General features: G+C 39.8%; 3 protein-coding genes across 12 annotated transcripts; 2 read left to right on the top strand and 1 right to left on the bottom strand.

The window, feature by feature from the left end:
* Positions 1 to 1887: 1887 nt before the first annotated feature.
* On the top strand, positions 1888 to 27124 carry hmbox1b (homeobox containing 1 b). Of its 4 annotated transcripts, XR_010167510.1 has the most exons (11): positions 1888 to 2215; positions 4362 to 5027; positions 12355 to 12440; positions 16990 to 17100; positions 18431 to 18584; positions 18814 to 18896; positions 19639 to 19734; positions 19866 to 19918; positions 20572 to 20666; positions 21369 to 21452; positions 22372 to 22485. XR_010167510.1 is itself a non-coding variant. In XM_063902162.1 (10 exons), the coding sequence occupies exons 2-10, from the start codon at positions 4369 to 4371 to the stop codon at positions 22513 to 22515; spliced, it is 1512 nt and encodes a 503-aa protein (XP_063758232.1). In that variant the 5' UTR covers positions 1892 to 2215; positions 4365 to 4368; the 3' UTR covers positions 22516 to 27124. The 4 variants fall into 4 exon arrangements, 3 of the variants coding, with proteins under 3 accessions (XP_063758232.1, XP_063758231.1, XP_063758234.1); XM_063902162.1 differs by lacking the exon at positions 19866 to 19918 and having other exon boundaries at positions 1892 to 2215; positions 4365 to 5027; positions 22372 to 27124; XM_063902161.1 differs by lacking the exon at positions 19866 to 19918 and having other exon boundaries at positions 1894 to 2215; positions 22372 to 27124.
* Positions 27125 to 27169: 45 nt separating this feature from the next.
* On the bottom strand, positions 27170 to 68861 carry LOC134876909 (kinesin-like protein KIF13B). Of its 7 annotated transcripts, none has more exons than XM_063902152.1 (42): positions 68694 to 68857; positions 68477 to 68556; positions 68115 to 68194; positions 66988 to 67081; positions 60371 to 60383; positions 60222 to 60282; positions 59646 to 59738; positions 58276 to 58456; positions 57080 to 57167; positions 56834 to 56968; positions 55540 to 55652; positions 54522 to 54633; positions 53141 to 53353; positions 52945 to 53055; positions 51790 to 51924; positions 51487 to 51617; positions 50067 to 50153; positions 49754 to 49944; positions 47539 to 47752; positions 47288 to 47450; positions 46937 to 47083; positions 46569 to 46718; positions 45299 to 45412; positions 44724 to 44897; positions 43815 to 43972; positions 43043 to 43175; positions 42571 to 42717; positions 42429 to 42458; positions 42222 to 42321; positions 41363 to 41489; positions 40111 to 40166; positions 39904 to 40022; positions 39627 to 39803; positions 39427 to 39519; positions 38478 to 38630; positions 38116 to 38193; positions 37824 to 37880; positions 36815 to 36908; positions 36478 to 36596; positions 32026 to 32091; positions 28876 to 30559; positions 27170 to 28295 (listed from the first exon to the last, which is right to left on the bottom strand). In XM_063902152.1, the coding sequence occupies exons 3-42, from the start codon at positions 68179 to 68181 to the stop codon at positions 28045 to 28047; spliced, it is 6429 nt and encodes a 2142-aa protein (XP_063758222.1). In that variant the 5' UTR covers positions 68182 to 68194; positions 68477 to 68556; positions 68694 to 68857; the 3' UTR covers positions 27170 to 28044. The 7 variants fall into 7 exon arrangements, with proteins under 7 accessions (XP_063758222.1, XP_063758224.1, XP_063758226.1 ...); XM_063902154.1 differs by having other exon boundaries at positions 36478 to 36560; XM_063902156.1 differs by lacking the exon at positions 32026 to 32091.
* A 189-nt stretch (positions 68862 to 69050) lies between these two features.
* elp3 (elongator acetyltransferase complex subunit 3) lies at positions 69051 to 102145 on the top strand. The gene is made up of 15 exons (XM_063902160.1): positions 69051 to 69260; positions 69611 to 69710; positions 69878 to 70016; positions 70537 to 70607; positions 70812 to 70875; positions 71708 to 71776; positions 73230 to 73384; positions 79536 to 79697; positions 79851 to 79977; positions 93906 to 94099; positions 95528 to 95618; positions 96421 to 96486; positions 96625 to 96852; positions 97979 to 98060; positions 101343 to 102145. The coding sequence occupies exons 1-15, from the start codon at positions 69239 to 69241 to the stop codon at positions 101432 to 101434; spliced, it is 1662 nt and encodes a 553-aa protein (XP_063758230.1). The 5' UTR covers positions 69051 to 69238; the 3' UTR covers positions 101435 to 102145.
* The last annotated feature ends 342 nt before the right edge of the window (positions 102146 to 102487 follow it).

The following is a 102487-nucleotide window of genomic DNA, read 5'->3' as shown; positions in this document are numbered from 1 at the left end:
TGTGGCTCTCCCTGCTAAGTGAAAGCTATAATGTGTCTCATATAGATGACTGTAAATATCGCATCATAAGCACCCTGTATGGTTCCATTATGCATTATTCATGACTGTTCAGTCACAGACAACTGCTCTAACAACATTAATATTCATCACCTTCTATTGTGCAATACAAATGTTTCAAAATGCCTCTGACTACTTAACACCTCCACTGTGTTAGATTAGGACTAACTGTCTCATTCAAAAGCACTTTGACTGGGTAGAGCAGGAATGAACTGTGGAATGTTGCAAGGTGATTTAAAAAAAGATCCTCTACAAGTGCACGTAAGGAAGGGAAGAACACTTTGCACGGTTCGGATTTTCACAGCATGACATCTGGATCAAACAGCATGAGGGGATTTATCCATACGGTTTTACCTGACACTAAAACTCCTTCCTCTTTAAAAAAAAAGTTAAACTCATAATAATGTGCTGTCACCAAACCTGGTTTTCTGGAGTAAATGAGGAGTATGTCTATAACTGCAACACCTCTGCTGAGGCAAAGCAGGTGCAGGCTGAAAGGAAGCAGAAACATCCCAGCAACAAATCTGAATGGTTAACTTAAACGGGCTGTGTTTTCAGTGGGAGAGTCTAATTGATGCACATGCTAAGTTAGCCACCTGGATCCATTTCCCCTCAGAATTAAGCCTCTTTTAATTATCCTCATTGCTGGACTTCTTCCTCGGAAACCAGCTGAGTAAACACATTGGCTCCCTGCATATCTCAAACACTAAGTACTATATGCAAATAGGTCTAGGCCTATATGTTATATAACTGTATTTCTTAGTGAAAAAAAGTAGGTGTGCTATTGGAGATGTTGCTATATATGATTGCCCAAAAGTAAAACATGATTCATATCAACAGCTGGATTACCTCTCTGAAATGAGGATGGGGTCCTCTGACAGTTATCTACTTTTTACAGTTAGAGTAATCCATTCAGATTTTTTTTCAGTTTCCTACATTAGAAACCAGTAGATTCAGAATCAGAAATCCTGTATAAGTCCCACAACAGGGACATACAATAATGACAGGGAAGGGGACAGAGTATTACAAAAAGTACAACATTTAAAATTAGTTTACTAACATATTAAATAAAAAGGCAAGCACATTAGTAATACAAATAAATATTTGAATAATACTGGCACTTCTTCTTGTATATGCATATAAAGTGGTAAATTAGCAGCCCTTATTATTCAAGATATCAAGGCTTTAATGTCATATGCACAGTAGCTACAGTTTAGTTATGACAATGAATACATTAATTCCCATGCTTCTCCATTGCAACATATAGGACATAAAACAAAATCAAATTATACAATAAAAAATGTAAATAAATACAAATAGTGCGAGAAGAAACAGAGTAGAATAGAGTAATGCAGATTATGTTGCAAGACCAATGTGCAAGTAATACAGATGAAGTAAACTATATAAAATAAATAAATACAATAAGCTAAATCATGCAGAGAATGTTGTAAGTGACCAAGTAAATGCAGGAGTCTATATACATGTAAATATATTAACGTTATCTTTTATCAGTAGTGAATAGTTATTGTTATTTTACAACAGAGTAAAATAAATAGTCACATTTGTGCAAAAATGTAGCAGTAAGTGATAACCTTTCAGATGTCATACAGTATATATTGCACATAAGTGTGATTGCACAATAGTTACAGTTTGTCTATCTTGTTCTAACACCGTTTTGAATGATTTTGAAAGTTCTAAACCAATGTGCAAATGTAACGCAGTAATCTGTTACTTCTGTCTGTTGCTGGCTGGGCCGGGTGGTACAAGTGTCCTCTGGAGAGGAGCCGCCGCTGTGGTCACATTAAAAACTGCATCCCCTTCTGTGACAACTGTAGATCAGCGAGCCTCAGCTCCACTCGCTCTTATTTCAGGGATTTGTAGTTTTTAGTGTAACGAACTCCTACGCCCGGCAGAGGCCTTTGTGAGAGTAAAACTACAGTTCCCTCAGAGCTACTCAGAGGTGTTAGTTGTCAATATGGCTGTTGTCAGACAGACAAAGCAGAGAGGCAAATAATTCGCCTCTGATTAGAAATCCTTGGAAAGGGGTCGGACAGGGCACTGTATTCATACCGCCTTACTGTTCGGCTGCAGTGAAAGACACAGCGGGTCTTTGCTCGAGTTACAAAGTTAAATGGTTAAGTGGACGATTTGAACCGAGGTAAGTCATGCACTTATCTATTTCCAACACTAAAAGTGATGTTATTAATATCAAACGCTCGCTAGCCAGCACGGCGGCTAACGTCAGCTAGTATCAGCATTGGCACGCCTAGCATGTTATGCTATCATTCTACAACCCCAGTGCTACCGAAAATAGCATAAGTTGCTAGCCGTCCTCTGTGATGCATATGGACTGTTACCTGGTATATATGCAGCAGCAGCTCTAGTGGAGATTATTTATGAGCTCGAGTGTTTCAAGCCGGCTCATTTAGCATAGGACACCGTCAGTCTGCCAAAGAAACATTTGCTAACGTTAGCTTGTGGGCAAAGGGCGTGAAGGCTGGCATCACCAGCGGCTTCCCTGCAGCGCTGAGGCGAGCGGCAGATCTGAGCTCTCGCTGCAGGGCCACAGTCAGCAAAACAAAAACACATGGACCAAAAAGATACCAGCAACTTTGGTCAGTGTTTGCACAATCTAGAAAACTACACTGCCAAAGAAACGCGTTTGATTTACACCACAGACTGTACTGGGAATATCTAATGCATCATGCATGCAATCTGTATTTAGGTAAGAAAGCTGCTTTTTTTTGTGCATGATGTAAAACTAAAAATGATTTATCTACTGTCATTTTTATTCTTGAACACTTTTGTGGGTTTTGAACCGTTCTTTAACTGACTGTTTTCAAGTGATCAAATTCCTTAGGGATGTGTGCAAAAGAAAGTTTATCATCTGTCAAAGACTGGCCAGCCTCTATTGTTCTTGACTTGTGATTCTATAGTAAAATTAAGATCAGTCAGCCTTTGTTCCCTTCTTATGGGTTGCACACCTCAAGTTTGTGTTACCTGTGACCTACAGTAAAACAGTGTAGAGCATTGATTTATATCAGGATGATTCTGTGTTCCCTTGTAGGGTGTGTTTCAAGCAGTTAAACCAGCTTTAAATTGAATAGTTAACTTTGTAAATGCTTCACCAGGATGGCTAATGATTCCAAATGCTCATATTTGCTTGCACCACACAATGTGTCTCTGTAAAAGAACACAGAATATCTGAAAGTACTGAAGAAGTAGTTAATGCATCATTTTCATATGAACAATTCAAGTTAAAGAAACCATCCCATAGTATGTTATAGTGTGCAGCTCACCCCCTGGGATGTGACAGGGTTTTGCAATGTAACTGATATTGATAATGAATTACAAGATTCCATATGGATTCCTAATGTTAACTCAAGAATTAGTTAATGTTCTGCAGTCTTAACTACCCTCTTCTACAAGTCATGTATTCCAGGGCCCTCTCAATGTGTCTTAAATGTTTGCAATTGTTCTTTTCCTTCAAATCTCGGCTTTATAGACCGCCTCAGGGTTTCATCTCATCACGGCTATATTAGTTTCCTTCACGGCGACTTAAAAACACTGCATACACTCTTTAAGCATTGAGTTTTGTCTCTGTCTTTTGCACAGCTTAGACTAACAAAGATGTAGGAAATGCCAGTGACCCCTTTTAAAGCATTTATCATATCAGCATAGGTCGCGCTGGCACAGAAGATGGAAAAATCTGCCGCAGTCTGAATCCAGTTGCATTGATTTTGAGCACAGCAAATTGCTTATGAAAAACATACAGCGTGGGTGGTGTGCAGCACCAGGGATATATTATAGCTCTTAAAGAATGGCAGTCAGAATGTTAAGATAGCATCAGCTGTCAAGGTGACTCTGGCACTCTGCGTGCGTTGCCGGCTGGTTCCCAAAAATAGCAGATTTTTATGCCCTGCCCCTCCCTCCCTCCCTTTTTCTTTCACACTATCTCTTGCTCTTGTCTTCCTTTTCTTATTTGCTGTGTCTTTATTTTCTTGCAGTTTTTCCTCCTTTTCCACCCCTCTCTTTCTACTTCACCCCTCTCTTTCTCTGCCTCACTTCTTCTTCTATATCATTCAAATGTTTCTCCTCAGCTGAACTGTGTTTCTTTTCCTACTTAATCCTCCCATTGCATCCTTTCATCTGTCTAATTTCTGCCTGACTTTGCTCCCTGCGTCTCCATCTCTCTTTGAACATCTTGAACACTCTTTCTTTAACTTCCCCCAGCGCTTCCTGTTTCCTTTCATCTCCTCCTCTCTCCACCGCCTCACAACCTGTCTGTCTTGTGTCTCCTCCAGCAGCAGGATGTCTGAGTTCAGCGAGGAGCCGCGCTTCACCATCGAGCAGATAGATCTGCTGCAGCGGCTGCGTCGCTCCGGCATGAACAAGCAGGAGATCCTGCATGCGCTCGAAACTCTGGACCGGCTGGACCGGGAGCATGGCGACAAGTTTGGCCGCCGCACATCTTCCTCCTCCTCCTCCTCGTCCTGCTACGGAGTAGGTGGGGCCAACAGCTGCACCAACAACTCTGCCTCCAACACTACTACATCACTCAACAATAACAACACTGCCTCTGCAACCACCACCTCTTCCGTGACGTGCAACGGCAACACCACCACCGGCGAGGGCGATCACTCCGCGCCCGCCGCGTCTTCCACCACCTCCAAAATCTCCACCGCCACGCAGACGCAGTTCGGCAGCGCAGGGGGGCTCTCGCCGTCTCCAAGTAACAGTTACAACACCTCCCCGCCTCCGGGACCACCGCCGCCTTCTGCCATCTTGCCCTCTCCGGTCTCACTGGTGGCTCTGACGCAGAACGGCCGGGATAGCCTAGCCGCCACACCCAACGGGAAGCTGTCTCCTCCCAGATACCCAGTGAACAGCGCGGCCGCAGCACGAGCGTTCGGGTTCGAAGCTACAGAAGAAGACCTGGACATCGACGACAAGGTGGAGGAGCTGATGAGGTGAGTAGAAACGGAGGTGAAGTGGGCTCTAAAACTTTGTTTGAGGAAACAATCTACTCAGTGTCCAACTTAAGGTTGGAGAACTAGACAGAACTGTATGTAAAGACACATTTCCATCATATCAACAAGCTTTACAAAGTCATCTCGTGGGTACAAAACACAAGAGGTGCTTAAAAAACGATATTGAAAGCTATTATTCATTGTGTTTTATTCACGCATTTTCAATTTAATGTGTCCACTTGTTTGGATTGGAGATTCCTCTTCATGGCAGTAATACCATTAACTATGAGGCAAGAAAGCACACTTTATGTCAGGGTTAATAAGACAGCACCGATGTTCAGAAAAACTGAGGTTTTATGGTTCATTCTTGTCCTTGAAAACAGCAGTTGATTAAGTTCTGGAGTTTTTCATCATGTCACACGATCTTTAAAATGTGCCTATTTGTCTTACTTAATTTTTTTCCCGAGTTTTAAAAGAGCATATTTTCTGAATCCAAAGGGAAATCATCCAAGGATAGAGTAGGATGTATGTATATTCAAATGTCTTTCTTTTTTTCTGGCATAATATCTCATGTCGAAATGTATTCTTGACATTGGAAATGGACCAGTATACTGGTGATGAAAAAGAATCATTGATTTTATAGGGTTATTTGAGCAGTGTTAATGTTAAAGTTGCGGGTCCGGGGAGGGCACAGCTGCTGGTGCGATTTGAGACAACACTTCGCTAGTGAAAAACCAACACACCAACTCCATCACAGTGCACAATATGGCAGTGCACTAAGGAGAGTATCAGAATTGAGACAGCGCTAGATTGATACTTAAATCATACTTTACACGCGCGGTGTGAACCACACCACCCTGACATGAAGCATGCAAAATATTACGCCAAATGTTCTCAATGAATGGAACTATTGTTTAGTTGTTTAGGATGTATGTACATCCTGTATTAAATAACAAAGACGGTCATAAAGACGTTCCTGTTGAGATGATCCCTAAATATCTTATGGAATGAGAAAGACGCTGTTCTGTGCTGAACTTTTTGAAAAGCCTTCAGGGTTCAAGATGACATTTCGTGAGAAGGAGAGAGGAGCAGCTTTTATAATAGCGAACCTCTGGATACATTTCATGAAATCACATACAGTGACATGAAATGACATTAAGATTGAAAGCTCCTGCTCAGTTAGATAGAGCCTCTTTTGTAAACGTTCCAAATTGAAGAAAAAAACCTTTACTAAAGTTACAGTACAAAACAATGTTTGTGATGAGCGTATTGTGTTCCCATCTAATTGAAAAGGCTTGTTGTTGTTTTACAGTAAAACATTAAGTCATTTCCTTTGGGTGTTTTGAAGGGTTTCCCCCAGAAGGGTTCTCATTTCATTTTACAGAGTGGTGCAGTGATGTCGTATTTTTGTAGGCCAACCCGGAAGTTAGCATGGCAAGGGCTCCCTCGTCACAAAGCGTTGGAATTTTCCCACTGGATTTGGAATAAAGCAGAAAAAATGTTGCCAACAAACGGTTATGATCGTGGCACAGTTTGTTCAACAGGATCATCTCAACATATAAACACCACCGTTATGCGTGAATACACTGAGCAGAAGTACAATGCTAATTTTGGGCTTTAAACAGCTATGTTCTGCGTGATGACTTTGATCGTCTCATTTACAACTTTTTAGCAAATGCAATTTAAGACACATAAAATATGTGGATCACCAGTGGGATGTTTACTGATGCATTTTATGTTGTAGGTCAAAATGTAAAAAAACGCCTAAGCTTGCGTTAACCACAGGTTTTGTTTTAAGCATTTAACCAAAAACACATAAAGAAAACTGCTGACTTCAAAAACAAGGGAACCTAAAGTGGTAAAATGTTAACTCATTACCGAGTTTTCGGACTCACTCAAGCTTGTGCTAACCACAGGTCTTATTTCAGGCATCTAAACAAAAAGAACAAGGGAACTGAAAGTGCTAAAAGGCTAACTCATTCCCTGGATTGGACACTCATTTCTTCATGACTTAATTAAGGCACACAGAGATGAGCAGTAGCAGAAAAGAAATAAACCTCATAACTATAACCTGTTTCTCTACACCCTTTCCTGTGGCAGTTTCAGTGTTCATCCTCCATCACTTTCCACATGAGAGCCACCTACTCTCTTCTTCTGAGCACTTCACACAAGAGCCCTCTCCTCCTGCCGCCTCCCCGCTGCCCTGCATGAACAGTCCCAATAAGAACAGGCATTAAGAGCTCCGGCTCTACCCTCAGCACTGCCCAAGCTGTCCCGTTGCTCATCCCCTCTGCCGCTGCATTAGATTACATGTCCTGTTTAGACAACAAGAAGTTAAGTAGCTTCCTTTCGGCGTGTAGGACTCGCTCCGCAGGGCTGCCGGGGCGTGACAGGCGCTTTCGGCTTGTCAACAATCCCACGGTGCCCTTCGGATTTTTTTCTCTCTCTCATCTAAGTGCACATTTCCGTCTCCGCAGGGGTTCGGTCTTTGAGTCGGCATCCGACAACACATCTCCCTGCTCCCTCCCTCCCTGCTGCACTTCCCACTCCTCCTCAGTCTTGTACAGCAGCTCGTGCTACATCGATTCACTTGTGTCGATACAAGCAGCGTTTTTTAAGCTCTAATTTTAGCCGCTCCGCAAGAGGCTGCCGCGGAGGATATTGACGCTGGATGTCAAGAGTCCTGGCGCATTTCAGAAATATGCTTGCGGAGCACTCGGGACTTTGATGCCCTTCTCCTCTGTGGGTTCAAAGGATGCTGTGATTCTACAGTTCAAGCCCCAGTGATATTTAAGTTGGGTGGGGGTGGGAGTTTGGTGAAAGTATGCTCTTTACGTGTGGATAAATATGCACCGACCAGTGTACACATTTGACAGGTGTTCAAAATCTGTACCAAGATTAAGCCAAGACAGTCATGAGCTGCTGGGTGTGTATGTATGTCGATGTTATTGTGTACGCACAGAGGAGGGGATTGGGCTGGAAGCCAGAAAGCAGGGTGGGTACACTGTGTGACTGCACATGTTCCCTCACCACCCTCTGTTCCTGCAAGTCTCTGCATGTTTTATTTTTCCCCCCGCTGAGGACTGAGGCATTGTAAAATGTATTTCACTCCATTTTGCCTCAATTCATTAAAATTCACGCCTTTGTGTTCCTCTGAAATGCAGCGTTGATTATGTGGGAGCCATAATAGAATAGAACAATATGCAGATAATCAAAATGCACCTTTGATTAAAATGGTTTTGTCCTGTTTAATATGGCATAATGCTGGCTCAGTACAAAATCATTTGACTGTCTGAAATGCAAACCGATTTATTAAATGCACTTTAATACTGTCAAAATGCATACAGGAGCAATTTGGGCTTAAGTATCCTGCTCAAGGACATGTTGACTACAGGGACTGGGGATCAAACTACCAATCCTACGATATGTAGCGGCCATATAACCCCCTGAAAGCGCGAAAATCTATTTAAATACTCAGCCTTTCCATCTAGTTTAAACTTTACCTTACTGAATGTATCTGTAGCCCTACCAACCACTTAGCTCAGGACAGGTTAAGTAAACCAGGACAGTACTACGAGCATGGGAGGAGCTGTGGTGGGATCTACTATAAGCTCTCCTATCTAGGGTTCTCACTTTGGTCACTAAAAGCCCTCAGGTAGCACGGCGATAGACCGTAGCTATACTGCAAAACATAGAAAATCTCCCATGCAACTCCAAATATCAGCTCTAGAGCCCCCACTCTGATTACCATCAGAAATATTCCATTAACAGAAATACCCGAACTGTACCTGAAATGATTGTCAATCTGTATACACTTTACTTTAATAACATGTCAACTTAATAACAACACATATTCCACGACTCGGTATAAAACAAAATAAATAAAAGTACCCGGGATTTTAGTCAGTTATGGTACCCTTGTTGGTGCGCAAGATCGGAGCTCATATTCCCTCCTCACGGCTGATCCATAGACGTATCTCCTCGATGAAACTAACTACTAAACTACTAAAACAATAAACCCGGACTCTGGACAACGCAGCTAAACTTGAGGCTAGCTTAGCCGTTGCTACAGTTAGCATAAAACCTCGCAGTTTTGCATAGTCTTGTGAATTTGTCACCAAATGCGTTCCACGCTCTTCTACCAGGCACTCGAACACACAACAGTACTTCTAGCTTATTTTAACATTAGTAACTCAAAATAAATAAAGACGTTTTTTCCTCCGGTATAGGGGATTATCACGCTTCCGGGTTTCAACTCATATGTCAACTTTGTGCATGTCCACTTCCGGCGCAGTTCAACAATGGCTGAAACGAAGGCTAGATATCACTGCTCTGTTCCACTTTGCAAATCGAACAAACAACGCCAACCCTACTTAAGTTTTCATGGATTCCCGACTGAATTGAGTTTAAGGAAGAAGTGGATTCAGGCGGGTCGCCTGAATGAAGGGCCAAACTTTAAAATAAAACAAGGTAGCACGTTTGATTTTAGTCGGCACTTTAGTGAATCAGACTGCACTAACGTTACAGGTAGTGCTAGCAGGCTAGCGTTAGCTAACGTGGCTAAGTCTACCAACTGGGACTGCCAAGTCAATCACTGAAATAATTAACTAATTTCATCACTAACCACAGCGAAGTTCACCAAAGAGGATGCTCTAAAAAGACCAGCAATCGCCCGACTTCGAATCCTCGTGGAAAGAGCAATACGCAGAGTCAAGGAATACCGCATCTGGGAACACTCTCCCTCTAACCTTGTCTGGGACAGTCAACCAGCTGTGGACCGTCTGCTGTGTGATGACCAACTTCTAGGGACCAATTGATTTAAAAGGCTACATCCCTGTTGAATAGTGTTTCCCCCGATCACATGCATTTAACTGTATACTGAAAACATTGTATACAATTGAATGAGAGTCATTCATCTATAATCAATTCTAAAGGTCAGTCCGTCCTGAAAGTATTCAAAAAATAATGTAAATATGTTATAACGTAGTAAATAATGTACTCAGAAAAAGGGAATTAATAAAATCTTTTATTCATTCAGTTCATTTCACATTCTGCTGAAGATACACTTTATATATGTACCAAAGAAGTACAGTTCCACCTTCTTTTTCATCTCTTCTATCATTTAATCATCCCTCCAGACTCTTTCGACTTTGAAGTCTCATTCAGTGTCTGTTATAAAATCGCACAAACTCAACCAGTTACTGCCAATTGACCTTGAACCTGCCAGTGTTATTTATGATGCTGCTTCAGATTTGCCTGACCAGTCACCATTTGTACATGTCCTGCCTCAGAAATGCTAGAGATGTCTGGGCATTTAACTTCAGCAAGCCCAAAACACAGAATGGCGCTAGGGTCATATACCCTTGCATCGGGATGGATAACAAATCCACAGCCTGAGACATTTACATTGAAATGTTTTGAATACTGTTCCAGCACCTGTGGCTCGCGTTCAAGGCCCCTTTTCATGACGGGAGTTTGGCTTACTCCCTTAAGTATCCGCCCTGCCTCATAGAACCTACTAGCTGTCACTCTAGGCTTGCGTAAAGCTTGCCATAATGGGCACTCAGACTGCTCACGTGTCTGCTCCTCTCTCAGCTGCTATCTCGTGTGTCACAGTTAAGCTGTCCAAATGGAGAAACTGTTGGGAGTTTGGGTCAAAGTTTGGAAAAGTAGTGGGAAATGTTGACCCCTCTAAAGGCAGTTTAGGGAATGTTGGTGCATCTGGTTGTTGGACATAATTTCCGCGTTTGACCACAGGAGGACACTGGTAGGACAGGGGTGAACCTCGCGGCACAGGCCCGAACCTGGAGTCGAGCATGGAGAGTTCAGACAAGCCATGCAGCACTGAGGATATTGGTGGTTGCGGCCTGAGGTTTTTCAGTCCTTTCCCAAGATACAAGACTTGCGGTTCAGGGAGGGATCCTGAAACGTAAAATTAAAAACAGTAAGTGTTAAATTATCCACACATCTCTTGCAGCTTGTTTTGGTTTTCAATTTTGATGTCAAGAGTCTTTCTGGAGAATTGCTCACTGCAGTGTTATATTTGCTACATAATCTATGTGTATAAAAGTGGCAAGATACAATTATGTATTATACGGCAGCCAACAGTATGATATTAGTTACAGTAGCATTACCTGTGTATGCTTGATAGAGTGTTAATTTGCATACACTCCTGGCGGATGGCTTTGTTTCCTAACAACCAAGTCCTGAACCGGCTCTGCATGGATCCCCTGGGAATGATATTAACAGGTGTCACGCTGGGCAGCTCACGTCGCGGCTGTAAAATAGACTGGAAGTCTATTCAATGCGGTGCAGCTCCGCGCGGCTGCAATGTTACCTTTGTCCTTGGTCGATGCCATGTTTGCAGAGAGCTTGTGCAGGCCACAGGTGGTGGTACAGCTCTCACCTGCAGAACAAAAGATAGAAGAGCAAACCAAGATTGAGGATGTGCTTGTTAACAATCAAAGGTAGACCTCTAGAACCAGTGTCACTCCAATCAACCTGCCCATGTAAACATCATCCCAGACAGCAGCCCTCACCTGCAACATGCTGTAATGGGCACTCTGGAACAACAAGGCCGCTAGATGGTTGCACAGAACCTTGCCTGCTGTACAGCTGCATGAAGTTTCTTGAAGTTCGGCTGCATCAGCTTGGAAAACCATCTACATTAAAGACACAACACTAATAATTTTAGTTGGTAAAGTTCAACTAAAATGATAATCTTGTTGCAAATGATATATAAATTTACCAGGGATGCAGTATAATTAAACTTACGGTCTTCCATCGAGTGATGAGAGATTCACTGGAAGTGGCAGTGGACAAAGATCACTGAATGCGGAGTCCTACGTATCAGCGTGATAATCCCCTATTAACTTCTCCGTACTTTGCCTCTCTCTCCTTTTCGCGCTTCTCCGACTAAGTCCCCCCTCTTCTAAACCCGGTAGGTTAGAACACTGAACTCTGATTTGTCCGCTGTATCACTATCAACAAATACAAATGTGAAGTTCAAGGACTTCTAAAACGTAGGAAATATGACAACTTAACGAATAACTGAGACTGAATGTACTCTTCTTGTAACTTAGTGGTGACGAAAAAAAACGACATGTCAATACACATATGTATAACCCTTTTCATTTCTTTATGAATGACAATGTAAACAGAAATTAGTAGGGCACTACATATCTGAATAAAATGTGGGGTGTTTTTAAATGCTGTGTGATGTTTCCCTCTGTCAAATACCTGCTATGTTCTTTACATTATGCTGCTGACAGTGTATTAAGTGCTGTAGCTGTGTTCTGACTTGTGCTATGGTGTGGTGTGTGTGCAGGAGGGACAGCAGCATGGTGAAAGAGGAGATTAAAGCGTTCCTGGGGAACAGGAGGATCTCTCAGGCAGTGGTGGCACAAGTTACCGGTTAGTAGCAATAATGACACGCTAAACTGTGATTTTGTTGCAAACATATGGACATTTTGTCCACTGCTCACATTTAGTTTGTTGTTGAATGTGCGTCCCTCCAGTTTAAATTTCGACTTTCCATGTTAAGCTGTATGAATAAATCAGAGGGAGAGGAAACAGTAATAACATGTCATCATATGTGCACATAAGGTTTGAGTTTAAATCTTTCCCTTCCTCTTTTCATTGTGTTACTACCAACTTATCTGTGAAAGCTCATTTTCTCCAGTTTCTAACTATAAATGTAAAGGATTAATCATGTGGAAGCTTCTGTGTTTGCCTAAAAACTTGAGATTTGCATAGTTTTTGTCTTTGTCATTTTTGCCCCGATCTGAAGGTCTTTGAAGCTATTTTTACAGTTAAATATCTTCTGACATATAACTCTAGAGACATGACATGTGGTTGGCACACAGACAAAATGGCAAACATGAGATCCAAAGGATTATAAGGCAAAAGATGCAATATTTTAATTACTGGCCTTTGAAAAATGCAATATTTGGTTGTTTTGCGGTCAATGGTAGTCCCTCAAGGAACATACATACGCCCAGGGCCGTAGCACCAAATTCTGGGCCCATACACAAAAAGTCCGGGCCCCCACCCCCTCAACTCACACACTCCCCCCCCCGCCCGTCTGCCAAGGGCCTTACCCCCCACCACAATGGCTATATCTAACCATTATGATTTAACCATAATTCACAAGTCTACTTAAGCTACTGTATAAGAAAACACAACCACACAAGACTGTACCCATTATATTTATTAGAGAACAAGAATGTGGCAAATCTTAAAATATAATAATAATCATAAAAGGTAACCAAACAAAACATGACTCAATACTCATTTTCATGTAAAGAAACAAAAAAGGCTCAAACAGATTTCAGAATCTTTGCACAAATATTCTGGTTTACTCTGCAGAAAATGCCCACTGACGGGTCTTCTTGCTGGCAAAATCACTGATGAGTTCCTTAAAGTCCAATGCTCTTGCCAATGTGCTTTCAATGGAGAGAAGAGCAAGACTCTTCAGTCTATCTTGGCACATGGTGGACCTCAAGTAGTTTTTAACCAGTTTCATCTTGCTGAAAGCACATTCTCCGCCAGCAACGCTTACAGGTAAGGTGCAGAGAATCCTCAATGCAATGCAGATTTCTCCAAAAATGCTCTGTAGCTGCAGGTTATATATGGCATTGAGGAGCTGAAGAGGTGACAGGTTGTGAGGAAATGTGGCTTCATGTATTATTTTTAGGTGCAAAACTTCATTCTCAAAACCAGCTGTAAGATCGTTGGGATATGTTCTTGTCAGAGTCCGGCATGATACTTTTGTTTGTTCTTCTGACATGTCAGCAAACTTCAGAATAGGTGCAAAAGTTTCACATATGTTGGCTGTGGTCTGAAATCTTGAACTCAAAGCACTGATGATGCTATCCATTGCAACAAAAAAGGTCTGGTTTCTGAATGTGTTTGCTGCATTGTCTTCATGTGTATTTTCATCTTCCCCCTCTTCATCAGGCATACGTTTCCTTTTCCGTTTCCGCTTCCCTTCACTTTGAAACTGAGTGGGGATGTCCATGCTTTGGGCTACTTGCGAGGCCTCGGCAAGAAGCAAGTCCCATTCACCCCGCAAAGCCTGCATTTCATCCTGTAGTGCTCTAATGTTTGACGCTTGAATATCCAGGGATATATTACCTGTTTGAAGAATCAGATTGCGATGTTCGATTGACTGTAGCACTTTAACCCACACAGTAAGCAAAATCACTGCATCAAAGGTGTGGAAATAGGTTTTTAAACTTTTTGCCTCCGATTTGGCATCACTTGTCAGATTGCATGTGCTTATAACACATTCCAGTGCAACCAGAATAGAGGGCAAACGAGTTGCCACAGCTTTGACAGCATCAATCTTGGCACTCCATCCAGTGTCCGAGGGACGATGAAGTGAGCATCCAGTTTCTTTCTTGAGGATTGCCCATCGCTCTGGACTGGCACTGAAGAAATTGTAGAGACGATTTACAAAGCCAAAAAATGCTGCTACCTCAGTGCTCGACTGAGCTGCATGTACACCCACCAAATTGAGTGTATGAGCGGCACACGGGGAGTACAAGGCAAATGGATTGGCTTTCAAAATATTGGCTTGCACACCTTTCACTTTTCCTGACATGTTGGCTCCATTGTCATACCCTTGCCCTCTACAATCTTCTAATGGTATGCCTCTGGCTTGCAGAACATCAAGAATCATCTCAGAAATTTCACTGCCTGTCTTTTTAAAGAAGACTTTAAATTGGCAGAATCTTTCTTTTATCTTCCAAATGTCTCCATCTTTGTATGTGTATCTCTACAGTAAAACATTCTGTTCAGTGTGTGACACGTCTGGGGTTGAGTCACATATTATGGAATAGTAGATGGCAGCTTCCCTTTCTTCCAAGATACTATTTAGCACTCGTTCGCCACAGAGATCGATGAATTCATTTTGTGTTTGAGGACTTAGATAGTGTGTTAATCTTCCCTTTTTGTGTTGCCTTATCATTTCCAAGTTGCTGTGTAAAACGTTATCATAACGGGCCAGCAACTCCAACGTACCAAGAAAATTCCCATTATGGACATCACCTAAATTGATGCCAAATGAAGGGTCACATCTAAAAGCCTCTCCAGAAGCAGCCTATTCTTTTCTATTTCCCCTTGCATCTGTTTTTGAAGATGCCCATCAACTCCACTGGCTGTCAAAAGTGAGTGCTGAAGGTTCTTCCATTTTAAATAGCACTGTTCATGGGACATGCCTGTCTCGTGCTCTGGAAGTTTTTTGTACATGTAATTCCATTTAATGTGCTCTAATGTATATCCATCCTTGCTGTTTGGGGCACTTGTGGATGGCTTTGACAGCTCATGGGAAAACAGTAGGCATGGAATGCAATAAAGAGCCTTGGCACTCTCACTGTGAATAAGCCAATCTCTTCTGATTTTCTCACGGCCATTTGGAGACTTTACATATTGAAGATATATTGGAAAGGGTCTACCCTCCATATCTGTCGGTGTCAATGTGTTGATTTTTTCTTTATTTGCCAGTGCACATACAATTATTTCCCTCTGGTGTTTATCTAACATCTCTGGCCATAATCCTGGATCTTCTGGGCAGAACTGTTCGGCTTCACCCTGACTAAGTGTTACCTCTTCTGTCCTCTATCCGTCCTCCTCTCTATCCTGAATGCAACCTTCATGTTCGCTGTCTTCTCTTTCACTATCACTTCCACCATCTTCTCTCACTTCTTCTCTATCTACATCAGGCTCTTCTGTGGGAGCATGAAGTACAATCAACATTAGTCTCTTATCAATTATTGCCAAATACACTAACACCCTGTTGCTGCAGTCATTCAAGTCAAAATAGTTTCATTTTTGCTTTCATGTTGAACTAGCTCACCTTGTCTCAAGTCTGCATCAGTGGATGATGGTGGGCTTGTTGCAGCTGCAGGACCACTTTCTGTGGCAGTTTCTGGAATGTGTTTCACAAATTATGTTTTAGCAGGCAGCTAGGATGGATGTTGGCCATTGTGTAAGCTAATATCATGACGTCTGGGAACTAGCTTATGCTATATATTAGTATTCATCATGTAGCCAGCACAATAACGGCTTAGTATTCATTTAATATTTGCTTGCTTCAAATCAGTAGCCTTCTGTTGCAATATAATGTTCACTTTATTTATCCTTTATGCCAACTTAACCAAGGCCTTATTGAAAGTGTAGCTCTTGGATAGCCTCTGCTTATTTTAGCAACGATAACGGAGGACGTATGGCACCTAATAATGCCGTTTCATCTTGTGTGTTTAAACGTTTGTGCTCACCTTTCTTTGCAAAGAAGTTCGTCAGAACTTCACATCCTTCAATTTGCCTCCTCTCCCTGTCTTTTCTCTCCTTTCTCTTTTGAGAACCAGACTTACATTTTTTACGCTCTGACATCTTGCATATCACCGACACCGAGTCACCGTAAGCGTCAAGGTGCAATTGCCAAACTCCGACCGTGTGGACTGAACCATCTTGCGCTTTTCTCAAGGGGTGTTCACAATAGTGTAGTGACAGCAGATTTGACTTTTTTGGAATAATATACCATACAATTTATAAAAACGAATACGTTAAGCTTGCATTTAGATTGATATTTATCATGAAATTTAGTTGAACAACAACAAAAAATACTTTGAAAAAAAAAATCTAAACTTCCCATGGGCCCCCCCTCTGCCTTGGGCCCCCCCACAGCTGTGGTGGTTTACCCATCAAATATAGTTTGACTCCTTTCCAAATCAAATCCTAATATCCACTTAAAAAAATCTCAAGCAAGCAGTAGAAAGAGTTTAAGTGTCCAGACAAGCGATGGAGTAAGAATAAAGTCCAATCTAAGGAGAGACAAAAACACTTCCCTCCCTCTAGTATTCCCCTCTGTCTCTTGAATTCTTTAAGGGTTGTCTACAAATTGTGCCTAAGGCTCGATGCAAAGCACTCTGTTGTAATTCGATGTCTGGCTGCTTTCCAGGCATCAGCCAGAGCAGGATCTCCCATTGGCTGCTGCAGCACGGCTCCGACCTGAGCGAGCAGAAGAAGAGGGCCTTCTACCGCTGGTACACGCTGGAGAAAACAACTCCAGGTACATCAGAGCCTCTAAACCTCGGCTCCCTCCTGACTCTGAGTGCTTGGCTTACTGAAGGAATGTGCTTTAAACTGAGACGGAGGAAAAGGCATGCAGGAAGTGTTAGGACAGAAATGAATGAAAAGGACTTTTGGTTTATAAAGATTCCTACATAAACACAGTAACAGGAATTAAGTTCAGAAAATGAATAAATATAGAACTATGATAAAAACAATATAAGTTGGCAAAAGTCTGTCAAGTGATTAAAAAAAAATATATATAATTCAAATGCCCCCTTTTATACACTGCTTGTGCTGTTAGAAAGTACAGTTTTGAGTTAGAGAAAACATAATTTGGGGGCTTTTGTAAGTGAATATTAATATGTGATTCATTCAGATTATTAATAACAAAGCATGTCATTTATTGGAATATTTTCTCCTACTTTTTAACCCATAGTTGTGCTTTTTTTTAAACCATCTGTCAAACAAATCAGAGTGTGCAGGGAACAAATGTAACATTAGGTTTGTCTTGCAGTAGTTCCATGTTAGATTTGGTTTATTTGAGAAGGACATGCAGTCAAAAGATGAGTGTGTGGTCTTACACAATCTCACTGTGAATGGTTAACAGCAAGAACACCAGGCCTCCTGCTGGCTCCAGTCCTGCGTGTACATATGTATGCGCTGTCTCAGCCTATAGCCAGACAGCAGACATCCCACGCCTCGTCCTCTGCGGCACGCTCCTGGTGGAGCCCTGCCAACAGCCACAGTGGAAACTGCTTTATGCTATTTATGTCCAGACGGAGCCCGGCCCAGCCCAACACAGGCTGCACACACACACACACACACAAAGATATACAAACACGCACACACACATACGAACACGCACTCCATCACTGCTGCAGAGATAGTGATGTCCCGCTCATCCTGGTCTGATAACCCGCACTGTTGCTGGGCGACCCAGTTAGGACTGGTTCACAATGCATGTGTCAGATGAGGTAATGATACTGAAGGATACGGCTAACAAGAATGTGGCTTACTTAATGAGTTTCACTGCAAATTAAAGCTTTTGTGATTTCTTTTCTGCTGTGGTCATGATTCGGGACGAGGCAAGCGCGGTCTTTGTCAGCACTATCTGCTCGAGTTTATAATCAGAATGTAATGTATTGTAAGATTTGCAAAAGAGCTTTCTCGTATGCATTTTCCTAAAGGGATGTGCTCAGTTCATCTGTAAAAACAGCCAATACACACATTATTACGGAGTTTTCCCAGACTTCCAGTGGCTAAAACACACCAGCAGACTTCAGGCTCCTGAGGCTGATTGTATCGAGACTCGAAACTCCCCCCCACAGGTGCCACTCTGAACATGCGGCCTGCTCCGTTACCTCTGGAGGATATGGAGTGGAGGCAAACCCCACCACCTATCAACACTGCCCCCGGAACGTTCCGCCTGCGCCGAGGGAGTCGCTTCACCTGGAGAAAAGAATGCCTGGCCGTGATGGAGAGGTGAGTGCAGGAAAAAGCAGAAGAAAAATTATAAACGGGAGTTTGTTTCATAACTTCTCCCTTATTTCCACACGGAGTTCAGGCAATATTGCAACCTGTGCAAAGAAAGGTCTAGACAATCAGCGTGTGACTCGTCATACTCTCTACAGCATACATAAGTCCCGTTCGTTGACATTGTCCTTGTGTCGGGAAACTAATTGAATCAGTGCGTCTCTCCGTCTATTTATAGCTACTTCAACGACAACCAGTACCCGGATGAGGCCAAGCGGGAGGAGATAGCAAACGCCTGCAATGCTGTTATTCAGAAGCCAGGTAAAGCACTGAAAACAGGAATCGGTGTGCATGAGTGTGAGAGTGATTCAGTGAAAACACGTTGTCTGCATTTGATATTCACTCACTTACATAATGATAATAGCTTTGACATGGCGGCATCTGCAGATGCTGAGTCTTGGCTGCTTTTTAATTTAAATTATGGCTTTATTTTATGTTTTTATTCTTGTTAACTATTCAGAGAAGTCTTGCAAAAAATCATATTCTCCTGAGTATAATGGGAATATTATTTATTATATTTGCTTGTGACAAATATTCTTATATCTTTGTTCTGAATATTTCCATAGAAATAGTCCCTAACAACCTATCTATCTGTCAGCCAGCCATGCATATTTTTACATTTCATTTGGTATAAACAGAAGTGTTACAGGGCTGAGAGAATATCATCATAGAACAATAATTCTGAGACCGATTAGGAAAAATGCTCATTATTCCCTTGTTGCATTTTACCAAACCAAATTTCGTGCTCTCTTAAGACCAGATCATTTTGGATATTATTTTTCTTGGACTCGATGTGTGTTTTAAAGCCAAAACGTCTGCGTATATCGTGTGATATCACAGATTTAAAACCCTTATTGGTTATCAAACAAAATCATTTATATAAGCAGAAATAAAAGTGGTATTCACACCTTGACCAGATAGATAATAGACTCCAAAAAAATAATGTTCCAACATCAATGTGAGACGGATCTGAGTGATCCGAGTGTCTGGTTGTGTGTTCCAGGGAAGAAGCTGTCCGATCTGGAGAGGGTCACCTCCCTGAAAGTTTACAACTGGTTCGCCAACCGCCGCAAAGAGATCAAGAGACGGGCCAACATTGGTAATGTGGCTTGGGGGGTGGGATGTTAGATAAGAAATGTAAAAACCTTTTATAACATTTCGCATTTCTCATGCTCATAATTCATTCATTCAGTCACCTTTAATGAGCTCAATGTTTGTTAACCCATTTAGGCCTAAAACGCCTGGAAAAAATGCCTGTAAAACCTTTGGGCGATTTTAGAATAGTAAGTCACCTGATATCTGTATCTCACACAGCTGCTGTTTCATTTCTATTTTCCTGCTTTAACATTGATGCATTTTGGACTTGTAAAAATGATCCTGCTAGTCCAAGGTCAATTTATCCATTACTTACATAATATACCATAAAACTAATATTTTGACCACTTTATCATTACTTTTAGCCTAATATTATCACCATTTATCCATATGTTAATACATCCAAATCATTTTCCCTTTAATTTCAGCTTTCAATATCAAGTGTTTATCCATTCCATGTTAGCTTTTTATTGAAACTACTTTTCATGCATGTGGGAGAGAAACTCCGCCTAGAGGGAACTGGGATTTTAGTCTTTGCAGACCATTTACATGCACAAAAACCTGTACAAACACACTACAGGAAAGGGATAACCCAAAAAGCATCATAGGGCCATATTAAGTATATATTCCCAGTTAAATAGATTGAGTGAATGGCAGCGCTGTTGAATTACAAAAAAAATTACAAAATCTTTTACAGTTTCACTATTTAGATGCTGCACAATCCGTCCACGTACCCCTGGTTGGGAATTAAAATTAGAAGTATCTGAATCTATAACGTTTGTACTGAAGGATACTTTCAGTGATCAATCATAAGTCTAACAATTCATCCTCTTCCTCCAAGAAGCCACAATCCTGGAGAGTCATGGAATAGACGTCCAGAGTCCGGGGGGACACTCCAACAGCGACGACATCGACGGAAACGACTTATCAGAGCAGGTAGAGCGTGATAATGGATCCCAAAAGACGCATAAAACCAGATTTATGATCCAGACAGTACTGTTAACAACTGATTCAAGAGAGGGAGGTCACTTCTTGTTCTACAGCTTCATGGCGTCATGTATTGCTTGTTTTATTCCTATATTTTTTTTCTCTGTTTTTATGGATTAGCCACTTGCTAACCATTCACATCCATCCTTCCACACCCAAGGCTCATTCTAATGATCATTCATTCAGTCATTAGTTATACGTGATCATGCATTTTACATCTTTCTTCCGCTAACTTAGCTGATCAGTTTCCCTGTCTTTGGTTAAAGTTGTTTTATTAAGTAAAGGTTGTCTGGATCCTGTTCTCAAATTATCTCAAAAAGGAGAAACTACAAAAAAATCTAACTGTAGTTTTGTTTATGATCTAAGAATTATAGCTTAACATGTTTGGCCCAAGGCATATTAATTAACAACAGCTTACCTTCTGCTAATTTTTTCTGGTAACCATTTGAAACTAAACTGGAGTAACGCATTGTTGAGACTCCTGAAGTGAGAGCCAGTTACAGTTGGCCACTCCAGCTAATAAGTAACATTGTCTGTTTAGCACCTAGTGAAGTGTGAAAGTCAATCAGAATACTACCAAAGGTTTCATCTAATAAGCTTGAGTTTGTTAGAACTAAACCGAGCTAAATGTGTCCTTTTTATTTCCTCCAGGCATTTGACCTGCCCTATTTTGACAAGAGACCTCTCAGCCGACCTTTTGGCCTTTACCGCCTGGAGCCCACCTCGCCAACACAGGTACCTCCACACAGAAGCACGACAATATCTTTAAAACGCAGCAGAATAACCTGGGTTTTTACAACTGTGCTAACCTCTTTTTGAGCATTTTAGTAATGATGCTGGATATCCTGGTTACGGTGGTAGTAGGGAGCACCGCTTTCAAGTGTAGTCCAAAAAGAGGGTGGGGGAAACTCACAGTCCAATCACACAGGTTAAGAGTTGTCCCTCTCCCACAATACAACTCTTTAAAGATCTGTCTGAAAACAACTAATCACGTATCTATTGCATAAAAATAATACTCATTTTCTAATTCACATCCAATTGGGACACAGTACGGGTTACTACTGTAGGTGGTTAGCTTGTTAGCCGTACATGCTAACCATTGCATATTACATTAGAGCCAATAAAGGCACTTTCTTCACATTTTTTCATTTTGTAAAACCTGAATGAATATGTAGCTGGCCTAGAATGATAAAACGCCACGAATACACCAGGGTTTTTTCTACAAAAATATAGTATGGTTACGGCCCCGCCCACTTTCAGTCAAAAATAATGCATTAGAGCGAAGCGGAAAATAATAGTGTCTTCATGGCTGAGTCATATATTGCACCTCAAACAACAAATAAATCTAGAGTTCCGGTTTCTTTACTTCCTCTACAGAAAAAAGGAGAGTAAAAGAAACTAATTCAGAAATCTCAGTTTCAGTGTACGCCTGCTGCCTGCCACTCGTCCACCGGCAGACCCACCGGACATCCATCCCCTATTTTTCTCCGTAAAATCAAAGCTGTCTCTGTCGTCTGACGAGACATTTAATACAATTTTCATATTTCTGGAGTATTTACAGTTTTTAACGAACAGAAATATGTACAAAAGTATACTTACTGCTGTTTGATCCGTTCACCACTGACCTTGTCCTTAATGTCCCTCTCCGCGTCAGGAGGACGGCGCGGCGCACATCGAGCACCAGGACCCCATCTCGCTGGCTGTGGAGATGGCTGCTGTCAACCACACCATCCTGGCCCTGTCCAGAACCGGGGGGGTCCCAAACGACATCAAGACGGAGTCCCTGGAGGACGAATGAACTGCACAGGAAAGCGGAAGAGAAATGACTGTCAAAGAAAGGAGGAGAAAAAACAGGGAGATAAAAAAACAAACAAACATAGACCAAAATAATGTTACTTAGTAAATCTGGATCCGTCCCCCCCTCTCAGCTTCCCTCCTCCAACACAGTCAATGTAAACAGTAATCCCCCCCCCCCTACCTAATGTATTGACACAGCTGGAGGAAATGGGTCTCCTAAAGTGTTCCACGGAAAGAAGATAAAGGGGGGAACCCAGGCCTTCAACCCCTGAATCAGTGACCCTCATCTGGGATTGTATCTCCCTTCTCCCCCCTCACAGGATACCTCTCCTCTTACTCCCCCGTGCTTCCCTCTCCAGCCTGGTTGTCTGAGCCGATCCTCAGTCTATATCACCTCAGCGTCAACCTCAAGAAAAAAAAAACAACGTGTACTGTATATATATAATATATATATGGTTCTTATGGTTCTCAGTCACACTCTACCTACCTGCGTAACCCTCAGATTATCCTCTTCATTGTGCAGTTCATCGGAAGAGCGACTTCCAGCAGCTGTCTGGGGAAAGATGGAGGGAGAGAGGTTCCTCCTCCCCCTCTCTGGAAGGATAATCAGAAGCATACAGTTGCTGTCTTACACCCTCATTTCTTAGTGGAGTGGCTTTTTACATGAGCCGCTGTTGGATGAAAACCTCTAAAAAGAAGTAGCCTTAATTTCATACAGGAAACTACACCTTTACTTTTTGCAGTAAACACCTCGTTTTTTCCCTGAAACTACCACACACTTTTTAGTATGCATACAAACTGTAAAGGTTTATATCCAACAGCAGCAGTGGTTTCTTTCACCTGCGTTTATACTTTTTTTTTTTGCCTAGATGGCGACTGGATCTACAATCATTTAGCCTCCCAGTGACACTACTGTTCAGAACTCGAGGGTATGAAGGTTAATTTAGGTTCAATGTGATAATCAAGCAAATGTAAGCTATTTAATAAGGGGAACTGTGCTTTGTTTTCATCCATGCCAAAGGAAAAGATGCTTGGAGCTAAAAGCTTAAAGGCTAAACTACTGTAGGACTGATCTTTAAAAAATGGTGTTCATCCAAAGCGATTTCTGCTAGCTCCTTTGGCGCACGTAGGGCATTTCCTAGCTCGGTGAAGCCTCTGGAGCTAGCGCACCGTCGTACGTGGTTCTGACACTACAGCAGACCTGTGTGGGGAAAGATAGGTATTAGCAGCCACACATATAACGATAAATTACCCCTAAGCTATTTACTACTTGTTCTGTGAAGCTGCCTCTTTATTATAACAGAAAGAATGTGCTTTCAGAGATTTTTTTAAAACATCAAATTAGACTAAATCCACACTGGAAATGGTTTAGAATATCAAAAGAGGCGATTTAAGTTTTTATTTAATCTATATAGCCTCAAAGGCAAAAGCACCACGGAATCAAAGATATAGGAAGTGGTTGTATTGGAAATACATTTTCCACTTTTTTGCGCCGGGTTTAAGTTTTCCAAAACCATCAATCAACCAAGATAATCATCATGCCATAAGAAGAGACAAAGTGCTGTCTTTCTTAAGGCTAAAGTCTCTTAGTTCTCACTTCATGTTGAGTATTATCTCTTTTTAAAGTCCAAGATTGATAAATGGAAACGATTAAAATATAGTTTGAGCAGAATTCAATGTGAGGATTGATACTGCCCTCATGTCTGTACGCTGAACATGAAACTGAAGCCAGGAGACCGTTAGCTTAGCTTAGCCTAGCATGAAGACTGCTCGAATGTGCTATAGCTAGCAGTCTTCATGCTAGGATAAGCTATAGCTCACTGCTAGGTTAAAGCACATTAATTAACTCAGTTTATTTTGTGTTACTACAGCCATACAACAATATAAGTAAAAACAAAACAAGTCGTGGTGTTACAGATGGTTACACGCTGAAGTAACTTTTTATTCTTTTGCTGGAGCTATAACCGAGCCAAGCTACCCAGTTTATTTGCTAGGCTAAACATTTTTTATCGAAGGTTAGATTAGCATATAGACACCTTCTCTATTTAGCTTCATATTCAGCTTCATGTTTAGCGTACAGCCATGAGAGTGGTAATTTCTTTTCTGTTTTCGCCCAGCAAGTATTTAAAAAGGTCAATGTCAAACGTGTTGTTTAAAGGAACACATGCCTTAGTGATGGTTTTGGAGGACTGGGGAAATATTCTACTTAGCGGGATTAAACTCAGCAGTTAGCTAGTTATACGCACATGTAATATTATGTTTAAATAGGCAAATATGGACGTTAATGCTTTTAAATAATCTAGTATCTGGATCCTGCTTGTAGAATATCTCCCAGCCCTGGGCTCTAGTTTAGTATAGCTCTATTTAAATTATCGCTTCTCTATGTACGAAGCTGCGATTACAGTGACTTGGTACTAGGAACTGTGTTTCAAAAAGAAAGGGTTGAAAGATAAAACCAATATGTATTTATACTCATTTTTTATGGTAATGTACAAAAAAGAATGACATATGTTTTCAATTGAAACATGCTTATATTGTTAAGCTCATCCTGCATTTAAATTTCTCCTGAATCATTTTTTCCATAATCATTTAAATTTAGTTTTATTTGTGTCATCCCTCATTTGACTGAACAACAGTCTCCCTGTTTGTGTCTGAGCTAGTAAGCTAATTTGTGAAAGATGAAAAACGATGCACCTTATTTTTTAAAACAGAATCGCCATTAATGAAAGTTAAAATGTAACCTTCCCTTCCTTGGGCCTTCCTTTTTAAAATTGCAAATGTCCGAAACATTATTATGGGGCTGGTGGGAAACACATTCCTTTACAGCTGCTCCACACCTTATATTAAATCCAGCCACCGTTTGTGCTGTTTTCACTTTAAAATAACGCCACATCAAACTCCATAGTGAAATGTTTTAACATTGATCTTCCTCTGGCAAAGTGTATAACTGACAAAAATGAATTAAAGAAATAGATACATTTCAAATGAATATATAGCTTCAAGTTATATACATTACAATGCTGAGTTTCCTCTTGTACTATTGCTATACTGTTGAAGTTATACTTAATAGTGCAATTGCTGTTAAAACTTTACAGTACAGGTGGTTATTGCTCATTATCTCCAATATTGAAACTAGCGACAAAAGAGCTGTTCCTAGCAATTCATTGGTCGTGCTTCATTTAATGTTTGAGGGACGTTTCTAGATTGTCACCCTAGGTTATCGAAAGCGTTAAAAAACTGCCAAACTAACGCATAGAGAGCGTTATCATCTATACATGACCACATTGTCGAAGGCGATTGGGATTGCATAAACGTTATTAGGGGTCCCCGAAATACAGTTTGTACACAACGCACTAGAAATAAATATGTCTTGTAGATCTAAAAATACTTTAAAAAAATAATAAAATCAAAGAATAGGCACATATGCGCACAGATATTCTATCCCTTTTTTTTCGTGAAATAATACAATAAAATTGTGTTTGAATTGTGCTATTTGGTGAAATGTGTTCCATATTTGGAACTGTAACACAACTCAAATCAGATTTTGACTAGAAAAGTACACAGAACAGTTTACTGGGTGTCTATGCCTGACCACTGCTGGCATTCTTTGCTAGACTGAATACAAACCACAATTGTCTTAACTTTAAACTCTGGACAAGAACTGTCCCTAATTCCTAGGTCAATATTCAAAACTGAAGCAGTTGTTGATCGATTGCAACTAAGAGGATTCAATGACAGTCCATAAAATACAGTTTTCAAAAATGTTAACTAAAAGAGGTCATAAATGAGCACAACATATGAGGATACTGGCTGCAGTAGAATGCCAGATTAGCGACAGACAGACACCTGAATGGTAACGCCTGCAGATAGTAGGTGAGCTGGTATCTGGACTCTTAATGAACCTTTTTCTCTATGGAGTTTGGTGTGTCACTCTCCCCTTATAAATAATATTGAGTGTCTTGAATGAGTTGTGCGTGGAAGGAAAAGACTACAACTGCATTTAGAGATTATTCTCTCACTATAAGACACTTTTCAATGAGTTGCCTTAGTGTCTGAGAGATGCCACGGCCCAATTAGCAAGTACAAGTTTTAATCCAGCAGTATTTTATGTGAGCCTGACAGAAATGTTGATGGGGCGGAAGAAAGAACCCTCAGGTGCTTAAAAAGATTTTGTGCTCTTCCAAGAGAAAACTGGAAGCAGATGAATCTTTAATTACAAACTGAAATCTGAAACGGGCTTTCCCCCAACCCAATGTGGTGCGTTCTCCGGTGGTAGTGCTTTTACTTTGAAAGGGTTTCCTCGTGGTGTCAGGGTCAACACGTCTACATGTCCTCCTGTGTCCCCAGTGAAAACACCACCCACCTCATCCCAGTATAGCTCTGCTAAGAGGACTGAATGCTGTTGTACCAAGCTCAAATCTAGTTATGTTCAAAATTACTGTATTGCCCATTTCAGAATTTAGTGCCTTTTTTGGACAGTAGACTGTTCTGTAATTAAGATGTAGTATATATACATTTTTTTGTACAGTTTCTTTGTTCATTTTTTTAACTTGTGTTTATTTTAGTATGATATATATATAATGTACAAGAGAATAAAGCTATATCAATGAGACTTTCTATGTGTTGCTATCTTATGAGGTACAATCACACATTGGTTGAGAGCAGAATTAAGTTTATTCAACAATATGAAATTTTGCTTTCTTCATTTTTAAATAAATAAGCTTTCAGGCATGATATAAAATATTGTACTTACCAAAAAAAATTAATACTATGCGATCCCAACAACAAAATCCCTCAAGTATTCCCATACACACATTGTAATTAAAAGCATAATAGTTTTGAAAAAATCCCCAAAACTGGCACACCTCTCCCTCCAAAATTCGATCTTGACACACTCAAAGAAAGAAATGATTAAAGTTGTTGCACATTTTCAGTAGAGTTGGTTAAATAAAAAGAGTGCAAGTTTTCTTTGTTCTAAGACAGTGGAAATACACATTCAAGAGCTCCGGTTCGGCAGATTCCAACCGATCAACAGCATCAGATTTATCACTAAGGCACATTGGCATCATAGTAGTCGTAATATTTTAAGGCACACAAATACAAAACAGAAATACCAGTAGGTATAAAACCATGTGCAACACTTTGAAGTCCATCCAAGCATGCGGCTGCAAAGTGAAAGTAGTGTTACCTTTCAGGTCTTACAGCGTTCAATAATCCAGAGAACTCTGGATACATGGAGCATTCAACCATAATTGCAATGCCCGGCATGAGGCAAAACATGGAATAGAAAAATGTGCTGATCTTGAGCTAGGAACAAAAAATAAAATCCATGATTAAAAAAGAATATGATTGCATAGAAAGGTTGTTTTTTGAATCTCCATACCTACAAACATTCACATTTTCTGATAAAACATATTTTCTTTAGGATAGTCTTTCAATAAATGAGCCATTCAAATCCGATGAATTGCCTACACTTAGAGTAAACAACCTTCTGCTGCATGTGGGTATCTTTTGGCGGGTTTAGAACCTCTTAAGTGTTCCACGACTTGCGGTTCTCTCCCCTGCTGCGGCCGGCTGATGCCCCCCCACCTTCGCCTTTAGCCAGAGCGGTGAGGGCTGCCAGGTTTGGGCTGGATCCGGACAGGTTGGCACTACGGCGCTTATTCTGTTGGCGGCGGCGCTTGCCGGCAACCCGGCTCACCCTGTGCGGCCTCACCAGCACGCCGTAACCAGGGTTACAGTGGAAGTAGTGTTTGCCGCCCACTGAACCGTCGTTTTTTCCTGGAGGAAGACAGAAAGACTTGTTGGGGAGGTGATGGTGAACTCTTTTTTCTCTCACTGCATGTTATGGGACGGCTCTACTGACTCCTTTTTGGTTTTCCATTAGCAAAAGTTCTGGATAATACCGGGTACTTTATATGTTAATGCAGAAATGAGGTTCAAAGCAATCGGTGCAGAAACTGAAAGGTGACGATAAACTCTGCAGACCACTGATTGGTCGAGAGAATCGTCCATAATGCTGGTATGGAACATCCATAACACATTTTTAAATAGGCAACATACAATCAACAGTGGACGCACTTTCTTTATTCACTCACTGAGACTAGAAAATGGCAGCCCCGGCAAAACTACAACGAAAATGTACTTGATGATGTCACAGGAGTTTTATGTGATGTTGCCCAGCTAATGCTATCAGCTGATCCAATACCCAGAAAGAAGGGGCACCATACGCAATGGATAATTGCGGTATGAAATTCTGTTATCAAACGGGAGTCGAGTGACGCAGAGCCATACAAGAAGGAACCACAGAGTAAGTAGAGAGCATGTTAGGAGAAACACGATTGGTCGCTGTTCTACTCACCTGCCGGTACCTCCAGTTCCACTCCCACCCAAGTACCCACTGCGAAATCTGTGGGTCCAATGTAGCGCACGGTGCCGTTCTTATTGTTCCCCACTGTCACGAACTCCCCTTCTTTCAGCCAGTCAGGAAGAACTGCCGCCAAATCTCCTTCCTCCGAGTCGGAGATGATCTCTAGGGTTTCCATCGGCACGGAGAGGTTTAGTCCTGCTCCGAGGCTGCTGGCCCGGTCCATCTGCCCAAGCTTATCCTCCTCCTCGCCCACTATACGCTGAAAGGACTTGAGGTCTGAAGACTTCACCTTCTTGATCTTGAAGGGGTTGGCCACTGCAGCATCAGATTTGGAAGGCTGAGCACCGGACAGAGAATCTGTGGAGGAGGTTTTCTTTGATCCATAGGCAGGTTCTTCCTCTTGGACGTCATCTGTGGTTGAGGATGAAGTCGGGAAGGAGCTGTGTTTTAGGTTTGAGGCCTCAGAGGTGGCTTGTTCTTGGGAGGAGGCCGAAACCGAACCTTCTGATAGGGTAAGAGCTGGAACCGAGACTTCTGACACACCTGGGACCAGGTTTAGAGTTGGATCTTGGACAGTGTAAATGGTTGTTTGCTCTTGGACGCCTTGTTCAGATGGACCCTTTTGTGCAGGTTGTTGTGTTTCATGGTAGGGTGACAGTTCTTGTGATGATGCAAGAAGAACCAAATCTCCTGATAGGGCAGGAGCTGGAACTAAGACTTCTGACACAGCTGGGACAAGGTTTAGGGTTGGATCTTGGACACTGTCACAGGTTGCTTGCTCTTGGACGGCTGGTTCAGACTGTCCTTTTTGTGTAGATTGTTGTGTTTCATGGTGGGGGGACAGTTCTTGGGATGATGCAAGAGGAACCAAATCTCCTGATCGGGCAGGAGCTGGAATCAAGAATTCGGAAACAGCTGGGACCAGGTTTGGGGTTGGATCTTGAGAAGTGTTGCAGGTTGTTTGGTTTTGGACGATTGTTTCAGACTGACCTTCAGACGGTTGTGTTTCATGGTGGAGGGACAGTTCAGCTTCTGTCTCGTCTGTAGCAGCTAGCTGGAGTTCTTCTGTTGAAGGAGCTTCTGGTTTTGAGTCTTCTGTTTGTGGAACTTCTGTCTGTTTTGTTTCATCCTCTTCTAATAGCATTGAACTTTTAAGTGGCTCAGAATTGTCTAATTGTTCTGATGCAACATTGTCAATTGTTGAGTCTTGTAATGATTTGGATTCTGCCACTGATTCAGACTCATTTTTCTCCTGGACTGTTGGAGACTCATTTGGTTCTTGTCGACTCAGGTTTGAATCTGACGGAGTAACGTCTGGTTTGGATGGTGGCGAGCCAGTCCTTCCTTCAGCTGCCTCCTGGTCCAACACCACCAATGATTCCGGAGGCTCTAATTGGTCCTCATGGAAATACTCAGGGTAAGTGTTGTATTGTGTCTTTCCATTGTCCTCTTCCTCTTCATCTGCCTCCAACACGTCGGGGGGCAGGTCCCAGCTCAGTGTGTAGACGTCTGCTAGCGTTGCTTTAGACATGCTTGTGGAAATGTACCCACTCGATGATTTGCTCGTCGGGCTAGGGAGGGATTCTTCTGTCTCTCGGATGATTGGCGGTGGGAAGGGCATGGATCTGGGGCTCTCTGTTTGGAGGTCAGGAGGAATGATTGCCTCAATGGGAACCTAAGAGGGAACCATGAGTTTAATAAAATCAGCGGACTCATGCACCAATCCCACAGACGCCATGAATTGAAATCCTAAGGACATAATAATTACAGTAGAATAAAATAATAATGTAGCAGTGTAATAGGTATATGGTTGAGAAAAGTGCTTCTATGGAAGCCAATAGGGGACTTTTAAAATACAATTCAACCTTGAAAATAAAACTAATTCTTCTACATAATTGTGTTATTTGAGTAAACATAAAAAGTCAGTAATCCAAACTGTCATTTTAACAAGGGATCCTGTATAGTAGACCCTATTCAAGAGTTGTTCCAATCTTAAAAATGAATTGCAGACAAAGTACTGGTGTGGAAACAAATTGTCCAACAGGGTTTCCTTTTTCATTCTAATAGAGCAGGCGTGTCCAAACTATGGCCCGTTGTGCATTTTTAATTGTCTCGAGCAAACTCTAAAAGTATAATGGAATATGGCCCACACATGAAACGTGTGCGTGACTTATATTGTACTTCTTAATATATATATATATATATATATATATATATATTACACAGTAGTATCCATGTGTTAATAAGCCCAATTTTCAAATCAATTATGTAAATTAAAGTTGAAAACATGTTCTTACTAGGGATGCACCGATACATCGCTAAGACATGGACCTCAGCCGATGTGAGCCCTGTTTACCACCATCTGTAAATACGGCCACATGCTCCGATGTTTTGCATGGTGACTGGTTGTTCGTTGTTTTTAAATCTGACTGTCAAAATTTGAGGTCCGTGCATGGTTTTGAATAATTAGAACAGGGACTGTGCGTAACGTTAGAGTCTTCAGAGGGGTAGCGAGTGTTTTCAGCAAATGAATCCAACATTCGTAGTTTATATTTGTGACTTTGTTATTCTGCTGCTACTCCCGTTTACTTTCAGAAACATACTACGCTCACTCACTCGCTCAACACATGCACACGCCACTCACGTAACCCCGCCTCTCTCTCTTAAAGGGATAGGCATCTGCAAAATTGTTACTGTAAACATCGGAATCTGTTAAATGTCAAATCGGTGCACCCCTAGTTCTAACAAATCTTAGTTGATAAAAAAACCCACTAACTTTTATACAAAACACGTTTGAAATATACCCTTCATATTTCCCCTTATTATAAACAATCTGAGGCTTCTGTTTGAAGGGATGAGATGCCATTAATATAAAAGAAACCCTATAGTGCTGTAGGCTGTTTCCTTACAGCATATTCAAGTATCGAGCATAATTTACTAATATTTGATTGATTTTGCTAACTTATAAATGAGCTTCTGAGGCAATGAGCTGTTTTTATGTTTTCTGTAAGTTTGGACACCTCTGTAATAGGATCATAGAAAGCACATACAAGTATTTGAAAAGGAAAGTGGATTGCTACTGCCTCACCCTGCATTTAATGTACATAAAGATATAACTCCATCTGGGGTTGGAGAACCTACCGGCTGCTGATGTTTGCTCATGCCCTCTTCAACACTGGCTGACTGCACCATGATGCGAGGCACACTCTGCCACAGGAAGGGAATATAGCATGTTCAGTGAATGTCTTTTTACATATAGCAATGTTAGATCTGTAAATCAGTGCAGAAAGCTTGTCTAACAGACTTCAAGATGCAAACATGAGCAAGTCGGTGTCTTTTGAGTCCGCTTCCGCCTGGAGATTAGATATTATTACAAGCCAAACCTGTTCATTATTATACAGCGTGCATGAAGTGGTGATTAGCTGCTGCGAGGGAATTAGAACGCTCTGGCTTCAGAATGAAGACGGAGCCTGCGGGGAAAAGTTAATCTGTGATTGTCAGAAGATGACAGATCTGTAGGCTGAACGTGGTGCTTTCTCTGGACGCCTCACAGAACTAGGATAACTACCTAGGCCAGTTAACCATCTGTGACAATATATTAAGAGTGCACGTGTGTTCATATGACAAATGATCGGAATAGAACATTAGTATTGAATTTATTGTGATCGGCAGTTGATGTTGATATGAGGCTCAATGAAAATATTTGTTCATCAGATCACTCAGACAGACAATCATGATAAACTGGTGAAACAATCAGATAATAACAGCTTAATTATAATTGCTCCCACCACCGTTCATCCCTATTCAGTATTCTAGTAACATCTTTAACTTGATTCATGCTTTTCTTTTAAATATATTTTGTTTGATTTTTACATTTTTCTGCAGTTTTTTAAGATGTTTATAAATCTGGAGCTAATTTAGGATTGTAAATAAATCAAGACAATTGTTCCACTGTGTGCTGAACCATCGGAGGATATTAATCAGAAAGATGTTTGACTCATGCATCTCTAATATCAGATTCTGGGGAAATCAGTTAATTCTTCAAACTCTCGTGATCAAAATGTAGCGGTTTAATTTGGCTCCATGTACTTTAAGACAACGTACATGGACAACATGTCTACCATCAGAGAGCATGTCAAACACAGCTATCCTGTTCCTCTCTGGACCAGGACAGAACCCCTGCAAGGCAACGAAACAGGTCAACATCAAAGGCAGCCTCTTTCACTATCATTCTCTAATGGACGTTGTGTTTGTATTAAAAAGATTTAAAAGGATCATGAAATATAGATGCACATGAGACACATGGATCAGTCATATTTGTACTAAAGGGACAGTTGACCCAGGAGAGGAGTCTCCCAGAGGCTGGGATTTGTCTGGGATCTGTAAAGGCCGTCGGCTGGCAGTTAGCTTGCACTAGGCTAGTAGTGGAAATAGCTTGGAGGGGAAATTCTAGGTCGCTTCATCTACAGTATATAAAGCCTGTGATGGCAGTAGGGTTGATGTGGTGCATCTTTGCTAAAAGTGACGGTTGACCCGGACACTTTCTCTGTGGTGAACTTGAGAGGGAGACTCCCAGAGGCTGGGATGTGACTGGAACCTGTCAAAGCCGTCGGCTGGCTGTCGGCTAGCAGCTGGCTTGGAGTTGAAATTCTAGGCAGTTGCAGCTGAATAAAGCATGTGGTTGTTGTGCTGCAAATATAGAATACATTGTATGGATCTACTATTACATGGGTACTATTAAAACATTTATCTTTAAGCGGATTATTAACATTGCTACATTGACAATTAACAATTAACTTACCTTAATGCTGTTATTTTGATTTACAATGTTTATTTATTTATCTTGTAGCATTAGCCAATACTCACTTATTTTATGTAATTTATTCAATTATTTTTCTTTCTTCTGTCTCTGGTTGTGAAGGGATTATGTTTTTGATGTTGTTTTGTGTTATTAAACTTTAAAATTCAATAAAAGTCAGAAAAAAGGGATGGATAACCCCAACATAAAAAGTGAGTATGTTTCCTATTGCCTGTAGTGCGTTTTATCAATGGAGAGTGTGTTGTTGAAGGGTTAATGAAACTATATGGCAATCAGCTTGAAGTATTTAAAGGATTTGTATCTCAACCACATCTGCAAATTATCTTGGGAAACCAGGGCATTGTTGTTGAGTTTTTGAAATACATTTTTTATGGATCTTTGAACAACGCAAACCATCTAGATCCGTTACATCAACACGATTCAGAGTGATAATTAGCACTCCACGTGAGAGCAGAAATATGGAGTTTTTGGGATGAAGTGTCCCTTTACATTTTTGGGGCGTGTCCAAGTCATTTTCAAGTCTCTTTAAAGCAAGGCTCAAGTCTTATTAGCAATCTATCCACCTTGATGATTGTTTTTTCAGCCGCAGTTACAACCAACCACTCGTCTAATAAACAAACACCTCAACAGCCTGCTAATATTTGCAGAACTCCAGGCTTTTGTTTCCGTGTTGACCTTTCTAAACATCTGCGGCAGGCATGTCGGAGTGAAGCACTAATTAGAGCAATGGCCCCAAACGATGCACCAACAAGCCCCGGAGGGTTTCCATTCCAACCAAACACCCCCGGCACATGAGTTCCATGATTAGCTCCCCCTCCTCCGCTCACAATGCTAATCAGTCCAATCAGATGCTGTAGTGTTTGGCTGCGATGAAAAGCTGCAGACTCCCGGGTCTCCATGGCACATGATTGGAGATCAGTGAATGCAGAGGAGGTGAAGGAGGGGTTGGGGGGGGGTGAGGTTCACCTGCTCCTAATTAACCCTCCTCTACACACACTGTGCTGCTGTCTCAGAAGGGGCTGTTTGTGAAGCGTCTGCTCTGATCACAAACATTAAACAGCACATCAATCAACATAGTTTGTAGTGTATGTGATGATAGTTTTAGCTGTAACCCCCCCGGGGGCTGCAGTAATGTGTGTGTGTGTCAGGAATCAGAATGACTGATAGGATTATTCATAAATCAAAGCCTGGATTAGTTTCAGTTAATGGAACATTTAACCTGTGTTTTCTGCAAAAGTGTCAAAACACAACAATGATTAATATATATAATATGCCGTTATTGAAAATAAGGTTCTATTTTATGTTGATTATTCTAGTAATAATAATAAGGATATTACTTCAATGTAGCATTTTCAGATGTTTGCTTTCTGCTGGACTGTTCCATTAAAACTCAGTTAACCTCTAATGTAACTTATAGATCAAAACAGATACTAAATAAATCCGTTATAATTTAAAATATTTTTTACAATCTTATTTTAACCAAGCAATGGATATAAGGTTGATTTTATTTTGCAAAACAAAGCATACAATTAATTAGCCTTTAATGCAGCAACCTTTAGAGTCTGAAAAGTGAACCTAATGAGGAGGTGCCTGTATTCTTCCAAATGTCCATCAGGGGGAGACTGGTTGCAAAACAAGTCAGATTGTATAGAAGTCTATGAGAAAATGAAATGTAAATGTTTACTTCAAAAGTTAATTGTCTCATTTGGTAGTTTTAACCCTTTTAACTGGTCAGACCTTTTCTAACGTGTGATTGCTCTTGAGTCTGGATTGGGTCTTGTCCATGTATTTGTCTTGGAACTTTAAGCCTAAATTATAATGTGTTTTAGGTATATGAAAGCACATATTTCTTTCCAAAAAGTGTTATTCACTGCTCAGTTATACCAAGATCACACTGCCATGTCAAGATTGCTTCTAAAAACCAAGATCGCGGCGGCCACAGTGCCAGCACCGGAGCTTAAAACCAACAAACGGATGGGTTACGTCAAGGTCACTACGTCAACGTGTTATTTACAGTCTATGCCTTTCACAAGGACAGATACAGGAAGTCATTCCTGCCAACAGCAATAACTCTGTATAATAACTCATCTCTGGCTGGCCGAGAACTCACTGCTCCATAGTTTCTCTTTTGTTGACTGGACTTATATCTTCACTGTACATTTATATTTAACAATGTGCCCTTCCATAGTGCTTTATTTGTCAGATAGTCTACATATTTTTATATTCATGGTCAAATTTTACATTTCCACTCTTCTGTTTTCAGATGTTTATATTGTATAACTGTTTATTTTATACTTTTATTTTCTAGCACAACTTTGTTTTACATGCCGCTGCGACAACAAAAAATCCCAATTATGGATTAATAAAGTTTATCTCATCTTATCTTTATATTTTCAAACGTATTCAAAGTCAATCAACTGTTGTTGTTGTTTTACAAGAACTGATGCTAACGTGTTTTTAGCTTTAACTGCTCAATTGACTGCATATAAGAAACCATAAAATGATTTAGTAATATGTTTGTTTGGGTTGTTACATATATTCTCCAATTTCTGCAAACAACTCATCTTGAGCACTGATGCATTTAGACACTTTATCTGTTCATTATTTGTGTTTCCATCTGTATAAGCTCTGTTTCTATGGCAACAGAAGAAATAGGACTGGCTGCTGATGGGTAAAGAGGATATTTAGATTCAGGCTGCAGTGATGCATATAAACTTCAAATCCCAGATAAGACAGCGGGCAGAATACAAAGGCTTAAATCTGAAGGAGTGTACCTGCTGATGGACAGCTGTCTGCTCTTTACCGTCTTCTTTCCCACCAGGAAGCAGCGACTTCAGCAGCTTTGGTACAGCCTTCACTGGAGAGAGATAAGACTCAGCAAAGCCTGAATGCACTGATGAAGAGGAGAAGGTTGCAGGTGCAGAAGTGGAGAAAACAAGGGCGGAAAAAAGGCAGGAAAAGATTATGCTTTTTGAGGCAAAGAGGAGGGAAACTGAGAGCCCAAAAGAGATTAACAGTAAAAGGACAGATATGGTAGCTAAAGTAAGAAGAGCTGATGATATCAAACCACAGAAGGAATCCATTAGGAGATAAAGGGGCTATCAGTCGTACCTGTCTCTGGGTTCAGGTTCTGGGATATGGAGCTGGGCAGCGTGCGTCTGGATGGAGGCGGAACATAGGAAAGGTCCTGGTGGCTCTCCCAGCCCTGCAGGAACCCAGAGGAGGACACACGTGTGGGTTAGAAGAGCCTCTCAGTAACTGTGGCCGTCAGCAGCCTCTATTTGTGACCAGAAGGTAATGCAATAACACTACACAAAGCATTTATTTCAACCAACCAATTTAAACATTTTTCCAAAAATCTTGCTTATTCTTTCAACCATTTATTTTACCTTCCAATTTTTCCATTACTTTTAGCGAGCTGTTACAACAAATATTCCTTTATTATTAGCTAACTAATACAACCATTTATCCATTACATTTAGCTAATCATTAAAACATCTATTCCAAAAATCTTTCTAATTCTGTCAACCATTTACCTATAACTTCTAGCTTACAATTTTAATATTTTTTTACATTACTTTTAGCTTACTAACTAATATACTTAACCAATATAATTTGTACATTATTATTATTATTATTATTAATAATAATAATAATAATAATAATAATAATAATAATAGCTCATTCAACTTCTTATCTATTTCTTTTAGCTAATTATTTCAACCATTTTCCCCCTTCTTTTGGCTAACAATTTCAAATATTTATCCAATAATTTTTTTCATTACTTTTAGCTGAGATTTTTTTAACAGTTTGTGATTTATTTATTTTTTCGCAGACTATTTAAACCAACTATTCTTAAAATTTGACCTGCTATTTAAACTATTTATCAAAATCTTATGGAATAAACTGTTTAAAAAAATAGAATCTGTATAAATGCTGAACATATCCAATGCATCATTTAAGTGGAATGACTCAACTCTATTCAGTCTTTATCAGGGAGACTATTTTGTAAATAAGAAACGACGTAAGGTAAAGGATAAATGAAAAACAGAACTGGAAGACTTAGACATGAAACATAAAGGGAAGAGAGAACATTAGTAGATAGATTTCTGCCGCTCACCTTGAAGTCATTGAGCCTGTGAGTGGAGGAGTAGAGCTCCAGACTGCTGGCTGACAGCTGGTTAAAGGGTTAGAGCCGGGGTAGTAGTGAGGTTTGGTTAGATGGGTTAACACCAGGGGTACATGAAGAAACAAAACCAGAAGCCCAGAATACAACTCTATGTTGTGGTTAGCAGTACTAAAGAAGCTGTGAGTCATGTCAGTGATGTTAGAAGACATATGGCCACACTACAGAGAAACCTAAGTCAGATGTTATTTGGGTCGATAAAGAAGGAAAACCTGAAGTCTCTTACTCGGTTGATGTTTGGAGAGCTCAGGCAGCGTCTGGTAGCTTTTCCTCGGACTGCCAGCTGTTCCTTTACAGCCACCTCCTACACACACACACACACACACACACACACACACACACACACACACACACACACACACACACACACACACACACACACACACACACACACACACACACACACACACACACACACACACACACACACACACACACACACACACACACACACACACACACACACACTTGATCCATTTGTTTCCATTTCGGCAGGGCGGATAGAAAACAGCTTCAACTGATAGCATCTTCCAAAATAGTATAAAGATCTATATCAAAGGCAAATTAGCATGAGGTGTATTTCCGGACCTGTCTGAGTCTGTCCAGGGTCAGGATGTTCTCCACAGCCAGGACGCTGCGCAGGTATTTCTCTATGGCCGCCTCGCTGTCAGCCGACTGGTCGTCCTCAGTGCTGGCAGCCAGCCGGGCCAACATCTCCCTGTCCTCTGGACCGTGGATGTCCTGTTGGGGGAGAGGAAACACAGTGTAAGGCTCAGATCACATTTAGTGTGTTTTAAGGGATAGTTTGAGTGGTTTTGTAGGAGGTATTTATCATTAGTCAGTGTAGTGTATATAGTAGGTGAAGGTCATAACGCCCCAAGTTTGGAGGAAAGGAAAGCACTTTAAATGATGCTATATTCCAAATATTTTCCCAACTGACACACAGTTACACAAACAAACTAATCGATGCAGCGGTGAACGAGCAACTCCTGCATTAGGATTCATGTTAGCTACTTGTTAGCGTCCAGTGTTAGCTTCTGTTTAGGTTTCAGTGTTAGCTTCCGGGTTACTGCTCCTTGTCTACTTTGAAAACTGGGAGCGTTCCAACAGCTGGATTTACTGGACCTCATATAGTCCCACTTAAAAAGATCTAAACTATCCCTTTAAAGCCAGACTCTGATTAACCATGCCAGGGTTTCATTTATTTACACTATCCTGCTTATTTAGCATCCCTTAAAAAGTGTTCATGTACAGCACAGAGGATTTATAACAAGACACAGAAATAATCTGGGGTTGGTTAGCTATCAAGCAAACACCACAGAATGTAGCCAACCAGCATTAAGTATTTAATAATGCTGTATAAAAACAGAAGATAAAGACCTACATTCATGACTGTAACACGACATCCAACCTGTGTGATCATTGGCGTGTCCTATGCAGAATACACTTTTTTGTTTTTAAACTATGGATGCACAATATGCACACCCTGCTCGAGGTTAATTCCTGGACAAAGAAAGTGCGTTGATCTAGTACTTACCCCTGGGATATTTGAAACAATTTCAAAAGTGACTCCACAGCCAGGGATGGTGCTGCGCTGAGACATCCTCTTCAGCAGACTCTGAGCGAAACCCTGCGACACAAACACAAATCCCTAAATGATTTGTTTTAGTGATTATTTGAGAAGGAAATGTCATTGTGTCAGACTGATTCTACCCATCATGCCTCGGGGCTACCCACCTGTCTCCCGGTGACGTTGACGCAGATGCGTTTCCTGAGCACCAGCTGCATGTGGGCGGGGTGGCTGAGCTGCACCACCGTGCTGACCGTCAGGTACACCCTCTGATCGGCCGGCGCCACGCGGCTCAGCTGGGGACACTCGTGTACCGTTGAGTCCCAGGAGGCCTCCACCTTCACCTGGAGCACATCACAGAGCGGGGACAGTGAAGGGTACTCTCTAGGTGGCACATTTGGGATATGCAGAGACAGGGTAAGAGATGGAAACCCTTCACCTTACCTCTGGATCAAAGTGTTTAACAATATGAAGGTCAAAGAAGTCGTCCTCCTCCTCCCCACTGAGGAGGGCATCCAGCCCCCCAGCCAAGGGAGCAGACAGACTAGACTGGAAATCATCAGCTGCAGGGGAAACAAGACGAAGACAATTATTAAGACTTCAGAGGATTGAGCCAAAGCATGAGCGGAAAAGACAGAGAGGAAGACATACCGCTGAGATCCAGGAACAGGACAGGAATGTGTGTTTCCATTCCAGCAACAGGAACCCTGTGGAGGAACAGCACAGTCAGCAGAATGACCCAACAACTAAGATACACACGGGCTCCCAACGATACAACTTATAACTTGCTGAGTGTTAATTGCTTGCTTTCTGAAGGGAATTCAACAAAATCAAAGTGCAGGTTAAACTCAAATGTGACTTTTCTTCTAATATAAGCTGTCATTTTAGCAAGTGTCTAGACAAATTCACCCTTATTTAGGTAAAATAAGCAATAATAGAAAGTAAAAATACATCAGCGGAAAAATTAAGAGACCACTTCATCATTATCATTTAGTTTTATTATTTATAGGTATGTCTTTTTTTAAATTATAGTATTTATGTGACAAACAACAAATACGTGTGAGCTTTAACAACATTTCAATTTATTGAATTTTCATGCAATATTCACTGTGCACAAAGATGGCACAGTCGGTCAGAGCATATAATCCTTCGGGCTTTTTTGATGAACAAATCCAACGCCTATGCGTATGGTAACGCCTCTGGTACTGGTCCATTGACTGATATCAGCAGACATGCAGCCAGGTGCTCCCATTGTCCACTAGTTAATCGATCGTCGATGGCGTCGTGCTCGCGGACGGATAAATAAAAAAATTAAATAATAAATGGGTCACGAAATATACTTTGGCAGCCGTTAATATACCTGGGCGGCCCGCCCAAGTAAAGTCTATGTGTGGGAAACCCTGGGTCTCTTTTTTTTCCGGAGCTGTATTTGAGAAGCAAAGTGTGCCTGATTACATACGGTTAATTGTGAAAATTTGCTTAAAAATCCAAATTAAAGTGCATAATTACGCAGACTGGCCACTATTGTAGTGTTATATTATTAAATATATATAATATGATTGCAATTAATTATTATTGCCGGACATTTTCATTATTTTGTAGAATGTTTGGCACTAATCCGCACCAATTTATCCTTTAAAAAAAAAAGGTTTGCCATATATCTTTTGAGTGAATCTTTTTTTATTTATTTGTAAACAGTATAATATTCACCTATGAAATGTTGTACAGTCAAAGTAAAGTAGCATAAAATGTTAATAAAGTAAAGCATTTTTGAACTGAAAATCTTGTGTTGTAATAGTAGCTGGTTAATTTTAAAGGGGGAAAAGAAAGCATTGTTTAAATCAAACCTTTCATTAATAGATCAAATAAACTAATTAAACAATAGGTTTTCCGTCAGACCCACCTCTCCACCGGCGCTCCGGGGATGCCGCTGCCGGCCGACGGCACCAGCACAGCGTTGCGTTCTTCGGTGAGCGTCAGACGACACTCCAGCAGCTGAGACTCCCTCTCTACATCATCCTCTGACTTATCTAAACACACACACACACACACACACACACACACACACACACACACACACACACACACACACACACACACACACACACACACACACACACACACACACACACACACACACACACACACACACACACACACACACACACACACACGGAAGTCAAGGACTGTAAAATGCAATTCATACAAAAAACTCACTATTGATGCACCTACTTTTTAACTACAATGTGACAAAAAATAACTATCATACAGTGATTCATGTGAGGATTTCTCCCAGTATGACACATCATTTATATCGCTTTGCTATACAGTCTATGACATCACACTAAAAACTAAGTATACTCTGGTACAGCTTTATGGTGGTTCATTATTATGATCTGTTGTATTGGGATGATATGTTTGTTTTGTCATTTTACAATGTTCTGTTGTCCAATTAAATTGATCCCATGCAAAAAATGTGCCTGAGGGAAAATACCAACATTTGCCAGGCTTTACTAACTGTAACAGAAGCTTCTGTTAGGCTATAATAATGCCACAATGGGACCAAAAGCAGTCATGTTTCCTCATGGTGCAGTAGGGCACTTCGGCCTCTTGTGGACAAAATTAGTATTACAACAACCAACACCAGACCAGATTTTTCATATAGATCACCAAATGGTTTTTCCCTCACTTTTCTCTCAGGGCATCCGTGGAAATCCTCAAAAGAACATTTTTTAGGCCGTGTGTGTGTTTCACAGCTGTACCTGGTTTGGAAACTATCTTCTGTAGCTGCTGGTCCAGATACTCTTGTCTCTGAGTGAGAGTCACCAGCCACTGCTCCCTCAACCTCTCCAGATCTGCCTCCTACACACACAGAGGCAGAGATGCATATTTATATCAGATGATTACACCACTTGTTATCCCATTATACGCACACCATCATGCATCTACGTCATGACTGATTTACATACCTGGTAGCTGTCCATTTCTTCATCCCCCCCCTAGAATATACAGACACAAATCAATCATGAAAACTGAAGAGCAAAGTCAAAAATGTCATAAAATCCCTTGTTTAACACATTTGATGAATGAACAGTATTGTTTCCTCCTCACCCAGTGTGATTCGCTGCCTCTGGAGACCCGTGTCTGTCGGATCTTGACGTCTCCGATGGACACAGAGAGGATGGACGCGGCGATGAGGGGCATGGTGCCAGAGTCTGGTACTGGACGCACCTCCACAAGGACCCGACGAGACTGGCCCTGCAGAAACAGATTCACATGAAAGGATGTTCATTTTTCGATCATCTTTAGATACATAGATAGATAAGTTCTTTATTGATCCCAATTTGAGATTATTTTGTGTTGCAGCAGCATAAAAAGACAAGGCAAGTCAAATTAAAAGACTAGAAATAAACAATTTAAAATATAAACATCTCAACAGTAAGTAAGTATATACATATAAAGCAGGATATGATACATACATTAAGTGTGTAAGGAATGGAATATTGAATTGAATAGAAATGTAAATTGTACAGTGTGAGTTTACTTTTAAACTCACACTGTACAATTACAAATTCTATAGTACCTGTCTGAGCTGGAAGACTCCCCCTGTGCGCACGTCTTTAGCAGGGAGAACCTCCACAGGTGTGAACTCTCCGGCCTCGCTCAGCTCCATCAGCTGCACCCACAGCTCCAGGTGTCGGGTCACCTCACTCCACCTGCAGAGCACGGACACACGTCGGCTTACAACTCTAAAACCGTGTGACAGTTTGTAAATATTTCTGTGGATAGGTCTTTTGGGCAGATTCATCATTAGAGGGTGAAGCACACACTAAAATCATGTTAATATTTATGGTGGATTTACACCGGACGCAACATACTGAGCTTCATTTCAGAAGTTAGCATCAGTCTAGTCCCCTCGACAAAGAGGCAGTTCATTTTTTTACATTTTATTTTGGATTTTTTCCATTAAATGGGATCTGTGGTAAACAATCATATGGTACATTCTCGTTTCGTTCAGCAAGCGCATACTTGACACAATTTAGATTTTTTTGATGAGAAATCAATAAATGAAAAGCTTATATTTGTTAGTAACATTACCACCACTGAGGAGAGTACAACTGCAGTTCATTTAGCAACTTGTTAGTAACCAACTTTTTTGGTTAATTTCAATGACTGTAGGCTGTGTATTATTATTTAGTATTATGTGTATTATTGTTATTGTTATTATTTAATTTTATGTTTTGATTTGAACAAGGACAGTGCATATATTACATTAATGTCAGAAAGAGAAGAGATGATTTATGCCAGATTTTAGCTAATAGCTCATTTCCATCTGCAGTCCTTTGTGTCCTCACCTCTCCCTGAGGGTTCTGGTCTTGGCTTGAATCACTCCCAGGTCCCACAGGGCCAGGTTCCTGCGGTGGTTGGCCGACTTGTGTCCGTACACTTCGATGGCCACCGCCCCATCGGCCAAGAACTCCACAAAGTCCTCCGAAACTGACACCGAAAACTCCTACGAAGTTACAAAAATAAGACCTCTTCATTCCAACGTACATGCTCCTATACTAACAATAACCTCTCTATTGTTTCTTTATCATTTAAATGTTGGTGTTTACTTGCAGTTAGTGTTGAATTAACTTAAGTTTATCATTGTTTGTTTCTGAAATGGTGTTGAATGAAATCCAACTGTTGATATGAGTGTTAAATTCTCACTATTTAAGCTCTTAAAACATAAAGAGAAGAATGACTTTATTAATCCCAAACTGGGCAATGTTTGTGTTGCAGCAGCATAATACAATACAAGGCATAGAACAATAATTAGAAATTTAAAAAAGACAGTGTAGACATCTCAGAGAAGTAATAGAAATAAAAAATAAACTGGCATTAGAGAAAAGATATATATACAGTTGACTATGAAGATAAATAATCTATAAACTGTCAGACTCTAACACTATTGAAATGAACAAAACATAAAGCAGGATATTATATACATAATAGTGCAATGAATGGAATATTAAATAAAATAGAAATGTACAATGTAAAGCGTAAAGTGTTAAAAGTGAATATTATGTTCCAGAACATTTTTGTTAAAGAAATGGCAGAAGATTGTAGCTAGGTACTGTAGCTCACATAAATCATTCAACTCCATCCCAGTTGAATGCACTTCATGCACCAGGAAGCTAGAAGTGAAAACTGAAGGACACTTTATGTTCAGATGGAGTTTGAACCCTGTGAGCTATAAAAACTTGCAGTGGAAATGTTACCTTGGCGCTGTCGAAGACCACCGTGCACTGAGGGTCTCTGGAGTCTGCGGGCGAGCTGGACGGCTGCATCTCTGGAGCGATGAACACCGACTCCTGCTGGCCCCAGAAGTGGTACTGACAGAAGACAAAGTTGGACAGGTGGCGAGGCAGACCGCTGGCCTGGAGGAGTTTCACCTGAGAGAAAGAAAATTAACCAGATAACGATGGACAGACGCTGGGACTTGGTGTTGGTTTGGATCTCAGGGCGGTATATCAGCAACATTCTTATGTACATATAATATGTTTTGTTTTAGGTTAATATGTAGGAATTTGTAGCAAAGAGCTCCTGGCTTTTATTTTGTTTGCTCATTACAAAACAGAATCTAAAATGACAGAAGGACAACACCGACGTAATTACATTTTCACAGTACAGTGAGCTGGAAACAGAGAGAGGACAACCTGCCAGATCCATTATTAATTTGAAACTATTTCCTCCCTGGAATCGCTGTCAACACTGAACAGAAACTGTAGGAGCCAGACTTGTGCCTGGATTTCCGTCCTTTTGAACTGAATGCTACACAGAAGCCTGTTCTCACCACACAGTCCAGTTTGCGCTCCTGTGTGTCTCCGTCTTTGTTGCTCTGTCCTGCACCGTCCTCCTCAGAGCTCTCTGTTCCCGGCCACACCTCCACATGCAGCCGACCTGCCACCTGATGAGCACACACAGCAGGAGAGTCCCATTGTCACTTCAGCAGGGAGCAAGCATGTACATGTTCTCCTGTCTTTCGTAGTTAAGTTCTTTTTTCATTTAAAACATTTTTTTTGCCGTCAAAGTTCTTGTTGAATTTATACTTTTTATATTGTGTGCTATCAACGTATGCAACATAACTGTCTGTCGTTTTGCTAGAAATGTATTTTAATCTGCTTCTTTTACATTTATATAAAACATGATGTAGTGGTGCACTTCAGCCTCTTGTGGCCAAAATGAGGATTACAACAACATACATAGGAAAATTCCCCTGGCTAAAATTCTCCTTCAAAACATTTATTAAAAATAAAAACATTCTTTCGCTGGTAGTCATTACTTTTTACATTTCGTACCATTTACCTTGCATTAAAAAGAGGCCTTTGCTAGTTCTAGTTTTGCATTCAAGTCAATCTTATCTAGTTACCCAAATGGCCGATATTGCCAATATTCCCAATTGAGATCAACTTTGAATGAGTCCTCAAGTATTTACTCATTTTCAGAAAATTATAGTATGAGGGCGCTAACGTCACTTCCAGTCAAAATGACGGCCTCGCCCACTTTCCGTTGAAAATAATAGTTCCTTCATGTCTTAAAGCTGCCGAGTCATATATTGCACCTCAAACAACAAATACATCCAGAGTTCCAGTTTCTTTACTTCTTCTACAGAAAAAGGAGAGTAAAATAATCTAATTCAGAAATCTCAGTTTCAGTGTCAGCCTGCTGCCCGCCACTCGTCCACCGGCAGATCCAACCGACATATTTAATCTCCGTAAAAACAAAGCTGTCTCGTCTGATGCTCTATATGACACCATCTTCATATTTTTGGAGTAATACAGTTTTTGAGGATCAGAAAAATTGTTTTCTGGCATCACTTTAACATTTTACGAAGAAAGTCTGCATTTTGGTAAGTAAGAAGGCTGCTACCAGTTTAGACAAAACCCTGTTTCACATTGCATTCACTCCTCTGTTGCATTATATAAATACTGATTGGAGTAGCTTTAAGTTTGCTTTAAACACAGCATTTGTTTTACTGATTAAAGAGCTTGTAACATTTTCATCTAAATTGACCGTGTGTGTAAATAGGGCAAACTCCTCCCCTGCTCCCAGGGGGCTCCTACCTCTCCCTTCTGGTTGATGATGGGCACTGCGTACTGCAGCTTGACGTTGTAGAACAGGCAGGCCAGGAAGACGTTAGCCACGCCGATCAGAGAGTGGTTCTCCTGCTCATCGAAGAACGGGTCGGCGCGTTTGAAGTAGGATCGCATCACCTGGGAAAGAGAACATTTAAAAAAGTATACAAATATAAAACACTTTAAGGGTTTTTTCAATAGAATTCTATGATCCTTCAGGACTTTTTTTGGCAAGGCAAAACAGCAGAAATGAAAGCAAGCTGAAGAATTTGAACAACTGAAACATCTACACCTATTAAACTAAATGTTCTACATATTATAATGTCATTCATTATCTGAGTCTGTGCTTCTCTCACAGCGTTGTCTTCGTCAAACTCCTTCCACTCCTGGTAGAGCTCCCTCATGTCCACCAGCCTGTTCTCCATCTTCTCCAGAGCCCAGATCTGCTTCCCTTTACCTTTACGCCGCACCTGGATGGCCGGCTCACTCAACACTACATCACGCTGTAAAGAGGAGGAGAGAGGGTGAGATGCTTTTTATTTAGTGTCACTTATATAACAACTGCAACAAACTCTACAGTATTAACCGGAGAACTTAAACTTGCTTTGTCAATCAAAGAGAGTGTTAAGCAATTTGACATTTTGTTCTGAAGAGGCTTTATTTTATGAGTTAGTTCAAATGTGTAAGTGCAATAACCCTAACCCTACCTTTCTGTTGGCATCCAGGTTGGCGGCAGGTATCTGCAGAGTCACCAGGTACTCCGTCCTCTTGCTCATCTCCTCTGCGATGAACCCGGCCTCCTGTGCCAGCAGGTTGGCCCGGACGATCTGCTCCCTGAGGCGCCGCAGGCTGCGAGTCATCATGGCTTCTCTGAGACACAAACACAAGCATCTGATGAATGTATGTTTCTCCTTTTAAAAACAACAAGGCAGTGTCCCATCCTCCTGTCGTCTCTCACCTGTCCTCGCTCCAGCGGCGCATGCGTTTTTGGGAGACGTGTGACGTTGCAGCAGCACCTGCGGGGTCCAGCAGGTGAGAGGGTTTCTCCGGAGTCAGCTTCTGGCGTAGTTGCTGCAGCTCCTGCTCGTACATCAGTCTCTGGCGCTCCAGGGCACAGCGCTTCTCCTCCTCATGCTGCCTCTCCAGGGTCTGCAACACCGACTGCAAAGGGTCTGAGGGGGGAGGAGGAGGGGCCACAGGAGGGGAGGAGAGAGAAGGAGGCGTGGGAGGAAGTTTATAAATTACTGTTACTTCTTATCAAATGAACATCAGCACCTGGTAAAATGAAGATCTTTGTCATTGTTTAGTCAACTACACATCAGTTGGAACTGTTTCAAAGGGGTGCACTCACTGGGAAATCAATATTTACCACTTTAAAAGTGTTCTGTGCAGGATTTACACAACCAGGGCATTGTGAGGAATATTTATGTACATGTGGTCCCACATCAAAAACATCTGGGTTCTAAATATTTGAATAATTCTGCACACAAGCTGTTAGCTGCTGCAGTGACTTGATGGACATCCTGTGATAAAACTGTGATATCTGGATGGTTGATTTTAAGAATAAAGATATTTTCTTAAAACGACAATGACTCCACAAGTACGGTGTGTATTTTCAAAGGCTTATATATCTTATTCCTCTGTGTCATTTAGCTCCATTGTTGTACAAAACCTCAAAAAGCACATGCCAATAACAGTTATATATTTTGTGAGCCATTACTAAAGATTTATATCTCCAGGATCAAACAGGTTTGGGGCAGAGTGCCAGGGGACAGGGCAGGGAACAAATTGGTCTCTTCCTGGGATTTGTTGACACTGGTTGTCCTTAAGTCATTTGTGAAAAAGTTGACGGAACTAGAAGATCTTTTGCTATGACATGATGTAGTGAAGAGGTCAGTAAAACATGAGAAGGTCTCTGCTTTAATGTTTCCACTCCCATGACAAGTATATTTACACCTAAAACCAAATGTATAATTCATGGTGTTAGGCATTTATCATATATGTTCTGTAAACAGTTTAAACTGGTGCAACGGATGTTCTTTACAGCTTGTTAATAACCAATAATTCCATGTAATTTCGAAGTGAATACCGAATGAATAGCCTGGAATTTACCTGAAAAGACTGAAATGTATGTAGCAAGCTTATAGGAGCCAAAAAAGAAAGGGTTATAATATAAAAACACATTTAATGATAGCAATAAGGCAGCTGTGATTCATGGCTATAACACAAAACTACTGCGGTGTTTCCGTTTCATCATTATGACCACTTTTTCGCTAATATTACCATGTAATTAATAGAAGCAGATAGCGTAGCCTTTTGCTGCCCTGGTAGAAACTACCAAGTGTTTACAACTAAAAATTACAGCATTAAACACCTCATTTATACAGTTTTACCTTAGAAGATAAGAGTGGATGCATTCGGCATTATAATACGGTGTATGACCAATTTTGACCTTTAATATTTTTGTGTGTTTTGGAAGGTGTTAGATTCATATGACCTATAATGTGAAAAAAAAATCTACCTTATTTCATCCTACTTATCGATGTAAATACCCAATTTATTTCACTTTATATCAATGTTTTAATCCAAATCTTGCTATAATATTACTATTTTATTGTTAAGCAGGATATCATAATGTTACCAACATATTATTGTACCAATATTTTATTTGAGTGTTTTGCCTTGATGCTATCTGTTTCATTATAATACATATTTGTAGATATATTTTAAATAAATAATATTATTATAAATGATTCCCTTTTCACCTGTTTGTACCATTTATTTACGTTTCAGTCCCAGATATACCCATTATTAATACCAAGTTATTACCTGGTCCAATTATATTGTTAACTTTATATTATTTCTTATTATTTCCTCTAAAACAACTATGACATCACTGTAAGAATGTTTTTACCAAGCTTCGATGTAAAGTGCTATCAGTAAGTCCAAACCATTGTGAAATGTCTCCACACACACACACACACACACACACACACACATCAGCTAATTGTGTAAAAAGTGCTGAGTTGTGCATCGTCACTATATTTAACACAACTGCCAACATTAAAAAATGCTGAGGAAGTTAATCGCATCCGCATGTACCGTAATAAATATGCTTATGTTCATATTGTTTGTATCAAAGTGTTCCTTCATCCCCCCTCACAGTGACTCACCATTGTTGCCCATGCCTTTCATCATGACCTCGGCCTGAGCGAACTCGTAGCCGAAGCTCAGCTCACTGGACACGTCGCTGGATGCATCAAAGTCCACCTCCAGCCGGTCGCTGCTCAGACACGTCTTCATCACAGCCCCACCCTCCTCATCCTCAGCTCCTGTGTGCACCATGTGCCTCGGCAGGTTGATCCTGTGAGCGTCCATCAGCAGGCGGTCGGTTATGATGTTTGTGACAAAGTGTGTGACAGAAGAGGAAGTGTTATAAAGCAGAAACAGGACCAGACACAACGGAGAGATTGTGATCAAGCGGACCTGAAGAAGTGGTTGTTCCCCCACAGGATGCGGTCGCCGTGGTGAAGCTGGACCGGACTGGTGACTGCAGCACCGTTCACACAGGTTCTACAGGTGGAACACAAAGATTTATACAACATGAGAAAAGACATTCCTGATAATGCTGCAGGTAAAACTAATCAAATAAAAAAACAGCGTCTAATTGTACGCTGCTTTAACTGAATAACTCTATTAAGGCTGCGTGATTTGAAAATAAATGACAAATTGTGTGGTTATTTTGAGTGATATTCAGATTGCGATATGATGTTGCTATAAGAGGGAATGACCATTTCTTTAACCTTCTTCAAATTATCATTGGCAAATATATTAAGATGAGGATCTATAAGACATTTTTAGATATAGTTTGCCTTTATCAAAGATTGTACTTACACACATCCATATTGCGATTTTGATAAGATTTCGATTATGTGTGCTGCCCTAATCTCTACGAGTCCTGAGCACAAAACATGAAAAACATAGAAAAAGGCTGGAAATAAACACCAGCATTAAAAGTTTATTCAAATTAGTATTCTTCTTATTTCCTGTTTCTTTTTGATACTTCTTGATCGGGATACGTTTTCCTCTTTTAGCTCTTTTCTATGAAACGGGAGGGCTACTTTCTGTGTAAGCTACGCTTTCTGCCCTCCCACTTCTACTAAATTGTTTTGTTTGTTGGATTCATAAATTGTCTGTATTAATATTGTAATAGAAGAATAAAAAATTAAAAAATAGATTTGTAGTAAACGGTTTTTACTCCCTATAAGAGTAAGGATCTCTCTGTGATTGTACAGAGGCCATGTATTGCTAATTAAAGCTGTTATGGGAAACCTGGTAGCAATCATGAGAGCATTGAAACAGACCCAGAAAAGAAAAGCCAATATAATGAGTTAAAATGGCGATGATATATTTATTTTAGAATAAAACTTCTCTTTAAGATAGACTTGGTTGGACAAAATAACATAAATCGGGTAAAGAAAAAACATTTGATTTCTCCTTTTTGTAATTGCTTTCAGATTCTAATAATAACTACTTGAGCCTAAAATCTATGGAGCAGAATAACATCAAATAATTAGATTGCAGCCCATTTAACTGGACCAATACTGGACCAATTTCAAAAGTAATTGTCCTCATTAGTCACTTAGACACTTTAAAAAGGAAATAGAAGGCCCAGGTTACCCTTGGACTAAAATGTCTATTAGCACAGCTTTAAATTTAAGTGCTACCATCTAAAATCCTTGCAGTGTGTTCTTATAATCTAGTGTTTGGTGTGTTGATTTAAAAGTGATTCCTCAGCATGTAAGGAACATCCAGTATCTTGTCAAAAAATGAGAAAGTAAAATCTCAGAGAGCTCCTCTGTGAAGTTACAGCGATCGATGGATGTTGACTGAGGTGAGTGCATACCTAGAGTTGCGGTGAGGAGTGAGCATCACGCCGCTGCTCTCTGTGATGTCGATGACGCAGTGCTCCGCCTGGATGGCCATCCCGCACAGCTGGATGTCCTGAGAGTTAGCCGAGCCCACCCGCGTGTGCTCCTGGATAATGGGCGGAAGAAAAGAAAAGTCAGAACACATTTTTATTTTTAAATACGCAGCTTCTATTTGGGGTTTTAAAATGAACGTTGGAATTTTTGTTGTTGTCTTATGCTCAATTACTGACTTAAAACAGACAGTAAAGAGCACTGGATGGTGTGTTTGCAGCAGGTACCTTCAGATAGTACACCAGCAGCTCGTTAAGGGCGGGGTCTGCGTTAAGGTTGACCAGGAAACACTTGTCGTCCACCACTCTGATTCCAGACGACTGCAGGGAGATGCCCAGATTCTCCAGCTGCCTCTGACGCTCCTAAAGGAAACATACATACAACATGTTTAATACATGAGCTTAATAGTCCATTATTTAGCTGCTCAATAAGAGAAAGGTGAGGGTGAACACAAAAGCAGCTGCAGTAAAAATAGCGCTTTCTCTGGGTGTGCAGTGAAGACGTATTACTGTAGGCCGATTCTGAAGTTAGCACCGTAAGGTAATGCTGCAAAAAGAAAGCATTTGCTATTGGCTTTCGGAATATAACCGAGAATAAGATTTGTTCAGCAGGATAATCTCCACATATTAACACCATTTTTATGATTGTTGAAGCTCAAATAAGGGTATAAACAAACGACATGGCGGTCGCACGGCTGCACATCACCAAAGATAAAGCTAAAGGCGGCTAATGCTCAGTGTGGTGTCGTTTAGTATTCTCACTTTGTAAGCAACAGCTGTTTTTAGAACACATAGAAGCATCAGGCATTCACGAGTGGGGTAACAACTGATATATCATGTTTAAGAACAAAATGTGAAACTCATAAGCGTGTGTTCACCACAGATCTTATTTCTGACATATTATCAAAAAATTATAATCCCAAAACAACTTTGAGGTAAGGGAACCTGAAAAATGCTACATTTGTAAAATGCTAACTAATTCCCGTGTTTTAACACTCATTCCTGCACCACTCTATGCTGTGAAAATATTCTCCCTACTGAAAAACTCTAAAATACTTGAGTTAAACTAAGTCACAGAGCACAAAACAAATACATTGGGAGGTATTGTCTTCTTCATTTTATCTCCTTCCTTTGATTAAATGCATCTGATTCACTTGTTTGAAATCGACAGAAAAGTTAATTGCGTTTTGTGAAGTCTAACGACAACAAGATGAACTCATTATTGATCTGTTCAAGGGGAAACAGATCTAGAGACGAAATGTGTGTGCGTGCGTGTGTGTGTGTGTGTGTGTGTGTGTGTGTGTGTGTGTGTGTGTGTGTGTGTGTGTGTGTGTGTGTGTGTGTGTGTGTGTGTGTGTGTGTGTGTGTGTGTGTGTGTGCTACCTGTGCAATAGCCTCAGTATTCCTGAGTTTGTCCTCCCAGGTGACGGTCATTTCTTGGATGAGTTTCTCAGACTCCTCCAGCCTGTCCTTGAGCTCGGGGGCTTTCATGGACTGTGGATAGAGAGTGAGAGAAGCATTACACCCTGCAGATTACTGTGTTTGTATTTCGATATCCACAAACTGTCGTACTGCTAACCTCGGCCTCTGTTAGCTGCTCCCTCAGCTTTTCGACTTCCTCCCGCAGTTCTCGGATGATCCTTGCGTTGGGGTCTTCGTTGACGACGGCGTGATTGACGATGCTCTTGGCGCGGTCTGCGTAGCGCAGCGTGGACAGAGTCTCGTCGTAGTTGTCCGCTGCGGGGCTGATGGTGGCGACCATGGCGGTGCGGCTGTTCCCTCCCAGGCTGTCCTGTGGGAAAAGGAAATCCGAGAAAGAGACAGGTGACACTTTGATCTGTCATTCTGAACAAATACCCCTCTGAAAAACAGTGATAGCAAATATTCCCATGTCAACTTGTGTCAGAAAAAAGACGAGTAGTTTTATTTCCAAACTAAATTTGACTATTCAGACTCGTGCGTGATTTCTGTCACTTAAAACTCTCATACTGCACTGTGCAAAATAAAGAAATCCACTTAAGGTTGAAGAAAGCATTACCAAATGAATGATTTAAATGCAGGACGTTTTTAAGGGCATCAGGGGTAATGTGAGTTTCATACAGCTACACTTTATTATACAAGGAGCAATTAAAAAAAACTTTAAATTAAAGACTGACAAAATGAGCATTTTTCTAACCGAGTACAGCTAATAGAATATTAATAAATAATATATAATATAAAGTCCTATTTCTTTAGATTAAAAAAGTGCAATTTTTAGAATTTCTCCGATGCTTTACTTAAGCTAAAGGAGAAATGCAAGTGTCTGTAATTTAAAAAGGGACTTCAGAACCACTTTACAATAGGACTGCCCTTATAAAGGATCCATAAAGGGTTTATAATTAGGTTGTAAACACTTTATTACTCATTAAGAAGATTTCTAAACCACTTCTAACATAGTTTTCATTCATCAACACAGGCTCACTATTTGGCAAGATGACTAAGCCTTATATTGGCTACCTAGCTTCCTTCCTCCTCTTCATCAGCCAACATCCTCGGTATCTGTTGTTCACTGAGTTGATTCTCCCCCCCATCCATCTTGATGTTTTGTCTATCTCTTGTCTTATTAAAGCTTATTAATGATTTATAAAGTGCTCACAATCTAAGTAATAAATTAATGACAAACTATTCGTAAACCCTTTATAAGGTAGTCTTATTGTAAAGTGGTACCCAATTGTCTTTTGCAGTATTTTATTTGAACTTCTTTTGTATTTTTCTTTATGTTGTATATTGGAGCAGCTTGGGACTTCAGATATCATGGCCAAAACTACGCTGTAGCTATTGGGCATATGACACATACAGCCTTTGGATTCTGTAGTGAATTAAAAAAAGTTGGAATTGAACTGAAGCTGAAGACACAGACATCCAGCGGTTGTTCCGTAGAGGAATCTGTTCTTAAAGGGTGTGTTCTTTGCTCTCTGTACCTTCAGCAGCCAGGTGAGCACAGAGTCTCTGTAGGGAACAAACTTGCTCCTGTTCTTCCCCGCTCCCTGGTCAGCCAAGGCAGAGATAACTAGACCCAGAGTGCTGAGGGACCTGCAGGGGGGGGGGCACAGAGAGGGGGGAATAAAACAGAGTGGAGAGAGGGAAGTAGTTAGGGGGCAGAATAAACCAAGAACAGCAAAAAGAACAAAAATCATCTTCGCCTGAACGGATATTATTCGAGCACAGAAGTGTAGAGTATAAATAGACATTTCAATATATTTTAACACGGATCGATTCTGATTTGTCAGGTTGGACATTCAGCTCTTTTTCAATAGCAGCAATCCGCAAAAAGAAGTCCGGTAAATTCTTCCTCATAAGAAAACGCCATGGAATACTTCTTGAATATTCATACTTATATTCCTGGCAAGCACAAAACTTTTGTTTCATTTAGGCTAAACTGTCCCCAGTTAAGGATAGATAAAAAGAACAAGAGACAGAAGACAGACAGGAAGTAAACAGGAACACGGTATGGGCTCTGGCAGAGTTTAGAGACTGGTTAATGCAAAAGAAAATATGAACAGACTTGGAGAGTTACAGAAAACCTCGATCAGTGCTGCCGCCATTAAAAGGATAATTACAATTCTATTATTTTGCCAAAATAATAGGGGTTTTAGGGTCTCATTAATGACCGGTTAGCTGACACTTCAATCCAAAGAGACATTCATACACTTTAACATCATAGACTAGGTCAGCAATGGTCTTGCCCAAGGATACTTGACATGTTGACTGCAGGGACCGGATATCGAAGCACTGACCCTCTGATTTACAAATGTAGGGCCATAGCCACCCCAAATTCTAAAGTTAGTGTAGACCTTTTGGTGTCGACAGGAATCAAACACAATCCCAGCCAGTGATCCCCTTTGAGGAATATAGCTGGGTCGCATAATTTAGTTCTTAGAAGAAAAACTTGGTTGAAATCTTTAGTGTTGTTTCATATATCAGTTTCTGTTGACTCACTTATTGATGTTGCTGCCTTCTTTCAGACGTTCCCCCGCTGCTCCGGTCTTTGCCGCCCGCTCGCTGCCGGCCAGATCCACCAGACTCAGCTTGCTCACCTTCTCTCCACTCGTCTGGAGGGGACACACAGACAGATTTGATTTATTTATACATACATTTAGTTGAACTTTATTCATAAAATATAATCTTCTTTCTCTCAGTATCCTCAGTCATTGTGGAGAGACAATTTACTGTCAATCTGGAGATTTATGGATGACCATAAGAGACTGAATCATGATCAAGTGCTGACTAACTGCTAAAACACGGCGTCATATGCAGTCAAGCTCAACTCTAGAAGAAGAAACAACAAGATAACAAGGAATTGTAAATGACGACTCTCTGTCATTTTAGCCTCACATCCAGAAAGATGTAATTGGGTCTTTTATTTTGGAAAAAAGCCTCAATAGTTCTTAGAACCAAAAAGAGACTTCTTGCTTCAAATTTGAGTCTTCTTATTTTGATATTTTTTTATTCTGCCATTTGTTAAATTATGTTTTTTGTCTTAATTTGTAACTTTTTTTTATTGTGAGGATTTTCTTCTTCTCCAGGATGCACACATTTATTTTCTCAAACAGAACCAGAAACATGTTTTCAAATGTGGGTTAACACATACGAGGAATTTATCACTTTAAATAAATAGCAGAGAGGTATTTTTTGTAAACCATAGTTTATAGGGAATATAAACCTTTTACTATAAATCCATTTGTTTCATAGAAAGGAGCTAAAAGAGGAAATATATATATATAAATATAAAACTAAAGTTAAAACACATAAAAAACTATTTAAGAAAACTATAATAAAGCAATATTTAATGGAATATGGCTCAAATAAAGGTATACACACGATATTGTTTACATTGTGTGCATTGATGTGATGCATAGAGTCATGATGCAGCTGACGGTCAGGGTCAGAGGGGATCAATGACACTATCCCAAACATAAAGTTAAATATATTTACAATTTCAAGTTAAACAGAGAAAGATTAACCAACAACAATTAATAATTGTTGAAAACATTTAATCTAAGAGAACATTATTTGTTTTTAGGTTTACATGTGTGATAATTTGCTAAATTCTCTCAGTATTTGGTCATAGTAAATGAAATATCTTTGCATCTGGTCCTGACTTTGGACAAGAAACACGAGAGGCATTTATTTGTCAGTATAATTACGTATCATTTACACAGGTATTTAGATAATATAGGGTTTTAAAGGCAGATAACAGATAATACTTAGTGTGAATGTGTGAGTGTGTTACCTCAGACTTCAGGTCCGTGAGTGTGTGTGTGAGGATGATGTTGAACACAGCGTGGGATCTGCTGCTCTCTTCGTTCATATTGGTGGCGGCAACTGTGCGAGATTTATTTCCCTCTGACATCAGAGACTCAATGTCCTGTCAGTAAACAAACACACACGTCTCGTCTGTGCCCGTACTTTATGAAATCACATGTTTCCCTTGGCAATGTCGGGGAAAGCAAAGGAGAACCAGGGCATCATAACGTACCGTGTAGCAGGCCACAGCCAGGCGGGACAGGCCATCCACATAAGGCCCCATCACTTTGTGCTCTCTCACTCTCAGCGCCTGGCGATTACTGCAGAGAAGAGACAGATATTAATCTTCCAGTCTAGGATCCAAATGTAGAGCCATGACATATGTCAAAGTTAATATTTATAGCAGAAATAGACTGAAAGCTCATAGGGATGCACAGAATTATGCAGTTTACATAACAATAAAATGGGATTTTCTTAATAAATGCTACTCAGTACTCAGATCTTTTGCTTAAGCAAAGTAGAAATTCTAATCCTGAATCAAAATGTTACTAAAGTATTGGCAGAAAAGTGTACATCAAAGTATCAAAAGTAACTGCTCTCTTTGTACAGTATTATAGAATTACAGAACAGTAGTATTCTGTGTTCATCCTTAACACTTAAATGTAAAAGCACTTTAATCTTAGTTTGTCATCAAATATTAAAAGTACTGTACTGCTTCTTCTCATATGAGCTTATCATGGGCTTTTATTTGTAAAAAGTTACTAGTAAATATAGTTAAATACATCTGATGGTGTGGTCTGCTGGGGCATCAGCATCTAAGCTGCAGACAGGAGGATACTGAACAGACTGATAAGGAAGGCATGCTCCCTTTTATCTGCTGTGCAATAATCCCTGTGATGTGCAATTCATACATTTTAAAAATATCTCTACACCTTCAGATGTTCACCTAGCTGTTAAAATACTGCTAATTATTTGTCTTTATTATTATTTTATTACTAATGCGTGCCCTTTTCCTATTTTTAATGTTAGCTTACTCTTTCTTATTGTTTACCTTTTATCTGCTATGTCACTTTTGCTGTCCCGCTGTAAATGTCCCTGCTGCGGGACTAATAAAGGACTTCTAATTCTGAGAAATAATTGTCGTATTGTAACATGTTTTGTAGTAGAAATATGAAGTAAATACATTTTGTAGAAATATTAAATATATTTAGTTCAACACTGACTGTTTGTGACACCCTGTCTTAGTTTTTTTTAAAGATAGTTTTTGGAGAGACAATGGCCACCCAATGGCTCCAGGGTCATATAAGAATCCGAGACCTCCGTGGCGAGGACTGAGGCCCAATACATACATACCAGCACCACCATGTGAGCTATCAGCAGCCCGTGACTCCCTGTTTTTAAAGTGAACTACACCCAACAGTTCCTCACCCTTTGGGGTCGAGCAGGTCTCGGACCTTCTCGTTGTAGATCTCCATGTAGGACACCTCCACCGTGAAGCTCTCCTCCTCCCCCGCCTCCTTCACCGTCCTGCTGAAAAGGGAGCTGCACAACCGAGGGATCAAACCTGGCTGCTCCGCTGTGCCCATCATGGTATACGACTTCCCAGAGCCTGTACACACACACAAACACACACAGTTTAGAAATCCAAATGTCAAGCAGGAAAAGAACCAGGCAATGCTGAAGAAGAAATTAGTCGGATGTAGTTGTTGATCTGCTGCTCCATAAGCTGCCCACATAAGTCCCTTATACATCGTTTCAAAAGTACATTCAGAAAATGTATGTTCTCTGCTTCTCTGTCCAGACGTGACTCATTTCAGTGATTTGGAGCAGTGGAAAGCAATTGAGAAAGAACGGGCTCAATCATAAAGTATATGAATACAAATCTGTGGAGCTCTGCTGATGGTTCTGAATAAATAAACTGTAAACGTGACTAGGAATAATCAGATGCAGCACAAAACTTCTTAAACTTAAATGCAAATTCTAATTGGATGAATGCACACAGTGATGGTTTAGATTCTGATGAATTGTCATTGCAAAATGAAACACAAATGAAAAGCAAATGTAACGCCTGGTTGAGACTGTCGTCTGAAGATGTGATGATGTTCACATTCAGTCACCTAGTAAACGGAGAAAAGGGGTCTAAAAGTCAGAAGATCATCCATAAATAGAGAAATTCTCATGAATTTTACAGAAATATCGAAATTTGTCAAAGATAGACAAAAAATGTAAGTTGAAGTTCAATTTGTATCATGATTTTGGCTCCTAATAATTGAATGCATATGATCGTCTGCAATATTATTATTTAAATATCAGGCTCCCCTGAATGGGAATGTTTTGCAGTCAAATAAAAAATGAGAAAATCCAGAAGATAAAAAAATAAATTGTAAGGCTTATTATGAAGCCAAATTTAATAAAAAGCAGGAATGAAACACAACAAGCTACCGCGAAAAAAAATCCTGTATTATATTATCAATAAAGTCCTGAAACCTTTGTTTTACAAGTAGGTTTTAATGTGGAAAAGAACAAATGTTTAAGTAATGATTTTGGTTGGGTTTTGTAGCTTGACATCAGTATGAACATTTCTGCCCCAAAAAAGGAACTCTTTATTACGTATTTTGTCTTTCAATGACAAATTGGCAAAGTTTTCTGTAATCAGAAAAAAGAAATCATCAACTCTACGTGTTATTGCAGTCTCACTGAAACTAATATACCATGAATACAACAACAGTGCTTCCATTACAGGACCTTTAGTAATATTACCAGAGACTCATAATTCTGACGTCAGGTTGAGAGGTTACCTGTCTGTCCGTAAGCAAAGATACAGGCATTGTAGCCCATGAAGGCGTTGTCTAGCAGACTCTCCCCAAGGCACTGGAACACGACATCCTGACCTGCACAGACATCAGAAACACACTTTAACACCTCAAAGTGCACACTGCAACATAAACTCAAGACAAGATTACTTTGGTAGAAAAGCAGAGTAAAGGAGATGCTGAAGGGGAAATGAATTAAAGGAAACACAAATGCATGAGAATTATAAAAAACACTTTGACTTGCTTTCTCTATATCCCACTAGAATCAAAACCGGCATTTTGTTCCATTATCTTCTATTAATACCCCTCACATTGTTAAGAAACCCCCTGGCAACGCTTTTGTTGTACCCCTTTACAAATGTACCGGACCGCAGATCTAATCTAGAGGTAAACAATGTGTAACTCCTGATCCCGCCCCCTGAACTCTCCCTTTCTTCCACTCCATAAATAGTCCAGAATATCAGGAAACACTGTCAGGGGATACGATTAAGAAATGAGTCACACACGAGCTAAAAACAGAACACAATCTGTTAGAGTTCAGAGTCAGGGGGAGATACAGACCTGCAAACTTGTCTTTCTGAGATTCATCTATGGACCAGAAGCAGTGGTCATAGGCAAACACCTGAAGGAGACACGATTTAGAATCAACTGATGCATGGATAGTCAGCAGAAAAAGCATTCAATCATTAAGAGTTTAATTTACTGCTCACCTTTGACTGGTTTCTGAGGAGCCCAGGGAGAAAAAAACATCAGTTAGTAATTGATGTTGGAATACACATGAACATGTCAAGCAACCTAAAAACAATTTTAAATCTTTCAGTGAGTCAGTTACACAACATAGGTAACACAAAGCAAGGATATGTGACACTATTTATTACAAAGCAACACCAGCAGTGCCAGCAACATTACATTATTTCACATTTTGTCCTGGTAAGAACTGCTTTTCAAGACTCAAAGCAAAGAAAAGGATCATTTTCAGAGAAAGCGAAGCCCGGAGCCCTTTTCAATATTAAATCAAAGTCAGCTGAGGCCTGACTCAGCGAAACTCTCACTTCACTTTCACACAGATACACACATTCACACCTGGAAGCTGTCCAGGCGGCAGTTGTTAAAGGTTGAGTACGTGCGGTGTTGCAGGATTACTGTACTATTTAAAATGGAAATGTTAATTAATTGAAATCGTAAATCTAAAGGTTATCTGCTAAAGCTTTATTTACCATGTCAAAAACAGATAACAGAAACATAATCCACTTGCCAAATAAATCCATTAAATTGTCAAAACTTACAATTTGAAATGTGCCATGTGGTGAGCTAGCAAGTAATGGGAAAAGTCTAAATATTTTTGAGATTTTGAGCCAGCTACTATGAGGCTTTTTGCAAAGTTTAGGCTTAAAGAGAACAACTTCTCTATAAAAGAAATGGATTTGAATCAGAAATCAATAGAAATAGATTAATCAACATACATCTCACATGGTAACAGCTAGCTAGCAAAAACCAGCAGAAGGTGCTCACATATAAACACGTTAGTAATTGTGTACGATTATCTGCTTAATACGAAAATAAACATGTAACCTTTAAACCAAGACGTGGCATTATACGTAGCGTTTTTGTTTGTTTACAACCCCCACACAAATAAGTACAAAAAGGTATGAATTTTATATTTAAATTAGCGCTAACTCCCGTTTGAAATTTGCAACCCTATGTATGCTTCACTTCTTAATTTCTCCCACCAACATTTCCCAGGCAGTCTGGGGAGTCTCTGCTCACAACACTGCTTCTCTAACCTTTAGGCCACTGGTTCCCAACCTTGGGGTCACAGGCTGGTTTTAGTTTGATGTTCCCAGTTTGCTGTGGGAAACGTACAAAAAAAATTCATACTATTTCTAACTTCTTCTTCTCAGATACAGCATACATTTTCTTTTGATATTCTTAGTTGTTAAAGAACCTAATAGTTCCCTGCCTCTACATATCCACTTATAATAATTAAATAAAGCGTACAGAAGAGGAAAAACTGGTTGAGCTGTTTGACACTGCATAGGCAGCATGTCACGAGGGATGTCAGTAGGCATTACTTTTCAATTTAGACATTATGATTTGAAAAAAGTTGACACCAAGCTAGCATGGAAAGAAATCAGCTCTAAGCCGCCCGGATGCATTAGTTAATGGAGCGAAGGGCTCAAGGGGCCCTTAGATCAGATGCGAGAAGTGGCATTTCTTATGGGAAAGGCAAAGAGCTCAGTCAATAGTAAGGTTATCATGTTTTTTTCTTAAATTATTATATGTCTCTCTGGACGAGTACTAACTTATTAAGATCCAAAAACACTGCAGTGCAGGAACAGCAGAGCTAGCAAATACTTAAAAGTCTCACATAACCCCAGGTCAAAGTGATAGGAGTAGGAGGGGGGAGTTTCAAAGACATAAAGTCAAAGGTGTTTTAATGTAGTGAAGCTTAAAAATCTGTCAAGCTGACTAATCCTCTTTGGCTCATTGTGAATCCAATGGAGAATGTGATGCAGCGCTAACCTCAGTGCCTCTCAGTGTTCCTCGGACACAGGACGAGACCAAATATCTGCATTCTTACCAGAGCACTCCAACAAACACTCACTGCCTCTTAAGTTCATCCCTGAGCAGCCAACCATAGTATCCTATGCATCAGTCGGCAAACACATCCACACGTTCCAGAGAGCTAACGACAAATGTGTTTATCAAACATGCTCTATGCTCGACTGCTGAATCATGATGTTTCCATTCGCAATGTAGCATTCATGAAACCAGCTCTAGTCACATTTCTTAACTTTTTACTTCTGGTGATGAACCAAAGAGAATGACCCCCAAGGTATGCAGTTCCATTCAGCGTTACTGAGCGTTTTAGCATCTTTGAGCTCATTGTTTTGACAACTTTACTTTACTTTGGTTAACTGACTTTTTATTAGTTTAATTTTTATATGAAACAGGCAGCAATTTCCATTACAACCTGGCAATTAGTATAGTAAGTGAGACCAAAAACAGAGCTAAAAGAGCATGAATAACGGACTAACATTCATCAGGAGCCCTGAAACCTGTCTCCAAATTATTGTTATATGTCAACTATTTGATAAAACATGCTAATATTGTGTTTACAGCGTGTCTCCACTGCCCCCAAGGGGCCAAAAAATAACAACCGGCTGACTTTTTAATATTAAATCAAAGTCAGCTGAGTCCTGACTCAGCAAAACTCTAGATTCACTTTCACACAGATAAACACATTCACACCTGGAAGCTGTCCAGGCAGTTGATGTTCAGGGTTGAGTATGTGCGGTGTTGCAGGATTACTGTACTATTTAAAATGGAAATGTTAATTTATTGGACATGAAAAAACTGTAAATGTAAAGGTCTGCTAATGCTTTATTTACCATGTCAAAAACAGATAGGGAAACATGAATTGCTAATATGGCGATTACAGCGTGTCTCCACTGCCCCCAAGAGGCCAAACAATAACGATTGCTGCATTTCGTCTACATTTAGCTATTTACTTACTCAGGCATGAAAAAATGTTCCGCAAAAACTATGGAACTTTAGAAAATTGCTGCATTGTCCCTTAATACTTAATAATATACTTGAATTTTTCCAACATTGCCTTTAGAGAATGTTAAGCATTACTGACAAATTCTGCAATACAATAGGATTAAGAATTTCAAATGTATTGAATCCCAACATCTTACAATTTAAAAATGTTGTTGCCCACCGAGGTGTTGGGGCAGGAAAGTGTGTTTTCAAGCAATCTGCGTGTTTTAATGTATTTCCATGCAGACATTTAACAGGACGAAACACTAACTACAGAGATCAGTTGTCCCAAAAATTTGAAAATGGTAGAAACAAAGATTGTTGATTTTTTTCACAAGATCGATCATACCTAAAGATAGGCGCCGAGTCTCCAAGTACGCTCCCTTTGAAGTGCAGTACCACATAACTCAAAACACACGGTCTTCACTCAGGGAGCAATATCAATTTGGGGGTTTAAAAAAAAACAACTGCAAATGTAGTCATAGCCGCACGCGTGCACGCACGCACGCACGCACGCACGCATGCACGCACGCACACACTGGGGGCCTTAATGAAACAAGGCCTCCCTATGTGCGACTTGGCTGGTCCATGAAAGAGTAACATTAAGTCCCGTCCTCTCCTGGGCTGGCGAGGACATTCCTGAGATAACTGGCAGAGCCTCACAGCTCCAAGGAGTCACCAAAGCAGAGGGAGGAGGAAGGAGGGTCAGCAAGTCTGGGATCAACAACAAATCAGGCTTGCACAACTACACTAGTCCGATTGGATAATATATAGCCCATCCGAGGGGATTCTGCATATAACGAATTCTGCACGTTCCACAAACAGATAAAGTGGGGCTTTTATCAAACCTTTGGATAAGAAAGGCTCTCAACTTCATTTTCTAAACATTATTCTGCAGCTGCTGATAAATATTCCAGCAACAACTCAAGGTCCGTTAACAGCATGTGCAATAAAATCTCACCCATGAAACTATAGTCGTACAGGCCTGCTTTAAAGTTATTAAAGCAGATCCAAAGGCTTTATTAATCTCCAGCATGTTGAGAGTCTGACAGCCCCTGCTGTGTGCCTGCTTGCAGCCACGAAGGGGGCCGTAACATATTAACACCCCCTGAGGCTCATGCAGTTATCCTGTTAACTTGTCAGGCAGAGAGCTGACTTAGCACAAACCGTGTGGAATTGGCTGCTGCTGCTGGGACTCACCCCACAAACAAAGCTTTTCTGGGACACTGATTTAGCTCGTAATAGAAGATGGAAACTAATCAAGAGTGTAAAAACTGAAGCTTCCCAGTTAAAAATAATTTGCGGCTGATTAAAATGAGTTGACCTCTCCCTTTTGCTTCACTAAGACCCTTGTGCTGCTCTGGGATCATGGAGTTGTTGTTGGTGTTGCTATGAACCAGTAAAACCTGTTCACATTGATCCCCAAAGGGGAAGCATACCGCAGCTGAAGCATACCACAGCTGAAGCAGACCGCAGTTGAAACGTGTCAAGACATACGAATATTTACAGACAGACACATACACACACACACAGAAAATGCACAGGAGAGCTATGAAATATGACACTATCTGTTTCTACAAAGACAGAGATTCATTCACTAGCATATTTCCTGAACAAGGTAACCTGAGAAGGGGTGAAAGCCTCCAAGGAGCATCTACCTGTGCTGCTCCGAGGAGAGGACACTCAACAGCGAAACACTGGAGACATACAACACAGGCCCAGGGCACGGTTTCAATTCAACACAATCAATGGACATGTCATTCTGTGGCTATTTTGATGCACTAACCTAATGTGTGTTCTGACATCTTAAACTTAAAGCTGCAAATTAATAGAAATGTTATTGAAATCCCTATATCGAAATTGAAGGAAGCACATTATTTTTGAATGGCTAAATATGTGTTGAAATATCACTTTCAATAAAGTATTATTGAGCTGCAGAGATATCCAGTATTCTGCGGACTTAAGAAACATATTTGTTACCGATCCTCTTAAAAGGGGCCTTATTTAATTTCCAGGTTCATCATTTTAATAAAATATTGCAACTTTTCAGCATCAGTTTGCACTTTTTTGATAGAGACTTTATAGGGTTTTGCAGAAAAGACAGAGAAAATCCAGTAGATTTGTGATTTGCGGATATTTGTTAAACTACTGTCCAAACAAGGTTTCAATTAGAGAACCATTTAATTTGGCATTCAATGAGAATTTGGTTTATACATTTCGACATAGCACTGCTTGATTAATTTGCATTTAGGTCTGGAATAATACTTAATTCTGTGTTAGTTTGTGGTAATTTACTTTACACTGGGAGGTTGATTCTCTTAGATACGACAGTAAAAAACATCAAGGGGCCCTATTCTGCACATTTTCAGGTTCATTAAGTATGTTGTGCCTCTACTGGGACATGTCTCCATGCTTTAATGTTCAGAAAGCTCTTTATTCTTCTCATACTGCCTGTGCTGCAGCACCTCTTTTCGCCCTCTGTCTGAAACCAGAACCCAGTCTGCTCTGATTGGTTAGCTGAAACTCCCTCTGGAGGGAACACAGGGATTGTAGCCTTTGCAGACCATTTAAATGCAAAACAATCGTAACACACTTGCAATATTGGTCAAATAAATCGCAAAAATACCTTCTGTCCAAATCATACAGCCCTAATTAAACCAAAGACAAATGTCCACAGCAACTGGACTGAAAGTTGTGCGTTTATTTCTTAAGTCTTAACATTGTCCTCTCCTTTGTCATCATTCCTTTGGATTATAATTTGGCTACCTGAGCAGGACTGAGCTGGAACAGACACACCTTTTGTAAAGAGAGAAATGATACAGAGAGGACACAGAGGGAGGAGGAAAAATGTAATGGAGTAATAGAGGGAGAAAGGGTGTGGTGAGGGTGAGATATAAGCTTCTTCTAAGCAGCTGGGTGTTAACTTGACAGGCTGGTTAGAGTGTTTATTAACTCTTCTGCCAGTAATCCTGAGGGAATGACATAAAGGAAAGTATTATATTGCAATAACTGTATAAGTATACACCTCCTGTTAGCTCGCCGCTGCATAGAACTGAGTTCAGCTCAGTGTGTTCACCTAATTCAATTCACGTGTTACTGCGCTTGAATTGATTTGTTCATGTAATAAAAAATATTTGTTGCTTTAATGTAATTTCTAAATTATTGTTTCTATATTTTTATTTATTTACTTTTTACTTTTCATTTTTGGAGGAAATTAATCTGTGTAAACTGTTGCAGTGTTGAATTTAGAGTTTTACAACCTAAATTTAAATTATACAACAAGGAGTTCAGTTACGAGTTTGCCCACATAAGGGACTTCAAAGCGGGCAAAAGTTTAAAATAAATTCCTTTTTTACTTTGTTTGTTGTTTACTTTCTGAGACAATCACAACACTACAACATAAATCTGACTGTCAGATAGGTCTAATTAATCTTGCATCAAAATAAAAACCTTTATGTTTATTCTTAAACTAGCACAATGGGAGTAACAAAATACTACAGTTTCCATGTCCATTATCATTTTAGTGTCCAATAATAGGCACGAAATGCATGTGGGTCCTACACAAGTCATGTGACTTAAACAGGCTCCAACCCCTGCCATGTTCATAAGAGATGTCTCATGAGAAAGAGACAAAGACAAACATATGGTGACCTCACTGTGGATAGCCCAGGAACAAATAATGAGTAGCAAGTGCTTCAGCAGAAAACAAATTAAATCCATAAAAAGTGTACAGGAAAATGACACAGCTGTCTATACATTTGATAAACAGGTGTGTGAAACTTACCGGGAGTCGTTTTTGTTCAAGTTGATGATGGCCGGGTGCAGAACCGTCTGGCTCCCATCCATCTCTACCACACATTTTGTCTTTAGTTCTTTTTCTGGAATAAAACAGTGATTATATCATTATTTTTAAATAACATTTAACATGCTTTTCCCTGCAGTACATCTGTTCCACTTAGAACAGCTAAGATTTTTAGACTTACAAAATATGGTAAATTAGTTGCAAAATGGCTCTCAAATTTTCAAAGTGTGCTGCTTAGAGAGTTTAAAGAGCATGTACTGCTTACACTGGTCATCATAACTTTCCCTAGTAGTCATTGACACAACTGTCAACACAGAATAACAGGTGGCATAAAATATGTGTGTGTGTTTGTTTGTGTGTGTGTGTGTGTGTGTGTGTGTGTGTGTGTGTGTGTGTGTGTGTGTGTGTGTGTGTGTGTGTGTGTGTGTGTGTGTGTGTGTGTGTGTGTGTGTGTGTGTGTGTTTGTGTTTGTGTGTAACACATAATGCCAAACAGGGAGCAGGAAATAGTGATTCATCCAGGACTTGCCTGTGCAAATATTACAACCCGTTTACAACTCTGAGCAGGCAGTAAGGAAAAGCAGCCACTCTTCCTCATTCCTACCTGCGGATAAAGGCTTTTCAGGCTGAGACAGCACTGGAACTTCCTGTTAGAGTAGGAGTTAGGGCATGTGCTATGTGAGATTTTCCACTGTTACACTTAATGAGGCATATTTGTAGTTTTGCAAAGCCAATTGGAGTGGTGACATGACGTTAAAGGAGATGTTGTTGGTGGAAACGTGGAAACAAATGTTTGTTGGGTGCCGTCCACAACACTGTAAATGAAGTCCCTTTTCTGTAAGGATATGATGTCACTGTCCCTTCAATATTTTTCCATTTCTACTCCAACAGCACTCCAGCCAAGACTTTTCCAAAGAGGAACAGAATGGACCTTTTCAGAGCTTTTCCAAAGAAAGGAACTCGAACCAAGGGAGCCCATTTAAAGCTGGACAGAAGTGTTGAAAAGGACTTTGTTTGGAGCATGAAAACAAACGGAATAAGTGGCTGTCTTTTGTGACTCAAACTGTAACTGCTGGAAGTGTCGCAAGGTTTCCCTGACATTAAACTCACCTCTCCTGTTCATTGGTCGCACACGAACAGCGACCTTTACATTGGAGTCATTCAGGCTGTCATCCATGGTGGCACCTGACCTGTGCCAAATGAATGAATGGACAAGTATAAAACATTTAGTATTTAACTTTTATAAGGTACTGTAGTTGTACTTACTACATTTTAAATTAATACAGAGTGTCCTTAAATCAAAATTAGATACTTGTTAGACCTGTACAGAGCGTCATTGCGTGAGATACCAGTATTTAAACATAAAGAAGCTAGTCTCTGCTTAATATGATACTATGTATGCGAAAACCAAATCCAAATACCTTATTAAAACGTCAAGCTAAAGTACAAAGTCTAAAGAGAAGTTGACAAACCGTGTGAAAGTGTGCGCAGTTGTTTCCCTGTCCGACTCCCACAGGCACCTTGAAGTACACTCAGCAGCTAGCCCGGGACGCTAACGAGAGCAGGATAACAGCAAACACACAGAGAGGGGTCAAATGTGTTTTATAATTACCCTTATAAATGTAACTAACCATGTTACGTCTGCTATATAACCTTGGTTTCTATCTGTAAGTTTAACAAAACACTTACGACAGTACACGGTTCATTCCCTCGGCTCCTCCACCTGTTGCATTTCCTGAAACTTCCCTCAGTGATAAGTCAAGCCATGTCAGCTCGAGCTAAAGGGATTTGCTGTGAGATTTAGCGAGCTTCCAAGTTCCCTTGTTGCGCTCTGCTCTGCACACACTTGCCCATTTGGTTTGGGGGAGTTTAGCGCCACAGTGTGGACCCACATGCATTACAAGTGCGCTGGAAATTTGTCCTAAACAGGTTCAGAAAAATAAAGAACAATATCATTAATAAATAGTTATGTAGCTTATACAGGGGTTGGTAAACGGGGGCTCTGTTTTGTCCTCGTGACATATTTATAAAGTCCAATAATACGCCGTTTAAAAGTGGAAAGACGCATTTACGCCATTTTACGACAGTTTCGGTTACCGTACGAGATAAGCCTTGTTTTGGAGCAACGTGGAGTTGTTTACTATTTCTGACAGCCTTCTGGAGTATAAAACAGATGTAATTCTGCCAACAATTACCCACCCGTTGGAATTTAGACGCTGTGCCTCAAAGAAGAAATGGGGAAGCCAAAGAAAAAGAGTGAGTGTGTTAAATATACCTGAAATTACTTTTTAAACGGGTCTGGTCGGCTTTAGCTTATAGCTTATGCTAACAAGTCTTCCCAATACTTTAAACCCGATGACATCGATATAATTTGTACTGCGTACATTTTCTCAATTTCAAGGCGAGTTTTACATATTTTTCCCGTGCTAAGGCATGTTTTCATACAGGTATTAACAATGGGTTTCATAAACTATAGCGTTACTGCTGCTCAAAATATAAGCTACATTACATCATCGTTTGATGTACCTGGATTGTGTGGTTTATTGAACTCCATTTGCCTATATAAAAGTACTGAAGTAATCTCATACCATGATCATCTTTGTTAGGTGATCTCAGCCGGGCTGAGCTGATGATGATGACCATTGCTGATGTTATCAACCAGCTGGTTGAAGCCCATGAAGAGGGCAAAGATATTAATCTCAACAAGTAAGTATGCTGCCCTTTGCTTAATTAAGTCCCAACATCATACTGCTCAAGCCTTTAATAACTATTAAACACAAGCTGTATGGGTAAAAAACACATGCACAGATCAATATATTTCAATTATAATTCATAATTAAAGATGTGTCTTTCTATGATTTCTATTTTTAAAGAGTGAAGACTAAGACTTCAGCTAAATATGGACTTGAATCACAGCCTCGATTGGTGGACATCATCGCTGCGGTTCCACCACAGTACCGTCGGGCTCTGGTGCCAAAACTGAAGGCCAAACCCATCCGCACTGCCAGTGGGGTATGTAGCTCTCTTCTGACCCTCTGACTTGGGGTCTGCAGTTTAATGCTGAGCTCTGTAAGGCTGTTACCAAACAGATCAAATGCATTGGGTACATTAAGCATTCTGTGTGTCCTTTTAAAAGGAACTTACTGGACTTGGATCTGGAAAATTTGCTGGTCCAACAAATTAAGATCTCTCTGAGGCCCACGTGTATTTTGATTTGTTTACAAATAGTTTTTATTCAAATTTATTTTATCTAATAATGTGCCTTAAGCTAAGGGAAAATGTGTGTGTAAATATTTACAGCGTTTGCATGTGTAATATTACATTACTTTACATCTTGTCTTTTTGTTTGTTTCTAGTTTGTTTTCTATAGTTCATGCTGTATTCACGATGCATGATGAAGGTTTTCTTATCTAGGAATGTGAAACAATCAAGGCATGAAAATGTCAGCATACTAAAGGGTATTGTCAATAATGTTTTCACACAGGTTATATTCAGAAAATAACTCAAGTAAATCCTTGTCTCTTCTATCCAGATTGCAGTGGTTGCTGTGATGTGCAAACCGCATCGATGTCCACACATCAGCTTCACAGGCAACATCTGTGTGTAAGTAAACAAGAGTCTTTGCATATTTAAGTTTTATGTTTTACTTGATACTTGTGCAGTGCTTGCAAGACTATGCTCATTTACATGTTGACACATTTATCTTTGTGAATTCAACATTAAAGATGGGATCTGTTTGTTATTGCTTTTTAAAGGAAAATAAATTTCAGCAATGTGTTTTTCTTTTCTTTCTCTTTACCCTGGCAGCTACTGTCCTGGAGGACCAGACTCAGACTTTGAGTACTCCACACAGTCATACACTGGATATGAGGTAAGGTAGTTTTATTTTACCTCAGGAAGCAAGTAAAGCTTTTTATATGTAGACATTAATCACATAGTCACAGAGTGCTTAACATGGAAATATATGTCAATAATGTAAGGAAATCACAATATATATTGAATGAGAGTTCAACCAAACACATTTCACATGAATTACAAGTAAAATAATATAGAATTTGTAAGTTAAGATGTGCATATCAACAGTAGCAGATAAACAAAACAGTAAATATATATACATATCAATCAAACAATATACATATTAAGAGTCATTATAATTCTGGTCATATTTTAGTTTAAGGTGTGTTGTCACAGTGTTGGGTGTGTCTGACCCCGGAAGGGCAAATGGTTTTTGACCGCAGTGTGAATATCGCAATGGATTGTTTGTTTGTTTGTTTGTTAAGGCAAAGAATGGAAATGGACTTTATTATGCACAACAACAATACAATAAATGAATTGAATTATTCCACACCTGAATATAAGCCTACCGATTCATTTTTAAGTTAACAACACAACCAGTACCATATCAAAACAGTAAAGTGCGTCAGCCAAGTAATTCCCGGCAGTTAAAACACCACACAAGCTGTAGTATTAGGATAAAGTTCCTACATACATCTACAGAGTAAATCTATTGAATACACAATATAAATATACAGAATTGAAGGCAGCGTACATTAAGATATGCCAGCCTATCAAAGTCACGAAATGTAAAGACTGAATACAATATGCTTTTTACAATTGCGTTAGATCAATGTCCTTATTCTGTAGTATTAAGTATTGTTTTGTCTGTTTTTAAATCATTTTTTGTCACTTTCTCTTTCTTATAGCCAACGTCCATGAGAGCAATCCGAGCCCGTTATGACCCCTACCTCCAGACCAGACACCGGGTGGAGCAGGTCAGTGTTACTCTACTTGCATTTTCTATCTTTTTATAATGGTTTGTGAATATAGGCATGGGCTTCTAGACAGAGATACATGTAATGCTTTGACACATCTGCCTCTGTTTATTACATATCATTTTATTTACCTGAGGTTTTTATTCAAAGTCTCTTACAATAAGAGCAGTAAACCATGAAGATACAAACTCATAACCGCATGAATCCTGCAAGTACATTAGCCATTATAGTATACAAGCCTAAAACTTTTTAAAGAAATTAGAATTGTATTTTCTTCATCAGCCAGGCTAGAGTTGAAGTAGGTGGGAACTTGTCTTCCTTTGCCATATCCTCAAATCATTTTCTTTGCTGTGATCTTCTTTGCTTGAGTACACGTTTAAATCATACCCATTGATAATATATTTAGTGTAGAATAATGAGTGTCATGGCTTTTACCCGCCTGCCGAGACCTGACCCCAATTATGCCATTATTCAAATGGGGTGCTACATTAGTCTAATGCAGCAGAGCAGAGCATCCATTATAGAAACAGTTGATGTGAAAGTGTGTGCTCTCTGAATCCCAATTTCCCATCTTTTTCATTTAGTTTTGGCTGGTCGATCTTATGTGTAATCGCTGTTTTAAGTATGACTCCACTTTGATCTGAAAGTTATTAATCGATCGGGCTTATTAATGTAGAAAACTTTTCTTAGAGAAATTCTCTGTCCCATTGCCACTGCACTGTTAGTTGTACAAACAAAACATATTATTCTAATTGTACTGGTATTATGGTATAATTTAGAGAGGTTCTGCAGGTGATGAGTTTATATGAGCTAAAGACACATCTTTTTAGATTAGCTTTTTATTAGCGACACACTCGTGTTTAAATGGTCTTTTAGTCTTTTTTTTTTTACCTACTTTTATATTGTTTTATTTATTTTCTTGGTCTTAAAGGGTTTTCACTTTTATTATTTATTTGACAGTTTTAATAGCAACAGCAACATTTCCTTTTTAGTTGGTCTTTTAATAAGGTGACCCTTTACTATAATTATGAAGGTTTTATTACTATCATCGGTTTACATTTTATTGAACACGTTTGCTTTTATTTTATAGGGTTTTATATCTTTGCATCCATTCACTTAGTCTTGTGTCTTATTTTACCCGAGAGGAATCACTATTTATTTTATTTTTATTACCTTTCAAGGACAGAATATCATGTATTCTTTTTATGAATTAAATGACCATGTATTTTTTGTTTTTCACTAGTTTTCCGTAGGAGTTGATGTTTTGATGATCTATATTAGCCGGTTAAACCCCATGCAGGTTTCTGACTCCTTTTTAATAAGAGTTCTCTCCTACAGTGTTCTCAGAAACACTGTGAAATGTCTAGTGTTGATGCGTGTCTGTTTTCCTTCCACCTGTGAAATTTGCTATCAGTGGTAAAAAGTTGTGTGTGTCTTTGTTTGTGCCGTGCAGCTGAAGCAGCTGGGACACAGCGTGGACAAGGTGGAGTTCATCGTGATGGGCGGGACCTTCATGGCTCTGGCTGAGGAGTACAGGGACTACTTCATCAGGAACCTGCACGACGCCCTATCAGGACACACCTCCAACAGCGTGGCAGAGGCCGTCAGGTAACGCAGCTCAATACAGGAGCAATTATTTTCTGTACATGAGACGCAGTACCAAACAACACATGGGGTTAGTTAGTTAATAACACTCACTTCTGGCTGGCGGAGAACTCACTGCTACATCATTTTGCTTTCTTCCCTCCAGTACCATGAACAGCCATGAACATTTTCATTTATATACTACCATATGTATATACTGTATGTTTCCTGCTAGTGTAATATATTATGGAACAGTCTCAATGATCTAGAACATTTTATATTGAGTATTCTTGTGGTTCATGTCCTTCATACTGTAGGTATGTTTATAGAATTGCTGTTTATTGTTTTTATTTATTTATTGTTTTAGTTCACTTTCCCTATTTTTTATTTACTTTCTTCCACCTTTTTTAAAGATTTGCATGCCTGCAACCAAATAATTTCCCAATTTGGGATCAATTAAGTATCTATCTCTGTATCCATCTACTTTGATAACATTTTTAAGCCCATTGACTGGCAATTTTGACAATATTTTAATATTTTTCTTTATTCTTCTGGGTTGAAAAGGTTAACCCCTCTCAGGTTTGGTTTGTGTCTAAGTGAATTTCTAAGTACAGTCGTTCTCCACCAGAGAGAGCTCTTCTACCATTTGTCAAATTTCACCAATATTCATTTAATTAGCTTTTTTCCCAAAGGCAATAATATTTGACAGTAAAGAATACATAATCCAGCTTTATTTACATGAACTGAAATATAAAAATAAGTGAATTGCCTAATTTTGAAAGGCAGAGTGGCAGTTTTTTATTTTCCACATTTTATTGCCGTAAAATAATTAGATCAATTAATCCGTAGGATATTTTCTAAATGTGTCGGTTAAAATATGTATTTAAATATGTATGTATCAATACACACATATATATTTTTTTTACCGTTTTCTTCATTAGAATTGTAAAAAAAAATCTTCCATCCCTTTTTTCTTTAAAGTGAATTACATTTGATGTACACACAGCTCCGGAAAAAATTAAGAGACCACTCCAAATGTTTCTTAAATCTTCTCTACATGTATGGCAGCCAGTCTAGTGTCTGTTGAATTCCAACACAGAGAAAAAATTGTCAGTAGTTTATAGAATACAATAAGAAAAATAAAATAATTTAACTCAAAGACATACCTATAAATAATAAAACAAGGCAAAATGATAAAGCTGAAGAGGTCTCTTGATTTTTTCTGAGGCTGTATGTATTTGCAGTGAGACAAAACACAGGCAGTCCTCACTTTTAAGGGGCATACAATATTTGGTTTTTTTTATCGTAATTTGACTAATTGAAAATTCAACATATCGTTTAGTTTCTCTCCTGACCTTTTTTTATAAATAAACAAAAAGATCAGTGACTATAATTGTCTTTTCCCTACTCATCCTCCTAACCATAAGTGCAAATGATTTTCTGTAACTTCCATGTAACATGGAAGTACTGTACCACTGTTATATGAGCGTTCACACCATAATGTGTTTACATCCATGACCCTAACCCTCTCTCCATTAAACGCACCATGAGTTAACTCAAAACCCTTTTAGGAAGCGAACATATGATACCTATCTCCACGTCTTGAGCTGTAGAATGAACCTATTCACATCCAGATGGAGAATAAGTGAGGCCATTCTCCAGAAGTCCTCTCCTCTTACTTCCACAGATTTCTCACTTAGCGAGTTTGGCCGGCTTTAAAAGATTTTAGCTTCACGCCTGCTTAGTATGGATGAGTCGCACCTCTTTGGAGACGCTTCAAAGTCAAAGTAGAAACAGCCATTTGTTGAAGACGTCATACAGACCATTTGACCAAATAATGGCTTTTTCACAGGGCTGGCTGTTTGTTTGTCAGCGGGGGCTATTTAATTCCCTAGAGTCCGATAAGACCCCGAGAGGACCGTTTGTGTGTCTCCTCCCGTGTGTGTTGGCCACCGTATGTGTGTGTGTTTGCCTATCTTCGTTAAGATGCTCTGATTGTGGTAATTGTGGAGGCTCAGTTTGTGAGAGAGGGGGTTTGGTTAGGGACAGCCCTTATCTCTGCTCCGTGTGTGTGTCTCCTAGAAAGTGTGTGTGTGTGTGTGCAGGCCGAGCGTCATGTTTGTCACCATGCTGCTCAACCCGGCGCCCGATCTGATCGCAGCAGCGAGATACCCTGAAATAATCGCCTGAGATAATAGACTTTTTATTGATTCATCTCATACAATCTGATCGTCCTCTCCGAGCATAACGTCGTGTAATTGGTGTAAATCAGCCAGCAGACTGTAAAAGATGGACATTTATTGCCAGCAGATACAGAACCAGAAGGAATATGCGCCGGCATGAGGGGAGCTAATGGTCATTGGAGCAGCTGGGGGAGAGGGGGGGTGACAGTCTGCTCACTGCCTTGTGTTGTTTTGGGCATTTCAATCAGTGACTCAAATAAGTTAGAAGAGGAGTCAGGCGAGATGAAGCTCTTGAGATTACATTTAAAGAATGACGGGGACGGTTCTGCGTCACTTTCTACATCTAGCTGCTCCTTTATTGCTCCTTTTTTAGATGTTATTACCTGTGACTGTATATAGCTGATACTTTTATCAGCAGTAGGTGTGATCTAACCACAGACCCCCTGATTGGCACACTAAAAATAACGATCATACAGACAAAATATTACATTTGATTAGATTGGATTTGGTTTACTGATTCAACAGATCTCCCAATAAGGCTTGATCAGTAGCAAGTTATTTTGTTAGAAAAAATAACTTTTTAAAGATCCCTTTCTTGAAGGAAATAATCTTGAATCAAACATTTTATTGATGGATTTATTTCCCCCCCACATTTATTGCCCCGGTATTTGTATGTTCTCTATGAATATTTTCAGATATACATACACGCGTTTTCAAATGACTACCTATAGTGACTTTCTACATACTTCCTTCTTCAGTCAGACTTGCTGTCTGAGATATCTGGGTTAAGAATGGCAGCCTATTATTGAAGGCTGGAGATGGGGAAAATCAGGTATATATTGGAAGATCTATCGACCAATTATTAGAATAGATTCAGTTTACTGATTCAACAAATCACACTATAATGCTCGACACAATTGTTGTTTTTTCCCTCCCTCACATTTACGGTACGTGTACTTTAAGGAGTCTTGGGTCAGGGTTTCTGTCTTATGGGAGTATCATATGTTGCAATATTTCTGACCAAATATTAGATTGGATTAAATAGCACTTATTTAATTTATCGCATTTTTGTTGTAGCAGCATGCAAACACAAGCATTGCAAAAGCTAAATCAAATAGAAAATAAACAGTAAATATATACATATCAATTTCGTATACATAATATAATTATACAGAATAACTTGGCATACACCATAATAGACCAATCCTACCACAAACAAAATGTATTTTTTTATAAATGTATTGATTTTGTGACTATATTGTGGGGTTGATGCTTTTGGAAAATAGTAGGAATTCGATAGATAACCAGTATTGTGGACAGAATAACTAATGGTAAAGGCAAATATTTGTATCAGCTAGAGCAATCTGGAAAATTCAGAAAAAGTCATCTGCAGCCTTTAAAACCGTTAAAGTAATACGACACTTAGGATATTACAAAATAAAAACAAATCAACAACATTATCTAGCCTCGTATATCAATATAATATTGTTGTTTAGCCAGTCCCACTGTTCGAGAATCAGTTTGATGGTCATACAGCGCACATTATTTTCCATTATTTTTTTAGGGCGTTGAATTGTGGAGAGGAGATTAATGATGACTCATGTTGCACAGTTTGGGACTGCTGTACTGTGTTATTGTCTGATAATCGAAAAGTATGCCATTTAAAATAATATGACATGCTCAGTGGAAAGTATGTGTGTGGGTGGATAATTTACACAATCACTGGGAAACTTATTTCAATTTTCTCTATACTCCAGTAAAAATCAAGGGAATGCATATTATCATAAAAAGATATGTATACACACTAATTAAATATGTAGAGTATATAACTATTATTGTTTGCTTTACTAAGAGGAAAACATGCGATGAGGTGTTTGAATATGGACATTACTTACGATAAATAAACAGACCATAAAGTGTATTCTGCTATTTCAGTGGGACAGTAATATGAAAGAAATTTCTGGTTGAAAAAACAATAAATTCACCATTATGATTATATTATTAGACAAAGTGTACATTGATCAGAACACAGAAGGCACCAATTTGTCAATGTCACGTCACGTTATACCTGGCCAAAATATTTCCTATCTAAGATATTATTTCAATAATCATCAAAGTATCAAGTCTTTTTTGTGTTGACGTTCGTTTTAGTGAAAATCTAACGCATTTAAATAAGGTAATTATGAACAAATAGTATGCCCCACATCCTGCAAAGTATAATTAAAATAAAAAACAGAAAGTGTATTTTCTCTGACATGATACCCTTTATTTACTTTCAATAAAGGTTTATTTTTTCACTACTCTACATGAAGCAAGCCATAAAACTTCTCTCATTTAAGGGTATTCACGATAATTCCCATAAGGAAAATGTACTACAATAAATTTGCATGTTTTTATAATGAAATCCAAGCAAATTACCCCTGTCATCCAATTCTTAGAAGTGTGGATATTGTGATACGGTGAACATGTTGGCAAACACCTATCCAAGCCAAAACAACAAGCTGAAAGCCACTGAAACGCTCTGTGGAGCTTAAGGGAATTGATTAGATTATTTTAAGGGATCTTAACTGCAAGGGAATGCTTTCATAATACACATAATGCTCATTAAATCCAATGTTGTTACAAAAATATTGATTATAGCGGCAAAAGTGACCGATACCTACCTACACTAACAAGTAAACAAAGTGGAATAATAACATAAATTGTTATCATATGCAATAATCTACACCCCCGATGAGTTTTCTGAATGACTGAACAGTGTAGGTATTTATCTTGCTTTTGTCACAAAGTAAACACCCATTAATGTCTCATTTCACATTTTCATTACAAACATTTGTCTTCCCATCCCTCTTGTTTGAGTGTTGCATTAGTGTGTCCTTTAATGTGAGGTTAGAGTCTGGATAATGAGCTGTGCACAGCAAGTAAATAGATGCTGCTTAATGATCCCGGCATATAGAACACTCCAGCGTCATCAGAAAGGCTAAATAGTCAGATTTAACATATGGTTAAATATCAAAGCAGGAAGCATATCATATTTCCATTTGAGTCTCAGAGATTATACACCTGCGAAAGATGTATACTTCATCTTTATGTACCTTCAAAATATTCCCAAAGGTCTCAATAAAAGCAATACCTACCTTTTTTTTAAGGATTTTTACTTATTCATTCAATTGAGGAAATAACTTTAACTCTCTGAATCAAAAAGCAGACGATGGAAAACATATTGGATTGTTATAAACATCTGAGTTCCTAACAATAGGGTTTTTTTTTGTCTGACCTCTTTTATATGTATCCAATGATGTGTATTCCTAGGATAAGTAAATTAACAGACTTTCATTTCCGGTTAGATTATAATCAGAAATGATAATAAAGTGAAATGTATTTCGTACTGCTATTGTCTTTCTTTACATTCTCTGGTGTTATTATTATTATTATTATTATTATTATTATTATTATTATTATTATTATTATTATTATTGTTATTATTATTATTATTGTTATTATTATTATTGTTATTATTATTATTATTATTATTATTATTATTATTATCAGGGCCAGTAAATAACTTTTTATGAAAACGTGTATGTGTTTTATAAGCTCTTTAAATGAATCTTCATTTCAATTCTTAGTTATTTTGCCAAAATGTTAAGAGTTCTCAACCAATAAATGCTGAAATTGGATGACCCACAGGAAGGCTATTTTTAATATTATTTTCAAATGCGCTCTCCTGCTTCAACTAATTTAGATTTCTTGGACCTTGTATACATCTTCCGTATTAATATTGAATTAGTTGGAAAGAAATGCATTTGAACAGTAGCTGTGTTTTGATTTTGATTTTGCTCACCCATTCAATGTAGGAAATTACAAATTCTATCATATTACGAGCAGATATAGTAGTTTTCCCTGCAGGGACTTGTAGCGCAGTACTAATTCTATCATGTTAAGCGAAGTTATTATACAAAACGGAAATAGCGGTTAATTTTCTGCTGCAGATACTCGGAGCGCAGCAACACAAAGTGTGTGGGGATCACCATCGAGACGCGGCCCGACTACTGCCTGAAGCGACACCTCAGCGACATGCTAAGCTACGGCTGTACCCGGCTGGAGATCGGAGTGCAGAGTGTGTATGAAGACGTGGCCCGAGACACCAACAGGTGAGTAGGTTTGGGGGGGGAATGAACAGATAGAGATAAGAAAGCAGACATGATGTTATGGCAGCGTGTCTGATGGTGTTTGTGTAGGATCATTTATTTTCCATTCCACCTTCAGGCTTTATAATTTCACTTTTGTACATGTGTTTCTTCCAGAGGCCACACGGTGCGAGCTGTATGCGAGTCTTTTCAACTTTCAAAGGATGCCGGCTTCAAAGTAGTCGCCCACATGATGCCAGATCTGCCTAATGTAGGCATGGAGAGGGACGTGGAGCAGTTTATTGTAAGCATTCACAAGTATTACATTACATATCAATTAGATGATTTAGCCAAATCACTTACAAACACTTCAATACCAAACACGTAAAAAAATGGAAAAATAAGACTTAATTAAATGTATTATGGCAAAATAATTCACATAACTATTAGGTTATTTGGAAGCAATAATATGAAATTGAACCTACTTTTTATTTAAACTTAATATTATTGATTTCAACTAACCTAATACAGTTATGTGAAATCTGTTGACATAAAACATTCAATTAAAGTCAACGTTTCTGTAGATGGCTTCATGCTTACGGGAGCAACTTACTAATTCAATCAATCAATGAAATTGTATTTATATAGCCCACTATAACAAATTACACGTTTGTGTCGGGGGCTTTACCGTGCATGCAGCATATAAAACCCTTTGTCCTTAGAACCCTGCAGGGCACAAGGAAAAACTCCCAAAGAAACCTCACGATTAATGGGGGGAAAAAAAGAGGAAACCCCATTGGGCGGACAACCGTGTAAAAGGGACCGTGTGCTATAGATAAAAAGATAATACATACATAGACCATCTGAATGTTTAAAATGATAGAGGTCTTGACCAAAAAAACATAGAAATGTTGACTGCAAGGGTTGGGCTTTGAACCACTGCCATTCTAGTTGGTAGATGAACCTAACCCTAATCTAAAGCTGATATGTTGTTTTTCTTCAAGGGACAGCTACTGCACCCCAAAATCTCAAAACACATAATGTCCCTCTTACCTGTAGTGTTTATTAATTTAGATCCATTTTTTCTGCATTCGCTTGAATATAGTGGAATTACGCTTATGGTGCCAAAAACATTCACTTGAAAGAAAGTAGTTCCTACATGAAATGGATCACTAAAAGCTTGGTGGATTATTTTGAGTAACCAGGTCATGATTTCCATAACGATATATTGCAGTTCAGTTTTAAAATGTGTTTCCTTCACATTTTGAGCACCATAAGGGAGGTATAGTTTAATGATATCTGAGAAACGACACAACAGGTAAGATGGAAAAAAGGTATTTTTGATTTTGTAGCCGCACTCTTTTCAACCGGATGTTTTATACATAAATATACCTTCAGGATTACTTTGAAGGTAATTCTGACTTCCAGTCCTCATCTGTAAGACGAAGCAGCTAACAGTCTTAGCTGAGTTAGTAATACGTATTTCAATAGTGGGACATTTTTTTAAAATGTCCCACTATTGAATGGGAATAAAGGTTTCATACCATATTTGACCCCAGAGAGTAGCATTATGCTCCTCAATAGTAGACTAAATAACATTACTGGTATAACGCACTGTCAATAAATCACAAGACCTGATGTGCATAGCTTTGGGTTAAGCTGTTACACTGACCAACTTTCCAGACTGATTTGGTTTCAGGGGATTAAGGGCAATATTGCATAACATTTGTTCCACAGTGTAATTTCATTACTGAATGGTAACGGCTGCAGGATGCAAAATTGTTTTCCTCATATTTTCAACAAAATGTGATTTCACTCTCACCAGTTGATTGGAAGAGTCTTCCTACGTTTATGGCTAACTGTGGGAGTGCAAATGAGGCTCAAATGCTTTACATATCAAGCGGAAAATAATGGTTATGTATATTTCTGTCTTTATGCATACACAGATTTTAGTCATCTATTTACATGCATGTGGCCCTTGCTATAATATTTGTTTGTTAAAAATTCTTAATCCATTATCTTCAGGCTTAATTCAGCTTGGATAGCTCTCGTTTTTGAGCAGTTATAGTGTGTAAGTTCCTTATATTAATGGAGTGATCATACAGTATGGGCAGAAAATTGTCAGTAACTGTGAGGCCAAAATACATCAATGTCTGCATTGTAGTTTTTCTTTTTATATAACTGAGAACTACTGTTGTCAAGTACATTGGTTTATGACATTGTTGCCTTTGTTGGACAGTTTAATAGTATAGGCACACAAGATTTTGGGAGGAAGAGACAAGGGGTATGACATGCAGCAAAAGTCCACTGCATAGCAAATATTTTGTATTTTCACTTTGCATCCGATTTGCCTTTTCTTTACTTTTTTTTTTTTTACTTTTTATTTTTTCAGACTGAAAACAAATACATAAAAGTAGTACCACAGACAAATAGATGGTGCATTATTGTAAGTCTAGAGGCATTTACGATAAACATTCATAAAAAAGCACTCATAGCATGAACAGGTCAAAGGTGACCTTTTCATTTTTTTTGTGTTGTACTTTGTTATGTCTCATAACTCTCTATAACTAGCAATCTATGACTTTATTGACAACATTTAACCTAAAATAAACACACACACTGAACAAAATAAAACAAAAAACAAAATCACCTTAAGGTTGGGCTTCGGTCATCACATAGTTGGCTAGATACATGTATGTTAATGTTACATATGCAACACAGAGGTCAGATTGACATTCTTAATTCAGGTAAGGAATGACAGGTGTCCATCTTCGTATAAATAAAGGTACTTTAACTGAAGGATAGCAGTCATGTTTTCCATTGTATAGACCTGTTTGGCTTTTTGTATCCACTGAGCTATTGTAGGGGGGCTTGGTTTCATCCAGTTAATAGTGATCATCTTTTTCGCAATCATCAGCAAAATATGCAACATATAGCACTGGTCCCTAGTAAACAAATCTTCTGGTGTTTTGTCCAGTAAAAAAAACAAAGGGTCCAGGGGAATATCAGTCCCAAAGATTTTTTCCAGCTCTTCCTTGATATCTTTCCAGAATGTCTATTACTATGGGGCAGTCCCAGAATATGTGTGTATGGTCCCCAACCATACCGCAGTTTCTCCAACATTTGTTTGTAGCATTATTCTTAAACATGGATACTTTCAAAGGAGTCCTAAAGAATCTTGTCTTCACCTTCCAGTCAAATTCTTTCCACATCTGACTACCAACCCCCTTGTGGCATGCAGTACAAATATCTTCCCATGTGTCATCATCTATAATTGTGTTGAGCTCCATTTCCCATTGTCTTTTAATATGTGAAGTGTTATCTGATGTGTCTAGCATCAACCTTTTATATATTTGAGACACTTGGTGCTTTGTTGACACAAGTTGTTGAAAATGATGTATGAAATGGACCTCAATATTAACAGGATCTCTTTTAACACTATCCCAGTCTGGGTGCTTTGTAATGTAGTGTCGTATCTGTAGATATCTATATAAGTCACTTGAGGGCAAGTCAAATTTGTCTTGGAGTTGTGAAAAAGATTTTAAAGTATTTCCATCAAATAATTGATTGATAATTTTTAGCCCATTCTCAGCCCATCTTCTGTAGGCCTTATCAACCACGGATGGGAGAAATTCTATGTTTCCTAGTATGGGCATTGCCCTTGACAAGGCAATATTGCCCTTCAGTTGTTTTTGGACATTGTTCCAGACCTTTAGTGTGTGTTTGACCCATATGTTATCTATTTTTTTTTTTTTCTGAGACTTCTGACTAAGAAATGGAAGAGTAGATAGTGATATCCCTGGTAAAGAGTTCTGTTCAATGGATACCCACCCAGTCTCTTCATCTTTGATAATCCATGCTGCTATTGCTCTAAGCTGGGCTGCCCAGTAATACATTTTTAGATTAAGTAAACCCAGTCCTCCCTTCTCTTTGCTCGCCATCAATATTTTCAGACGAATTCTAGGTCTCCTGTTTTGCCATATGAGTTTAGATATATGCTTTTCAAGCATCTTAAATGTGGTTTGTGGAACTAGAATAGGTAGAGATTGAAATAAGAAAAGGATTCTTGTAGGTTATTCATTCTCACTGACTCTATTCGACCAAAAAGTGACAGGGGCAACACATCCCATCTGGTAAGATCTTGATTGATCTCTTTAACTGGTCTGTTATAGTTTGCAGAATATAGTTGTGTTGGTTTAGGAGTGACAGTAACACCCAAATAACTAAATCCCTGCTCAGATCTCTTGAGAGAGACCAAATCATCTAATTGTGAAGGCCATTCACCACTTATCATCATGGCTTCAGCTTTGTTTGTATTGATCTTATATCCTGACACCGCACTGTATTCATTTAAGCTATTTAGAAGTGCAGGAATAGAGATACCGGGGCGTTCTAAGAATAACAATATGTCATCTGCAAATAAGGATAGTTTATGTTGAATCATTCCTTCGTCAGATATGCCCTGTATGAGGGGATTGGTTCTTATTAATTCTGCCAATGGCTCAATGCTCAATGCAAATAAAGAGGGCGACAGAGAATCTCCTTGTCGGGTACCACGCCCCAGGGGGAAGAAGTCGGAGCAATGACCATTCACTCTGACTTTGGATCTAGGGTTTTTATAAAATATACCAATCCACTTGACAAATGTATTATTAAATCCCATATATCTGAGGGTCTGCTGAAGAAAGGTCCAGTCAACCCTATCAAATGCCTTCTCAGCGTCTAAGCTGAGAAGCATTGACGGGGTATCCCTTTTGGCTGCACATGCTTGCAAATTTAGAGCTCTCCTGACATTATCAACACCCTGGCGATTATTAATGAAGCCGGTCTGATCTGGTTTCACAAGTTTATGTATGTATTTTTGTATTCTCTTTGCTATAATTGAGGTAAGTATTTTAAAATCTACGCATAAGAGGCTGATTGGACGATAGGATGCACATTGGGTTGGGTCTTTATTATCCTTGTGGATAACACTTATTATTGCTTTTGACCACGACCCAGGCGGATCCCCCTTTGTTAGTGCATGGTTATACACTTCGCATAAAACTGGGGTCAGCTCATTCACATATGTTTTGTAGTACTCCCCTCCAAACCCATCGATCCCTGGCGATTTATTGTTTTTAAGTTTTAAGATATTTTCTCTGATTTCTTCTTCTGTAATTGGCAAAGACAGCCTATTTGCCTCTTCTGGTGTTCATTTTGCCAGTTAAATTGATTCAAAAAATGACCCAATCTTCTCGTTTTTATGTGGGTCTGATTCCTCTTCATATAGCCTTCTATAGTATGTAGCAAAGGCCTCTGATATATCTTTTGGTTGTGTTAATATCTTGCCACTACATGAGCCCTTTATTTTGTGTACTGTCCTGCTGGATTGAGCTTTCCGCAGCTGGAAAGCCAGTAAGCGGCTTGCTCTGTTTCCCATTTCATAGTATTTCCTATTTATGAATCGCAATGCTCCCTCTGTTTGGTAGGTTAATAGGTCATCCAGTTTTTGTCTAGTTTCTTTCAATGTTTGCAGTACTTCCTGCTTCTTAGATTGTTGATGTACTGTTTCTAATTTCTTAATGTCTCTCTCTAATTTATCCTGTTGAGCAAGTCTTTTCTTTTTCAGCCTGGAAGAAATGGCAATAATGTTACCCCTCATCACTGCTTTAGCCCCCTCCCATAAGATGGAGGGGGAAACAGTGCCATTATCATTTATATCAAAGTAATTTCTTAAATCTCTGTGTATTTCTTAGTTAGTTCGTCATTTAGCACTGAGACGTTGAGTCTCCAGTATTTGAATTGTTTATTAGGTCCTATACTTATCTTCATGGTGACTGGGGCATGATCTGAAATGGTGATTGGCTCTATTTTACAAACACCGTGCCCTGTATAGATCTGATCCTATACAGTCTTCGTTTGGGCGTATAAATTCAGCAGTGTTATTTTAATACCATCAATAGTCGCTCTTACCATAACATATCTACCATCTTTATCATTAACTGTCTGTATGATTAAAGTATACTGATTTATTGAAAAGAATGGCCACTCCCCTTTTCCTCCCCTTCTCAAAAGAGGAACTGTATACCTGATCCCCCTATTCTCTTTTTAATTTTTGATGTTCTTTTTCTGACAAATGAGTCTCTTGGATCATTGCTATTCAACAGTGTAATTTTTTAAGTTGACTAAATATTTTTTTCCGTTTTATTGGATCGCCCAAGCCCTTTACATTGTAACTAATGCAATTAAAACTATTCATATCCTGCATATTGTGTAAATGATGTGTTAGTATCCCTATATGGCCAACTCTTTGTCCTCCTTAACATAAATCAAACCAAAAAGCAAGTTGCATGGAATAGCAGCCCAACATTAATCTCAAGGTGAAAATAACAAACATGACATAAACAAGAAATAAAACAGTACCTAGTAATTCAATGAATAAAAACTATAAACTTCCACATACCCAACTGGTTTGCAATAAGCCTGAACTTGGCTTTAAAGCGAAATAAACCATGTCCTGATGTAACCTGGGTGGAGAATGGTGACCGTTCCTCCGTGGGGGTCACACAAAGTGTTTGCGCCGCTGCCGTCCACTTCGTGGAACGGTTGCTGCTCATTTTGCGTATTCACGCACAGTTCAGTTCAGATCCGTCCAGCCATTGAGAGAAAAAAAATAATGTCTTTACTTGTCCTAACGTTGTTGCATATTAATATGTATATAAAAAATTAGGCTTACTAAAAACCTCGGCGTTGATGCTTCATTGAAGAAGGCCCTGAGATCCGCGCTTGGTAGCCCTCCGACCTTTTCCTCTCGTCTCTTACCCACACTGTTCCACCTGTAGCGGGCCATCTCGTCTTCCATCTGAGCCCTTTCGTCGTATCGTGGATGGATGTTAAACTCCGCAAGGGTCAGAAGAGCATCTGTGAGCATTGGGTAGGTCCGTTCACCGGATTTCAAGGTCACTTTTAGTTGTGCTGGATAGAGGCATTTAGCCTTGATGTTCTTGTCTTTTAGTTGTTTGATGACCCCTCTCACTTGTGCTCTCTTCTTTTGTAACTCGGGGGAATAGTCGTGATCGAAGTATATTTGCTCGTTGTTGTAGATGAGTTTTTGGCTCCATGCTTGTCTAAGAATAGTGTCTTTAACAGAGTAGTCGTCAAACCTAACGATTAGGGACCTGGGTGTGGCATCAGGATCTGTAGGTCTGGTTGTTAGAGAGCGATGAGCTCTCTCTATTTGCAGGTTCACATCAGGCATTGGTTTTAAGACTGACTGGATCAACGTCTTTGCAAATGTCTTCACATCTTTTCCCTCGCTATTCTCTGGTACACGATATATTCTCAAATTGTTGCGTCTTGTCTTGTTCTGCAAATCTTCGTATCTAGCTGAAAGGCTCATCTCTCGCGTAGCAGATAGCTTATAGCTCTCTCATACCTTCTCCCGTTGTCCTCCGCAGCACTTATACGATCTTCTGCCTCTGTGGTTCTTTTCTCTATCTTTATCGTTTGACCTTTCAGCTCTTCTACTGATGTTAAGGGATAGCTTTGTCTGGTTGTGTCCCTCTTGGTTTTCTGATCTTAACTTTCCTAGCTCTGCTAGTATTAACGATTCTGAGCTAGAGCTAGCAGTATCATTGCTAATATGCATATTTTGTCTCGAATTTTCGTTCTTCTCTTTCGAAGTCTCCTGTTTACTTGACGATTTATTTCTGGAAGATGTAGACATCGTGGATTCACTTGATTTAGCCGGGTTTCCAGTAATTGTTAGGTTTTTTTTATATTTGGTTGGACGGAGCTCAACTTTTAGGCTGCTGGTTTCAGCATGACGTCACCGGAAGTCCTTTCTTTACATTTTAAAATGTTGCTTTGAGCTAGACGATGGTCCATTTTAAATGACACAATACCTACAATTCTGCCATACAATTTGTAGGAAATAATGTAATTCTTTTGAGTTTCAGTTGACAAACAAGACTCCAAGCAAGTTAAAAACTCAAAAAAATACTTCAAATGATACCAAGGCAATCATGAAGTTTAGTGTTTGTGACATGAGCCGTCATACTACTGATTTCACAGTGGTATGGTAAGTCCTACATGTAGCACCTTTTTAAAAATAGCAATATAAAAGATGTGACATTCCACACAGTCACAACTGGGATGTGACTCAATAGAAGATTGTGACAGATGTCTTTCAACCACAGGCTCACTTTACTGCTCTGATTGGAAACACAGCTCTATTGGGAATGTGCAGAATCAATGCTCCACACGTCTGACTGTCGGGTGTAAATGAAGACACGGTTTGAGGCTTAGCACAATAACTGCTCATTAGGCTTACTTTTACATTGATAAAACAGAAATCAAGTGATTTACAACACAATAAGGGAGGAATAAGAATTGTAATAATTGGTGCACGTGAGAGCCTGACGCACCTTCTTCCTGAAATATGTCACTCATTGTCTCGGGTGATCATTTTGATGAACTGTTTCTTTGTTTGAAATAGATTTGTCTGATTTCTGGCAGTGTGGTGATTCACAGGGGTTTTTGCTCTACAGAAGTGAAAAAGTTCAACACCTTGAGTTTCCTCTGTAGTGTAGTAAGACAACAAAAAAGTGAGGAAACATAAGGGTCTACACTAGCTTGCTAGAATTCTAAAAATCGATACATCCATCTTGTGGACCGGGAAAACTGACCTTTTAGAAAATGATAAAATAGCTAGGGTCTGGTTTGGCACTTTGTGAAAGAAATGTTAAGAGTAGTGTGATTTTTTTGTTTTTCGAAATACTCTTTCTTGCTGGAAGTTTAGATAAGAAGATGCATTCCACTCTCCTGTTTATGTGTTAAGTCTGAAGATAGAGCTTGGTGATGCTTAGCCTAGCGTAGCCTAGCATAAAGACTGGAAGCAGACGGATATAGCTAACTTTGCTAGGTCCAAAGTGAAAAAACAACAAATATGCTTTAATAGTATCATTCTTTGTGTGGAACACTGAGCTTTGTGAAGATAACATGACTAAGTACTGGTTTGGCGCTTTGTGAAAGAAATGTTTAAAGAGTAGTGTGCGACATTTCAGGAAATACGCTTTCTTGCTGAAAATTATATAACGACATTCATTCTAATGTTTGTTTGTTAAGTCTGAAGATAAAGTCAGGAGACGGTTAGCTAAGCATAGCCTAGCATAAACACTGGAAGCAGAGGGAAAAAGCTAGCCTGGTTATGTTACACTGTGTAGACTCTAGAGTTTTTGTAGCACAAGTGAGGCTATGCTTAAAACGGCAGTGCTGTGAGTTTAATGCTGATGTCAGAGAGCTAACAGGATCACATTTGCAATGCTAGCATGCTGATGGTTAGCGAGTATATTGTTTAGTACGGTCACCCTCTTAGTGTTATCATGCTAATCTTTGCTAATTTGCAGGAAACAAAAAGTACAATTGTGGCTGATGGCAATACCTTTTAGTGATTAGCATCCGACACAGATTTTGTCCCCATAAAATCCACCTCCAAAACTCACTAAAATATATATATATACATTTGTTTTAATCAGAAAAGATAACCTGAACCTTTTAATTGGCATTTCTTTACTGAAATGTCTTGTTACCGAAAGGCCCACATACATGCTGATCTACCCTAAGCTTAAATGGGCAGTTTAATCACGCAGCCGGTATAAGCCACATTATACTGTAGGTGATGACAGATCACAGGAAAGGACACAATGAAGGCATTATAAGTTTAATCCTAGACACAAACATGTCCTGATGTCCTGATGTGAAGTAGCAGTTTTGTAGTTTAGTAATGATGGAATTGACAAGGAAAGAAGAAATTGAACCATGTATTATTGATTTTTCTGAAAAAGATTGGATGCTGGAGTAATTTAGAGTTGTGTAAAAGCAAGGAAGGCACTATTTTTAGAGGTGATTTCTGTGTTGTTGTTGTTGGCGCTGACAGAGGAAAATCAGAATTTACTGTATAGCGATAAAGGCATTCAGACACTTCCAATCTTCTGAGCATCGAGAGATCCTCACAGGAAAAGATTTAGAAGACATTGTGTGTCTTTCCACAGATTTGTTACATTACATCTAAGTGTGTGTGTCGGTGTTTACTGAACCACCTCTGTGTGTGAATGTGTTTGATGGTAATGCACTGGGCAGCAGCAGGTCGGCACAGTGAGAGGAAGCAGATTAAATGTGTTTTTGGCCTTCAGAGGCCCTTTCTTTGCTTTCCTGTTACACTTCCTCTGTCACTTTTCTCTCCCTAGACTTAATTTCTTACTTTGTCCCTGCTGTCTTTTTTTCTCCTCCCAGTCTCAGTATTTTTTCTCTCCCGTCTCCTTGTCTTGCTCATGCTTTTCTCTCGTCTCGTCTATCTTTCACTTTATCTTTTCTTCCCTCTCCTTTCCGTTGCAACATTCCCTTCAACACTTTCTCTTCCCTTCCTGTCAGAGTCTCCATCGCTTCATCTATCTCCTCTCTCTCCTCTCTCTCCTCTCCATCCTCATCCAATCCCAGCGTCATCCTCTTTGCGTCTCTCCCCTCCTCCTCTCTTATCGCACTGACACTTTCGTATCATACACCTCATGCGTAGCTCCCCCTTTGCTCTTCCTCATCATATCTAATCTTCCATAACACGCTTCGTGGTCGTGAGTGGGGGGAAAATATGCAGTTTCCTAAACATCTCCACTCCAGGATCCAAACTAAGCATCTTCGGGATTTTTCCATAAACTTCACTGCTACATTTCAAACACAGAATGCAACAAGAAATAGTCAGACAGGAAAAGGAAGTAGTCGAAAATATCAGAGAAATGGGAAACATGAGGTAGAGATGAATGAAATAATTTTTGTATGCCAAATATATGTGCAATTATAAACAATTTAGTGGACCAAATTCCATTCTTGGCTTTGGTTTCTTGGTCATTTTTTGAACCAATATCATTGAGTTTAATCAGGTGAGAAATTGAGTTTCTAACCTGATTGTGTGTTAACCTATATACGGATTATCTCTTCACAGGTAAACTACTCAATCATAGGCCTCTCTTTTTGATTATGCTTCTATAACTGGCTATCTGCTTCACATGGCCAAGGCTGCAAAGAAGCATTTTCCCTGCCAATTAAGCTGCAATAGTCTGTCATCAAGTTTTCAGATGGACTTTAAGCTGCTCTGACCAACATAATTGTTTTAAAGGATAGCGTGTAGGATCAAAAGATGACATGTCAAAGAAAAAGGCTTTCTTAAAAAGGCCCTATTATGCTCATTTTCAGGTTCATATTTGTATGTTGTACCTCTCCTGTGACATGTCTCCATGCTTTAATGTTCAAAAAGCTTTTTATTTTCTCATACTGCCTGGCACCTCTTTTCCCCCTCTGTCTGAAACAAGAGCCCAGTCTGCTCTGATTGGTTACCTGGCCGGCTTAGAGATGTCCCGCCCCTTAGCCTATAATGTTTTCCTGTAGTAAAACACACTACAGGAAATGGAAAACTCCAAAAAGCACAATAGGGCACCTTTGATGAGATTTACCCACATAGAATTATCAGCTGGTTCCAGCTCATTGTTTTGGTTTAACGGCCAGCAACTTTATCGTTTTGTTCACACTAACCACAAAGAAAAAAGCCCTGATAACCTGATACTCATTACACTTCCTGCTCAGCACCAAACTGCACACATTCACAGCTAGAGACTAGATGTTAAACAGAATGGAGCATTGAGCAGCTAATGACCCAGATATTTCTCTCATACAATCACCAGAAACATGACTGAATTAATGCTAATGGTACTTTGTCTGCCTAATGTGTAAATAAGCAACTGTTTGCTAACACATTAGCCAAACAGCATGTTGAACTTCCGCCAAGTGACCCATCACCTTTAGCTGTTGCAGGTATAATTTAAGACAAAACAAAATGAAGTGCAGTGTGAAAACAAAGGTCCTTTTCTCCCTGTGTAAACCCAGTTTGGAGGGTTTGGATGTGGTGGTTAAAAAATGTTTAACTTAAAGACAGTTTTTTATAATCCCACTGGAGAATCTTTATGAACAATTGTTATCTGAAGACATAATTGTGCAGCGCATCGTGCACTTAGACTCCAGCTGCCCCATGACCCTTATAAGGATTAAAAAAGGGAACTATAATGAATGAATGGATGGAGGAAAATTCCAGCTCACAGGTTTTGTTTCCATTCAGTATCCAAACTGATAAGAAAGGGAAGCAAATGCTGCAAATATGATGCAATACCGGCTGAGGTTTCATTGGAGGGATGTCTGACGATAAAAGAACCTCCGTGAAAAATTGGTTATAATAACTGCATTCAGGCCGTCTTGGCACAGAGCTCTTCAAAACTGTTTGTCAGCTTGAGGAAGCAGGATGTCTTCATTTTCATTTCTGTTTACATTGATCACATTATTAATCGCATTCCTTTCTTTTTATCTCGTATGTAAAGAGTGATGACGTTTTTTTTTATAGGGTGACCCAGAAGTGAGAATCACAAGGGCTCCCTCGACAAAAATCAATGGGATTTTACCGTTGGGTTTTGGAATATTGCAGAAAATAAGATCTGTGGCAAACACACATTTATGATACTGACGCGTTTTGTTCGGCAGGATAATCTCCACATCACCAGAAATCCCCAGAAGTTAAACGCTAACGTTAGGTTTAAAACAAACTACATGGCGGTCGCATGACTCCACATCACCACCGCTAAGCTAAAGGCTACTAATGTTCGGCATGATGACATTTTAGTCTCATTTAGCCACTTCCAACCACTGTTTTTGACACGCAAAAGCTTCGGCATTCACCGGTGGGGTATTTACTGATATATTTTATGTGGGGAAAATCTCTTCAACCACAGACTTTGTATCAAGAATGTAACCAGATCTACATTCAAAATAACCTTGACTAGGGCTGCCATAGCGCTCAGAGGTTAGAGCTGACCGCCCATGTATTGGTGGCTGTAGCTCAGGGGGTTATTTCAATGAAATCAGGGGGTAAGCAGTTCGATCCAACCCCCCTGTGGTCAACATGTCGAAGAGTCCTTGAGCAAGATACTTAACCACATATTGTTCCTGTAGGCATTTCTACGAGTGTCGCTTTGGATAGAAACGTCATTGGTGTTCAGTCCCGCTGTGACGGACACAGGTTCAATTCCACACTTTTACACGTTTTATCACCTCCATCTCCCCTTTTCCACACTGTCACTCTGCAATAAGGGGCTTATCTGGCCCAAAAATAACGTTGACTTTGAGATGAGGGAACGGTGGTAACTCATTTCCGGGTTTAGGGACTCATTCCTGCACCACTCTATTGTTCCAATCACACCACTGCATTTCTACAGTCAGCCTGGATCACAGAGCAGTTCAGGAGCAGCAGCAGGAGAGCTTGGCATCCTCCTCTCGTATAACACAGTTGTACTGATAATGAAATTCGATTACAACTTCTTCCCAGCCTGAGATCCTCGCTTACTTATCTCCCGTATACAGATGCTCCCTTGTCCAGGGGAAGGCTTCTTTAACAGGGTTGCTCTCAACCAACCAACACCAAAATGGTAGCAGGTGCGGAATCCCCAAAATAGTCTCCATTTTTGGTATTGAAGCATTGTGATATGTCCCCCCCTTCTCCCCTCCCTTTTGGATTTAGTGCTGGGCCATGTGGGACATGTCCCCGAGTGATTATGAGCTGTGACCAGATTATGAGATACCGATAATGTGGCCTATTTTGGAGACTCGATTCCAGATCTTCATGGTGCTGATCTTGATAGTTTGTAGAGAGGGGAGGAGAATGACTGGAAATCACATCTGATTCCCTTTAATGCGCCAAACCACACACCCAACATTTCCTGCAATTGAATAACCAAGCACTTTCTCTTTGATATCTGCTTTATACGAGCTCAACGGTCGGCTGCTTTTACTTTTAGGAGGCAGTGCCTTTTGCAAATGGACCCTTTTTTTATTGAGACTTCCCATAAAAAAGCCGTAAGAAAGAAACAAAATAAGGTTTCTTTCCTTCTTTCTCTTTCAGTTTTGTCGATTTTAAAGAAGCAGCTACGTGTCTATCTGTCAGCATGACAGTGAAATTGCAGATGTCCCGAAATGTCATGCTATAAAGTGTGGTTAAAACTGATAAAGCAAAAAAAATTGATTCATTGTTTCCGAAATACTTCTGTGTGGTAAATCCATTTCAGAATGTGTCAGGAATTCAATTTCAGAAGACGCATGAGGAGCAAACAGTAATGGTGGCTGTGACTTTGTAACATGGATCTTTGTGTTTTCTTGCAGGAGTTTTTCGAGAATCCAGCTTTCAGGCCCGACGGTTTGAAGCTGTACCCGACGCTGGTGATCCGAGGAACAGGTCTGTATGAGCTGTGGAAGACGGGTCGGTACAAGAGCTACAACCCCAGCGCTCTGGTGGACCTGGTGGCCCGGATTCTGGCATTAGTGCCACCCTGGACACGAGTCTACAGGGTGCAGAGGTGAGGCAAAGTGAAGATTTAAGCCTTCTTAAAGTGGAACTCTACAAAAGATCTTAGTAACTGGATTTCTGGACTGCCTTCTTTCTGAGATATGATGGGAACTAAACAAACACGCAGCAAATTTAACCTTATTGCGTTACTTATTTGTGTTTTAGTGCTTGTGACTAATTTGGTGAATTATTGCAGTAGATCAATCATATTTTGCTCTTATTTGATTGCAAAAAGTTTGATTAAAAGGATGTCAAAATAACCAAAGAATATGCCAATTTGTTCAACTTACATAGAATTCAAATCGATCAAGGCTGTGCTATCTGATAGAGTCGGAGGATGAAACCCTCTTTAATTGTCACATACATGCACACAGCAGAGCACACACAGTGAAATTGGTCCTCTGCATTTTACCCATCCTAGTACTAGGAGCAGTGGGCAGCTATTGTGCAGCGTGTTATTTTGAGTGTTGATTGCAGCTGGTCAATCAACACTCAAAATAACAACATCTAAATTAGACACTACTTCGGACTGTAAAACCACTGTTGCGTAATAACACTGTTTTTAAAAAATGTTTAAGTAATGTTATTAATGGCTGCTGCTTCACTACTTTTATATATTTTCACTTTTTATAATACTGCTGATTTTTTACCATGAATGTGTGCTTATTTGATTTGGTTTTGTCAGCGTGTGCTTTTTATTTAATAGGTTTGTCTACTCATTTTGTTTTCGTCTTTGTATTTGCACTATCCCTTTGCTGTTACAATGTACATTTCTTGGCTCTGGGACAAATTAAGGATTACTGATTCCAAGGCATAAATATATCAGCAACTTTTTTTCTTTTACACACATAGAAATCTACATACGTAAACTTTAGAAAATCTAAAAATGTACCAACTTCTGAGACGTTAATCATCAATGACCAATGCCAACGTACAGGTACAATACATTTTCCCATTTGTCTAATTCAACAATGTCAGGACATCAGGGTTTCCAGGAGCTAGGCAGGTGACAGGATTATGGACCGAAAGCAATACACACATTTCTTGTTGCATTTTCCCATATTCACGCAGATTACGCTAAATAGCGTAGCCTTACCCAGCGAAATGTACATTTCGTTGCAATGACTTTGCGTGTAGTCAAAGCATGCAAAAAATGGTGCCTCTTATTTGCTTTGAACACCATTCGTAGCTTCTTTCAGTACTAAAATACTTCTTTTTTTTTACTGTAAACCTTTGAGTCAAATCTCCCAACGTTAGCACTGTAACATCCATTATTTTCCTCCAAACTCTGCCAGTTAGGAGCTACTTTTAGACTAAAGATGTTTTGTGAACACGGCCCCAGGGAAATATTTATTTGATGTGATTGCAGCCGTAATATCCCATTGTAAAACATTTTCCCCATCACTTATCTTTTCCCTGCTCTTGTGCCTCCTCTCAGGGACATCCCCATGCCGCTGGTGAGCTCCGGAGTGGAGCACGGAAACCTCAGAGAGCTGGCTCTGGCCCGGATGAAAGACATGGGCACTGAGGTGAGAAGTCAAAGCGACTCCCTGCCAGGTTATTACGAGCGAGGACACCAAAATACTTTTCCAACTGGGATGCGATCCAAACCAGGACTTCAGAGCCATCTCCTGCCAACACTCAAATGCTTACTGAATCATTTGCATACCTCCCTTTAATAGCGCAAGATGACAGATTATTTAAGCTGCCAAGTATAGTTTAGAATCGTCGGAGCGTGGGATTGGAGAACCCTCCCTCTCACGCCCTCCCACACGTTTATTGAATTTATGTTGGAAAGTAGATGACAGCTTTAGTAGAAGTTTATCCCACTTAAAAACACCTGAGAAGAGGGCACCTACTATAACACAAACAATTCGAAGAGCCCGACCAACTTCAGTCAAAAATTACTCAGGGGAAAAAAGGCTGACCCAGAGTGTTCATCAGAAAACACGTATGGGGTGAAAGCTCCCCGTAAGCTTCGGTTTATAAGCAAAGAAAGGCTGAAATAGGAACAGAATTACTCCAGTAGCTACTTACGCTCTTTTACCCACCTGTAAACTCTTCAATTTTACCCCAGTCATTTTTTTTTCTTGACCACAAAGTGGTCACACTTTATTTCCATCTGAGCTTTATCCAGTGCTTGGATCAGATTATTCAACCAACTGAGTTTTCATCACTTTTACACAGCTTGAAGATAAATGCAGCCGACAGAAATAAAGAGCACGCAAAATTAAGAAAAAAAAACCCACTATTAGTTTAAATATAAAAGTGATAGTTTGTATTAGACTCTTCACGGTTTCTAAACTGGTCTCCATGTTTCTCTGTGTGCAGTGTCGAGACGTGAGAACACGAGAGGTGGGCATCCAGGAGATCCACCACAAAGTTAGACCTTATCAGGTAATGACCCGCATCCCGGAGATAAAGTGCATGTCCTTAAAGTGATAAATCATTGCGGTATTTCTCAAGATTACTTTACCTAAAGGTGTGTTTTCGTATTAAGCTTCCCTTCCCTAACCAAGATAAGTGTGTGTTCAGGTGGAGCTGGTGCGGAGGGACTACGTGGCTAACGGCGGCTGGGAGACCTTCCTCTCCTACGAGGACCCAGAGCAGGACATCCTGATCGGCCTGCTGCGTCTACGCCGCTGCTCCCCGCAGTCCTTCCGTCCGGAGCTCAAAGGGGGCGTGTCCATCGTCCGCGAGCTGCATGTCTACGGCAGCGTCGTCCCCGTCAGCAGCCGGGACCCCAGCAAGTTCCAGCACCAGGTGGAGACGCATAGACACCCAAACATTTAGTTGAATAACTCTAGGCCTGTGTTTTCTTTGAGACCAGTGGCCTGTACTATAAAGCAGGATCTAGGGTTGAGGAGTGTCAGTATTGCAACGGTGGTTCACGTCTTATCCTTGGTAGCTCGCCAATAATTGTTTAAATAATGCTACGAGAGAGAGAATGCTTCAAATAACTTTTGTTGAACCACCACCTTCTTTTAAAATGTAAAAGTCTGCTTACTGTTTTGAATTATGTCTTGATGTTGAGTAAAGTAGCCTACATATTCCCTATGAGAATTTGCAATCGCTTAAAGGTGCCCTATAATGCAAAATGCACTTTTTGATGTCTTTTATACATAAATATGTGTCCCCGGTGTGTTAGGACACTCACAAAGTGTCAGAAAATACAACCCTCTCTCTTCTCCTACTTACCCACATCTCTAAAAACGGGGGTACAGACGAGCTGATCGAGATTTGTGTCGGTTATGATGTCATAACCAAAATGTGGGCTGGCTTTACATTGAACTCCTGGGAACATCCCGCCCATGTGACACTTCCCAACCTATCGTCCGCAATATACAGTAGCGAGCTGAATCCCCTCCGCAGCACCTCTGTGTGTCTGTGCAGGATGTCTGCAGGAGGGACTTAGAGTTGTTGTATATATAATACATATAATGTCTCTGTTCTAGAGGTAAACTCTGAGAAGGGTTTCAGAAATAACGCTTCATGTGGTTTGGAACATAATATGGGGTTTAATCACGGCAGCGTTTAGCTGAGTTTCTCCGAAACTTCTCTCTTCAGACAGAGAGCCGCATGCGCTCCAAAGGGGCGTGGCCAGCAGCAGCTAGTTCATTTAAAGCTACAATCACAGAATCAGCACTTCAGGAACAGGGCTGAAATAGAGGGGATGAGGCATGCTACAATGGGTGATCTGTTTGTATTTTGAGTAAAACACTTCACAGACATGTTTTGTATAGATATGGCCCTACAATATATTGTTCAAATATAGCATAATAGGAGACCTTTGAGTTCCACCACAAATGTAGTTATGAGTAACTCAAAGTGTGCTGATTTTACACCAAAATAACTCTTTTTCCGGTCCTTTCCCCTCCTCCTTGTCCAGGGTTTTGGCATGATGCTGATGGAAGAGGCAGAGAGAATTTCCAGAGAGGAACATGGCTCCAGCAAATTGGCTGTTATCTCAGGTAAGAAACACAACGGCACAGCCGAGCGTCGTTCATCCTGCTTACCCTTTGGTGTCTTCATGTGGGAGCACAGAGGATGAGCATCTAGGAGCAGATGGTGCAGACGGTTAATTAGCACAATAATGATGTCATTTCATAAATGTATCATACATCGTTAACAGCCACTTTGTATTGTCTATAGTTCAAGACTTAAAGATGAAACGCATTGCTGAAATAAGTTAAATGGAGGCTGTGACTCAGAGGATTAATGAGCCCTGCTAATGGGAATAATATGTTTATTCATTAGAATAAAAGTGGAGTATCATGTGTATGGATATTCTATATGTTGTGTATTTATGGTGGCTATTTGGCAAGAGAGCTTTATGACCTGTGGGGATATGGATAACAAATTGGTGTCCATTGTTATACAGTTTTATTCATAAGCACAATAAATATTATTATATTAATTGTAACACATTATAAAGCAGTTTATTATGAATGTATAAGGCCATGTACATTATAACACATTACCTTTTTAGAGTGGTGCAGGGATGCGCATGGGTTCCCTCGACAAAAAAGCAATGGGATTTCTACATAGGATTTTGGAAAATCTCTGCTGATTTATTTTCCAAAATCCTACGGAGAAATCCCATTGACTCTGAGACGAGGGAACCGGAAGTGGTAGAATGCTAACTCACTTCCGGGTTTTAGGACTCTAGTGGTCTCTAATGAGTATGTACATGTCGGGTTACAGGTTACAAAATAGGGTATATACTCTCACTGATCACTTTATTAGGTACACCTTGCTAGTACCGGGTTAGACCCCCTTTGCCTTCAGAACTGCCTGAAGACTCAACTAGGTGCTGGAAACATTCCTCAGATATTTTGTTCCATATTGACATGATATCATCACAGTTGCTGCAGATTGGTCGGGTGCACAGCTATGAGGAGAATCTCTCGTTCCACCACGTCCCAAAGGTGCTCTATTGGATTTAAGTCTGGGGACGGTGGAGGCCGTTTGAGTACAGGGAACATATCGTCATGTTCAAGAAACCAGTTGGAGATGATTTGAGCTTTGTGGCATGGCGCGTTATCCTCCTGTAGCCGTCAGGAGATGGGTTCAGTGTGGTCATAAAGGGATGGACATGGTCAGCAATAATACTCAGGTAGGATGTGGCGTTTAAACCATGCTCAATTGGTACTAAGGGGCCAAAGAAAATTTCCCTCATACCATGACACCACCGCCTCCAGCCTGAACCTTTGATACAGGGCAGGATGGATCCATGCCTTTATGTTGTTTACGCCAAATTCTGACCCTACTGTCCAAATGTTGCAGTAGAAAGCCCGGTTTCTCTTCAGCACAATAATACTTCATTCAGAATGATGTTTTCACATATTTTGCCTTTACCAAATATTGCGCTTACTGCTGAGGGAAAAAAACTTTTGTATATACATTATTTTTATATCAGATAGGGTTCATGATTATCAGAACTCCAAGAAAGAGCCCGGTGCTCAGCAGCATTGAAATCTATTTGTTGTGCAGATCCATTCGTTGCTCCCTCTCCCACATAACCCAGCAGGGTAGCTCCTTACAAACAACCCCTGTTTTGTGTGTGTAGAGGTGTGTGTGCTCGTGTCGCAGCAGCCTGTTGTCACTGCACGTGATTTAATGACGGTAAACATGGCGGGCTGCTGTGCCCAATGGCGCTGCGCTGAGCCGCTCCACACACTGCTATCAGAGGCTGGAGCTCTGTCAACATGTGCCCTGCTGCAGGGATTTAATGAAGTGAAGAAGAAGCGTTCATATGGCGGGAAGCAGATACTGCAAGAGTCAATCATACACGAGTCAAAGCAGTGCATTTAACATTATTTTAGATGCTGGTTTGAAAACATCTAACATATAGAGTGTTAAAGAATATTATATTTACAGTGATGTGTATTTGTTGAAGTAGTTACTTTTTTTATCCAAATTTGCGGCACATTCACGTAGACTGTGTAGTTTAAGAATTGCCCCCAGTATTTGTATAAGTATATGGGCGGCTGGGGCTCAGGGATTCTTAAGTGCGTCTACCAATCATTTTTTTCTTAATTTTCATTGAATCAACGGACCAAAAGAAGGAACAGTAATCAAGATGCGACAGAACCAATGGATTTTAAACATGTCTAATGACTGCATAACTTCTCCTAAAACTGACACCTATTCCCATTTTGCTCACAATGTTATCAATTGGTTTATACCAGATAAAAAAAAGCCACAGAAATACCATAAGATATAGTCCAAGGTGGCACATCATTATTTTGTCTCTATATGGTTTGATTTATAATTGCAGTGTAGGATCAGCTCTTAACTGATGCTTTGATCCTAATACTACAGATTTTGATAATCCTACATTAAAGGTCACCTATCAGGGTTTGGTCTAAACCGGGTAACAGGGGCGCTGTGCCCCCATACCAAAATGCGTATTTTTCCCCGTAACATTTTAAAGTGATGCCAGAAAACCATATTTGTGTTCGTCAGAAACTGCGTAAATACTCCAAAAATATGAACATTTTGTCAAATGTCTCGTCAGACGGCAGAGACAGCTTTGTTTTTACTGAGAATAAATAGGGGATGGATGTCCGGTGGGTCTGCCGGTGGACGAGTGGCAGGCAGCAGGCGTACACTGAAACTGAGATTTCTGAATTACATCGTTTCTTTTACTCTCCTTTTTTCTGGAGAGTTGAATTGTTTTCCACTTCGCTCTGATGCATTATTTTCACTGGAAAGTGGGCGGGGCCATAATTTGGACCGGAAGTGACGTACACACCATCATCATGTCCCCTCTGTGTTAAGAAGCTCAGACAATTCCTGGAGCAAAGACCATCCCTCTCTTTGTCCTGATCCATTTATATAAAAACCTGTCTGAAAATGAGCTGATCAGAGTTTTGGCCACATGTTTTTTTGGGTTGTGCAACCATTAGCCAATAACCAACCAAGTTAACTCCCGCCCACCTTATCACCTGGATCTCCTCCTAGAGCACCATTGTGATTTTTTCAACCAATCACTTCCTTAGGGGGCGTGGCCAGCAGCAGCTCATTAGCATTTAAAGCTACAGACAAGGAATCAGCACTTTTGGAACAGGGCTGAAACAGAGGGGTTTATGGGATTCTACAATGATCTGTTGGGTGTTTCAGCCAATCAGATACATGTTCTGTATATATGTGAGACCTATGATATAATAGATTGTTGAAAAAGAGTTTATAGGGGACCTTTTTAAGTACTTATTTGATGTGTTTAACCCATTTTATCTGGTGTGTTGCAGGTGTAGGAACAAGGAACTACTACAGGAAGATGGGCTATGAATTGGAGGGGCCGTACATGGTAAAGGACCTGTATGGACCTGGAATGGACTGAACCTGTTTTTATCTGGACTTTGGCTGCACACGCACATACACACACATTATTGTATTTATCCACACAATAGCCTCGGGACATGTCTGCTGATGTTTTTGGGGAAAGCATCGGAGGAGATAATGGTTGCGGTTCTTCTTCGACCAGCTTTTTTTATCTGGTACACACCGCTTTATTTTAGATAAGGAGACAGTGTGAGTGGGTGTAAGGAATAAATGTACCTGGGAGGAAGCAAGGACATCTCCTGTACAATTTCCAGTTTAACTTCTAACTTTATTTACTGCTACTGTAAAAGAAAAGTGTGCTCTGAGTTGTTAAGCTTTCCACATTTGCCTTGTCCATGAACTCCTGTACTGATTCAATTTGACAAGAACAAGAGACCTTTTTTTATTTACTCAGATGTTATACGTCTATACTTGTTATACGTCTGGGGGAGAAAAATCTGAATGTCTGGGTGTTCCTTAAATAGTGTTTGTGTGTTCGTAGAGGATTAGAAACCTGTTTAGCATCACGCTTTGAGCTAATCATGTTTATGTTGCAATTAAACGAAAAGCCATTATGAGTCAAGCGTTCATTAACAGTTGGCGGTGGATGAATAAAGAGCGGGAAGTGTCCTCGCCGGGCAGCCGTTGTGTAATTGCAAGATTTTGATTTATAAGGCAGGAAATTGAATATTAGTGTTACATAAATTGCTTTTTAAAGCCCCACAGTTAATCCTATTACTTGTGTTTCGGTCATGGATTCTGTGGCTTTGTTTATTCTGGTAAATTCCAGATGTTGAACACATCACAGTTTTTTACTCGGGGAATAAAGTTCTTCTTCAGGTCATTTTGGGAATACTTTCTATGAAGCCCATGTCTTTAATGCATGGAAAATATACTTATAACGATTCAAATCTGCTTATAGCCTTTTATTTTTAAAATGATAAGCACTTCATATTTGTAAAGCTTTACAATGATAATGATAACACATATTAAGCATTTTATAATGACCTAAAACAATTCCAATTATTTCACAAGGGTCTTAGTGTTTTATAGTTCCCATAGTTGTAATACA

The sequence above is a fragment of the Eleginops maclovinus genome, chromosome 15 (genome assembly GCF_036324505.1).
Source record: "Eleginops maclovinus isolate JMC-PN-2008 ecotype Puerto Natales chromosome 15, JC_Emac_rtc_rv5, whole genome shotgun sequence".
Taxonomy (NCBI): Eukaryota; Metazoa; Chordata; class Actinopteri; order Perciformes; family Eleginopidae; genus Eleginops; species Eleginops maclovinus.
Note: the sequence above shows the minus strand (reverse complement) of the source record. Positions and strands in the feature narration are given on the sequence as shown.

Coding starts and splice junctions, on each gene's coding strand:
- elp3 (XM_063902160.1), top strand. CDS start 69,239: ATGGGGAAGCCAAAGAAAAAGA. Junction 79,978..93,905: donor GGGACGTGGAGCAGTTTATT/GTAAGCATTCAC, acceptor GTTTTCTTGCAG/GAGTTTTTCGAGAATCCAGC. Junction 94,100..95,527: donor CGAGTCTACAGGGTGCAGAG/GTGAGGCAAAGT, acceptor GCCTCCTCTCAG/GGACATCCCCATGCCGCTGG.
- hmbox1b (XM_063902162.1), top strand. CDS start 4,369: ATGTCTGAGTTCAGCGAGGAGCCGCGCTTCACCATCGAGCAGATAGAT. Junction 19,735..20,571: donor CAAGAGACGGGCCAACATTG/GTAATGTGGCTT, acceptor TCTTCCTCCAAG/AAGCCACAATCCTGGAGAGT. Junction 21,453..22,371: donor AGCCCACCTCGCCAACACAG/GTACCTCCACAC, acceptor TCTCCGCGTCAG/GAGGACGGCGCGGCGCACAT.
- LOC134876909 (XM_063902152.1), bottom strand. CDS start 68,181: ATGGATGACAGCCTGAATGACTCCAATGTAAAGGTCGCTGTTCGTGTG. Junction 55,653..56,833: donor TCACGGACCTGAAGTCTGAG/GTAACACACTCA, acceptor TGTCCCCTCCAG/ACGAGTGGAGAGAAGGTGAG. Junction 50,154..51,486: donor ACTCCTCACCGCAACTCTAG/GTATGCACTCAC, acceptor TTCCACCTGTAG/AACCTGTGTGAACGGTGCTG.